This window comes from Anarhichas minor, unplaced genomic scaffold (assembly GCF_050575085.1).
Source record: "Anarhichas minor isolate MPS153535 unplaced genomic scaffold, ASM5057508v1 ptg000074l, whole genome shotgun sequence".
NCBI classification, from domain to species: Eukaryota; Metazoa; Chordata; class Actinopteri; order Perciformes; family Anarhichadidae; genus Anarhichas; species Anarhichas minor.
Window position 1 is genome coordinate 3,582,564 of NW_027466520.1, and position 142,845 is coordinate 3,725,408.

Below are 142,845 nucleotides of genomic sequence, written 5' to 3' on the forward strand. Positions count from 1 at the left end.
CTTCCACAATGATGAAGACCAGAGGCTTTTAGGCTTAATTATGACCGACAATCAATTCAGATTAGATCCTCAATCTTCAGACAAATCTTTATCTGCTTCTTTCTGGAATCCTACAGAGATGGGATACTTTTACTTGACTGTAAATTATCTGAATCTTTTATATCTTCTGTGTCGTACATGTATTCATTGAAAGACTGGTTGAATGGCTTTGTTGTGTTTTATCCACGAGCATCCATTTCTTTGACTAATTCTCCGCTAAAGAATTGTTGACATCTTGCCGCAAGCCACAGTCCACATGTTGTAGAACATGTTGTTTCTATTGATTTTCCCTCCATGCTTCAACATTGGAAGAAACCAAAAGGGCGGTGTGTGCCAGAAGTGTAACTTGAGGGCTGGAAAAACAGCTGAGAGACACTCGGCAGTGCCATCGTTAGAGTGCAAACATAATTAACTAATCATGCTGGCTGACACGTTACAAATACAGATGTAATTGACTGCCAATATGAGTTTGAAATATTCATACAGATGAATCGCAACAGTTAGACGGTGATACGGTAACAAACACAATCCCAAAACTAATTGGGTCAGCCACTGCTCAAAGAGGCAATTTGAAAAGCAATTACAGTCTCCAGTTTGCTCGTTAGTGACTGATAGCCGCGTGGAAATGTTTAAATCTTCTGATGAATCTCGCCAAAATGGAAGTTTGTTCTTTTCAAACTTCACAGCCCCCTAATCAATTCAAGCATCACAGGCAAGCAATGAATGCACAGATATTACAGCCACCAATCCTTGAATGAACTGTATTCTGTAGGAACGCGTCCAATCCCATTATATCACCAAAGTAACGGTCCCCGGCTGCATATGATCAAACACCGGATTTGTGCCTCTGAAGTTTCTCTGACTGAAACCAAATCCAAAGGAGTTGAAAATGAAGTGACTGATGTTGAAGGTGAATGAAATTGCTCACACATTGAATCTTTTATAAAGGGAAGCAAATAGAAAGGGGATGAATGGCGAAAGGCTGGGTGATCCCACATGGCACGCTGTAGTAATTACTCAGTAATCGATAAAATAATTGATGTCAAGTTCAAAATGAAAAGGTTATCACAACTTATTTGTGTTTATTTCTTCAACGTTTACTATATTGTTGTGATCGTAAAGGGTCAGCTCACCCAAATTAAAAGAATGATAATAATTAAAAAACCTAATTTTTAAATTTTACCACTAGTAGTATCTGGTAATACATGTAGTTTGTTTCGGGGTTTCCCCATATCAGCCCCACCAAAATTTCAGGGTTCATCCACTGGTGACCTTTTTGTAGATATTTGGCCATTGATGCTTGAGATACTTTGTCGTGGACCAACGTGTTGCTCAAGAGGAAACTTGGACATGATGGTGGTTATCGACACATGTCAAGAAAATGACCAAGAATCTGGGGACCATGAATACTGCGACGAAATTCCACGGCCTGTAGATGCTGTGCAGGCTAAAATAATATTGTTAAATATAAGGTCTACAATGATCATGGATACATTCTGCTATGTTTGCTATAGCTGCAGGGAGACGTCTCTGACACCATTGCTGCTTGGCAAGCAAATTATGATTCACAGCTCTTTCAATTAGCTCAGAGTTGCTAATATAGTAAGGAACACCACGTCGCCTCAGCCATAAATCAAATGGAATTAGTTTATAAACTAGAAGACGTGCCAATGGCTGAACATGGAAATGCATCCCATCTAAATATGCATCTACATATTCCGTCTTTCCATTCATATACTACCATTTCCACATCCATCAGTGCATACGCTTGATAAAGATTAGTCACAATGAGTGCCTTGAGTCAGCTAATGCTCAGCTAAATAATTAATTTGATCCAATTAAAGAGGCAAAAAGCTATTTCTGGCTTGCACACTCAGTCTTTGAAACAGCTGCGTTATTAGTTGTTGATTAAGTTTGTTTGTGAGCCTCTGTTCATTTGCATTTTTAAAAGCTCCTTACAATTTCCAGCCTCCAAAAAAGCATCCAGCGGCAGCCGGCAGATGGCTCCTATTCAGTGTTTATCAAGCAACACTAACTTTTATGTCTTTCACTCTGGTCCTCAGAGACTCATTACCATTGCTAGTTAGATGCTAAAATAAAAAGGCAGTTCAAAAGGTTGAACTCCTGGCAGCAGAGATAACCAATAATACAGTAACACTGGTTTTAAAAACCCATAAGAAATGTACTGTATAGAAAATAACAGGTGAAAAGAACACATTTCAAGGTTAATCCTAATATGGGAGAACCTACTGGTTTGGCCATCCCTTGGGGCCCCCCCACCATCCTGTCTAAATAGACCATCCTCAGATTGTATTTGTACATCCGTCACATACGCTCATTTTCTTTCACAGCCAGGCTTTATCAGTGAGGGGTGTCAAGGCCCGAGGCACAAACCTACTGAAAACCATCAGAATAATTCAGATTGCCAAGAGATCTTATTACAGGTCTGGAGTGGGACGCTAAGCATTACACTTTCAGTGTTGCCAGCAGAGGCTCTCTGAAGGCGGTGGGTCGGCTGATTGACAGAATGAAGGTTCTTTCAGGGTGAGTTCATAGTTAAATTGCCTTCTGCTCCCCATTCTATATATCAGGGCTCTGTCTTTCAACTCTGATACCCACCCTGAAGTCCTTCATGTAAAAGGTATAGAATACCAGAGCAGCCAATGCACACATTAAGTTTTCCTTCCGGATGGGCTGCAGATGCTTCAGTAAAACCAATGTTTTGAGTATTATGCTTAAACACACCTAATGCGCTTGAGATAGTTCTTTAGATGAATAAATAACCATGTAGACGAAACACTATCCAAATTTGCAGGATCATCGGAGCAGCATCTTGGCAATACCTTCAGAAAGACTAAATAATAACAACATAATATATTATAACATACATATAACATTGAGCTGCTTCCATGTAGACTCTTAGTCTTGTTTTAATGTTATGCATGTGTAATTGTAGTGGCTTTATAGCAACAAAAAAGGTGTTTTCTGGAAAAAGTTTGTGTCCTCAAAGTTTTGTACATCATCAATCTACACACCAACAAGAACATTTCTCCAAAAATATTCATGTTATCGGCTTGACTCATGGGACTGCAAACATTTTGCCAGTTACTAAAAGCCCCTCATATCATGCAGAACATCTCACCTGGAACCATGTTTACTCAAAAGAGAATATATTGAGATCATCAGATCTTTTTTCTCGTGCCCAGTGTTCCTGCGGTGCAGAAATAGAGGTGGTTTTTCAAAAAGTCTCAAGGGCAAAGTGTGAATTCTACATTGTGAGATAGCATCTAACTAATGAAATACAAAATCTCAGTTTGAAGCTGTGCTATGAATTTGGAGTCAGGAATCTCTTTACATGATTCTACAACATCTGGAAATAACAGTGTGCACGTTTTCTCAATAAACACATTCTATCTATTGCACCTTACCTTTTTTGTCATTTCTGTCTTTTCACCCCTCTTGTGAAGGTTGTCTCTCCGACTGCAGCTTTACCTGACTTCACTAACCCGTCTTTCACCTCCTCTCCATCTCCCACAGACTGGCTCCATTTATTCTCCAATTATATTCCATTACGAGACCAATACTGGAGGCTGGACCATTTAGCTCTCTAACCCCTCTCTCCGTCCATCTTCCTTTCTTAGTTCCAGGGTGACGTCCGGTTTCATGCGACTCAGATTTAGTCTCTAAAGAAAGCAGCAGATTCACTGAGTAGCACGAACCAAACAAAAAACAGGAAAATATGTTCACAAAGAATAACTTCTGCTGAATCGATGTGTCGGTCTCTAAAACACTTTGTGATTTTTATGGGATTATCCAACCCTCATCTCTTTATTCCTAATCTCCAGTCTTGTTTCCAATCTTTTTGAGTATCAGAGCTCATGAAACTCAATTTGAATGGTCTCAGTGAACTTTAGTCCTCAAGTGACAGTCACAGCTTACTAGGCTGGTTGTGGAAGACGTGTGCGTGAGGCTGAAGACGAGAGATACTGTTTAAAGGAGGTCGTCTTTTAGTCAAAAACCAAATACAAAGTGTAAGAAATAAATGAGACGTTCTTCTGCTCAAATTTCCAGATAACTTGCTTACTGCCCACAGTATAAAGACGCATTATTTTGGAGGTCAAGCAGCACATCGTTATCTAACTTCTTGCTTCTTTAGTTCCATGATTTCTACATGGATCATCAGCCGGTGAGGACATGTGAGCTTTAGCCTCAGTCTTTTAGCACCTAATCATGTATACAGCCATCAAATGCAAGGTGACAGCTGACGGGAAGAAAGGGAAGAAGTGCCAGCCCCAGTCTGTAGATGAAGGTTACGTGATATTGCTGAAAGCTCCAGAACAACCACTAAATGGACCATGTGGTGAGATTGTTTTCTTATGCGGAATGTAAAGAAGCAAAGCTAGTTATAGGAATGTGGAAGATGCCTTTTTTTCATTTTTAAATAATTATATAATACAAAATACAATCCATGCATTTTCTGCAGAGACATTCGTCTTCTGGTTGGATTTTTTGTTTTTTTTCCGAACACATGTATAATTGATGAATAGTTGACAGTTTTGATTTCAAATACAAACAAGCTTTACATTTATTTACCACTAGAGCTGGCTAATTAATCAAATATTAATCGCAATCACGATTAATATGCATGCGCCGCTCGTTGAAAACTCTGCCGCGTATCAAATCAAGCGCTTCCAAAACTGACAAACCAGCCAGCAGGGGGCGATCAACAATGTTTTAGCTTCAGCCTGTGAAAAATGTTACTGAATGTTGCTGCTGCAGTCCAGTGTAGAATAATGATTCAAAAATGCACTGAATTCAGGTGAAAAAGAACCAGATTTTTAGTCATATTTTGTGTATATTGTGTAATTAGCCGTAATATAGCACAACTTCAACACGGTACTCTCTTTATAATATGTTAAAGTGCAATAAAAATATTTTGTCCCTAAATTCAATGAATAATCTTGATCCCAATCATAATAATCGTGATGATATTTTTGGCCATAGTCGTGCAGCCCTTTATACCACTACAGTGTACACCCCCCCCCCCCCCCCCCCCGATGAAGAGCTTTCTTTCAGCTAATCTGAGAATTCTGCTCATGTGACAGATGAATGTTTGTATTGGGGCCACATCTTGCATACATTACATTAAAATAGCAGCGGAGAAGCGAGAAATGCGTGTGTGAATTCTTCCAGTGTTTTGTTTTTTGCCCTCTGGCTGCACTTGTTAGAGTTTAATGAGCACTCTATCATACTGTATGTGATGTCTTTTTGGTCAGCTCGGGACAACATGGTAAAGAGCGGGAGGTGAATAAGGTCTCACTAATAATAACTTCTCTTCCAGCCTTTTAGGGAAAAAAACAGCCGCACATTAGGGACAGTTGTAGCCTAAAGAGATGCAGGCTTGTGTCTGTAATGTCAGGGGGTCAAATCCGACCAGTTCGCCGACCAATCTGCTGAGGTTGAGAGAGTTTCAGTCAAAGTGCCCTTAAGACATCTGGCCCTGAGCTGCTCTACTGGGCAGTAAGCAGAAGACCGTGGTTGTACAGGGCAGCTACCAAGTGTGGCCATGTGTAACCGTATCGGGGAGAAACCACAGTCGTGCTGTGCACAAGCTTGTGTGCTCAGCAAACCTTTGCCTGCATAATTAACACTTGAAAAAATGAACTTGGGGAGGATATGGGGTGAGGTTAGCCTGCTGCTACCATCTGTGCAGCAGGAGAAGAGCAATCGTTATTGTTTTTGCGCTGAACAACACTGAATGAAATCCACACCACCACATTCTCAAGACCCTCTGGAGTATTCAAAAGCACAAGAGATCTCTAAATTCATTCTGATGAGATGTGTTTTTTCAAATATTTATAGGGTTTGGCGCTCAGTTTTGTGGTAAATCTGTGAATATGTCGCTCCAGGGTGAATCTGTCAGGGTAAAATATAAGGCACGCACAATCCTTTTATTGCAAAGCTCCCTTTATGAATGTGATTTCATCCTTAAAGGAAATAGATATACAGCACATATAATAGAAATAAAAACAGTTTGCAGGCACGCTAGCAGCTCTGTGAGTGGCGCTTTGAGCTAAATGCTAACATCAACATGCTCACAATGGAGTGGTGCAGGGTCGATGTATTTTTGTAGGCCAACCTCGGAAGTTAGCATCACACTGGTTCCCTCAACAAAAAGCCGATGGGACTGTTCCATTGGGTTTTGGATTATTGCAGAATATAAACTCCGTGGGGAACAGACGTTTATGATGCTTTTATCCAGCAAGATAATCTTCCACAAACCACTTTCAATAGTGGCGTGAATGCAAGCGGCAGAAGTTCAAAGCTTACGTTTTCTTGTAAAAATATTTTGCCTCTGAATTCAATGAATAACCTTGATCCCAATCGAAATAAGCGTGAATGCAAGCAGAAGTTAAAAGCTTATGGTTTTATTTAAACGAACTACACCACGAGTCTACACGAGGCTGTGAAGGCCGACTAGGAGGCGTGAAGACCTTTTGCCGTCTCATTTAACCTTTTTTTAAGACACGTTAAAGCTTCAGAATTCACGAGAGGGGTATTTACTGACATTTCTTACCTTGATTCGAGCATCTAACCAAAAGAAGAATGGGTTTCCATTGGGAAACAGAAGTAGAAAATAAAAAAGCATTGTAATACAGTGTTAGATTATGTTACTACTACTTCTATTTCTACTCCCAAAATGATATATAACTACGCCCAGGTACATTATTTAAGTGTCTGCTTTAATGGACAACATTACTGGGTGGTCGAGATGAATTTGTGACATTTGTCACAGATGAAAACACTGCAGGTCAGCATTTAGAATGTGGTATTTACATTGCGCTCGACATTGATTTGGAGGCATGAATGCAAACCCACCCATCAATGGCAACAGCCTGATGCATGACTGCAAATTAAAAACAATGTACGCTACTCTGCTGCGATGCAACACACCAAGCGGTTGATTCTGAATGTGTCATTGTGTTCGCGTCTTCCCCCGTTCACATGAACCGGAACTAAATGAAACTATTTTGTTCATTCAGCAGCGAGGCTTAGCCATCGTCTGCTGCGTCGCCCCGGCTCCGCTGCTCGCTCGCTTCAATCTGTGTCAGGGGCTTTGTCCGTCCTGGAGATTCCTGCTGTGTGCTGAGCCCATCAAGAGAAACAGAGGAAGCTGAGGTCCATAATGAGGTTTTGAAGCTGAGGAAAGCGGAGCGGGTCATAGCACAACAAATCAACAAGGCTTCACCGGGATAATGTGAACTGGCCCACAGCCAAAGAATTACAGTAAAGGGGGGGAAGCAAGGTGAATGTTTTACATTTTAGATCTGACAACGGAACGTAAAGTCAGAGGTGTCGAGGATCTTTGTGGGTCACTAGTTCTCTCCACCAAGTGTCCCTGAGCAAGCCATCAGCAAAAGTTGTCAAATTATAATGTAGTATTGGTTTATGGGTATCCCTTTAAATTATGGTTAGTGCGAGTAGAGTCTGTCCACTTTCATGAAATAGCTTCAAGCCTGTTACCTGAATCAGCATCCATCACTGAACTTCTCTTAATCTATTGAGATCCTCATCTAACCATATATATATGCAAATTGGCTACAAATGTATAAAAAAAAAATACCCTGTATCACAGTTATTAACCTTTAAGTAAATATTCATAAAGGATTGCAGAGGGATTCAGCACCAGGCTTTTTTCTGAGACAGGTAAGAGATATGGCCTCTTTGAAATGCCCAGCATGGTCTCTTTCCTGGTGTGTTGGCGTCCGATACCTACGCACAAGGCTACCTTTATTATCTGTATGAGGCGCACCAGGCTTCCAAGTAACTGCTTTCAATGTAAAACCATCCACGGAAAGTAGAAGTCAGGTGACGTAATATAAAGAGTGAAAAAGGCTGCGAAAGGAGGACGAGATGGATGGACGGATCAACCAAACACAGGACTTTTTACACAGGGGGCCGCCGTTTGCTTCCCCGAGTGAAACCAAAAGTCATTACATGAAGAACATAATCCAAGTAGTTTTGTTGCCTAAAAATAGGTGACACCAAGGGGTACCCAGTGCCTTAAAACAGTGACGTCAAAGGGGTCCAGACCAAGCCTCCACATGTGACGAGTTGGGAATGAGAAGAGAATTGAAATACCACTCACCAATTAAAAAGGTCTTTTCATACAAGTCCACATATATCATGATGCACTTTCATGTCTCTCTTGAAACATGAAGAAGTTATTGTGGATGTTCCAGAATGACCCCTACGTACTTCCACAGCATCATTTTCACTTTTTTTACAAACATATATTCCGAATTGAGGGTTTGCTGCACAGATTATAAAATCTCTTAAAGCTAATTTGTGATATCGGGCTATGCAAATAAAATTTACTTTTCTTGACTTGACGAACCTGGCAACACTGCAGCATAAAATGAGTTGTTTTTTCAATATCAAATATGCAAGATTGTAAACCACGTGTACCAATCTTTATTTTTATTGCAGTTAATTCACTAATATGTGTAATTATCTTCTCATATTAACCCAGTGCCTCTGTAATAAAACAAAATGTCAAATATTAAATAGGATTAGATAATACTCCTACACTCTTCTTCATCGTATCTCCTCTACACATTTCTAATCAAAGAACTCTACAGTAATTATGACATTTCATTGGCAGTGTAATTAATGAGATAATCCTTGTGTTTTGGCAGTTTACTTTCCCTCATTGTACAATCATCCTGATGTTATCTAAGTCTATAAACTAATGAGTTGGCTGTTATTTAACAAGTGGTGCAGATTAGAGTTATTTGTACATCCAAAGTTATCAGAACCAACACTGATTCTTCATTGAAACAAAGCAGTAACGTGCCCACTAGTTATTAAGGGCATTTGTCATCAAGTTACTTCTGTTGGTTCCATTAAATCAGTTGTTGTGTCCAATCTCGTCTTCTTAATATGTATGGGAGTTGCTCAATTTCTCCTCTCATATACAAATTGCCAAGAAAAAGAAATGAAGCCTTCAACTTGATTGCCTGTATGAAACCTATTAGATATTTGACCTATCAAAACCTAATCTCTGGTAACTGGGAAATGAAAATGTGATTTTTTTTTTTATGCATATTAATCATGAAAACAGATGTATTGCTATTACGTCCGAGATTAGTTGCCTGTGGCGGTTTTTTCTTTGAGGAAGCATTCTGAGAGAAAATTGATGCGAGAATCACATCTTAATTGAGTTTCCGGCTCGAGGAAGGATCCGTAATGGAACCAGCACCGAAATATTAGCAGTTTCATGCTTGAAAAGGTTAAAAGGGAATCAACACAACTTGAGGCGGCTTTATTAGAAACATTTAGAGAAATACTAAGTGGTGGTAAAATGGATTGAGAGAAGTATGCATTCTTATTTTTAATCAAATGAGTCCCTAATATCCAAAATATGCATTCCTCATATGCTCACTAATGATTCAAACATTTCTATTAAGGCTGGTTTATAAAGTACAACTTTTGTTCATGAAAACATTGACATGATTGTGAAGGTGAAAGATTGTGAAGGTCAAAGGTGAATCTAATCTAATCATGCTTGTTGGAGATATTTCTATGTGTTTTGATGGTATTTTGTTGTTCAAAAAACAACAAAAACCTTCCCAAATACTTTTAAAACCACGTCCTTCACCGAGAGGTTTTCTCCCATGACAGTGAAGAAAGAGCCAACATACGTTTCTTCAGTCAGAAAATCCCTTCCCCGGGAGCCTGCTAACACCATCCATCACACGCCATCAGCAGGATGTTTATTTTCCAACACCCTGCTGCTGATTGTGCTGCGGGTGATTTAATGAGCAGAGAGAAATTGACTTTGCGGGGTCTGATTCTTCACCCCGTCGAGGTTTTCTCTCCATGGAGCACCACATCGTTGGTGCAGGAGTGAGCGTTTGCTATTAACTGGGCCGTCTGACGCACGGACCAAAACGGTCACCTGGTGGGTCAGCTGCAGCGAGTCTCCTCAAGATTTTTGATTGCCGCAATCTCCCGTGTGTGCTGGTAATCACACATCAAGCTGTGTACCTGCTCCAATTTGTATATGACTGAGTGCACAGCGGGACGTGTATATAGCACCTGAGAGGATTGGAAAGGTTTAATTTATTGAATTTGAGGGAAAAACAACAACAACAACCTTTCCTGAGATTAGTATGTGCTATTTCTGAAGCAGAGAGGAGACAGTGCAGCACCAACGTATCCTCACACAACGGTTCATATATCTTACGAAAAGTTATTCCTCATTCTCCTACAAATGTCCAGCAACACGTGGCAATTCCCATTTGTTGTTGTTACAGTCTTTTCAAAATAAAGACGTTTTTTAAAAGGGCAATGTCTGCTATTTTTTGCATGAACCTGGACTCATTTAAAGAAAACATGAACTTAAGGTCAGTAGGAAGGTTTTGAATTGGATTTTGTCGCTTTGTTTTAGCTGTGTATTTTAGAAAAAATCATGTCTTTAAAAAAATAAATGATAAAAAGGCTACTTCTATTATTGGTTTGACTGCCAATTCATCAGAAAAAAATGTGGAGGTAGAGTTTAAGTCAGACTTTAATTTCAAGGTCCCCTCTCTTTGGGCGAACGGTGTGACACTTGCTTGTTTTCTGAATTATGGGTTGTTGTCTTGTTTGATATTCATGTGTAAAAACAGTTGAGCACCCCATTAGAAATGGCTTTGTGCAGCCTTGGCAGAGGTTTTTAATCAAGAAAAATATCAGTAAAGTTCTGTGTAGATTTTACAAAACTCTCTGAAACCCTTGCAGACATACAGGTCGCAGAACCATCGATGCAGAGACCATGCAGGCTGTTTGCTTAACAAATAATCCCCTAACAAACACCGTCATGTATATGAAGCTGGTACATACATGCATACATGTTCAACAAGCAGGCTGGTTACTGGGCCACCATTCAGACACTAAGCAATGTATCCAGTTTAGGCCGCAGCTCAATAAGTATTGATAAATAAGCCTCATTCAGTGCCCTCAGTTTACAGCACCATAATCTCCCGATTCAGCAGATTTCTCATGAGCAGCCTGTGTGTGCGTGTGGATTTTGTTGCTGCAATATCTAAAGCTATGTGGGTCCATAATTAGTATTTCCACTGGGATGTTTAGTGACCCTCTAAAAGAGACAAAGTGAGTCCCAACCAGCTCTACAAGTCCTGCGAGAACCATCACTTCAACTTCATTAGAATGCTTTCACCTTAAATTAAAAAGGAGAAAAGGTTTATTTTGCCGACAGGAATTATAAGCAGCCGCTAATGTGTGGGCTCTAAGTTATTCAAACGCAACCAGACAATTTCGTGAGATGAAATAACATTTTCAGAGTCACACAGGGATTCTAGCCTTGAGGAAAACTTTGCTTTCATCGCACCACTCTATTCATTAATGCAGTTTTGAACATGCTACCTTTCAACATCCCCAGGTTTCACACAAGGACACCTCGGCTTCAAGGTTGCATCTTATTTTATTGAGAAGGACTGGGAATCACTTTTTGCATGTGGCGTGTTACACTCCTCTTGTTACTCAAAGGGAGGTCATTGTTTTACATAAATGGAAGTTTATTTCCCCTTAAAAGTTAGTCGCGTCGGCACGCAAGCTAATGTAGAAGCTGACACGCGGTATCTACGGATTAAATGTTTGCTTACGGCAAAAGTAAACTCTAAGGAAAGTAATATATTTCATAAATTATTGAAATTAGGCAATAAAGCGTTTTTAAATTGAAATGGAAATATCTTTTACGTAAGTAGGAGGAAGTGTAAAGAGGCAATCTATTTGTTTGGACTTCACAAAACTTTTTAATTAAGCCTGAATCACTATAAAGGCGAACATCTTCAATCTCATGCTCCTTCATCTTCTGCCTAATACACACAAGTATCCTTTCATAAATAAGCCCAGGCGTGGGTCATTAATAACAGGAGAAAGTCATTACATCTCTTCCGCATGCTGAGTAATTGAGCTGCTGGTTGCTCGCTGTAAATATGCTCATAAGCTGGGTTTTTGGCTGGCCGTGCGTGGACCAGGGACGCGCCGGTCTAATCAGGCTCCGGCTCCTCCTGCTGCGGCTGCAGAGCGACGGCACCAACCGTCCTCGCTGTTTTGGGGCTCGGGCGCATCACAACCTGAACAAACACCCTTAATTGGATTAGTCGGCTGGATGCTGTGTTCTTACAATGTCCTCGCAGAGACAGGAGTCGCGCACCTCTGATCTACGATGTGGCGGACACGGCCTGCTAACACGGACAAACAAATCAACTACAAGGACGGGTGACCTTTGACATTTTCCGCAACCACGTTTGGAACTTGACAAACCTAAATGTGCGGTTCTTCAAGGTCACGTTATTGTTTAAGATGAAAAGAGCCTTTGAGGATGATTGCCATTCATAAGAGAAAACGCTGTGTGGACAAAAGGCCTATTTTTCTTTTCTCCCCTTTTTCCCCTCATGACACTAAACGCATTTAAAATGACTTCTGGACCAAGGTTGCTGGAGAGCGAGCTGTGTTTAATGCACTTTTGCTGTTTGTTAATGTGATCTCAATGTAACAGATCAATGGGCTGTATGGCAGTGCATCAATACAAGACGGGAATAAAAGATTCTGCATTTACTCACTCATTGAATTTGTGCCTCGTGATTTAGAGCGCAGCTTTTAAACCTGGGGTCCGTTCCAAAATGTATTACAGTGGACTGAAGGACTCAACTGTCTGTAGGCATCTGAGAACAACGGAAGCATCCGGGTACACTAGCTGAGAGGGGAAATGAACACACTGCGGTGCCTGAGAGGACACATTTCATCACGATCTGCTTCCTACTCCGTCATTATGCAACATTTGTGCACTAATGCAGAGTAAATAAGCTTAAATTAGACGCCAATCAACTCAGCATTCTTGAGTTTTACAGATTAATGTACGATTGTGTGAGAGCACGTAAATAGTCAAATCTGGTAGATAATTTTGGTTCTATTTGGCAGTTTTTTAAATACCCGTCTCAGATTTCTCATCCAACTGCAATACAATTAAGGTGAACTGAAAAAGTTTAACAACATCTCCTCCCAGAAACGATGCCCTAGTTACACTTGATAATCTACAGAAGAAGACTTCACAAGAAACACATCATCCGTCATTTGTAGCTTTTGTAGGTCGAGGTAGCAAAGGCAGAAGTGACATTGTTGATGTTTGGTCAGACTAGAAAGTGGCACAGCAAAATTCATCAACACATGTTCTACCAGGCGCGACAGCAAGACTGGTTTTGTTTTCACCTTGCGAGTCTGTATGTGTGTCATGTCAAAATGTGGTGCTGGAGACGGGAGGTTTAAGACTGGATCTGTAGACCCCTCACATTAACAGCTAATCTGGGCCAAACATCGGTACCGACCATGTACGACTGTACATTAGAAGTGGACGTAGTCACTGTGACGTCATCCATTGGTTTGTAGACTGCCGTTTAGAAGCCTGGAGTTCAGCATTTTGGCCGTCGCCATGTTGGATTTTTTGCAATCAGAATCGATACCAAATGTGGAGCTAAGGACAATCAAATGTTGAAAAAAAACAACAATGTTAAGGCGAGGAAAATGTTCCGAAAGTTTCATGAACTGAAAAACGTTCACACTTGTGAAAGGGTTAATGTTGTAAAACAAAAACATTTCCCAGACTAGACAACGCTGTGGTTGCGACCTGTCAATCACAAGGTAGCCCCGCCCTGGATCTTTTTGACTCTAAATGGACCATAATTTACTAAATGAACATCATGCTGTATTGAAGAACACTTGAAACTAGCGATTGAGTTCATAAACTCATGTTTACTGAATCAAGAGTCATTTTCTCATAGACTTCTATACAATCAGACTTCTTTGATTTTAACCCGAGGAGTCGCCCCCTGCTGGACATTAGAAAGATTGCAAGAATAGGTGGGGACATATCACTGAATGTCTTAAGGCGGAGGTCAAGTTAACATATGATGTCTCATACCAACACTGAACATTACGTTTACCAGACCATAACCATAGAGGAGACAGATCATAAAAACGCTCACATGTTACAGTCAGATGTGCTTTTCTGCTTGCTTGTGAAGATCTAGTGACAAACACGCTCAAAGGTTTTTTTGATAGAAAGCAGTTCCAACTGGGACGTAGTTTCTGTTGTAATTTTTTTAAATATCAATGCTGTGAGGACCTAAAATAGAGGCAGCAATTTCAGAGACATATTTGAAATCCTGGACCAATTAAACCAGAACCATCTCCATGGAGATACCACGAAGGGAAGGTGACAAAATCTGTTTTCTGTGTAAGCCAGCACTTTAACAGCAAAACGAAAATGGTGGAGAAAAGATGCAGACAGCATGTGACAACGGTCCCAGGCTACATTCAAACCACAAACATCACACGTAGCATATCTACAGTATCTGCCTCATCCAGCTGACACACAGATATTCTTTCAACAATCATTAAAGAATACGTATCTGCAGACTTCTTTCTGTGTGTTACGCATGAAATCGACGCTCTCCCCCTCATGTTAACATGTTTGCAGCTTTTATTTTCCGAGCTGAAGTTGTAGGTTCAAGCAAAAGTAAATTGTCAGGAGGGGTAACTTAGTGAAGTGGAAGGAATGAGGCCACTGTTTTTAATTCCTGTCAAAACTGCACAGGGAGCCACTGTAAAACGTGTGTTGTTCGGCACTGACTGGCATGATTACTGGTGCTTGTGGTGAATGTTAACATTACCAACAATAGTCAATCACAGTGTAGGAAGGAGTGAGTGAGAGCAGAGAGCACACGTGTTGAAATGACGCCTTTGTTGTTTCGGCCGCTGTTAACAAAACACAATTACTCAACTGGAAACAGTGTGCTGATTAGAGTGTCAGGCGTTTGTGTCTGAATATTTCAAAAAACAACCCGCCCACTGCAGCAAAAAGCATGTGTGATAGTATCGTCGGTGTTTAACTTGCCTCTTGTCGGGCAAAGTTAATTAAACTGTCAATGTTTTAGAAGGTAATCTTGATGCAATCTCCATCCTACAGAACATTTTTTTGAAAGACTTTAATGTTAAAGCAAAAACTTTGATGATACAATTCATAAAAGTGGGATTCATCCTCGTGCAAATTATGGGACGCACTAAGATTGAGGAGCTTTAGGTAAAAGTTTTCAAGCTTTGATGCCTGAAAGCCTCAAGATTTTACATCTTTCGGATGTCTTGTGAATATATAAGTATAAAATGGCAAATTATTCTAGTATAGTGTAATATTTGCATCAGTTATTGCAGTGCTGAGGAGTATTTGCAAATGTTGCATCATTCACGTTTATTATAGAAATGCACGTCTGTCATTGAATTTTGTTTTAATCACTGAACATAAAGAGGGGAAGACAGACATTTTGAGTGAAAGAAAGACTTCTATCCTCTTTATATCTATACCAAACCTTTGAATCAAGAAGCAGTGGGGATTTTCCTAATACATTTTCTTTTCAATAAACCTGCGAATTAAGTTATTGTTTTCTTTGTCCCCACTAAAAGGATTAAATGCTCTACTGTGGGTTTAGACATTTTGCCATTCCTGGATGTAGTGAAATCCTCTCAAATCCCATTGGATAAACTCTAAAAAGCAATTTGGTCAACATGAAAAACCAGGTTGCTTTTGAAGAGAGATGCGAGGTGTAACATACAATGTAAAGCTTTTGAACATGACACGAGACTAAACACACTGGCTGCAAAAAAAAGGCGAATGTGTTTTGACAAATTACAAACTCAGATTGGAGTCTCTTATGTAATCTTTTTTCAACAAATACAGAAACATTTTAAAAGCCACGTAGGCTTTGGGTATAGACAATTTCATAACACAATAGCAAAGCGTGCAGCGGTAACATCTATTTCCGAGCGTTATCACTTGCCCCTGATTCGCCTCTTCTATACCTTCCTGTCACCATGGCAGCAGTAGTAAGAAGCAGTTTGATAACTCTGTTTCTTTATCAGAAGCCTGGCTGACATTTGGACTAAGATGGCTGATATCACGTTGCAGGCCCCAACATTCATTTCACCTCTTTCAACCCACATCTTCATCTCTTTCTGCATCGACTTTCAAAGACGAATACTCATAGTGGGGACAGATATGTTGTGATAAAGCTTTAGAATACATTTTATTGTGGAAATGCAACACACTGCTCGTTTAAAATGAGATACCGAGTCAGTTTACTGTAGAACTTGATCCCACCGCTGCAAAATGCTTTATGTAACTATGTTTAAGATATCTGGAGAAGGCTGTTGTGTGACATTAAGTCGTTTTAGTGCTGCCATAGATAAGTATAAAGCCCAAATATGTAGTTCTTTCACAAATCTATGTTGTAGATTACTTTAAATACGTCTGGTTTCTTTAGTTACTAAATCCTGGGAAGCTCCACAAAAAGACCGTTTCAGTGTTTTGACTATCATTGCAAGGAGAGCACAGGTGTAACTAATCACCTTAACGACGGCTCAGCACTGGATCTGGCTCACCTGTTCTGACTTGGCAAAATGTTTGCCAAGAGAAATGTGTCTCATTCACCACTTAGGGATCAGTGATTTTACCACCAAACCAACCTTAACATTAACATTGTATAAAAAAAATTTAAAAAAACACAATTTAAAGGTCTTTGCACACCAAGTCTGTTTTGTCGGAAATTGTCCGATTATTTAAAAATAAATACGACCTCAGTTGTGGAACTCTGTGAAAGTATTTTTTCCATTGCTTTACGGATTTTTTGAGAGCACTATAGTACTTAAATTCCACTCTGAATTACAATAGTGCATTATATAGTAAACAGCGAGTGATTTTGAACATGGCTACGGTCTATTATAGCCTAAGAAGAGTCAACTTCTTTGACTTTGTGAGACTCTAATGCCATAACTTTTCTGAAAATCAATCTTTCTGCATCAGAAAAGGTCAATCTCTACCAATGTTTCTCACATTCTAATATATAAACATTTCTTTTCATGGCAGAACACTTTTACTGAACAAGTCGACTTCATTTTTGGAGGTTAATTAAAAAAAATAAAGGCATCCAGAGTCTTTAAATTTACTACATCTATTAAACAACGGTCAAAGAGATGATGGCACCTGCTGCCCAGGGCTCAGTCGTATTTTTTATCTGATTAGGTTGTAATAGAAAAAATTCCAGGGCTGAGCCATCGTTAACGTTATCAGTTCCCCCTGTGCATCTACTGCAACGTCAGCTCTAAAGATCTGCTGTGAAAAAAATGTGTTTTTAAGAACCACAAAGGTTCAGATTCAGAACAATCTCATTTCTTAAAACATTGGCGAATTAAGCTTGAGATAAATGTAAGTGAACATAGACAGAGTTTGATGCCTGAGGAGGACCGCGCTAAATTATGTTCAATTAAATTAGTCGTGTCGAACGTGATAATTACTCATGTTAAGCAAAATGATCATTCAACACTAGACACTGATACAATGTGCCATATCTATAAGCTTGTGGGCATTTTAGTTTCTTCGTCATCACAGCTGGGATGGACCGGCTCTAATTTAAATGCTTGCAGCTTAAAAATATTCCAGCTAAAATGGTGTGTGTGGTTCAGTGAGATATATATATATATATATATATATATATATATATATATTGTTCAGACATTTTTGTGGTCACACCATAAAGAATGCATCATTTTTTCTGTCGTATTACCATTATTAACCATCACTCACAGTAAATGCTTCATAGGGTCAAAGTAAAAAACAACTAACTAACTGAAGTAACAAACCTTATACATGTGGCACACGCGTGATAGAAAAAGATTGATAAAACATGCCAGTGGAGGGATGATTACGCGGTGGGTTGTGTCAGCAGGCTCTGGTTCCTGCCCTCCTAGCAGGAGTGGTAGTTCTGGTAATTGAAGCTCATTATTAATGATTATGTGCACCTGCTGTTTGGCCTATTTAAAACGTCTCACTGCGCTCCTTCGTTGTTTGTCTTCCAGAAGGCGCAACCTCTTTGTCCTACCTAAACTGTGCCCCAGTTCCACGCACCATGTTAGTTCTAAAAACTAGTTCTGTGTGTTCACATTGGAAAAGTGACAGTGTTAAGTGTAGTCAAAGATGCACGCAGAACTTGATTTATTTCAGAGCGATGGACAATGTTTCTCCCACAATTCACATAGAACAAATAAAACCAATTCACAGCCGTAAAAAGAAAATGGACATCTCGTGTCGCTCAGCAAAAAAACAATAGATGCATTTTGTGAGTATTTCACAAACTGCTGTGAGACAGTTTTTTTTTTTTTCATTCCCCCCCCCCCCCCCCACACACACACAATTGTTTTCCCTCAGACCTAAACCAATTAGTTTTAGTTGCCTAACTTTGGGGGGACCAGATCAAAATGCTCTCGAGTTGTTTTGAAATTCACTGACAAATTTGATTATTTTCCTGCTTACTTGTCGCTATCGTTAACCATATTTCCAAGAACTTGGGGCCAGCAGAGCTCGGCGTGTAATCCCCCGGAGCCTGCAGTGTTTTGAACCACGGAGAGCCCAACGGCGCCAACGGCCTCAAACTGTTTTGTTTTCGCACCAATTTGGCTGCCGCTCGTGCCAGCAGTCAACCCAGTGCTCATGCTACAGGATGAAGGTTGCACTTTATATCTGAATGTAGAAGCTCTTCTGCTACCACTTCCTTTTATATCTTTTTGCCATGGCCCATTACCGTTATCTATTGTAATCAGTAGCTCAGCACTGATGAATGAACCTTTTTTTTTTTAAATATAACTTTCCTCTGTATATAAACAATCCTCTGTTGGTTTACATATTTCTGTACGGGAAAAAAGTGAAACTCTAAGCAGCCCTTGTCTTAAAGCTCAACCGGTCATTATGAGTTCCCATCTGCCAGTGTTGCTTTTAATGTAGCCGAAGTTCAGCTGCTCATTGAGAGGATTCATTTATCCACGAGCCCTTTGAAACCATTTCCCTCTTGTATGCAAAAAACTTGCAGGAAACAACTGTCCACAGCCTAATCTACATTCCCAATCACCCAGCTGTTTCTGTGTGGGAAAGCAGAGTTCAATCGGTGTTAATCTTAATAGTTTACAACATCTGTGAAATTAAAGTTGTCGTTTTTTTTTTTACTTGCATCTGGCTGAGACTGCATGAATAAAGTCAAACTGACAACTGAACAAAGAAATGTAAACATGCCGAATAATTAGAGACCTTTTTAGTTTCTTTAGAGCCGAAGCTTTTAAAGGGAGTTTTAGTGGAGATTCTTTGGGATCTTTGAAATATTTTGCAGGATTGTTGTCAAGTTTGATCTCTTGTTGAAAACGGTTGCAGTGACTATTAAATTCTAATAGGTGTTAGGTCTTACGCTTAGGGTTGGTGATGTCCTGAAATGTTCTCATCTTACCTGACAAATCTTTCCCTAGTGTCGATGTTTCCTTTTACTTTTTTTGGTGTACCTCAAGGCTCAATTATAGGTCCTATAGTATTGTATTTTCAGCACTACACTTTAGATGATTAAATCTGAATCTCTTTGTAAAATTCACAGATGTTCCAAGATGGCGTCCTATTCCTGTTTTTTAACTTCCTGACTTCTTGCACATACGAATGGCATGAAATAATTGACTGGCTGATACGGCTCTCCTCCAATTTCCAATTTTATTGGACATAAGGGATATAATTGTTATTTTAGTGTTTGTGATGCTCGGATACATATAGTAAATGATTTACATCTGTTCCATTTCTAATGATTGTATGTGGGGAAATAAGTTGTTATGGACCAGTGCATCCTGTGTCTCCAGTACTGACTGTGGCCACTAGGTCAAAATCATCTCACTTGCGATTCTGGGTAAAACACAAAAATCATATTTGATGTGCCAAAATAGTTTGTCATCACTTTTTTTCCATCAAGATCAATAAGCAATTACAGTTATGAATAAAAATAAGAAGAATACATGGTTTTCTTTTTCTGTGACATTAGGAGACGATATCATCAAAAGCGACAGTTGGAGGAAAAACATTTTTAGACATTTAGACTGACGTGGGCTTTGTCATAGATTTTTTATGTTACAGAGTGTAAAGTTAGTAAGCTCGCCTTTTACAGAGGACAAGCATCAGTGGAAATCCCAGAATACCAAGCTCTATACAAAGTGACAGTTTAGAGACCTCAAGGGATCCATATCTCCCCACCATGCTGTGCCTTGCTGCACACGAAACCGCATAAACATTGTTAGGCTGTTAGTCCGGTAAGTATTTGGCATGTGGTTTCTAAACCTGTTTCATTTTGAATAAGGGAAATAATTAAGTTAAAGACAAAAAAAGAATGGTGTAAAAGTGACTTTGCATGACAGGGGCACTTATTATCCCAGGCTGATTTTAGCCATCTGTTAAAATGATTGTTGCACTACCATTCACCTCGCTCTAAATTATTCAGCGCCTGCTGATGTGAACAGTATACCTTCTGCTGCAGATATCAAATATTGAGAGCCATGTATTTGTGTATACAGTATCCTTCACGCCGGTGCAAAGTGAAAAAAAAAAGTGACACATTCTGGATGTTTCTAGAAAAATATGTGGTGTTTTGCAGATTTGGTCGTATGTTATTTTTGTGGTGTGAAAGTGGTTGTTTTTTTCAGCAGGGGCACAAAAAGAGTGATTGGAGGGAGGCAGCAGCAACACAGTTATATTTACAAGGATGCTTGTGTGAACCACATATGGTTAGATTATCTTTAATGTCAGGTTCCAAACCTGCGATTGCACATTAGCTTGAGAGACCGTTGCTCTCCAGCACTGTAATTACAGGCAGTAAGTGTCCTCAGCCAAGAGAGTGGCAGCTCGCACATGGCAGGGGGTGGACTTTGGTCTCAATTAGTCCTCTCTGTTTCATTCACTCTCCCTCCAGAGACATCATGCGTATTGGCGTTTGTCCTGCACACAGCTGTTGGGCCCCATCTTCTCCTTGACACAATAGAATAAAACGGGAAGCATTCAAACACTTTCTTTGAAGCCAAAGCGTTTGTTTTGGAGTCTGACAATGCATGACAGTTGAATTTGTGATCTGCAAGGAAATTGCATCAATTCTGATGCAGGAATGCAGCAGTAACATCTGCTGCCGTCTGTGAAAGCAGCGCCTGATGGAGGTTTGATCGCTGACGGCTTTTGATAAGTCACTTATGACAATTTCTCCTTTTTGTGTTCTGTGTTTATTTCTGCTGGTCCTATTGATGCTCATTCTGGGGAACAGGTGATGTTCTCCTGAGTACATTTGAACGTTCTTTCTACCCGTCGTAGAAGACGGACAACCACACCTCTATCTTATGAACGAAACATCAGCTTTCATAGTGCTTTTCTGAGTATTGTAACTTTTAAAAAGAAAATGGCATCAGGAGGTAGCCTCAGCTGACCTCTCAAGAGCACCTTAGTCATGTACCGGTGTTGAAACAGACTGAATCACCAGAAGGTATTTGTTCCCTGTGCGTCCATTTCATCATGTTCCACTCCACCACAAGCTATATACGCTCACAAAAGCTCAGAGGGCAAAAGGCAGAACTGTCATCATGGCATGGCACTGGGCTGTCAAAGAGGCAGGCAGCACTAGAGGCAAGGTCTGCCAGTGCTATATGGGGATTTTGGCGACAGTCAGAACAGCACAAAGCTACAAATGTCTCACCAGCCCTTCATGCAAAAATACCAGAGAATAGAGAGGGTTTTGTGCAGCAGGCAACCTGCATTAGGGAGGGTTTTGACATAGAAATACATCCCTTTTGTCCCCCACAATGGTGCTCTGGCCATTGTCAGGGCCTGCAGAGTTGAGGTGCTTTTAACGTGTTGCAATGGGAAAGAGGCCAACGTCACTTTTCCATAGAAGACAAGGGAGCCTTAGTCAGACGCTTTTTTACTAATGTCAAACATTTTTCAAAGCCCCATCTGTATTTTTATTTTGAAGTTTAGTAGCATATTGTCTGCAAATTTGAACATCAAAGTCGAGGTTATACGTTGCTTCATTTGGCACATTTGTTGGCAGAAATTATGCGTCTGCTATCATAAAAATGAGAAGTGGTTTTCAGCACAGTGCCACTGTTAGTGACAGGTTTGATATTTACCAGCATTTATATCTGCAAATGTTGGATTCAAATCAACTCAATTTTTCCCTTCAGTGGAATCACTACAATCGTTGGATCGCTCGTGGAGGTAAAGAACATTTTCACGGAGCAACTCTGACGTGCAAAAATCACGCCATCAAAATATTGGATTTTGTCTATTGCCAGGTAGGTTTTCACAAACAAAGAATTTGCCTTGCTATATTGCTGGATATCAATAAACAAAACAAGAGAAAGAGGACAGATACAATAAAAAAACAAATACTGCAGAAGCCAATACATTGAGTTAGATATGAAGACATGGCGTTAATGTGATGTGCAGTGTCCATGGGGTGGGATGAGTCAGTGTCAGTGGGGGTCCCGGGCCTTGTTAACAAGACCAGCTGCAGCTGTTCTTGCAGCGTGTGCTTCGGTCTTGATGGACTGCAGCCTCCTGCCTGGCCATTGGCCAGTTGCAAAGTGTATTGGAATTGTTAAATCTCAAAGATGCACACAACCAGTTTCGATGAGTGTAACAAAGAATGTAAACGGTCACCAAGCTCCTGGTGTCATATTTGACACCGCTGATCTGACTGGGCGTTTGCTAACATTGTTTTTCAATGTGGGTTAACAAAAAGAAGAGAAAATCTTGCAGCGAAAAATACTTTTTTTTTCTCTGCAAATAAATGCGTCAACCAATTAAGTTGTTTAACCATGTGACGACACAGAGGCTCAGAAGTCCGATCCAACACAGCAAACTTTATTATTCCTTTCAACCTTGACAAAGGCAAGAAAATTCAGATCCAATACCTCCGTTCTCACCTTCCACAATAAAAGCCCTAAACAAATGCATTCATATAAAACGTGTTTCAGTAAGATATGATTCTCTCCAATCTCATTACCCAAAACTTGATGTAGTTTATTACCTTCATCCAAAAGACGTGGCAACAAGTTCACAGTGGAGAAGCTGATTTATGCCGGAATAAACCCAATCACATTCTGTCGCTTTTACTGACCTCAAATAGTTGTTTTTCAGTGGGCCTCCAAACTGCAAAGTGGTAGTCACCCCATCCATTTACTCATTTTTAAATCATCGCTGCAGGTACATTCTGAATTCACCGCCCACACTGTTTTCGGGCATTGTGAGCGCTGACACCATCTGGCATTAAGTGAAGCATTCTGAGAGATGTGGCTTCTGCGTGGTTGTCTGACTGCCAAGGGCGACCTGGGGCAAGTGCTTTTGTAGCTGAAGATATGTTTACAGTGTCTAATAGATCGGCGCCGGGCCAGGAATCTGAGCGTCCACCTGAGGCCACAGACTTGAGGGTCAAACAAGTCAGCGGAGTGAAATGTTAAAGTTTAATCACCAAATTGTGAAGCCTTGAAGGGCGATCAGAAAATTTGAGCCCATGAGCAAATGTATTTGCAGGTGTTGGAAGGAGGGGAGGGTGAGGTGGTGGAGACATGTTTGTGATTTCCCTGTTTTTACGGCAGTTCTACTCTCTTAATACAACTGCCAAGTCATTTCCTGATGATGGTTCATTTTAATGTCAAAACTCCCCGTCTGCTAGCTTGTAAAAAAATGTCCACGCTGGGTATCATCTATTCCCTCGAGTCCCAATCCCCATAAAACACGTTGCTTCCCCTCCCCCTCGCCCCGCGCACAGGTGACAAGCTAAAATGAGAGATAGCTTCATATAGCTAATTGGATTAGTGCTTAAGGCACTACAATAACGGCTGAATTTAGAGAGGCAGGCGGAGAGAATGAAGGAGTGGGCTGCTGAGTGGTGGAGCCAATTTTCCAGTGAAATGAGCTTTGCTCCAGGTGAAGAGGGAACTCCTGCGGAGAAATAGAGAGGCTCTGTGTTGGAGGATTTTATGCTACCAGACGCAGTAATGTGTCACAGAATTTACATTCACGACATTACACGAATGGGCGCACGGTTGTACGTGACGTGTTTTTATACCGTCGTATCATTTATACCAATGAAGAGAATTAATCTCTGAGATTGTTTCCGTTTATGTTATGATTATGGAGAACACTTGATGTATCATAGATTCATATTTAAAGGTATTTTGGTATAACTATAAAGCAAGGAATCTCTGTCTTTCTCTGTGTTCTTTGCATATCTCGATCTGTTTATCCACACTTGGTGGGTGTATTGCGGGGGACCCAATGGAGGGGGTCGTCTAATTTGGTGCAAGGGGGACACTAGGGGGCAGAACTTCAGTGAAACTATGATTATTTAGTTTTTAGAGGCGAGTTCTACCATTGTATTCTGTTAAAAGGCTTCCTCAGTATTCTCATCAGGGCAGAGTGACGGAGGCAGTAAAACAGCATGGCATAGTGGCAGATTACACATGGAGTCCATTCAAGAACTATGAAAAAATATCTTAATTAGCACATTGGCCTAAAACCTCCCCACGCTCTTTAAAAACTCGTTCCACTTTATATATTATATATTATCATTATATTTGGTGGTTCACCTGCAGCCACCTTTTCTGCTAATTTTGTTGACATTCTCTCAGTTCACCACTCGTGACTACCTATAAATCTGCACAAAGCACCCTGAACGCTGGCAGCGCCAGATGGTAGCAGGAGGTAAGATGTTTGCAAAGTGTGAATATACAGAATTTATGTAACCTGATAGACGCTCACACTGCATACTGGTATTTACAAATGAGTGTGTGATGCCTCACAGAGCAGGAGCAAGAGAGGCAAAAGGTTTGAGGGAACAGTTTTGAGTTTAAAAAAAAACTCAGTGCCCTGCGATGTCAATCCTACTACACAGGTGAGAGGAAGGACCCATTTTGTGGAATATGGCCGAACATATCGTTGGTGGAAACCACACAAATTGTGGGGTCAGTTTGAGGCACAGTATTAAAACATGACATGAAATAGAACATTGTTGTAATGGAGAAGACATGGATGTGTGGCCTTGCCGATTTATCTGATGAGGGAAGCAATTGAACACTTCTGCGCTGATTTGTGGGTATTCTTCATGCCCTGTCCACCGAGATCAATATGGGTGTCAGTGCTATGGCCTTAAATTACTGTTAGACACTCATTACGAAGCAAAGCTCAATAGAGTTGAGGGTGTCGGTATAGGGTGTGTGTGTGTGTGTGTGTGTGTGTGTGTGTGTGTGTGTGTGTGTGTGTGTGTGTGTGTGTGTGTGTGTGTGTGTGTGTGTGTGTGTGTACATGTGAGTGCATTTTTCTGAAGTGCCTGCCAATAAACACCAAGGCCATGAGGTAGTTTGAGTTGCAGAGGTTTAATCAACCAGAGGCATGATCTCTCCCTCTCAAACAAACACACAAAACCAAAGGGGAAAAGAACAAACTCTCCTGGAAGTTACTTCCTGAAACCACAGGTCTCTTGGTACACAATGTAATATATATAGCAAATAACGTTGCAGTGCAGATAAAACATGAAATAGCGCGTCCACAATGGGATGATCAAAGGCCAGAAAAAGCAATAAAAGAAGTCCGTCTATCCATCAACGGGCTGCTGAACACCCAGAATGATCTCCGTCTCAGGTGGACTGGATGCCTGACGGAGACTCTCCTCTCTAAATCACTTGGCTGCTCTCTTATTTCCTGGATGACTGGACCGTTTCTCCCCTCAGCCATGTACAAAACAAGCAACTTCTGAAAGGGAAACTTCACCAGTCAGTCAATGGTGAGTCACATTTATGTACTATTGATTTTTTTTCTTTCTTTTTTTGCTCACAGTCGCATCAGTGCATCTTACGAGGCTTTAGGAATTAATCGGATTCTGCACACACTTTGTAAACATAATAGCATTTCTACACTGGCTTGCTTTTTACTTTGAAATGGAACGTTTTTTTTAATGCGTTTACCATAAACTAAACTACCATAAATTACTATATTCCTTAACATATATTTTTCCAGATGGCTACCTTGTTGAGCCCCGCTCCCATTCCTTACTCCTGCTAGCCCTGTCAATCTTTCCCTTCTTTCTCGACACAAATAGACCACTTAACAGTGTTAACAGTGGCAGATTTACCTCCTGAAACTCGTAGTAATTTCTTTTAAACAGGCTGTTGATCAGACACCATGTTTACCGACAGTCTACAAGGCAACTTGAAATGCAAGACACACCACATGTGTATCCGTTGGATAACCTGTCCGACACCAGCCTCCTGTTCCCCTTGACGAGAATACCTCCTCGACAGTATCCGGCTATCGGGCCGCCTTGCTCTCCCAGACCTGTCACATGGCTGCTGGGCTGCCTGGCTGTCACGAGGACACGAGTGAGACCGTCCTAATGAGAGATAAGAAGAGAGAAGAGAGATCACCCGGGTACAGACGGCTCACGCTGGGAGCTAGAGAGCAGCTGTAAAAATCTACTTTTTAATATATTCAGTAGAGCTATTCTCAAGTTGCATTAAATTTAAAGCACTTAATCATTCCAAGTAAACAGGCTTTTGTTTGTGTTCAGAGTTTCTCACGGAACACCGTGTGCATCCAGCCTCGCAAACACGTTGAATGCCTTTCATACCGCCATAAAGCATTTGCCAAAAGGGTTTTTATGTTCTTTTTTTTTTTTAGCAAACTTACAGTCTTCCTCTCCTCTTTCATTGGTGCAATGCTAGCTTTTCTTTTTTTTCTGCGTTCTGCAGAAATGAGTATCGTGGTACATTACTAACAATATGGTGACCTCCACATTATGCATTGCTTAACACTGCCGCTATTAGTTAAAACTCAAGAGTTTTACTTTATGTATTGAAAAGTTGCATTTCATTTATGAATGCTTGAGTGTATGAATGGAGGCAGCACAAATTAATAACTGCTAGAACCAGATGGCCGTTTTCACATAAATAATTTAATTTTCAGACCTTTTATGTCGACAACAAAGATAAATCTCTAATAAATACTGGTTAAATTGTCCATCTTGCCTTTTTTTTTCAAGCTTTTGAGACAAATTCAAAATGAAACATCAACCATTTATGAAGAGTTTATAGTAAATATGTTTAGATAAAGAGTTTTAAAAGTATACGTGCATATATTTTTGAGAACTTTTGCTTGCCAAGATAGTATTGCTTTTAGTATCAGACGTGCACCTCCCTCCATATACTTTCACTGTATTGCTGTTATTACAGAACTACACACTTCCACACTCCCTCTATTAAATATTTAAACTGGTGAAGCTTCAAACGGTTGAGCAGTTCACTGTGCAATTAAAAGGCCTGAATCTGTAAAAGCCACAACGGACCCAGGCTGTGAGACGGAGGTTTGTCTTTGGATTCTGGAGGTGTTAAAATGTTTCCATGTGGTTTCTATGGTTGACGCTTCAGCGTGCTCTATTTATGCTAAAGATTCATATCTGTTGTCACAACACGTCATTGAGCCCAGTTGCTCACGTCGGAACATTTTGGAAACACCATGTTGCCAAAAGAGCACAGCGCATTCGGCGTAATTAGGATTTTGTTTGGCTGCGTCTCCGAAGCTTGTTGCCTCTGTAGATAATCCTTAAAGGCTACACAATGTGTTTGTCTGAGCTATGGGAGAACTGTGAACTCAAGCCCGGGCCCGTAAGCTGCCACAGAAGAAAATGAATGAACACCCACATTCACAACAAAGCAGACTTTAAGAGAGAAGCACGGAGAGAAAAACGGAGGATAGAGGTGGCTGTTCAAGTGATGACACGTAGCATAGCTGCCTTCCACAGCAGATAAATTACTTTGGACACTGCTAAATCTCAGCCCTGCATTGTCCAGCCATTGTAGTTTATTTTAAGATCATTTCCGTAACTTTTTGGCATGTGTATATTGTGGATTTGCACCTCATTGATGACCTTTATTGTTTAGATTTTGTTTTCGTTGCACTTAATTATCTAACACCCTTTCCTAATTTGTACTGCGACGGCAGCACAACAATTTACTTTGGGATGAATATAGTTTTATCTCATCTTAAGAAACTGTAAAATCTGTGAAAAGTGCAAGAAGTTTAATGCTTTTGTCTTTCTTTTTTTAAATTAATTTTCATTTATTATTATTCCAACGGATAAAATAAAATACACTTGTTCTTTTTTTCGCTGCGAGTTAGATGAGATGATCGACACCACTCTCATGTCTGCAGGCAAATATGAAGCTAGCGGTCAGCCAGTTAGCTTAGCATAGCATAAAGACTGGAAAAGGGGGGGAAAGAGCTAGCTTGGCTCTTTCCAAAGCAAATAAAAGCAGCCTACAAGCACATTTAAAGCTCACTAATTAACCCGTTCTGTGTTTTTTGTTGAATCTGTACAAAAACGTAACTGTCAACACAACAAAATGTGGTGTACGGTGGGTTACGTGAAGGACTATTTTTTGGGTAGGAGCAGCAACTACCAACATAACGATATGAAAGTGGTATCGACTTTTTCGTCTTAACTCTAAGCAAGACAGTGAATTTTGAAGAAAGAAGATTTGAAAGTTTGTATACTTGTATAAGTTTGTGTACTTTATATATCCGATAAATGTTGAATATCGATTTCCTCTTACCTCTGAAATCTGTTAATATTGTCCATGTAGGCTAACAGCGTTGATGCTGCCAAACCTTCGCAGGTGAACCCATTGATTTCCATTTAATAGTTGATGACTTTGTGAGTTTGGGGCTCATTAAAACAACAGCGTGATGCAGATTCACAGTTTAGTGCCGTCAAAACCGGCATCTATGACCTTCAAGGACCACTGCATTTAACAGGGAACTGGCTCTCATTACTTATCCTTTATCTGCTGTCTCATTATACCCGTGTTCGGTTTTTTGAATTTTTTCAATGCAAATCTTCTGCTTAAATCAGCAGCTTTGTGTTTACAAAGGCGGGCCAACAAAAAAAAAGACTTCCTATTAGTGTTGAGAAATCTGGGCACTTGTGGAAGTAGTCGGGGTGTAAAAAGGGGGAAAAATAATAAATATTTCCATCTTTAAGTGCTGCGTTTTTCAGTTAAGTATGATTTGTATGAGAGAGAGACTTCCTGAAATCTTTGCAGCTCAGCATCAGGTCTGCAGTAAACGTGTATGTGCTGATACGCCTTCCTGGATGGTGGATGATAGCTCATGTGTCATCACTGCAGGCCTATCACTCGCTGCGTTTTCCCCTGCGGTGTGAGCCAATATGTTCAGTAGACATAGATGTGGGCATTGCCTAATGGAATCCAGAGTCGGCGTGGCCGATACCATCACCAAGTCACACTGCCAAGCCTCGATAACACCAGGCTCTCTCCCTCTCCGGAGCAATGGCAAGTGTTCTGGAGAGCCCTGCAGGATGTTACATATTAATATTTCTCGACATTTGCTGGGTGATAAGCAGCCTTGGAATGAATATTTCTTTTCATGAAACCACTTCGGCGCAGCGTCTTCATAGAAGACAATCTCTTCATGGGCCTGTATCTGAAAACAAATGCTCTGTCCTTAGTAACCTGTACTTCTTAAAGATGCATCACCACATGGAGAGGAAAAAAAAGGGAAGGTAGGGTTAGAATAGGATTCATGTGGCCACTACATTGATATGCAGTGATATGTGGCGTTGGAAGAAATAGTTTGACATATTTGGAAGTATTCTCATTCACTTTATTGCTAAAAGTTTAATGAGCAGCTCAGTAACACATATTTTTGTGGTAAATGGCAAATGTGAAGCTACAGCCAGGAGACAATTGGCTTAGCTTAGCATAAAGACTGGCTAGCCTATCTCTGTGCCAATGTAACAAAGTCGGCCTACCAATACATTTAGAGCTCTCTAACAACTTGTATCTCTTTTTGTTTCATCTGTGCAAACACCGAAGTTTCCAAAGACAATTTGCCATTTAATACATTTATGCTAAGTTACACTAACCAGCTGCTAGTCAGCTATATATTCACCACACATGTCATGAGAGTGGTATCAATCTTATCATTTATGAAGATTGATTTCTATGCTTATTTGCTAAGAAAGCAAATAAGCATATTTCCCAAAATGTCAAATTATTCCTTTTATGGAAAGAGTCTTTTTAAACAGCTATGAGCCACATAGTCACCAGATATAGAGACCTGGGTGTGTGTGGGTGGGCATGTTTTACCCATATTATGGGGACATAAATTGTTTACACAGTCACTTAAAGTGTTGTAAGGTTTGGGTAAGGATTAGGCAGGTATACCAATTATGGTTCGGGTACGTCTCTAGAAAATGAATGTGAGTCAATGTAATGTCCCCAAAAGTCATGAAAACGTGCGTGTGTGTGTGTGTGCGTGCCACAGAGCATTCACATCTAAATGTGAAATTTAGAGTGAAACGAATACAAACCACGCAGATCTTCGTGTCCCCCGTCTCTGCCCAGTGAAAAATTCATGTTCTATTTCCCCATCAAATATGAATTGCGGTTATAAGATCACATTTAAAATTCCATGTCACAGCTCATGCATTCCCAAATACTTTTTTGGTAACATTGTCCGGGTTTATTTCTGGAGCATAACTGGTGGAAGTAGTTCACAAGTGTGTTTCTCCATGTCCAGAAAATGTGAAGGTAGACCGGGACAAAAGAAGCTATGGCTGTTTTTAAACGCAGAAATAATGAAACAGCGAATGAGGTGTTTTTCAAATGTGTGCTTCAGTTAGCACAGCGCTGCGAGAGTCGCCTGATCACTCGTGGTGGGCTGGCATAAGGGAACGAGGCATGTGTCATATCTTGTTTAAGCAGCCTGATGCAGTGTGTGTTTCGGTGGATGGTTCACAGCTACTCCTCAGCCTCTCGTTGCAGCTCATGTTGTCGAACGGTCGCCCCACCCCCCTCCCCCCATGCTGTTAACTGGCTGGGAAATTTTTCTCGCCGGATACCATGACGACGACTGTCATCCGCACTTTGCACCGCAGCAAATGGAGGTCATCTGAAGAGACGGCACCCCTTACCTCTCTCACCGACGCTGCCATGGCTACGCGAGCCAGGGAAGACTCTCTCTCAGCCCTCCGCCGTCCCAGCATGCAGTTCACCTCTCAGCGGGCTGAAGCCATGCATCCGTTCCCACGTACATATGCTCCTGCAGAGGAATTCAGGTGCCAAGAGACTAGCACAGCATGTGCTTGCATCTCTTACACATCCAAGTCCTTGGGGATTTACATATCCAAGTCCCGCCAGCTCGGTGTAGAAATCCACCGGAGAAAAAAAATGAAACGCAGGAAGCTGCTGCAAAAAAACCGAGTTCAGCCGTCCTCTCTTGGCGAGTAGCCCACAGCATGAAATGATCCAAACACATTAATTATTCATCACAATCAAGTAAAGATTGCATATCTCTGATGTGTGTGCATCAACAGGGTCCTGGTGCCTTCAAAGTCCAGAGTTGCTGGCAAAATGTTAAGGATCTATCTGTTTGTGTTTTTGTTTAGACTTTTTCATCCGTGCTTGGATGTTCCCAGGTTATACATCAAACTTTCAGTTCATGAAACGCCACTCTTTCCAGTTTGACCGTACCACTTCATACACACATTTTCATGAATGTAAAATGATTGATTTTACTATTAAACTGAACTGGAAAAGGCCGAGCGGTGCTCCCTACATGAATACCCTTCTCTTGTGGGCTCAATGGTGCTTGACTGAGCTACTGTGTGTCTGGTGCCGAAGGCAGTAAATACCTGGAGTTGGAGGGCTGTGATGGGATTGGGGGGGGGGGGGGGGGGGGGAATAACAATGCACAGCCTCAGGTATGGAGATCATTGCCAAAGTCAGTCAGGAGAAAAAAATCTTTTTTTCTTTTTGCTCTTCTTTCAATAATAAATACTAGATAACTGATGCTATTGCAGCATCTACGCTAACTATGCTAGCCGACATTGTTTTGTCGTCTCTCCGTGTCGTCTCACACACCTAAACCCAGCTGCCGTGCAAGACAAAGAGATGCATGCCCAGCAGAAAAGCCCACATTTCTGGTCTGGAGGGAGAAACGCAGACTTTTAAACACTATGAAAGAAAAAAGTAAAAATACTCTTACAATAATAAAAGTATTCAAAATACAGAAGCATCAGCAATTTCCCTTTGATTAATAAAAGTAAGTGTACTTGTTCTGCAGAAAAATGACCCATATACGTACGGAAGAGAAAAACATTAAAACCACATTTTAAAACTGAGTAATTGTGCCGAGCATTCTTACAAGCCTTCAATATTGCATTCAGCTAATGACGGTGAGGACCGTACCAGATGAATTGACAGTGACAGTGGAGCCAAATTGCGTCGCAAAAAGAATCGAGAGCACGAATGACAAACCGAATCAAATATTAAACGCATTCAAAAGGGGGGATAACACTGGCAGTGACAGCGTAATCAATCCACATTTTGAGCTGATCTATTATGTAACGGCTCAGACAAAAGAACACGATCTCTCCTCCGCTGCGAGAGAGCCGTGTTCCTTTCACTCTTTCCTCCTGTCCCAACTCATTTCTTAATGTTTCCCACCTCTTTCTGCTTCTCCTCCAGATCACTTCCAGTCCATTTCCAACTTCAGTATATTACACTTTTGTCTGATAGCATGTGGTAGTTTCACATTTCGGAGTTATTTGCAGTGGGTTATATGTGCTGCCGCCACGGTGGAGAGACCTGCTCAATTTCTCTCCTCGTGACAGATTTCATCCTCCACATATCCATCTTTCTTACCAGCTTGGGCCACATTGCTTCTGAAATAGGAAGAAAAGGTCACAGCGTTAATGCACAAAGTGACAGTGGATACATCACCGAAATCTATGGTGACTTTTGGCAATACATCCCACACAGGATTTTCATTTGGAGGAAATGGGAGTGATGAGAGAGATTCGGAAACTGAAAACACATAAAGTCTCTTCTGGGTTATAAAAGGTTTTTATTTCTAGTTAACGTTTTTTAATGAGGAGATAAACAACATTATTCTTTCTAATATAACTGATACAAGAAAACTCAACTTTGCCATTAAATTAGTCTTAATTTTGCAACAAAAACAGATGGCGACCAATGCACTTCATAATGTAAACATTTCTCAAGACTGTGAGTTTGAACCAATAAGAAACACGACGTGGGACATTTTCTTTAACAACACATTTACATTTGAGCCCATCTTCCCATATATGGTCATTTCACCAAGGATACCATCATAGGGTCCTTACTGTTTATTTCCGTACTTGTTTCAGAGCATTTGCAGCATGCTTGAAGGGTTTGATCTTCATTGCGATCGTTACCTGCTGCAACCTGTTAACTGCCTCACTGCATTACGTTTGTTCTGAAGATAGTTTCGATGATTGACGAAAATGGATACGACATTGAAACGTAGCAGAGAAATAAGTGTTTTTCAGTAAAAAGGTTGTTTAGCAAATCAGACGCTGTAGTGTACCTCATTATAAAGGCTTTTTTTAACCAGAATGCTTTGCACTGGTGAGGGGGTACTTGGCTGAAAAAAAAAACAGCACTTCCTCACAGTAAGTAAGAGGGCACCAATTTTATACCATCACGCTTCATTTTACATTTATCCTGCAGATCACAGCTAATGAAAGCATCTTGCATTTGACTCGTCGGCTGGCTTCACTGGGTTGTGACTGGCAGTTGAATATTTATCCCAGAGCCAAAATATGTGGGAAGTCAGGGAGGCAGAAACTGGAAGTAAGATGCCTTTGGCTCTGGCTGTGCTCCCAAATGTGCACGTTCATTTGAAACAGAGTTTTTTTTTTTTTTCAAATGCTCAAATGTATGGCCTGATATCGGCTCTCTGCTTGCAGCTCTGCAAAATGTGATTGATGGCAGTTGTTGTTGTTTACTCTGCCATGTTGAAGTCACTGAGAGTAAATGAGCCTGAAAAGCAACTCGGACTATCATGGAAAAACTGAAAATACTGTAGAAGTAGGATGTAAATGTCAGTCAATTTAAAGATGAACGGATGAAAGATGAGATAAATAGATTAAGTAAGATCTTTACTCATTGAACTTTATTCATTGTAAAAGAAATGTCTGTCAACAAGATATTTGGTATCTATCGATCAGTACAACTCTCTTGGTTAACAGTCCTGTGTTTGTTTGACCGACTCACTTCCACCATAAGTGGTCCCTCTCATTAATACTACATCACTTGTTCAGATAGTAGCACATTCAAGTCAGTACAGACGACATGGCGCACGAACGACATGCAAAAAGCAAGAAAAGCGTTGTTGTTGCACGCACAAGAACGCACCAATTGGCGAATGAAGAATGACAAGATCATTTGTAAGAGCGGGCTGAAAAATAAATGAACAGTTGCATTAAATGATTTTTTTTCCAACAATGGAAACAATTACTATGTGAACTATAAATCTGCAGTTTGCCTCAGCTCTAAGGAGACTTTTATCAGCTTTCAGTTCATGTTTTTTTTTTTTTTTTTTTAATGGTTAATGCAATCTTAAATATATGTAGAAGTTACATTATGTGCAATGTAAAGAATGCTGCATCTGTGTTATAGTGGAAAATAAAAACTTTCTAGCTTTTTTAGGCCTTCAAATTCATTTCACGATCTTCATTAGTGGTTTGTGACGACACCGTTTGCTAATTCGATTGAAAGTCCTGGAAAAAAGTCTGCCTTTTAGATACGTTTACGTTTTGGGGGGTTCGAAGTACTATTTTCAAACTCAACAGTAGGAACTGAAGAGGTGCCATCACTGTATGTCAATGGTTGGATAAAAGACATTGACTTACATGTTTTGTGAAAAGTAAGAAATGTAGAAAATCTACAATCGTGTTAGATTTGTCGTGTAACTGATCAGGTCGAGACATCGCCTCATAATAAGTTCACACACCACGTATGGCTTATTCTTGCCCGTCTGTTTATTTTAAGAAAGCTAGACCGATGGGAATGTTGAGTGATCATTAGGGTGGGCTTTTCATGCTGATTCAGTTACATGTCTTGTAGATTGCAGGCTGTTGGGGCCATTAGTAAGGAGGCTTTTTTGTTCACACCCTCTGTCTCTCTCTATCACTCCTTGTCCTTGTGGGTGATTAGAATGCACCCTGGTTGTCTGTCTGCTCGTTCATTAATCACACAGCGAGAGACTGCTGGCCGGATGCTAAATATACAGTTTGTCCTCGTCTCAGCACTCCACACAAAGTGCTATTACAGCAGAAAACCACACAGGGTCATAAATGACTCGTAAGCAGGACTACGGGTTTCCTAGCGCTCGTTATAGTAACCCCACCAATATTTAAGGCGTCGAGAGACTCCCCAGCATCCATGTTAAATCTGACTCGCATTAAAATCTAGACATCGGACGGTATTTATAGTTGTTCCTGCACAAATAGATATTCTGTTTACATTACAAGGCTAGCCAGCGAATGGTTCTCACCTACAAAAGCTAACCAACTTTAAATCAACATAAAACAAAACATTCAATCGTCATCTTTGCCTGAAGCCAGTGTATAACCCACAAAAGTCTCACCATCAACACACAACTTAATCGTAGTATTTTGTTGATCATGAGCCAACAAAACACAGGACGGAGATGCTAACAAAACCCTTACACGCAGTGGAAAAACACTTGTTTACTTGAGGAGGATGTTTGTGATTTTAGAAGAGAGCGTTCATGAGTCAACAGTCTGCCAACGTGCACCACAGCTTCAACAACATCTTGTGACTTAAAGGACACGGTTGAAAAGAACAAGGACACTGTAATAGGGACTACTTTTCATATTCTTTCTCTAGTTATTCTGCCTCCACATTCAAAAGCCACCCTAAGGGCAGTCATTTACCTATTGCTGCTGCATGATTCGCAGGGAAACATTATGAGGTTGGCGCTTCCCTAATAGAATCCAAAGACTCATTTTTTATATTGTTTTCTGTCTAAAGACTTTACGAGCTAGTGTGTGAATGTGGATTGTTTTGCTTTGTCCGAAAAAAAAGGGAGGGTGTCGACCCAACACCAGTCATATCGTGAAGAATTAAATGTATCTCCTATAAGAACCGTAGGTGTGAGCCTTAATTTGATAAGTCTTCAGATTCATCCTTGTCTCTCAGGAAGAGAGATGAGACTCATTTCGATTGGGATATCTGGGGATTGTGCCCCTGGTTTTACATGTCAAACTCAATTTACAAGTCCTGGTGAATACTGCAGAGTGTGTTAGAACGGGACAATATCACCAGTCCAAAGGTGGGGGTGTGGGGTGTTAAAGACGTGGGCAGTAGGCGATGTCGTCCCCCTTGTTAGCAAGATGACAAAATGCCACCCCCGTCTCCATCCTCCGGCAGCAGACAGACTGCAGGGGCAGAGGGGTTGTTTAGTTGAATGTCTCTCTGACACATCGATCCTTAATCTGACTGAGGTTTGTGCAAGTTAGCCTCTGTGGCCCCCGATCATGGCTCTGAAATATCAGTAGCCTAACCGTGCTGTGTATTGATGAATCCATGGCGCTGCTCGTGGTGCTGAAGCAGCAGATGGATTTGTAATTGCAACTTTTTCTCAGAGTCCTGCCCCTCGAGCCGGCTCTGTCCCTCCCTGTTAAAAATGAACAAATCGCCTTCTGGATGTGGGTGTTTACCAGGCTGTTGGTCTAACAATAGACGGAATAGGGTTGCATGATGGGAAGTGTAGGATCAATGTCTTTTGGGCCTTAAAGTCCAAATATGACAGCCTTTGCTGCAATGACTTTTAACCATTCTTTAAAAAAATGATGTTTCTCTTGTAAGTGCAACATCATTGGAGTTCCTCTTAATTGTGTAAATGATAATTCATGAACACTCTGGACCAACTTGTTGGTATTTATTTTCTCCAAGTGGAAGACTTAAGTTCTACACATGCTTCGTCTCGCTTGTCACTGGTGTCGCATAACCGCACAGTCTAACGCCTTTAAAATAATAAATATACTCAAAAAATCGCTTAAATACTCAAATCTCAAAAAAGACCAAAAAGATAGATCAACATATATGTAAGATAACTATTGACATATACATAAACTCTCTGGCAGAAACTAAATACATACTTAGAGGCTAACATTTAGCTGTGAAGTTACATAATTATGTTTGTTGTGTATTAGCTGTAAAATGTATATTATCCCAAAAAACATCCGCCAGTATGCATTTAAATTCCTCCGTGCAGCATGACGGGATATTCCCCAGACATTGTCAATCATCACCACCGTCGGTGTATTTCATAATGCTTTAAACAACCGGCTGCAAACTGTTTTACTTCTTCATCGTGATGGGTTCAGGAGTCTGTGAGGGGGAGTTTTCCCTCCAGGTGGATGTGCCTCCTGGGTGTGAGGTTTTATGTTTCTCTCTGACAGGTTGTTTGCTTGGGAAGATGTCAGCGGTTCATCTGCAGCATATTCACTTTGAAAAATCACTTAAAAACATGGGAACGGTGTGTTTTCCGCAGAAACCGGTTGGAGGAAACAAGCGGCGGAACAAGATGTACTGTACACTTACTGTTTGAGTATCTGCTACGCCTTCCAGAGGTTTCACAGTACTGCAAACAGAACGGCTGAGTGCAGAGTGTGCAGTATTTGGACAAGGCTTAATCCACAGAGCGAGCAGTGAATCATAAACAAGATGTCTTATTGACTTATCGACCTTTTACGCACGTCAAAGTGGTTGCCTGTTTTGTATCCATCCCCCCCCCCCCCACGCCATTTCAATTTGAGCCTCAATAATTCTCTGGATTGCAACTCGCACATTTCACGCTTGATTTCATATTTCTCTTCACATTTAAGGAGAAGCAGTTTGTGTTTGCTTTCGCAATTTATGTTAATGGCTCTGGAGATTGTTTTTGCTACGGTTTGGACAGGCCGTAATGTGTGGGAAGTTGCACCCTTTGCCACAGATCATCTAGCTTTGTTTCACCTTGGGGATGTGAGGTTTTATATAACGTGACCTAAAGCGAGCATCACACTGTCCGCTCTGCAAACATTATTTACCGCAATCCTTCCAAAAAAACATGTGATTAAAGAATACACAGATAATCAGTAGGATCTTGCAACAAACACAGCAGCAGATCACCAATATTACAACCGATCAGTGCTGCAGGATGAGTGAAGTGTACAAGTAGAGGGAAATAAAAACCATGCAGAAAAGGTACAAACGCACTATTATTAAACTCGTCAGGAAAGACGGTCTCGAAAATCGTGACAAATCAAAATGACAAGATACGAGTCCGGCTCTTTCCTTGAGCTGATGACGAACAGCAGGGCTGCCACTGTATTCAGAATATCTGAACTGCTGTAATCAAAGCAGGAATATGCAGTCGTACACTGTAAAGAGTAAACAAACAATATTCCTCTTAATAAAGAGTTCAATTCATGAGCGGTAAATAGCAACGTTGCTCAATCCATTTCCCCTAGGAGCTTCAGCTGCTGTAGCCTTACTTGGTCTGGTATCACCGATAGCATATTGTGGCTAATGTTAGCAAAGGGTTGTTGCTCTAAACTGACAAAGGGCAACGACATTTAATCCACTGGCAACTTCAGTATTACACTGTACTAAAGAACCCAAAAGGCAACAGGTCACACCGGGCTATGAAAGTGAAGTGTTCCACCTTGGCTCTATGCCGATGTGAATGCCGGTTACTTCTGTAGCCCAATTGTTTTATCACATTCTGCTCTTGCATCTAAAGGCTGCTTAAACCAGCTGAGATAAGGAGTTGGCCTACGGGTCGTTTTCATCCTCGTCCTGGTGGTCGGCACATCTGGGTGATGCCGCTGATTTGAATGTGTGTCGGATGTGTTTCAATTCACATCCCTCACAGCGGTGGAGCAACGCTGACACATCTTTCCTCTTGTACACAACTCTCTCCCCCCGTTGCTGTTGGCTGACTGGGAACCGGGAACGCCGCTCAGACAGAGTCGGAGCGAGACGTTGTAAACATTCAGGGCTCAGTCGAAAACCAAGAGGGGTCCGGGGGCAGAGTTTGTTCCCCATTTACGGCAGCTATGTGCATTCATTGTCAAGCCAGATAAAAGAATGCTTAAATATCCGTCTAGCATTTGGGAAAAACATGATCGTTGCCGATGAAAAAAATCCCCCTGCAGAGTCGACATCCTGCTTTGGATCAAATTGATCTATTCCCCCATTGTTAGAACTTTTGCTCTATTCATTTGCTGGTTCAGTTTGGAGAGACTGAGGGGACATGACACCAAGTTGAAGTTATTTTCAAACCTTTTGAGGAAAAAAAGCTGGAGCCCCTGAGCTCAGCCAAGGAGTACAAACAGGCTGTTGCTCCGGCAACTTCATCCCCGGCAACTTTATCCCCGGCCTTGTGCACGTCCTTGCTTCTACAACAAGTCTGCGGGGTGAAGACGGTCGGTGCTGATTGGCAGGGCCTGGATTCCCTTTTCATAATGACTTATTGGAGCCTGACCTTAGACGTCAAAGGTAAAGTGTGAAGTGAAGCTGAGCATGACATTCATGGGTCATATCTGCTGTAAATGATTGGAGTGCCCTTTGTCTACATGGTTGGAGCTAATCTGGATGTCAGGGGGGGAGAAGGTGAGGCCGCGTCTCGCAGCGGAAGAGAGGAAGCGCAGAGACGAACATGACGTGCGTATATGTTAAGTAAAAACATTTCTGTGTTTTTTAATTTGGGAGCAATTATAGGAAATCGTCAGTTTCACAGCACACCTGGCCTATCGATGGCCAGATTGACAGACGTCGAGATCAAATATGTGACATTTCTGTTACGCGATTGGCCGTCTCTGCTGCCGTGTGTGACAAACTGACAATAGCGCAGTAAAGGTCGGCGCAGCGTGACCTTTTGGGCGGCATCACCTAGCTGCCGAACGCACACGGACCCGACACACAGCAGCAGGATGTAAAATTTGCCCTTTCACACTCCATCATGATTGATCGCCTCTGAAGGCTTCACTCTCCTCATTCGGAGAATACTAGGTAAATCACTATCTCTGAAATCGCACAGTTAATGCATCTTTAAATAAACAAACGCCCATTAAGAGAGATTAACACCCGTTAATGTGGTCACGCTAATGGTTGCTATTCTACCTGATCTTAAATAATATGCGGCGGGCGTAATTACTGACACCATGAACGTTCTTGCTGTGCATGTGTGTGGAAGAAGGCATCACTATTGTCTCGCTGCCACCACTTTTAGATTTCTCATTTTAATTAAAAACTACTTTGAACACAGCCGCAGGAGGAAATCGCTCAGAAAGAAAAAGCAAAAAAAATGTAAACAAAACATTATCTAAAAATGTCAGCTGTGTGCATTTTCTCTTTCTGTTTCACTCACTTTACACACACACACACAAATACAACACGGTTTGACCGCTGGCTATTAAACAGCCATTAGTTCAGCTGACTCACCTCTTCAAGGAGCAGGAAGGCCCAAGGCACAGTGATGCACTGTGGGTCACATTATGGTTCAGTTACTGCAAAAATCTCAAAGGTTAATTCAAAGTCAGCACATTACTTCCCCGATAAATCATCCTTAACTCCTAATTATGTCCCTCTCCCATCCCACTGTCAACAGTTAGCCCAGGTAGCGCCTCTTCCTGTCCTCAAGCCACCTTGGAAAAGTAATGCGTTAACAAGCCGGAGTCCAGGTAGGTCTCTGATTAGCCAGATATGATAAGCTTGTGGATCATGATGAATTTTGGCTGCAGTCCATTTTCAACAACAGCCAAGCAGCCCTCCGCCGGCTCCCTCCTCCCCCTGAAGGCCGCTCTACTTGTCGAACATCACTATCAACTGGCACGTGTCAATATTTATGGGCTTTGGTTCAAGGATGAAAAGCGTATCTTGGTCATAACTTTCGGTTTTGCAAGTTTTATGAAATCAAGTTGATGGATTGAGGTGCTTCTGATTTTATTTTTTTTTCCCAAACTGCTTTCCAGTCCTTTAGCACCACACGGTGCCTCAACTGGGCAGTACAGTTGTTAGAGTGTGTGTGTGTGTGTGTGTGCGTGTGTGTGTGTGTGTGCACTGCAAAACCATGTGTGTTAAAGTTAAGCGCGTGTGGCATTTTTGCTGATCCTCACGTTTTTTTAAGAGGTTTAAGGTTAGGCACATGCTTAGTGATTGAATCAAGACCATTTAAGACCTTCACGAATTGACTGATTCAAGTGTGTGTGTGTGTGTGAAGTTTTTGTTTAGCTTTTTGTTTTCTCTGTTATTGTCAATTCTCCTGCCAGCACGGTTGCTGTGTGCGCCACATTTACCATCCACCTCAAAAAGTATATTGATCCCATCTGCATTTGTTATCCTCAGATAAAGAAGCAGAATAAAACTCCACGGTCTGAGGCACCTTTCCTGTCTCACTCCCTGCACCCTTCAGCTCATCAATTGTACTCACTGCGTCTTCAGTCACTCACACAAAAAGATACCACGCTGCCAGTCTCTACTGAAGCTGACGTAGATTTTCAGCAATCCATCATCCACGCCGTATTAATCACACACCAGCTCCCATCCACGTTCCGAATTAGCTTTGCAGAACGGAACCCCTCTGAGATAATCACTTTTTCATCACCGGCGATGTGACGTGTGGCAAATTCAGATGTGGATATGATGGGTAAAAAAGCAAAAGGACAGACGTGTGTGTGTGTGTGTGTGTGTGTGTGTGTGTGTGTCTGTTCAGCTGCATGTAGAATATCATTCAGCGGACGATGCTGCTGCCATTTGTGGCTCCAGTGTGGCTGGTGAATCACATTTTTATTAAATCTACCGTTGTAAGTAGTTTGGTATAGCATTTAAGAGCAGTAAGGCAGCCTTTAATGTTCATTTAAATGTCAATTCCTAATATCTGAATATGTTTTAGTATATGTCATTGATTGTATTGATGTTGTGGGGCTTTTAAATAGTCATTAAATTGAACCTGATCGGGAAGATAGACATTTCCATCTCTGAGATTCTTTTCCTTTGATAATAATCTGTACTAGCCGGCTATATTTGTATCAAGGTATGTAGACTGATTGTTCCAACTGAATTGATATCCCTTTGAAGATAACTATTTCATAAATTAATCCTTAATTTGATGCTTCATCAACCTCTTAATATTCCCTTTAGAGACACTATTGGAAAAATCGCATTTGAATGTGATGTGCAATGAACGTTTCTTTATTCTTTGAAGCAGAATATATTTGAAAGCAACACCTTATTTGATGAAGGTGAAAATGGAAAAAAAAAAATCCCTATGAAAGTTGGCATTAAGAGGGAGCATTCAGGAGGTCTGGTTTGTGATCTCTGAGAAACTGTTTTCCATTAAGTTCAAAGAATCGAGGTAAAGTGCTTGAAGATTGAGTCCGCTGCGAGCCGTCGGCTATTGGAACACTTTCTTTCATCCCGACGGATGAGCTGCTCCGTATCTGCACTCCAGGTTGCGTAGAAGTTGTCTGAAACGTCATGTGTGCTGCTATCGCCTTAGCCATGTCTCTCAGCAGTTTCTTTATAGAAAGCTGAAAGCTTTCATGCCACAAATACAGCCAGGAGGACTATTTGCATTATATTGATTTACTCAAGGAGCTTGTCACTCTATGAATGGTGTATATAAACGTGTCAAGACTAAGCTACAGTGAAAAAGCGTCTGCCAGCTCAGGTCTATTGGCTTCGAGAGACTTACGACCGAGTACGTTGGCCTCACAGTTGCAGCACTGAATGTCAATCTGCACCACACGTTCATCTGTTGCAATGAGTGCACACTGCAGGTAGCAGAGCGCTGATATTTGACATGACACTGCCATCCAGTGGTGCGATGTGTGACGCCAGCTCATCTACGACTGGTCATTTATAATATTTATAACCGAGAACGTCAAGAACCTTTTTAGTAATTAAATACAATCATTCATTGATGGCATTTCTTTAATAAACATTTGCCGGAGGAGGGAGGGGGACAAAATCATTTCAGTACAAAAAGAAAAAGACATTTGTTTTTATTAACGTGATTTGTGTGTTTTGTTCATGATTTTACAACACCTATTGGCAAAAAGGCATGTGGACTTTCAAATGAGAACAGCCTTTCTCCATGAAGTCGGATTCTCTGCAGTCGTCCAAGTGCTATACCAGTCCGTCTGGAACTAACAGTCCTTCCTCAAATAGCTCCCTGTGCCGATACGTACGCCATCAGCCAATCAGCTGAGCCATCATTGCTTCAACATAATAAAGGCGTAATAAAAAGAGGACACTACATTACTGCTCAGATTCCTAATTGTGCAGATAAAGCACACCATCCATTTCATTTCATAGCTAAAATAGTTTCCGCCTACTTCAGTCAGTAGTGCAAAACATTAATACTAGTCTGCCCGGGAGCAGTTACAGAGAGGCTAAGGTAGGAGATTTAAAATGTACCCGGCCTGATAAATGTACACACAGAAAAGGTAGAAGCTTAATTTAAAAGACAGCAGAATAGATTACAAAAACATAGGAAAATGGTATGAGCGAGAAAAGCTCCTCCGGTGTTATTCGGCCGTCCTTCTGCACCGTACTCCACATTCCAGACTGAGAAGGAATACAATGCCTGACACAGATTTAAGTTTTTACAAACCGAGTGTGCATCTCCAGATCCCTCTGGTCTGGCCCGAGAGGCTTCGGGCTCAAAACTGAGTCCTCTAACCTTTTTGTCTATTGTCACAAACTGCCATTTACTATTTCCAGTCTTTCAGAAAGGCAGGCCTCGTCCCCTGATGGTTGAGTTCACATGTGGGACGAAGCCGAGGGGTAGCGGCGGAGCCCCCACTTGGGAAGGGGAGCCCCAGGGTTGTCCTGGTGGGGGAGGAGGTCCACCGTCCTTTCGAGCCAAGGCGTGGTTGTACAGGTGGATAGCACTGGGGTTAGGCTGTCCCTCCACGGGTAACGGGCTGTGATTGTATTTAAACCGGTGGTCCTGGTCCCCAGTGAACACCATGCTGCTGGGTCCGGTGGCTCCAGCACCTGGCGGGAAGGGGTCTGGGTGGGCCGGGGCCAGAACGCCTGCATTAGACGAGGAGCCGGCAGCCGGTCCGTGTCCGCTAAACACTTCCCTCAGAGCGTGAGGCGGCAGGCCCCCACCCAACATGTGACCCATGTAACCGTCCCCAAACCCTGCAGGGGTGAAGGGGGGCGGAGGCGGATGGATGTAGTCTCCGCCGTACCCGGGCCCCTCTGCAGTGGGGAGAGGTGGGTAGTCTGGCTCTGGGGGTCTCCCTCCATCACCTCCACCTGCGGACGCAATCGGTGGAGCGTGGCCAGTCTTGGGTTCAGGTGGAGGCTGCCGGTAGTCCAGGTCAGCGTGTGGAGGTGGCTCTGGAGGCTCAGGTGGTCTCTGGTTTGGAGGCAGGATGGACACGCCACCGACATCAGACACTGAAAGACAGAAATTACAACATTATACGATGCGCTAGAATGTGTTTCTAGTTGTTTTGTCTTTTAACTTTTAAGACTTCTGTGCTGCTGTAATCTGAATTTCTCTGGGTTACCTGGAGAGACCGGGCTGGGCTCTGGAGGCTGTTTAACTTCTGGAGGTGGAGGCTGCCCTCCTGCTGCTGCTCCTGGGTTGGTACTCTCCGCCCCTTCTCCACCATTACTCGGTTCCTGCCTCGGAGCCTGCTGAGCCTGGAGGAGCTGGGCCAGCAGCATCGTCATGGCCGTCTGCGTGGCAGCTGCGGCCTCTCCTTCTGGAATACCCGACGGCGCAGACATGGGGGGTGACGGAGGCTTGGGCATCGGGGGCGTACGGGGCACGCCTGACGGGGCGGCGGGCTGGGGAGGCTTCGCCGGCGCGGGTTGAGGAGGAGGCTCAGCTGGGTCAGAGGGCCCGAGGGCTTTGGAGAGCTGCTGTAATGTTTCCTGATTCACCTTCGTGCTCATGGACTGGACGAACTGGGCCGTGTTGGCCGAACTCTTGGACTGGCCGAGGAAGTTCAGGAGGACCGCTAGCTGCTCCTGGGTCAACTGGGAGCTCGGACCCTTTGGGTCTGTGAGAAGACAGAAGATTCTTAACCTTGGGAACACGCATCTGGGACATAATCTCTGTATTTACGAGCCTTTTCTGGAGCTTTCGACTGTAGCTAAGATTCATTAAAAAGATGTAATCTCAATGGGTTTTAATGCCAATTCAAATGACAAAAATCATTCTGAATGTAAAACTGAAAACAAGTTGGACGAGTCATAGGTGTGAATACTACACAGTTCAACAGTATTGAAGGGGCTACTACTGAAGTAAGCTTGATTCAGTGTGTTGTCTATGGGAAACAAAGCTACAAAGCTTTATTGACCTTTAAAAGTGATCGATACATACTGAGTAAACTCCAGCTGTACTTGTTTTGGATGCATTGCAACATCCTCAAATGATGCGTTATTAGCACAGCACCTTTCATACGAGTACGTGCAAGAGCGGTTTACCGGTGGCTGACAAGCTAATACTAATAAGTAGAAATGCAAACAGCAGTTAAACTGACCCAGCAGTGTGGAAGCAGCCGCATTGGGAGCTTTAACCCCTCCGGGAGCAGGGAAGCCCTGAGGAGTGTTACTGCGGCTGTCGTCGAGGCCCAGCTCTTTGCGGGGCGCCTTGGGGGCCGCCGCTTCCTCTGGCATCTGCTTCTGCCGCCGACGTTTCTTACTCCACAGCTCGTGACAGTCCTGCCACAGCGGAAGACTGGAGGGATAGGAAAACCGTTAACACTGTAAATCCTGGTGATGAACACGTTGCATGCGACATGAAGTAAGGAAGACGTACTCTGGCGGGGGCATCTTGTCTGGGTCCACGTCCTTGAGGAACTCGCTGCCCAGCGCTTGTTCGGCTGTACAGCGTTTGCTGGGGTCCAAGTTTAACATGTGGTCAAACAGGTCCAGGGCAGACGGAGGGATGCTGGACGACAACAGAGGCAGTTGAGTACAATGCACTGCTAGAGGGCCACATCTTCAATTAGACGTCATATACATGGACTTACAAAGCAAACTCCTCTCGTAACCGTCTCCTGTACTGTTTCTTTGGTTTCATGGTGTTGAAGAAGGGAAGTTTTATTACATCCGGCCAGACAGCAGGACAGGGGCTTCCACATATCCGGCTGAAAGACAGAAATGAACTTGTTTTACCAGAACGCAGCGATGTGTGGACCCAATAGGCTCTCTACATATCTCAAAATGACAACACCCACAAAACTGGCCTGACTTGTTGCTTTCATTCACGTTTGAATATGCAAGCGTGTCTCTCCTCCCTCACGAAAGAACAATCAAACATTTTACAGCGTGCATAGCTCACAGCAGAAAGTTTCCCCAGCAGAGGCGGTCGGCCTCCACTACATTAATCACAACCTTCACCTTTCCTCTAACAAGGCCAGTCATAAGAAAACACGTGGCGCCCGCTAAGAAAAACACATCTTGTGGTTGCGTAGCTTTATGGTCGATTGAGGCGATCAGTACTTGAGTACCGCTTTCTCTTCCTGTTTCAGATAGCTGCAGCGCTTAGTCGGAACCGGTCAAGAGCTCACAACTGGATCTGAATTCAAACATTAACATGATTTAGACTAAACTTACCTGATGAGCTCCAACTGTGCAAGCTCCTGGTTTGCTTGAAAAATTGGTTTCTTTGTGAACAGTTCTCCAAGAATGCATCTGTGAGAGACAAAAACAAGATATAAAACAATACCAACGGGGAGATAATCAAGTGACGACAACAAGTAAACGGTTAAGTTCTTACCCGCAGCTCCACACGTCAATAGCCGGCGTGTACCTCTCTTCTCCCAGGAGCAGCTCTGGGGGACGGTACCATAGTGTGATCACTTTATTGGTGTACGGACGACTGACAAAGAGAACAAAAGACAAGTATTGTTAGTATTATCACACACAAGAGGGAAGGCGCAACAGGTGTGGTGTACATCTCAGAACATCGGAGACTCACCTCTCTTCAGAGTTGTACAGCCGAGCGAGACCAAAGTCTGCCAGCTTTATTTGACCTCTGAATAGGAAGGGGAAAAAAAGAATTGATGTAGTCCAGAAAAGAATGTGTGACTGTTCATACTGATTATAGAAATACTGAGGACTCACTTGTTATTGAGCAGAATATTGGAGCACTTGATGTCGCGGTGCAGAAAGTTCTTCTTGTGGCAGTAATCGAGGCCCTCCAGCAACTGTCGCATGAACGACTTGATGTGGCTCTCGTTGAAGTGCACCAGGCCGGACTCCAGCAAACCCATCAGGTCGTGGTCCATGTATTCGAAGACGAGATAGAAAGCGCCTGAGATGAGAGAATAAAGATTTAGTCATCAGAACAAATCCACATCGTGTGGCAGGACCATAGAGCCGTTAAAGAACATAACGTACCTTTATCATTCTTGAAATCGAGAGCGTCCTCCTTGTCCGTGACGATCTCCTTCATGTTTATGATGCTCTTGTGGTTGAGTTGTCGCAAAATCTTAATCTCTCTGATGGCTGTGATTGGGAAGCCCTCCTTTTCGTTGTCCAGCCGAACTTTCTTCAAAGCCACCATTTCAGCTTTGAAACGGAAGAAATGGGAGATCACCAGTATCAGCAACCTCAATATAACAGAGAATGCATCCATATTTACAATGTTGATGTGGAGTAACAGAATGAACACTCACCGGTGTCTTTGTCTTTAGCTTTGTACACCTGACCGTAGGTGCCTTCCCCTGTGATTCCAATAATCTCAAACTTATCCACACAGCGTTTGCCCCAATCTATCTCAGTTTCCTTGATCTCGCCGTATCTCGGGCCACAGATTCTGGAAAATACAAGAAAATAGATATTTTAGTGGGAGTAAAGTGAGCGTACACAGCAAACTGCAGCGTAAGAAAAGATGACACGGCACTAAATGTGTCGTAACATACTTAGGTCTTCGGCGAAGAGTTTGGGACTTCTTGTCGTCGGGTGGGCTGCGCGGGGAAGACGTGCCACCAGGAAGTTCAGGGGGGAGAGGCAAGTCGGAAAGAAGCGGACGGGCCTTTCTCTCTGACTTTTTCTTCCCTGAGAGCAAGCTGATAGCAGGAAAAATACATACAAAGAGAACAGAGTAAGTCTTGACAATCAACTATGAATAAGAATTATAGGTCAACTGGCACAACGACACATGCATACCTTTCTCCTTTATTCATGTGCTCAAGAACCGCGAGGGGCAATGGTAGGGATGTTAGAGCGGAGATGAGTGGACCAGTGGCTCGTTCCTTCTCTTTGCTCTGTCCAGCCGCTGCCACTTTCCTTTTGTCCCGATGCACAGAGTCATCTTTCCCCTTTCCATCTCTGTCCCTGCTGGTCGGGTGCTCGGCGGTCCTCTTGGCCGACCTGTCGGAGGGGGACTGGGGCAGGCTTGATGTGGGAGTTCTGGGACCTTTCTCCGGCTGCGGTGGGGAGGGAGGGCGGCCCTTTCTGGATGTGTGATTGGGCTTCGGGCTGGGTTGATGAGCAGATGAGGAGCCCTTGGTTGGAGTAGATGTGTTGCTGCAGTTCTTCGCCTTGGCCGCTGCTTCTGCAGCTTTAACCCTTTTCTGCTTGCTGAGTTCAGCAGCAAGACTGGTTTTGAAGGTGATCGTGCTCGGCGAGAGGCTAGAGGGGCGACTGCGGGAGCGAGAGTGGCGGTGACGACTACGAGAGCGTGAATGCTTTGAATATGGACTTCTGCTACGTGATCGAGCAGATCGCCTGGAAAGAAAATGACATGGAGACGTTTTTTTAGATCTTGTATAAGATAGAAAATCTAGTGGATATGTAAATATGAAGACATAGCATATAGAGCAAGTTATACAACACCAATGTCACATGCAGGACAGTCCGGTCAAAAGTTTTTGGAAAGTCAAATATTGACAGAAAACACGAAGAATAAATGTCAGACGGGTCAAACTAGCCATATTTCTACATAGGCCTAAAATGTAAGAACTTTGTAAGAACTGACCTGACATCTGGACTTGGGCTCAGGGACTTTCTGTATGGACTCCTGGATCTCCTGCGGTTCCCATAAGGACTTGCACCGAACTCTCCTTGTTCAAACGGACTGTGTCGGCCATAACTTGGGGACCTGCGCCAGTTTGCTGGGCTCGCTGGAGATCGCTTCCTTTTGTTGCTGGAGTAGGAAGCGGGTGACTTGGGCACACCGTACGGCCCGTACCCATCTCCATCCCGGCTGTAATATGCGGAGCTGGGAGAGAGTCTTTTGCTCCCATAAGTTGGACTTCTTCTAGATATTGGCTGGTTATAACCACCAGGGGACTGGTAGCTATATGAATAAGACGTCCCATAGGGACTTTCTGCTTTCAAACCAGGACTTCTCTTGTATGCCCTGGGGTCTTCCCGCTCATCCCTGTAGGATTGTGGAGCATCTCTGTATGCAGATGGTGGCTCTTTATCAGATCTGGTTTTACTCTTCGGCCTTTTTGAATCCCGCTTATCTGCAGTTTGCGAGGACTGGGATGAAGATGTCCTTTTACCATTTCTGTCACTGCTCCTTGTAGTGTCTCTGGGATTCTTAGAGCCACCCAGGCTACCTCCACTCCTGACTTTGGAGGAGTCTCTCTCGCGGCTCTGGCGGTCCTTTTTCCTGCTTGGCAAGTCCTTCTCTGGCTTGCTCCTCTCGGATGGTCCTCGTGTTTGTTCGTCTTTGCCGACGCACACCGCCTCCCGGTCTCTCGGGTGACTTCTGTCTGGGGAAGCCGGTCCATTACAGTCACCATCGCTGAGTCGGTCCACTGACAGCCTGTCAGCAGCGTGGGGGTCAAGTTTGGGAGAGGGGCTGCCAGAAAACCTCTCTGACTGGGAGCTCACGTCATCGTACTCTACCAATGTCCGAAGTTCGGCGTCTTTATCAAAAGTGCCCTTTCGGTTAATGTTGGGGTCTCCCGTTGTACCGGTGCACCACAGATCCTTTCCCTTAGTCTGTCTGCGTTTCTTTTTCCGAGAAGCCGACGACCGCCTCTTCTCCCGATGTCTGTCTCGCTGAGCAGCACCGCTCCCCGGTTTGCTACGCCTGTCCTGTCTGTTAGCATTCCTCTGAGCAGAGGGGCTCCGTCCGCGAGCCTCGCGAAGCACCTCTGAATTAGGCATTTATCTATAAAATAAAACCCTCAAAAGAGCCACGTATGAGAATAATCTATATATTATATTCTCTACTACAACTATGGTCCCTGTGTCGTGGAACAAAACATTAGGCTTAGCAGTGTAACGTCGACAGGCTAACAGCTAATTCACAATTAAAACAGCAAGCTAGCTAGCTAACCGAGCTAAATCAAAAGCTTAACATTAGCATTGCAAAGCTAGTTCGTATCAGATTCAATAAGAGTGAGTTACCCCCGATGGTAGTTATTTCATGACACTTGGTGCCTGTCGATTCCGCCACATAAAATCCACAATATGCCGTTTAGTTATAGAGCCAGTTGATACTGAAATATCTCAGTTTCGCTAGCTAATGCTAGTCGGTTTAGCCGCCAGCTAGCTTCCAATAGCTAACTGTGTCCAAGCTAGACAGTCGCATTCCATTTCATGGTCAAAGCACAAGGCCCAAAGCCCCTCTAAATTTAAAATCCAGTTCTTCTGTAATGTTGCAGCTCATGCAAGCATGTAAATCCATTAACCAGATCGGGTTAAAGTCAAAGTAAAACAACTCCGTGCCCCCTCCACAAACTTCAGCTCGCCTTCCATCACACTCCAGTGTGCAACAAGGAAGTGAATAGCACGCGAGTTGGCTGGATAGCCGCCGCTAGCCAGCTAGCCGGCTAGCACCTTAGCCAGCTAGCTTTCTTTTCTCCTTGCGTGTGGAGTTCAATGCAACTCAGTCAAGATGCAATATAACAATGTTAGTAAAAAAACAAATAAAAAAAAAACACCGCCTGCTTCCACGTATCTCGCCGGGCTGTTGCTCCCTCTCACCACCGCATGGTCCCAAAAGTAGCAGACGTATTTCCGGGATAAAATGGCTCCACTATTCCTTGAATTTATTTCAAAAAGATTCTAACTTTGTTCGCAATGTGGCTAGGGTACACTTCGCCAGGGCCCCAGACAGCTTTCAAACTACAGGCCTTGTGCGTCGGTGTGAACCAATGATACCCGTATGCGTAATCTAGATAAGCGGTTACGTCACCGCCAAGGGAAACCCCTACTTTCAAAACGTATAGCTTTATTAAAAAAAGAAACATTTCCAAATCAAAGCATCAATTTACACAAAAGGTGGAGTATTGTTTTATCTTATTTCCTGACCCACATACGAGATCATGGGGAAAACTTGCTTTACAGACATTTATTTTGGGAAATATTTAATTGTATTCTCTCTTAAAACATCAAATGAGATCAAATACTTGTGCAAATATGAACAAAACATGAGAAAACGAACGAGCATACAATATTATAATCTTAAATGAACATTTAGATTCAATTAGTTAAAGTATTACTGGTATTGCAAAAAGAAAAATACAACAAATATATTACATATATAACAATTTTATACCGACTTCACTTTGATTAAAATATGTTGCCAGTAGTCTGCATCGTGCTCTAAATGCTATTTCTAAGTTCCACTGTTATGAAACATCAAAGGCCCACACCAACTGTTACGCATGTCTGTACTAGCAAATCAATACTCCCCATTGTCCTCCTCCATGACCGTGTGCTGCATATTTGCAAGGACCATATGGTGCGTTCAGTTATGCCAAAGAATCAGTGTGATGGTGTAAACACGGAGATATGGGCTGAGCCAAGCTGTCCGTGATTGCATGTGACGTACATTAAATTACAGTAAAAAGATGTATCGGGCAATTCACAGTAACTAATGGGACAAACATCGTTAAATTCACCTTCACCTGATCGATAGAAAAGGTCGGGTTGTGCAGGTGGTGGCATTCAGCATGTTCACAGAAATACGAGTCCCAGAGGAACCCTCTGCCTGCTCACTGTAATAACTCAAGTCATGAATCTGCACACAAAGAATATCTGAACACATCTGGAAAATGTTATTAGTAATATCCACTTTATTTGCCATTTCCAAGTAACTCACAAACAAAAAATGAATTGAAATGTAAGCTTCACCTCTTACATTTACAAACAGCCTACATTAGTGGTTATGTTCAAAATAAGTAAACATGAAGGAGACATTGAATCGATGACATACATACAACCATCCAATCAATCAAAGACATAGATATATACTCTTTATTTCCGAGGTTTTTTTTATATATAAAAAGGCAAAACAAGATATTCAAATACCCCGTAGGACAGTTTGCTCAAAGCTTTCACACAAATATCTGTTTTAGTCTCGCCAATTGAAAGCATCTCGGCCATATTGACATGGAGACGAAGAAAAGGAATGACGAATGTTTGTTTCTACAAGCGTATGTTATGAGTAAACAAGCACTATGGTGGTAGCTTCTGCGACACACAGCAGTTAATGTAATGGCCGTAAGCGGAGGAAGGTACGCCTCAACACACTGGGATACTTACTCTGTGTGTCAGTTTCTGCGCCCGTCACCTTAACTTTTCAGGTGTGTTGAAATCATGGCATGGTGTACTGGAGGTTAGCCCTTAAAACATATTAAATAAAATTACTTTCTAAACATTCTGATGCCACGAGTCCCCAACATTTAGGGTTCGAGTCACATATCTTTAAAACTCTTAAATCTCTCTCTACTGTGTGCTTTTCAGTTAACACGAAATACCACGGACATTCTTTTTTAAAGTACAACACATACAATGAAATGTATGACAGACAAAGCCTGTAATCAAAGCCAGGAGTTATTTAGTGTTAATGTATTAACTCAGAGAATCAATGAGACAATGTTCAGTGTTTTCAAATATGAAAGCAGCTGTTCTGTGGTCAGATCTCAAAGCTTAAATGCTTCTAGTGCAACGCGCTGACACTGGTTTGAATAGTCTCCCAAGTTGCATGTTCTCTTCCTCTTTGCAAAGACAACAATCATGTTTTTGCATAGACTCCAGTGTCGGGCATCCTAATGGTTGAGGAAATCCTTTGCATGTAAATGGTGAGCCGCACACGCACGCATTTACTCTTTAAACTGGATCAGAGTGAAACGTGGACAGTATAAATAAGTTATTTTAAATAAGTTAAAAGACAAAAAGCGGCTCAGTCATAAAGGGAAACTAAAGAGAGCGGAGGAGCAGACGTTAGTGTGTTTTGGTCAAGTAGAGCATTCTCATTTTGCCAATTGTTTGTTTCCACTGCTTTAATCCTCACTTGCCTGTAAAATGACGACATGAGGAGCACGAGGAAATGAACAGGTATTACATTAAGACGTCGAACAAAAGGTAAACAAAGTAGAATGGCAATGGCCTTTAAACTCTGCACATCACTGGCAGGCTAAGATTACAGGCAACAGGATGGGGATGGGGATGGGTATGGGGGGGGGGGGGGGGATATTCACATTCACAATGGACAGTGAGGCAACAGTGATGCACTGTACATGCATTACTAAATCGCCCGTAACCTTGCATTTCATTCCCAGCACCATTAAAGTTCCTCAACTTTTGCCTTCAGTTGGACAAAGATAGATTTCACACAAACAGTGCAGCGCTTCCTTTTGAAGCTCACTATAGCGAGTTGTCATTCACTTCCAGTAATAAGTGGGCACTTGTTTGTACTAGCTAGCATACTTCTTTGGTGTATGAGAGCAACTTAAGTTTTTTGGACTTCTATCGAGCCTGCATTAATTTTTCACATTGTATGCCTTCAAACTCATCGATCCATTAATTAATTCACACTGAGTTCCTTATTAAGAAATACATTAAAGTTAAAAAAAAAAAAAACAGGACTACACGGTTGGCAATTCAAAAAAAAAAAAGAAATCGGAGCCAGGAAAAGTTAAATTGGCAAAATAAATCTTTACACGACTGTAAGCAATTTATTTAACGTCATGTGTTTAACGACAGCAGGTAAAGGATGTAGTGTTATGGAATCGCCTTTTATCAGGAGCACCAGGGATTCCTTTAGCGCAAAAAAAAAAAAAAAAAAAAAAAAGGCCAAGCGAGGTAAAACTTCTGAAATGAAAAAAGTTCAAGTGTTGCAAAATCCCTCACAGATTTCTGGGTAACGAGCAATGTTTGTGCATTTGAGAGGACTCAACAAAGTGACACGAAGGAGATATAAAAAGGAAACACTAGTGCGCTTATAACTTAAACTAGTCGATATGATAGAGGACAAGAAAAGGAAGAATAAGTGTTCACAACCTTACCACTTAGAATAATTGAGGTGCAAAACAACAAATGGGAATGGCATTAAATGTCGGCTCTTAGTAACGAACTATCAATTCAAATGCTTCATAGATTCACCGGTGCAAACTACATTTCCTTGGTGGCACTTGATGAATTCTGGGTTGACACTACACCGAGTCTCTTCACTTACATTTCCTACCCAACGTCCCCATTTAAACCTCAGCGCTGACACGCTCATTTGTGTCTTTTTCTTTTGAACTGCACAGTCTGAATATATTAAACACGTCAAACTTTACAATGAAAGGTTTGGTAACATTTGGGGGGGGGGGGCATAGCCTCTTGTCAAGCTTAGGCCTAAATCAAACACCATCCAGTTATTACACTCTGATGTGGTCAGAGTACATAAAGTATTTGGAGTGTCAGCACATCAAAAGTTAGAGCAATGAGTGGTGTATGGGGTGCCACCTTACTATTCTCCGACACACGGGTCAGATGTCCTGTTAGCCAGGAACGGAAAGTCATGGTCAGGTACGGGCACAAAATAAATGCAAAAGTCTGAGAAATGTATATGTACATAAGCAGCACCCCTGCTCTCTTCCACCACTATAAAATACAGCATCTCTCTCGGATTCTCTTGGCCAAACTTTTACTTTTCTTCTTGCCGTTCTTCTCTTTGCTGTCCTCCATTTTCCTCGCCCGGATCTCTCTCATCAGGTCAAAGAACACCTGTTGACAACACAAAAAGTACAGGTTCACGTCTCCCCGTTTGCTCCGATATCGGCGACGTAAACGTATGCTAGTCGAACGCACCTTGTCGACGTTGGCGCGGGTTTTAGCGGAAGTCTCCACATAGCACACGCCCCACTGCTCGGCGCGGGCCTTCGCCTCGTCAGCGCTGACCTGCCGTCGGTCGTCCAAATCCGACTTGTTACCAACTAAGAGAAAGGGCACATTCTCGTCCTCCTTCACTCGCAGAATCTGCTCTCTGCAACAACAAAAAGAAATGTCATTCAGCCATGAATAAAAACACTACTGCTTGCTCAAGTGAATGAGATGTTCCAAAATAACAAAAGGTTGTTTCTGCATTTTCGCAGGGGGAGAAGATCACCGTGATCAAATTCGAATGGATGCCAAACATTGTATGCTACTGGACCTGAAGTCAACTGTTGCTGCAAATGATTCCAGTTCTGTGATGGAGAACACACAGAGGAAGCCCTCGCCGCTGCGGAAGTAGTTATCTCGGATGGCGGCGTAGTCCTCCTGTCCAGCTGTGTCAAGGATGTCGATCTGCACCTCCTCTCCGTCCAGCACCACTTTCTTCCTGTAGCTGTCTGCTTTGGTGGGCTCATAGTCTTCAACAAACTACAACGGGGAGAAAAAAAACAACATTTACAACTGCGGTCAATTTGGTCTTTCCTACTTCGACAACATGTGGAGTTTACTTGGCTGTTGCTCACCTCATCATACATGAACTGGAGCGTGAGGGCCGACTTCCCCACCCCTCCACTGCCCACCATTATCACTTTGTGAAGGGCTAGAGAGTTCTGCCCTTTCGGCTTAGCAGCTGCCATGGCTCTGTGTGCTGAGAGTGCGAGAAGGTAGACGGTTCAAGGTGAAGGGAAGGATTGTGAAATCAAGACCTTAAAATCCAGCTGCCGAATGCTAATTCCTGGGGAGAAAAAAAAAGAGAGATGTTTCATCATCATTTACGAGGCTCTAGAATCCATTCCTGCAGTTAGATTGCGGAGTCATCGCTGTGTCTCACAGCAATAAAACAAAACCAGGAGAATCTGCTATGTAACATTAGTGCAGGGGATTGTTCTCTGTCCCTGGTTAAGACTACGGCAAGATGAAATGTGATAATGAGCAGCGGCACTAGATTGATGCTGTATAATCTGTGCTTTTCATTATTGCCCCTCCCTGCAGCTATGTTCCTGCAGAAAGAGTATATGTCCCTTAGTGTAGCTTTGAGTGGACACTGTTCCTTTACTTCTTTATTTTCTTCAGAGAAAAAGTCATAGAAATAGATTTCATTACAGGAAGAAATAATATTTAGGCCACACAATATGCAGAAGATGATATCTGCATGAAGTTTAAAAAAGGTCTGCCAGAAAAGTGCATTGACGGTCAAATATAGATCAGCAAAAATAAGAAGCCGCCTTGTGAATGCAATGTTATTTTACAGCCAACGTTCACTTGCTGGAAGTCAGAAACCACCACCCACTGATGAAATATGGATAAGTAGACTTAACTACTATACATCATGACACACAGTAGGCAAATTCCACTAACCCAAGAGGACCCTGTGAAAGCCATTTAGTAAAGAAATATCATTTTTTTAAAGCTTCTGGGTAACATCTGGCAGCATTTTCCAAAACCTTTTGACATGAAATCTGACATATGCCAAAGCCATTTACTGGACAGTCCAAGAAGAGAATGGGAAAGCCATGAAGTGTGTGTTAATGCTCTTTCCCTATCACAGGTCCACACAGACCTCTCTGGGGATCAGGGGTAGAGATGGGAGTGCAGCCAGCAGGTCATTATACAAATGAACAAAAGGGGTGTATGCACTAAAAGTCTTTATTACGATTTAGTGTCCTTTTACTTTAACCATTTAAATCCACTCACCATGCCAACGTAAGGAAATATATCTCTTATCAAATGGTATGACTGGTGACTCGTACCCAACCATGTTTAGCATTTTAAGTAACCTTAAACAAGTGAGTAACTGTGTATAAGCGGATTATGGAATTGGCTCAATAACGGTAATTACACAGGCACGTCAACGACACAATAAGATCACCTGTACTGTTAGCAGAGCAAGAGACAGTGTCACCTTATTATTACACCAACAGACGACTGAAATCACGAGTAACAACACGCAATACTCTTATAATCATGTCAACTTATTAGCTAGTTAGCTGGGGGCATGTCAAACTGCAGGTAGCGATGTGGCTAACAAGCTAACTAACCAACCCCAAAGCTGGTTAACGACAGCTGGTCGTTAATTAACATGTGAGGGCGATTAACGTGAAGGCTAGCAGATAACAGATGACGCATTTTAAAAAAACACACACATCCTTAAAATCGGTTATCCAGCAACAGATGTTCGGTCGATCCTCGCGAGCCACAGCTAAAAAAAAAAAGGCTAGCAAGCGATAACGAGCAGCTAATCACAACTAAATGATGCAACGTACAAATAAAAAAAGACGCGCAAACGTGACGTTACATAAGCAAAATGAATGTGAATATTATCACCTACCGGTATATTAGACGATTGTTCACCTTGGTACGTCGGTTGAATTATGGTGGCAATATGAGGAGACTGAGCTAGCTGCTTGTTAGCTCATGGCTAGCTCCCTATAGCTAACTCCAGAGACTTAGCAGCGGACTGACTGCACGTCCTGTGGGCTTGGCTCCGTCTGACAACGCCCGCCTGCATGAGCGAGAACCAGAAAACACCCTGCTTGAATGTAACATCAATTTCTCACTAATACAAACATCGCCCAACAGTTTTTAAGTAATGCTGCAATTCCTAAATCAGTTTGCATCGTGGTTGCACATTAAACACCGATTCAGGGCAGTGGATTGAACATGCAAGACAATTGATTAATTGGATAATCCGCATAACTGTTGGCACGTTTGTTGAGGTGGAGACTATTGTCAAATCAGCAAGAGTGACTTTCAGGAGCAAGGTAATGTTGGTTTAAACAAATAACAAACGTTGTATCATTCAAAATCCAACTGTAGGCTACTTATGAAATGGAAGAAAAGGTTATTACAAATGTAAGGGTGTGGATGTTGTAGTTTTAACGACTGTTGTTTTTCTCCTTTTTGTATGCTTTAGTCATGGAGTCCAGAATCTCCAAGCTGCACTTGAAATTTGCAGAGAAAACCTGGAATGAAACCTTTCAGCTTGTTCGAAGATGCATGGTAAAACCACATAGACACTTCCTCTGTTTCCATCAGCATGTTAGTTTCAAATCCCCCTTTTTTAAATGCCACAGTGCAATTCATGGACATCACATACAATCCCTATTTGAAGGTATGTCCTTACATTAGTTCTATGCAGTGAAAGGTGACGGTTGCTTAAATAAAAGATATTAGACTTGTGATGGCTTCTCTTAATATGATGCTGTGCAGCAAATCGGGAACTGGTGTGGTGATGCACTGGGAATGAGATCATCTAACCCGCAACACACAACGTCTTTGTTGTTGGGTCAGTTTGTGCATTGACGGTAACTTGGATTCACTTCAACCACATGGAATATAGTATGAGTAGAGAGCCTTTTTTGAAACGAAACAAAGTTGTTTTTTGTAAGTTGCCTTCTGGCCATGGCTTTGTTTCTGATACGTCATGTTTTGGCAAGACAATCACCATTTGTTCTTTGGAAGATGCTCCACTAGATGTACATGATCAGGCTACAGGATTAGGGCCCAACACGCAAAGGCTGCAAAGTGTCATGTGTATTTAGCACTGCGATAATAGCGTGTATGCTTGAGGCTGTGAGAGGGTGTGTTCGTTTTCTTTAGATGTGTCATGGGTGGAGCGGCAGGATAGATAGTACATTTGGATTAATGCAAAGTGGAGCTTGGCAGAGGTCAGTCTCTGGAGTCTCGTAAAGATACGTGATTAGTTGGTGGTCTGAAGTGATGTGTGGTCCGAGGGGGATAAGGCAGCTGGGGCTAGTCATGCAGTTTCCTGCCAGCAGTGATGCTGAATAGGACTTTTATAGGACCAGGCATCTCAAAAATACAAAGCACTGGCAATGCAGAATGTATTTTCGCATTTCTGCAGCCTCCCTGGTTTTCCAAAACACATGGATCCCAAAGTGCACACAATCAAAGGGTGTCGTGGGATGAGCTGGCGGGACCGAAGACTGTCTACACAAGGAGGACTTTGCCTCACAACCGGTCCATTGTCTTTTTGTTTCGTCCCTTTGTCTCCCGATAGGACAAACCCAAAGATCAATCCAAACCCTGTGAGCCACTGGTTAGATCACTGGAGCGGCTCCAGGAAGTGTTTAATGGTAAACGCGCAGCATACCAATGGTTCAGTATGTATTTTAGTGCATGTATGTCGCTTAACGTGTGAGGAAGTTGTCCTCTGTTTGTTTCAGTGTCCTCCATGAATACCATGAGGTCCCGTCTGGAGGCGATTGCCAAACAACAAAGGTAGAGAGTTGACTTTAAACTTGTGATATTTGACTTCAAAAGCCCTTCAAGATCTTCATCACTTTAGAGCTTCTCTTCACTTGTAATATAATGAGGTGACACAGATCTCCTCCCACATCCCCTCTCTGTCCTCCCTAGAATGGGCTTTCACATTACTGAGGCCACATGCTACCTGACAGCAGATCTGTTCTACCTGGAGGTGGTGTTGCTGCCGGGTGGCGGGGTGGAGGAGGTGAAGGTGGCCCCTCATGGAGGATCCCCTGTTGTAAGTGGACTACGTTGCCATTCGCACTGCTCTGCTTTTACACTCTGCGTGATGATAAAATGAAATTGTCTTGCAGCCCAGCGAGTCCTTTCTCCAGCTGCTGAGGTAAGCGTTTGAGCGATGATCAATTTCAAATGTTGTCGTTTTTTTGCTTGCCAGATGAAGAGGGCCGTGCTATTTAAATGATTACTTAAAGATAAATTGTTTTGCATGCTGATGCTACTGTTTTGTTTTTATGGTGCAGGGCAAAACATTTTGCTGAGTTCTCCATGAAGTTGGCGCGCCTGTTCGCCCAGTACAACATCCCCGGAGACAAGTATAGCTGCTCTCAAAGTGTATGATTTCACCTTTAAAACAACTGTGGGCCTCATGCACTCATTTCACTATTTGTGTTTTTTTTTAATGTTTCAGTGAAATCAAATTGAAATTGTTTTCATCGATGCAATTTCTCGGGAAGGACTTAGAGAAAATATCACAACTGCCAAGGTAAGCGACATAAAAACAGAAATGCCCCAAAAACACAACTAAAGAGCTGCGACGAATAGGCTTTTAATTTACTGGTTGATTGATTTTTTGATATCAGACTCCAATAAATCTAAACTAAATTAAAGATATAAGCTTTTGACTATGGGTGAAATGGTAATTTTAGGACATCACTTTGAGCTTTGTTTGCTACTTTTTGACATTTCATAAATGACTGATTGAGAAAATAATCTTCAGATTAATAATGAAAATAATTATTTGTTGCAACCGTATCAGCCTATCAGCGCAGCCATAATTTGTTTTCAGTGTGCTAAAGGACTCAGACATGATCAACAATGGCAGAATTGGGTGTCTGATCGCTGGAAAAGAAGGTACATAACAAGAAGAAACAAAAACATGAATTATGCATGAATCTTTTCTTCAGTTAATATTTAATTCATCCCTTTAGATACCCCCCTGACGATCCAGTTCCATACCACTCCGACTGCTGGAATGAAGACCTCAGATATACGTAAGATGTCTAAACAAATGTATTTTATAAACCTGTTAACGTTTGAATGCATGAGGCTTTAAAGGGCCTTAACATTTCTACCTTTTCCTTTTTAAAAGCTTTTCCTTTTGAAGAAGCGACCCCTACAGAGGCGCTCGTCCACACCGCCCAGGTGACCGTAGGTGTCAGCGATGTGACTCACGAGCTTCAGATGGCATCTGTGCTCCCCCAGCCGCCACAGCTGGATCCCCAGGGGTGACATGTTGCTGTTTAATCTCTTACGCAACAGGAGACTTTAATCTTTTCTTTTTGCATCCCGCAGTGATTGTGAATGTCATTCATGGTGGTGAAATTGTGTCGTGTGGTAGTCATCCTGTGTTCCTGCCGTCGACTGAGGCGCCGTATGAGACGCTGCCTGCCTGCTTCCTCCTCAAACTGCAGCCAGCAGTACCAATGATGTCGTCTTTTGTAAACAAGCTCAGCCAAATTACAGGTCAGTTTAAATATTACACTTTGTAAAATTCTTTTAAATCACTTCTCAAAGCTCTTTTTTTGCCACGTCTTACTTGTTTTCTTTGCCTGCTTTCATTTGCCAGAAGTCTTGAAATGTTCTAATCTCCGTTCATCCATGTAAAGCTCTTTGTAACTTTTGTTTTTAAAAACACTTCATATTTTAAGTTTATTATTATTATTTGAACAAATGGCCCGCAAGCATCATCCCCTCTCATGCTCAGTCGTTCCCCCCTCTGTGGTATTTCCTAGCTGTGGCCATACCAGATGTTGACCTGCAGTGGGCACCCTTACCCAAGCTTCTGACGAGACGTTCACCGAGTTCAAACAGCCCCGGGGAGATACCAGATGAGTGGGATAGTATTTTTACAGTGGTATGTATGTATGATAAGAAAGGTAGCTGCGCTCACTTCAAGCTAAATAATTCAAGCTTTAGGCGTACTGTATGACCTGAAAGGAATCAATAGTTTTTCCGTGCAGCCTCTTCCTGGTGGTGTGACGCACCGTTACGTCCTCTCCGGAGCTGCATGGGAGGTGCCTTCCCAGAGAGCGGCTGTGGTGGACAGTATTCCCTTCACCCACCCGGCCCACGTCCCGACCCTACTGGAGCTGCTCCGACACCAGTGTGCCATCAACACGCTGCTGAGGAGCTGTATCACTCCTCAGTGTGACGGAGCAGGTATAGGAGACGTGTTTTAAAATCATGAAATCGGTACGAATGGACAAGGCCATCCGTGCAAAGTTGGCAGGAAAACGTGATGTGATGGATTCTGCCACCAGGTTTGGTTTGTGACCTGCACTTCGAAGTCCTTCCGGAGTCTGAGACCAGCTTTTCTGTGACCTTCCACCGACCTGACACGGACTCGCTCGCTGTTTGTGAGCTTTTCAGAATCTCTTATTTAGCTGATTGGTTTGGGATTTTTATCCTTTTGTCCCGTAGTGTTTTATAATTTCAAGATAACTGCAAATAATGACATAGAAAACTGACTTTTGTGACTTATTGGTGCTTTCTTCTTCTCTTTTTTCTTTCTCGCCACAGTGCTGGTGAACGTATGTGATTCTAATCAGATCACCTGCACTTTGTTTGGATCAGGATTAGGGGATCCCTCTTTAGAGGAATACCTTTCCACTGTCATGAAGAGGTATGGCTTCACAACTTATATTTAGTCCTTTTTATTCATAGTCAAAGAGGATGATTGCTCCAGGCCTTCATCATGGGGACAGTCTGATTGAGATTGTTATGATTTGCAGCAGTATACCATTGACTGACTTAAACATAAGTTCAGTAGTTTGAAACCGTACCAGTCTTTGCATTCTGGCCCCAGCCTGATCTCTTCTCACACTGTCTCAGGTTCATGTCCGTTCCCGTGACCCTGAAGACGTTGTACAGGAAGATGGAGGAGACCGCCTCCGCTCCACTCTCTCCCAGCCGGCCGGCCACCACAGAGGCCGAAAGTGACCACTCGGCTCCCTCGCGCGCCACCGTGACCGACACCAACGGCGCCTCGACCGCGTTCTCCCAGAGTGCAGCCGTGCCAGAGGACGGCGTCGGTGCCTCTGCTTCGGCCTGCTGTGCCGCGCCTGAAGACAACCATGAGCTCCCTCCTGAAATAAACACAAGTCCTGCTGTCAACCCTTACTTGGTCACTCTAGTGGATGTTTTCACACTGGATGACCAATAGCGGCCAACTGTCAGAGCCGATCTGAAACTGTATGCGTGTTCACATGCGATGGCATAATTTAAACCTCTTTTAAAATTAGTTTTTTTTTTTTTAATTGAACAAATGTTTTGGTAAAGAAAACGTTCCTTCATGCATAACATCATGAAACACGTGTAACTTGTATTTGGTCATTTTCTGTCGGCTGGAGATGTTATGCTGGAGCAGTTTTGTTAATTCAGATCACGTCCATCTCCTGCAGAAAGCTGAAGCGGTTCTTATGATGCATTCCAGTGTGGCAGAGATTGCTGCCTGTAAAGGTTTTGAGGTTTTTGGCGTTTGACCTCTCAGACAGCCAAGAGAAGTTGATTGGTGCCATGAGAGCCAATCAAACATTGTTAAAGTGCATTCTTGACGTCTCGTAAGAGTAAAGAGATCAACATGTTGAAATAAGAAGTGGCTCCGCTGGATGCATAAATAATATCGAGGGTAGGGGTTGATTGTGATCAGGATGGAAATATTTCACACCACACTGTGTTGTTTTCCCCTCTTTTATATACAATAAAGAAATGTCAGTCGTCGAAGTGTCGGAGTAAACTACCTTTGTGGGAATGAAACTCAGTTGGAAATATCTTACTTTGGCTGGGTGCCAGCCAGTACAGCTACCAGTATAGAAATACCCTATACCATCATATTTTACCATGTAATGCAGAGAAGCAAAACATGCTCCATAAAGATCCATCATGCAGAAATAGAGTTTGTCCTGGACATTAGAGAGCTAGCTTCAAACTTGAACTATGACCTCTTTATCTTCATTTTCTACGTGTTTTCTCTCTGTGTGGAGTTTATGCCATACTCCATTCAAAACATCTTCAAAGTTTGGGGATTTGTTCTGATATGGAGCTGGAAGTGATGTTTGACAAAACACGTGGCATGTTTATTACATAGGGTGACATATGGTGGTCATATTTTAAACACTTGACTTGTGTGTCTAACTGTACATTAACATTCGGATGTACTTCTAGACACTTCTCTTCACTTTTTTCAGGCATTTTACATTGTACCCATGACATTTTATGAAAACAGATAAAACCAGAGGAGCTACACTAATCTGTGTAATTAGAGAATACAACCTAATATAACCATAAATATCCTCGCTAGAGCTGTCGGCCGTGTGCATTTAGAAAGGAATTTCAGCGTGTATCCAGAATAAGTCACCTGTCGACTGCAGACAACTGGTTTTGTCCTGCAGCTTTACTTCTAGATATCCGATGACCTGCACGACTGCTATTCATAGACACATTCCCACATGTGTGGTTGAACCATTCTCTTCCGTCAGCAGGCCTATATCCTCAGAATATTTCGAGATTATGTGTCCTCTACTCTGATTGCCTGAATCTCTTAAAGTCACACCTGTGATGACATAATGCTTAAATATGAATTATGTACATAAGGGGAAATAACCTGCTTCCAGCTATAAACTGTGATTGTGTTATTCCAGTGGTAGAAATAAACTATCTATTCAAGTACTGTGCTTAAGTACAAATTTGAGGTACTTTACTTGAGTATTTCCATTTTATGCTAATTTATAGGCAATTTAAACACACTTCAGAGGCACTTATTGTACTTTGTCTCCACTAAACGTTTGTACTTTTACTCAAGTATGTGATCTCAGGACTTTTACTGAAGTGAAATACTTCTTCCTGGGCTCTCTGAGTCACAGTCCGTCGTTGGCTTATCTTTCTTTAAATATCCACATCGCCCTCTCTGGTCTGCGGTCTCTTTAAATCCAGATCCAGAGGAGGAGAGCTGCGAGTCCTCACAGAGTTGTCTGGCCGCTGTGATTGCCCGCACTCAGCCTGATAAACAGCTGCTTACCATTTAGGCCACTTCACAAAAAAACTTTTCTCCGAACTCCTCGAATCGGGATTTTTTTTTTCTGTGTGTGTGTGTGTGTGTGTGTGTGTGTGTGTGTGAGTAGCCTTCACCGCTCTTTGTCTGTGGATGTTCAGATATAGAAAGTCTGCACCACTGGAAAGCTCGAGTCTGGACTCTAGGTTTGCGTAATGCTGAGGCGTCCTATGCTCAACATCTGGATTAACTATTTGGAGTCAGAGCTAGCGGCTCTACACGAAACTCTCCGACTGTCTAGTCTATCTTCATGGAAAGACTTCCCTTTTTACTCTGGACTTTAACTCCTTTTGATACACCGAGTGTTGCGCGTAGATTATGTATTCTTTAAAATGGGTGCGAACAATGGAAAACAGTATGGAAGCGAGGGTAAGTGCTCTAATTATCACTTTAAACCACTTTTTATTTGAATTCCACGCATAAGTCAGCTTTTTTTTAACCAAACTGGGCGCAACAAAGGCCAACATGTGACCGCGATCTGCTACAGTTTATCTCATAAACTAAAAAAAACAGAAAACAATGTGCAGTTTCTTGCGTCTGTAGCTTCCCTAGACATTAGTGAGCTAGCTTCAGAACTAGCAGTATTCCCTTTATACATCTCTATGGCTCCCATATTCACACAGTGTAAGTGTTTTCTGTTTGCGTAGAGATGAACGTGCCCCAAAACCTGCAAATTGTGAGGATGTGTGCTGATGTGGAGCATCTTTTGATTTTATATTCACTACTTTTTTAAAGATGTGCAACGTTGATATTCTTCGTACACACAGAGTGACATCTGGTGGTCATATTTTAAACACTTAGTACAGTATACAATTTGAAGTTTAAACAAAGCACACTTCCAGCCACCGTCTGTGCTATGATGAAACTTACAGATATATTGTTTGACACGATGTGATGTTTAAATCAAATCTCTTCTCACATAATCAGTCAAAAGCTGACTTGGCAGGGAAGTCAGTTCATCAGACAACACCAAGGAGCTTAATTTATGTTTTGTTTTTTAAAGAGTGCTTTCCTGCAGGTTTAGTGGAGGCGGGTCAAAGGACAACAGTGTTTTTAAGCATGTGGGCACTTTGTCAGTCTTATCTTGATAAGAGCCAACTCCACAGATCCACAATCCCTTAAAAACCCATCTGTTATTTGATTTGGCAGCCATGTTGTGCATATTGGTCACTATATGATCCATGTGTAGACAAAAACAAAATTAAACAAAATGTCTTCATGAAAAATGTGTCAGAGCTTTTATATGGAAACAAATATATGGTTTCTTATGGGTACATGTAAAAGTATTTACAATAATAGCGTAATATTGTAACAAAAAAAGTATTTTTGGCATATATTAGCTCTCCTGCAGCTACTTGTTAAGAGATTCTGGTCAGAATAAAAATACAAATGTTCCCTCTTATTTCTTAATAAAAAGCAATAAGCAATATTGAAAAAAAACACGGAAGAAATCTTTGGCTCTATGCCTCAAGTATTGATCTATAAGACAAAAAAAAGTTATAATGTAGAGCTGATGGTCGAGCAGGCAGAGACATTCACCGTCCATCTCACTCAGCTGTCAGATATATTCAGAAACACGTTTCACCCAACTGGAATGCAGCTTAAATCACTTCTGTTCTGATATTTTTACAACCAACATACATATCAACCGACTCTCATACACCAATATATTGATAAAAGCTCCAAAGCTTCATTGATTATTAATGAGCTCAGCTCAGACTATAGGCCTAGTTAGACTTCCTTCAGCCAGGATAAGATATCAGCCTTCGTATTACACTACCTCCTCTCTCCCCCGCTGTCTTTCTCATCTAATCTTCAGCATTACTTATTCAGGGAAAAAAAACCTGTATTCCGACTCCGCCGAGCACATTATTTCGGCCTCCAGAGCAGAGATGTTTGTATTTAACATTCCAGTGAGCTCTCTTCCTAAGTCAATAACTGCAGAGAAAAGATTGGACGTCATGATGTTAAACATAACAAGTGGACCAGCTCCACCCAGGGATCCAGCCATGTCAGGTACATGAACAGATCCTACAGCACATATCTGAGTCTTCCTTTTAGTTTAATTCCTCTCATTAGGTTAGCAGGCATTAGTCAGCTGGGAAATATGTGTTTATTCTCCTCTAGGTCTTAATTCTCCCTTTCATTGCAACATGAAACACAGGCATTACACTCCAAAATCCAGTATCACTACTACTACTACTACCCCCGTTTAAATCCTTCTTCTTTTGTGAGTTCACACGGATTGATTTGGTGAGTCTGATGCTGGAGACTTCCCTTCTATGATCCACCATTAATGCAGCTTAATCATCTGATTTAAGTGCAGGGATACATGGAAACATGTTGAAGCAGGCCTGCAGCAAGAAAACATTAAGTGCTCATCAGATGAGGGTTTTTCAGAAGTTTTGGACAATGCACATTCTTATGATATCACAGCATGACTGTTTTAATATCTCAACACTCACAGACATGTACCAGCTGTCTGATGGGTCTACTTCTATTGGTAAATTAAAAAAAACATTGCACCTTAAAATAAAAAACAAACTCATGTTTGTTCTAGAGCTGCAGCTGATAATTATTGTCGGCATCCATTATTCCGCCGATTAATTCATTAATGGTTTTGTCTATAAAAAAGTCAGAAAATAGTGAAAAAATGTCCGTCAGAACCCAAGGTCACATCTTCAAATGTCTTGTTTTGTCTGATCAACAGTCCAAAAACCAAAGATATTTATCTTACAACCGTAGAGGAGGGAGGGAATCAGCACATATTGTCATCATTAGCATTTAACCACTCAAAACAATTGAGGATTCATTTCTAATAGATCAACTAATCGACTAATCGTTGCAGGTTTAGCTGTTTTAATTCAAAAGTCAGTCGGTAATTAGCTTTTATCTAACTGCGATGTAATTTCATGCTGCACACAGGCAGCATGCGGTCGAGATTGGCAGACTCCGCCACTAACAATGAAAAGTAATTTATTATGAGGAAATCACAGAATGTAAGTACATTGCCAATGCTGATCATGTATCAGATCTGGGATTGGTTTCATGGAAATCTCTTGTGTCATAAACATTCACTTTGTTGAATGTTTATTCAAAGTATAGTCATTTCACAGAAGAGAATATTGCACAGTACTGATGGTATCAGCATCGTTATAGTGTCTGAGGCCAGCATCTTAGATACAAGTGCAGAACTCTGCAGTTCGTCTGCACATCTGTTTTCAAGTGCGATTCCACAATTAATTACACTCTGGTCACAACTATGCAGCAACCCTCTACCAGCATGTTATATAAGCAGAAGACAGGAAGCAGGAGCTTTTCTCAAAGTTGCTTTTCCGCGAAAGGCAGAAAACAATCGTCCTCGCACAGATCCGCACATGCAGAGGAAGAGAGTCCTGTGACCAGCTAAATATTAGGATTACTCGTGTTTCCAGCCGTGTGCTCTCCGCTCTGCTTACATATTAGAAAAGTGGACCTTGTGAATTTCGGAGCCATTTCTGGGGACGGAAGGAGTCGTAGCAGATGTGCAGGCTCTGTGATGTCACCGCAAAATGTCATACCATTTGAGCTGCGTTGGCTTCAAATGATTTCGTATGTGTCGGTGTGATCTTGCGTGTGGCTGAATATGGAGTCACCGGTTGCCTTTTTTCTTTTGTCCCTACACAGGCTTTCATATTTACTGCCTATTTCGGGAACTGTCTGATCTTTTTAGGTGCCTGCACTTGATGTGCATGTGGGTGTGACTGTTTCGTGCTGGGTGAAAGGCGCATACTTAGTCTCAGGAAAGCCACAAAGCTGCATTTATGATCTGACAGAGGAATGAAATGCCATAAACAACTGCTCCACATGCAGCCTGCAGTCAGCATGGCGGTGCGGCCTGTTGCACTCCGACAGCAGAGGCACACATTCAAAAATATAGCTCTTTGAAATGTAGCACTCTTGTGTTACTGTGTAGGAATCTAAATCTAACAACACAAGGGTAGCTCATAAAGGAAGAGTTGTACATTTGTTGTACAGTCTTGTACCGACTAAGAATGATCCGCTGATCATACATTTTGTTAACAACTACAGTATGAGGAACTTTAATTTTGTGTCGATTCTGGCGACCCCTGTGGACAAAAGCGGTAAAGTTTTCTTTAGCACCAGAGTCCCTTTAGAAAACCTCTCATTTTACTGCAGCTGGGTCTGTGAGTCTGCCCCGCTCACTCCTGGTCCTGGCTCTCCCGTGCCTCCCTTTTTGTCCAGCGGGCCCAGCAATCCGGTCTCGGTCTCCAGCAGCGGGGTGTTGGTGTTGGCTCCCAGCGGAGCAGCGAGATGGAGCCCTGCTCCTGGCCGGAGCTCCAACTGCAGGTCGAAGGCAGCAGTGAAGCTGAATCTGGGGGTCTGTCCACAGCAGGGGGGGGGATTTAGGGAGGCTTCATTCTTCGTCGGACACTTACTCAAACCTAACCAGCAGAGACCTTCTGCCCGTGCCAAGCCATAACCATTTATCCAAAAGTGAGGAGCATAAAAGTCATGAAAGCAGAGAGCGATGGGCTTTATATTCCCCTAAACTTCATACCTCCTTACCGTATTACATACATCATGAAACACCTTATCTCTGACAGACAGGAATTAAGCATAAAAAGCGTTTTCTCTCAACTGAAAAGATGTTCAAAGGCTGTACGGTAAAAGAAACCCTGATAAACCGTAACTGCAGTTTGTCATCTCAAAGTTGCTATACTGTGTCCCAGCAGTTTTGTTTTTCTTCCCGTTTCCCCTGCAGGTAAAGGGAGCTCAAGCATCTCTTCTGACATAAGTTCGAGCACAGATCACACAACGACCAAAGCTCCAAAGAATGTGGCTACCAGCGAAGGTAAGGCATCTGGTGCTCATTAACCAAACTCCCCTCCCTCCTCCTCCTCCTCCTCCTCCTCCTCCTCCTCCTCCTCCTCCTCCTCCCACCCCTCTCTGTCCTCCTCATCCACTTTCTGTGCTGCCTATTTTTGGAGAGAAACCTGCATGTTCCTGGGATAACCCTAAACTGAAAACAAACTCACAGCTCCCATCAGAAACCAAAGGCATTTCTTGGGCTTTGTTTGAGCAGAAAAAAAAAGAAAAAGAAAACACTTCTGGCTTCTCATTGTGGAAGAATGCTTATCTAAACTGTGGCCGTATCGGGCTCAAAGCGCTGCCAGGGAGGGAGGTACGAGTGCTGGAGAGAGGGATTTAGCTGGAGAAGGTGTGGGGAGTAAAAAAGGGAGAAGAGAGCTTCACCTTCTGTTGATACTCCGTGCACAGACAATCTTCCAACTCCTGGCACGCCGACTGTAGCGAACCGCTTCTCTTTGTCCGGAGTGTATGTGTTACGAATGTAAACTGTGTGCTCGGTGTAAATACTTTGCAGCTGACAGATGCCTTTTGAAGCCCCGTCAGCAGGTCGGATACATTTTTTAACAATCTGTCAGTCAAAGCAGAACTTTTTAAAATGTTGTTGAAAAGAACAGAACAAAATATCTCAGTCAAAGCTGAAAATGTACCGCAATGCCAGGTGCCATATGTCTTTGTAAAACCTTCGTAGAAATGGTAGTTTATTATGATATTTCATTCATTCGTAGACCACATGGTGCCAACCAAACAGTCCTTTAATGAAAGCATTTATTTTTATGATAAACTTGGTTTGCCAAGCAAAACCCTGAGCAAAACCTGTTCCCAAGCTTAACCATAATAATTTTTCCCTCAATCAAAAGAATTTTACGTAATGTCTACTCGAGAAGAAAACGTACTGGAGCTCAGATTTTGGTCCGAGTGGGTTCCCGTCCTTGTTTTTTCGTTGGATTGTTTACAAGAAAACTCGACAGGGCAACTATAAACCCAGAAGACATGTATATCTCTAGCCACTAGCTGAAAACACAACATGGTCACATTGGCTGACAAAGTTGATATAGCTAATGTGTTAGCAAACTTATTTTCACATCCAGCAGACAGAGCAACATCAGCGTTCATTTACAGTTGTGTGTCGGAACGTCATCCAATACTCTCTCTTTCTTTTTGTGGCTCTGTTTTTGGTCTCCACCAGATCCTGAGGAAAATATCTGCTTAGCAGCTTAATGCTCCACAATGTTCATTGGCTAGTTTGTCTGTCAGTTGTTTGTGTCTGGTACTAAACAGGTAGTGTAGAGGGTTAGGGTTAGGAGCTGGAGGCATGAGAGCCGTGAAAAAGTGAATCAAAACCATAAAGTTGCGGCATTTATAACCAAAACAATGAGCTGAAAGACACCAAAGCGTCCCGTGGAGCTGAGATGAACAGAGTTGGATGATAGTTAACTGTCGGTTCATTACTAAGAGCGACTCCTTCCTCTTTACACATTGTAATTTGATCCTTTGTTTATGTAAAAATATTGATCAGTGCACCTTTAAGCATTTCAGTATAGCAGACTAAGATGTAATAATAGCATCCTACAGCTCATTTACAGCAAACCTCACGGTTCTGTACAGGATTTGGGAAGTGTGTTAAACTTCAACGGGGCAGGAAATGTTTCAAGAGCATGAGTCAGAGAGAGACTGACTCATGAAACATGAAACCCACCGAGTAGTCATTGATTTTGATCAAAGAACCTTATCGAACCCTACCGCAGATACATTAAGGCCTGTCTCCCTTAGTGCTGCGGTCTCTTTCTCGGAGAGCTGACCAGTGACTCACCGACTCTTTTGCACGCTCATATGCCAATGCGCTCTCCCTGTGCCTCTTGTGCATTGTCATCACCAATCTTAAACTTGCTCTGGCATGATGAATGTAGTATTCTCGTGGCGTCGCAGCTACCCGCAAGAAAACAAACAGCAGCTCCAGCCTGTGTTTGTAACTGTCACTCAGCTGAAGATTTTCACGGTGCTTCTCTGAGGGAACGAAGCGGCGGGGGTCTAACTCGTCACGACACACCGGGCGTGCTTTTGGTTTCACGTGAGATGTGTGTTAATTGGTTTGATTCAGTGAGGTTAATTCACTGATTAACCTCACTAAATATCGAGCGAGGCGTACCGTCCTCCTGTGGGTGAGCATGAGGACGAAGCAGATGACTCATTTGATTTCGCTGGAAATGCTGACTCACTTGGATCTCACCGTCGAGGCGCTGCTGGAAGTGTGCACCCGGAGTATTTTGGGTGGAAATTGATAATTGTTCCGAATGTGTCTACTTGGAGAACAACCTGTGCAGATAGAAATATAAATATATATATATATACACAGAGTATCGACCATGGCCAGTGGCTTCCCGATCATAATTTCCCGCCAGTGTTATGACTGAAATTGTTATATATTTTTTTCCCTCCATGCTAAGTGGGAGTAATTACATGTTCTGGAACCACCACGGCCACAGTCAAATCCCCCCTCCTTAAAAAGACACGCACACACGCATGCATACACCACATTCACACACTCACACAGTGGCAGGTTACACAGTCCTTGTCCACCTCGTCCTGTGGTCCACTAAACTAATCAGGAAGCAGTCTGGGCTGTTTCCCCACCACACGCTGGGAGTCTTCATATTAGAGCCTTACAGATCCCCACGCAGCAGTCATGTCACTGCTGCATTAATAAAGTCGGTGCGTGAGTTAATTAGTCAGTTACAACGCAGCATTATTATTCATTTAAGTTAAATTAGTAATTTGAACCTAAATAAATGAAATAATGTTCTCTGTCAGATTGGGCGCTGCAATATGGTAGAAACCAATAAAACCGTATTTTAGAAAACAGTTTAGTTCCTCAATGTTGTCGAAAATCACACGTAAAGAAGCCCAACTGATATTTAACAATCTGATGTTTAACTGCAGTTGAAATTATATTTTGGAACAACTGAACCATACAATTTCACTTAAAGACGCTGTATAACTTTTGCTGAACAGCCACCACGGTTGCTACAAATGTCAATTATGAGATAAAGGCAAATGTAAAAGCTTTGTGTGACAGTAGCCCAAGTAGAGAAGAGTTAAAGTTAACTAGCATCATCCACCAAAAGCTGCAGGTCATACCAGACCAAGTAAGGTTGTACCTTTTCATGTGGAAGAAAAGTTATCTCCTCTTTCAAGAGACACATAATCTCATTTAAAGGATTAAAGCCGTATGTGTTGGATACAAACCGAAGCCACTGATAACGAGAAATGTTTAATTTTCCTACAAATAACAATTTCCGTCACCAGAGGAAACTGAAAGATGCCACAATCATCTCAAAACTCAATGAACCATAATATGAAATCATTGTTCAGCCCTAATATCAGCATGCAGATGGAAAGTAGGCCATTGGCTGTAACATGTGTTCCCCCAAAGTCAAAAGTTGGAAGTTTCCCTCACTCTGCTCCTGAAAACAAACCGAGCCGGGCAGTCATCTGGCAGGCTTTTGCAAAGTGTCTCTGTTTTCATTTATTATTTAGACGGGCTCGTGGTGGCCTGACCCAGTTGCTTATTAGCCACAGACTGAAAGGCACAGTAAATCCTTCCTGTGGGATGAAACTGAGTATCTCCCAGCGGGGGTTACGCTGTGGCCCTGTCTGGGCCTCAAGGGTTTGCTTTGGCGCAGCCGAACTCAGGGTATACCGTAGGAATGTGGCTCAGACATGGCCGGAGCTGAACTGACAACACCCGGAGATGTTCGGCCTGTGTGTTGTCACTCTCGAACGCCGTCTTCGTCCTCCTATATCAGCTGCTTTGGATGTAACGCAGACTCACGGGGAGGGGGGGATGCTTTGGGTTCAGGTCAGCTCCTTCACCCGTTTGTAATGGCCCCAGGAAGGTAGCCGAGGAACAGGGGAATGGGTGGGAACAATGAACATGTCGACTTCCTCTCTGTCTGCCAAGGACCACAGAAACACTGATAACAGTGACGGGGAAAAGCTGAGTCTGTCCTTCCACACCAGAAAACACTGGGAGATTACACTGTGAACGCTCATGATTTATGTGCAATTCTCCAAAAGCAGAATAACCTTCAGACTCTTCTTCTTTACAGATCTGTGTTTCCTACATAACGTTTTTACAGCCTTATTGAACTAGTAGTTAATGTCAGCATCAGAACACAAAGTATCAGGCCAATTAAGGCCAAACAAGTTCGTTTTTTTACGTCGGTTTGTCATTTTATCAAAGTGGAAAAAAACTATTCTGCGTGTAGGCTGTTTCACAAGTTCCTGGCCGAAAGATTAAAATTGTTAGCAATGTTTTTCCTCAATTTTTAAAATGTCTACAAGGTGTATAAATCCTGCCGAACTGTCATTTTCAAAGTAGACATGAAGTAATACTGAAAAACCATGCAACCACTTTTACCTTTGTATGTCCAGCAGGTCGTGAAAGACTGCAAGCAATGATTAGTTAGGGTTCAATTTTCCTGCAATGTGCCCCCATTGGTTGACATTATTTGTCACATTCTGTCTCTTCGGCCACTTTCGCACTTTCCTGAAACTCGTTAATTGCCGTTTCCTACCTGTCCACTAGATGTCCTCACCGGCCCCGCCCACCTGCACACCAGTTCCCACTTTCCCTCATCAGCCCTGCAGATATTTAACCAGCCCTCTACCACTCGCTCTGCTTCTTGCCTTCGCTTCCTGTCCTCTGGGTTGAGATTTTTGAAACTTGTTACCTGTTTTTTCCCCCCCATGTGCAACCAACACTGAATGTTTTTTTAAAAGCATCACTACGATAGTTTACCAACCACAATCACAATTCAGCAAAATAGTCATTCTAAAGTTACATTTTGTGTTGTTTTTGGCGGTTTCTGAGGACCGAAGCGGTCCCTTTAGAAAACCTCTTCTTTTACTGCAGCAGTAGTACAATCTTGACAGTCTGCCCCGCTCAGTCCTGGCTCTGGTTCTCCTGTGCCCCCCTTCTCTCCAGGGGGCCCAACAAACCCGGCTGTGGTCGGCTGGTCGCTGCAGGAGGCCCCCCTGGAGTCTGAGCGGACGGGAGTTTCTGGTGGACTCGCATGATTTCTCGTGGAATCAGACCTGGTGGCACCGATGACGAGCGTTAAGAATAACTACATAGAAATAGCCAATCTCCTCGCTGATGGTCATATAGAGGATTCAAAACACGTTAAAAGATCCTCACTGTAACTTACGTATAGCAAATGAAATGCTCGCCACACCCACTCAGGTTTTTTAAGTTACTCTGACTAACAACCTTTTTATTCAGCTGGATGATGGAATCAGGGTCTCTGATATAATAATTACGGCATTACACACTCCTAATATTGACGGTTGAGGGTCATCTGTGCTGTCTAAACAGCCCGTCCTCAAAGCTGCTGTCTCCAGCATGCCCTCCCAAAGGCAACAAATCCCTCGCACTTCATCTGCAAACTCACCTCGCTCGCTGACGACCCGTTCGCTCGTGTTTACTCAAGCAGACATATAGTGTTTCACTGTTAATTCTTGCCGCGCCAAGAACGGAGGAGGCTGCAGCGAGGTGTTTGCGTGTGTCATTGCCGCCGGGACGTTTTCACGGCACAGAGGAGATTTAGGTTGTTATCCTCCACTTATGTTGTAAATGTAAGTTGTGCTGTTTTATCATTCATCAGCGGTCATTACTGCAGTATATCTTTTGAGCCAAACTTTTCTGGGCAAACTTCGAGCTGGTGTGACAAATTTGTCTTTTGGTGAAACCTAATGCTGCATTTGTTCTGTTGCTCTGCAGTGTTGGACGTTCTCACACACCGGGGGAAGAGAGGTTTGTTTGGATAAAGAAGCATCTGTTTCTTTGGAGGGAAATGTTTGGCAGGTGATTGACTATTTTATGGAGGATTTGAGGAAGCGGTGTTGTAGATAGTTCTCATTTTATGTGGAGGGATTCGCAGCCTCGAGAAGTTTGTGCTCATTAAATGCAGGCAGTATTTGTGGAGGACAAGTCCCTTTTCAATATTCTCTCTTAGGACACAAAGCAGCAGCCTGCAGTTATTTTAAGACTTTTCCAACAAGCCTGTAGCCATTGCAATGAGAGATATTGAACAGATTTACCGCTAATCCTCATTGGAAATTGTCTACGTAAAGAGAGAACACAGAGAAGCAAAGAATGCTTTTTTCCCCCCTAGATTTTCTCCATCACACTGTCCTCGCTCCTCCCTCTTCCCCTTCTACCGCTCTTATAGAGCCAGGAAATCTGAGCGAAAAAGCACGGAACAAGGCGGCGAAAAAGAAAGCAAGTGAAAGCAGTTCAGCAAAAGAGATGGAGGAGGAGGAGGGGAAGGAGAGGCAGATCTCATAACTCTTCTCTGATTACTGCTCGGTCTTCTCGCTCTCCGTCTCAGGGAGGAAGCGCCAGCCCTGTTGTTTTGAATGCCATTTCTTCTTCAACGGGGTCACATTTTTCAGTTCTAATACAGCAGCGTGTTTGACAGGAGTTGGGAAAGACGCCACCTGGCCCCAAAACGCACGCTTGCTTCCTCTAAGATGTTGGCTCACTACTGCGATACACCTGGGTCTTTGGGCTTTTCATGTGGCAACATGAGCACAGTTGTGGACCAGCTGAACTGACACATTGGCCTCCTCTTCCCCTTTTTTCACTCTGTGGTTTGTTGCATTACGTAAGCAGCAAAGTGTCAGTTGTGGCTGAAGCTGCAATGGTACAAAAATGAGGGGAAAACTTCAGTGTTCTTGAAGGGGGTCTTGGTTGGATAGATTGAACTAGAACAACTAAATTACTTCTTTTTTTAAAATTTTAATAATGTTCTCTGGGTGCAAATAACACCTGGTTCTTTCATATGAAGCAAAAAGATTTTTAATTTAGGTGAGAAAACATTGGTGGTCAAGGACAGAGCCATCAGTGTTGGGTCTTAGCTAGCCATCACAAAACCTGGACATTTTAGTGGCTTAGTCATTAAATACAAACTCTCGTCATCTTCTTAGTGACTTCTAAGGCTTAAAAGTGGCCTAAATGAACAATATGGTTAAAAAGCTAGTGTCTACTTTCAGTGCCAGTTGATGAACAACTGTAGCATGCTATTAGCTCAAACGTTATCCCGTGAGGAACATGCAAGCCCTAGTTAAAACAGCTTTTTTCTTTAAATATTTTCTTAGTTTTGCACTGTATAAAACATCTCATTAGATGGCTAACTGTCCTAGTCTGTGATAAGCTGTAGGCCTATCCTGCACAATGGCATCTTTGTTCTGTATATATTTATCAATATAGACAGTAAAGACCAATCACTGAGCTGATACATAGGTTTCATACAGCACTTTTTTGAGTTTTTTTACTTTCCCTAAAGGCTTTTTTCTTTGAGACAAAACAACCTCTTTCTGGAGTTGAAGTGAACCCCTTTTCAGCAAGAGCTTAACCAAAAAGTTCCAGCTCTTCCCTTGTTCTGTTGCTTCGACCACATGAGATCATTACATTTGCTCCTCATCACAACCAAATCAACCGTTCAGGCCCAGCGCTCGCTTTTCCATTCCTGTCTGATGTGCAGTTCGTCTTGCTGTTTGCTGCGTGTAGCCAACGTTACCCCTCCTGAGTCATTTGACATGACTGTCACTCTGCACTCTAAACCTCCGCTCACATTACTGCCAAAAAGGATAAACTGTACAGAGAGGCATTTCATGCGCATGATTCCCTGCAAAAAAACAAAAATGTCATCTTTGACATCCTGATTTAACAACCTGTAAAAAAAAAAAAGACGTAATGTTGAATTTCAATGATTTGCCAAAGGCCAGATCAGGTTAGCATGATGCCAAATGGCTGTTGGAGTCTGAACTGCCGTCTCTATTCTGGAAAATGTGTGCTGTGATGAATGGACACACACAAATGCTCATTTTTGACATTGTAGATCACGCCTTTTAAATTTGGCTTCAAGTGCACCCGTGCGTCTGCTGTCCTCCTCAGCAGAGGATTTATAAAGTGACGAGGCCAGCGTGTGGAGACGTTTGTGTCTTTTGAACTGACAGAAGGGCTTTAAGAGGCGGAAAACTCCCCTGAGGAAATTAGTCGTGTTGCGGGGAAAGAGCGCAATAGTAGGAATCCAGAGACTGAGTGAGTGTGAGAATAGCTGCAGTCCAGAAGTAGCGGAGTTATGGGGGTTGTGTGGAGCTAAGGAGACTGTTTCCTGTCCAAGTGTGCACATTGTAAAGGAACCAGCAGGCCCTATTGTCTCTCAGGTTGCCCAGTGACGTCAGACCTTCCTCTAGTGAAGGCTTTGCTGATAGCCCAGCCGCCACACTGCACGGTAATATCAACTTCCATGTATTCAATAAAACCCAAGACAGACCCAGATGTTTCTTATCCCAGGAGTTCTCTCTCGGTCGGATGTTTCCCCTTTAAAAAAACGGAGCACGTAACCGTTTAGTGCCGATAAATCAATTCTCTTTCAGTCAAATCCCTGCTGCCTGGTTGTCTTTTATTAGCGGATACTTATTCTTTTACCCCTCTCGTGTTGATTTGAATTTGATCTCCTGGCTTTTGAGTAGAAAATGAGCGTCTCTGATTTCCTCACGTGCACCACGTGGCCTGTCACGGTCTTGGTTGGCGGGGGGGGGGGGGAGCACAGTGGAGCTTGTGGAGTTTGCGGAGCAGGAATATGTCACAGGGCTAATGGCATTGAGGTAATGGATTGGTCTGTTCTGCCAGATGCAGCGGTAATAACCCTGCGAGCTCCACACAGGGTCTTAGCAGAGCTTCACAGCACTGCGAGATCCTGAAAAAGAATCCCTATGGCTTTGGTTTATGACCAGACTGCGTCAAACTCTGGATTGACCCTGCCTGTGCACTTGTCTCTGCTAAAGTCTGCAGACTCTTTTGCCAATTTATCTTCCCTCTCTCTATTCTCTCTCACCCCTCTTTCCTTTCAGAGGCCCTTGAATCTGTTTTTGTGAAGAAATCATCAGGTTTTTGTCATTAAAGCGACATCACTCCAAACATGCAGCTGCAGCCTCCTCATCATGCAAGCATCTTGTCCTTTCAATGATCACTTCCATTGATTTACATTAAACCTCTGGTATCAAAGCCCGATCCAGATGTGTCTCAGAAGTAAGTTGATGTTAATGGGATCCTGCTGCGGCCCTTCTGTGGATCAGCTTAGATTTGGTTATTAGTGGCAGTGATTTCAGCCAAGTATGCCTTTCTGTGGCTATACGCACATTCAAAATGCATGAGTTTCTCTTTCATTTCACCACTGTTCCGTTGTTCTTTGTCCAGGGTAAAGACCAGATGTTCCACTGTTTCTTCTCTGATTTCCTGAACCGAACTGAGTGTCCCACCATCTGCACTTACAGTTCCCTTGAAGAGCATTTTAACAGCTGCATGGTATCTGTTCTGTTAATGATAGGTTTGCAGTGATACACAGATATAAAACAAGACACCACACTTGTTGACTTCTATGGAGTTTGGAGCTGCGGGTTTACGAACCAAACAAATATAACTCAAGGTTCCACTGGCTAGCTTTTTCTGGAGCTTTTAATTGTTTCAGATGGTCTTTGTTAACTGAGTTTGCTTAGCGGTCATGGAGATAGATCTGTTGTCCATAGCACTTCCAGGACTTCTCATGTCTGTCGGCTTAAGCATGAACTTAATTCTTGACCTTGGAAATTGTAGTAGTCTTACAGCCCGATCAGACGAAATGCGAGGGTCACTATTCTGCCTTTTGTTGCCCAATCAGATCTTTTTTTTGGTGTTGTTGTTGTTATGTAAGCACCAAATGAGTGCTTACTTTAGCTTAACACACACCATGAACTTTACGTTTCCGAATAGTTAATCGTACAGTACAGTTTAAATATATGAAAACAACTTACCCAAAATTTGCCTCCAGGCCTGCTGTTTTCTGTCGAGATCACGATAACTACGGTTGGTAAAATCCATCCAAATCCCACAATCCCAACCCAAGAGACACTTGGATGCGATATAGTTGAAAGCTCTGAAATATGTTAGTACAGTAAGTCAACTTCGAGTTTTTCAAGAGTGACCTTTCTCAGGATGAGAAATACTTTCTGCACCTGATGAAGTGCTTATTTTGCATGCAGTTAATATTGATCATTTCATCATGCTTGGCAATTTATTTGCATTCATACATCATTTACTTACTATGGAGAATAGAGTATGATTGATTGTTGATTGCAAATGCATCATCATCACATGGAACAAAAGGCTCGCACACTGCTGAAAAACTAGGTTCTTCAGATGCAAAAGGACTTCTTTCATCAAGAGACTTCTTTCATCTCCAGAAGTTTCAAAGTGCGAAAGAAAATATTTCAATCACAAGATAATTTACAGCATCGATAGTCAATGGCGATTGGATAAACATATGCCTTACTCAGCTAGATAACACCTGGGCCTTCTTAAAGAGACCCAGGTGCTATCTCTCCAAAATCCAGTGCAACCACGCTAATCTGCAAAGCTGTCTTCATTTAACTTTCCCCACCAGCTGTGTGGAAGTGTGACTCTGAGAGAAGGGAAGGGGGTGGATGCAGTCTAATTAGTAGCACTGTGTTTCTCCGCTTGGAGCTCTCTTCTGATCAGTGACACATGTAATTACGCAATTTGGAAGTTGCTCCTTAGCCAGTGGCAGATGAGTTCATCTCTTGCGTGCAGAATCCATCGCATTAACTTGGACAACAAAGACACGCATTCATCAAGACACATGCAATGCAATCCGATCTTCTCCTGCATGTCGAGACTTTTGTAGATCTTTGCCTCGGGGTTGACACTTGAATTCAGCTTTTTAGGAGTAAATATATGAGCTTATATCATTAAATGAAAAGATTTAATTGCAAGCGACCCGTTGTCAGAAATATACTGATTTCATATAGCTCTGTGTTGCATAGTGTGTGGTTTCCAGCCCCTGTTGGATAATTCCACAATCGCTAGGTATTAACTCAGGAATCTTGCAATACTTGCAGTGCACCAGCACCACTACTGTCATGACTTATTTGGACAGGTGTGTGAAATTCGAAATAGACGAGGTGTTTATAAGGATCTCAAACCATTAAATACTTTGTATTAAGATAGATATACACAGCTAACATAAGATAGATGACCTCAAGGAAATAATCCCAGACATCAAAAGTTGAGCTAATCATAGGCAGACCACCCAAGAATGTGATGTATTAAACCTGAACTGAGTGCAGATTTTAACACGCTATGCATTTTGCACTGCGGCACTTGTAGTTTTTTCTCGAATCTGCATTCGAGTGAGAATTTTAAGGCCCACGAGAGAGGAGGTTTGTAAAGTAGCCGTGAATCGGTCGACATGTTCCCGAGAGGGGGGCGAGTCTGCGGATGTCATCAGAGGCGAGGAGGGAGGCGGACCGCGCCGAGGTCTGGAATACAGATCTGCAGGACGGTCGCAAGGACGGTGTCACTGCCCAGCTGTCCGTCCCTGCACACAAATCCACATGACAGGCAGGATGCGGTCCATTCTTCATGAAGATGCTGACATACGCTGTGTAGACCCAGCTGACTGGCGGTCCTGAAGAGTCCATTTACCAACGCGGTTCAATCATGGTTCAATCTACATGACAGGGAGTGTAGGTAGATAAAGTGTTGATAAGATGATATCTGTGTAAATGTATGGGAATCATCGGGGAAATGGCAGGTAGCAAAAGTAAAGCTGAGTATCGTTTATTCAAATACTACACTGCAAACTACCACCTTAAAGCTACCATAGCGTTGACTCACCACATCAATGCACAGAGGCACCCTTTAGCGTCTGAATGAGGAGCAAGTAGTTTTGTGGCCTAAACCGAGCCAAGTAAACCTAAACACTAAGTAAATCTACGTTTGAAGTTTATTTTGAAAAGACACAGGAAACTGACACATCCAAAGCTGATGCTAGAGGGATACCTAGAGTGTCAGAGTTTGAAGCGCCAAAGACTAATCATCTGTGGAAAGGGCCATTTGGTGTTCTTTTTATTGTGTCCACTGTATTTTGAATTCTAGGATTATAAATGAAAACTTTTGACCAAAGTTGATACTGAATATTGCCTTTTGGGAAAACACCTCAAAACTCTTTCTGTCCGTATTGTAAGACTTACTGAAGAAAAGTCGCGATATTATTGAGTTCCTAAAAAGGTTCCTAGAATGATACGATATATTTCCTTAAAAGCCTTTGACAAAAACTCTGCCTTTTGTTATGATAGTCTTAACAAAATAGTTAGAGACTCGCCTTTACCATCAAATAACTATAAGTCTCAAACATACAAAATAATCTTTATTTTGAAACATAACACCTCATTTTTCTTCGCACATAAAGCCTGCAGACTCGTAGTTGGACAGCTGTAAGTGACATCACACTCGTGACTACTTGAAATGCTTTTAGTGATGACTATCAATCCCACTGAGCTCCTCCGGATTGGACAAGACGAGCTGGAGGGCTGATGGGGAGACGCAGATATCATCAGAGAAGAGCACTCAGTGTCCCGGTGTGATGGGGTCAACCCCGGGAGCACGATCCCGACGCCCTGGCTTATGAAGCGGAGGGCTCACGCCACGGTGATGGGATCCAGCCCCCAGATTCTCACAACTGCGTCTTCAGACGCGGCGGCGATGAGCGCACATCTGTCAGGAGTGCCTCAGTGTTTACAGAGGGATAACCGTATAGTGTCAGCCCCTCAGCTGGTCGCTTTGAAGCCACAGAGTTCATCTGATGGAGAGGCCCTGTGACACATTTTTTCCCCAAACATCCAAAAACACGATATCCAGATCCATGGAAACTCCTCTTCGTTGATGATAAAAGCTGGTGTGGCTATATGGCACGACCGTGATGCACTTTTTGACCTATTTCCTCAGCTTTTTAGCTGTTTTTGAAGAGTGATAAAGCAAGAAATTCATCATAGTCGAAGAAGGGAGAATACATGTTGTGTTTTAAAGAGGAACTTTAAAAGTCTGTTTACAACTCTTGTGGAATTAGACTGCATATGTGTTGAAAAAAAGTTGTATAAAGCTTTGTGTTGGCTACAGAGGGAGCTTCGTGAAATCCGATTGAATGACTCAAGTGATGTCACTTGAGTCATAGTCAGTTGGGACTGAAGACGACAAGTTTCAATATAAAACAAATTTGGGGATCTATAGCTCGAGAGAAGTGACGTTCTTTAACCTCTGTGGTTGCTAATTTCTTCTTCAGGCTACATTAGTAGCTTCTAGCATAACACACACGAATCAAGGTGGTCAAATTGCATTGTGGGTGATGTAGGCGCCAGGTTTTGATGTGGACAATGAAAGATAATATATCTCTGGTTCTGCTGCATCGGTTTTGATCCTTTTTTTTTTTAAACTGTCTATCAAGAGTCCAACAATGTTGCAGAAAAGCAATGCTAAATCTGTGGCGTACTCTTTTAAGGGGAACAACTCAGCATGTGGAAACAGCTGTAAAATGTCTCTGAACACAGCTTTTGACGAGTCATGAGAAAATAACCCAAGGGTTATCTCAGTTAGGGCTTAGAGACTAAGCCTGCATTTCAAACTGGGTGCATGGAGTTCAGAATCTGTTGCTATTTACCAGGCAGGGAGGGTCTAGTGAAAGGATGCTGTAGGTTGCATTATGGGAATCGTAGGATCGTTTGTTTTTGCAATGTGACCCAACTAGTCGCATCGAGTTTCTTTGTGCTTTTGAAGGTGGATTGCACCTTTTAAGAGGAGTTGGTACAGTCTACTGCACATTGAAGGATGGGTTGAAGTTGGCTTGCAATTCGCAGCTTGCAATTCGGAGATTAAGATAAAACTTAAGGGCCGATACTGTTGTGAAAAAAAAGTGTTAGACTTTTAAATCGCTGTTTAAAACCCCACTTTCAGATTTGTGAAAGCTTTATTTTATTCATGAGGGTTATTTCATTGCCCTGTCTCCATCCAGATCACATTAGCTCAAGCTCAAAACCAGCGTTCTCAAACCAGAACTAACAAGCAGACTCCTTCAAACACTGTTTCAGTTGTGTGAAACTTTCATTCTATTCGTGAAAACAAGAAAAAGTACAATTTTGCTGCTTTTTCTTCAACAATCCGACATTAGACCAGGTCTTAAACTTGGTTATTGTTGACTCACATCATTTAAGGTGTGTTCTACATGAGAAGAGGTTTGAGGAAAAGGTTTGAACAAGATTGACAATAAGAAAACAAAACCTGCATATTTTACCCCTTCAAGGCTCATAGACACATAAAGCATGTTAAGAGTTCAAAAGAGTTTTTTAAGCAAAATGAACTTCTCATTGTCTTCCGACTCTGCCCTTCTCTTTCCTCACATATCTTGTCCTCTTCTTTCTCAGGTTTAGACTCCAGCACCCGGACTCTGAGCACCCCCAGCCCCGGTCTTATCCTGCCATCCAAGTCCTCCTCCCTCTCCTCACCTGCCCTCTCCAGTAACGGCCATGACACCAACTCCTCTTCCTCCTCGTCGGCCCGCGCCGAGACCGTCGCCGTGGTCCACTCCCAGCCCGGCACCCACACGCGCTCGCGCCAGTCCAAAAGCCACCACCACGCCCTCGTTGACCTCCTCCCCGACCACGCCCTGCTGCAGATCTTCTCCCACCTCCCCACCAATCAGCTGTGCCGTTGTGCGCGCGTGTGCCGCCGCTGGTACAACCTGGCGTGGGACCCGAGGCTGTGGGGCACCGTCCGGCTGACCGGGGAGCTGCTTCACGTCGACCGCGCCATCAGGGTGCTGACCCACCGGCTGTGCCAGGACACCCCGAACGTGTGTCTGACCCTGGAGACGGTGGTGGTGAACGGCTGCAAAAGGCTCACCGACCGGGGACTGCATGTGGTGGCCCAGTGCTGCCCGGAGCTGCGCCGCCTGGAGGTCGCCGGCTGTTATAACATCTCCAACGAGGCCGTGTTCGAGGTGGTGTCCCGCTGCCCGAGCCTGGAACACCTGAACCTCTCAGGTAAAAAAAGAAATGTACTAGAACATCTTGCCATAATGGTTCGGTAATGGTCTCTCGGTTTTATTACCGCTACCCGACATCACGCACGTTTACCTCAAAACAAATCTCCACTCCTCGGTCCCTCATAGCCGTTTCTACTAAAGCTGGTGAAGCCATTAGAGGAGCAGGAGAAGCTCTGCCAACCTTAAGCTCCCATGTGGGAGAAGAAAGGCTTTCTTTACCCGAAAGCAGAACTCACCTCGACGTGAGTGAGGAGAGCGGTCTGCTGCTTTCATTAAGTGACACAAATAACATTGACTTGGACGGGACTCTGGTGGCAGAGCAACGTCTGCACCATTAGCACCAGGAAGTTAGCCCCTTTGTTGTAAAAAAAAAAAAGGCTTTTATTTGAACGACACAGAATAATGAAAATCAAGTCTACTATTTCAACTGGTGAGGACATCAGCCTTCGATTATTTTTCACCACAATTTTGGTTTCCTTGGAGTTGTTTGCACTCAGACAGTTTCATGCTTCTTGCTGCAGGCGTGTAGCCAAACACAGCAGGCTTTACTCTGGCGCCCTCAAGTGGCGACTCAGAATACTTCTTCAAAAATAAATTGTGTTAAAGGGAACGTTGACATTTTTTCAAGTCCGTCTTAAAACAATGCTCACATGACCGTATGCACATTAAAACAGTTTTTGCTTTTTGTAAACATTCCTCCTGTTCAAAACTGGCCACTATGAGATCCCTTCCTATCTACTGTTAATGAAATAGAAGAAAATGCTGATATTTGTATTGAAGAAACAATACAAATATCAGCATTTAGCCATCTGAATTAGAGGAATCAGGTGGGTAACGGTCTTTTCAGTTTGAAAAAGGCAGTTTTAAGATGGACTTCTAATTTTCTGAACATATCCTTTAAACAAAAACAATCTGCTTTGAAGAAATCCTCTGTTTATGAGCTGACAACCTCTGCTTCCTCGTCCTCCTCCAGGCTGCTCCAAAGTCACGTGCATCAGCCTCACCCAGGAGGCCTCGCTCCAGCTGTCCCCTCTTCACGGCCAGCAGATCTCCATCCACTACCTGGACATGACCGATTGTTTTTCCCTCGAGGATGAGGGCTTGCGAACTATCGCCTCCCACTGCCCCCGCCTGACACATCTGTATTTGCGCCGCTGCATCCGACTGACGGACGAGGCCTTGCGCCAACTGGCTCTCCACTGCCCCTCGATAAAGGAGCTCAGCCTCAGCGACTGCCGCCTGGTGGGGGATTTCGGCCTGCGGGAGGTCGCCCGCCTGGAGGGCTGCCTGCGCTACCTGAGCGTGGCCCACTGCACGCGCATAACCGACGTGGGCGTCCGCTACGTGGCCCGCTACTGCCCGAGGCTGCGCTACTTGAACGCCAGAGGTTGCGAGGGGCTGACGGACCACGGCCTGAGCCACTTGGCCAGGAGCTGCACCAGACTCAAGTCCCTGGACGTGGGCAAGTGCCCGCTCGTGTCGGACAGCGGGCTGGAGCAGCTGGCCATGTACTGCCAAGGCCTGAGGCGAGTGAGTCTCAGGGCCTGCGAGAGCTTGACGGGCAGAGGACTCAAAGCTCTGGCGGCCAACTGCTGCGAGCTGCAGCTTCTCAACGTGCAGGACTGCGAGGTGTCGCCAGAGGCTCTGCGGTTTGTAAGACGCCACTGCCGACGCTGCGTCATCGAGCACACAAACCCCGCTTTCTACTGAGACCAGGCGGGGGGGAAGGTTGGAGAGGAGGGAGCTCTTGGTCTGGTCCTCTGACAAGTGGATGTTCTAATATTCCTGCTATGGAGTTGGCAGAGTTCAGCAGCCGATGTGTCAGAACTGGTTGAAAACCTGGTGTGCAATACTGACCAGAATCTGTCTCTTTGAATCCGCCTGGTGGCTGAAAATACTTCCATCGACTGTATTTAACATATTTATCTGTAAAAAAAAAGGCAGAGAAGTAGCGTATGTCAGTATATTACGTCTTCACACTTTACAACGTAAACAACATGCTACAACACTGAGCAGCGGGTACAGTCGTGTCACCACGTAACAGCATTGTTATATATTTCATATTTCAACACCTTACGGCCCTGAAACATAATCATAATCATACAATCCTGCATCTATTTATAAACGGTGAGTATCTTTAGACTGAACCACTAAGAATGTAGCTACGACGCAGCAACTAAAGCAGAACATATTCTCAGTTTCACTTTCTTTATGTTGCATATATGCACTTTATGCAATTGTGCTGACAATCACTTCAACTGAGCTCAAAGTGTCATCATTTCTTTTCATTTTCTGTAAATTAAAACTATTAGCCAGAGATTCTTTTTTTTTTTTTAAAGCCAAATAGAAACAAACTTGTTGTTGAGATTAATAAACAAAGAACACATTGCTGCTATAACTGTGCCAATAAACTTCTTCAAAAGCCGCCTCCACAACTGTGAGTGTTTTACTCAAATCCTCGCTGCAGTTGTGAGTCGTTAAAGTAACTAAGGACGATCCAGGAATACCATATATGGATGTTTTAGGGACTGGAGCGTGTGCGATCAAAGGGCAGGGCCCCCTGCTTTCAGGCCATTGGCTGAATTAAACCTGCTTGTTACACGCACCTGTCTCTCTGTCCATATTTATACATACTTTGCACTTTAGGACTGAGTTATAAGATAGTATGTAAGTCATTATTGCTCCAGTTCTATATTCCTCTTTCTGTATCAGCTATGAGAAACATTCTCCACCACCTGTTCTTGATAGCCGTGCTCCTGCAGCGTTCCTTGGCTCAGTGAAAGGTGCAGAGCAGCAGCTGGAGGAGTATTTAGGAATCACGTTTGCTCATCCACCTTTGGCGCCCTTGCGGGTCCGCTGCATGGGGAATGAGGGCATTGTTGGAGAGGAGTATCCGTAGCACGTCCAGGAGGATGTATGAACTTTCAAGAGTCTAAAGCGATAGTGTTTCAGGAAATCCACAATGTCAAGTACCCCAATAGAGGAACTGTAATAACTTTGGCAACCCCTACATATTTACTCTAGTGCCGTCATCAGTTCAACATTTTAAGCCATGACTTCACATGTGGGCGAGCTACTTTTCCTTATAGCTTCTGTAACTCTAAGCAATCCCTCATTCAACATTTATTTGTGTTCTAAGACAAATTGTGATCCACTTCAGCAGCTATTAGAAGTTGAAACATCTGAGTTTAACTAAATGAAACTAGGCTACAGCTCCCATGATAATTTACCGCCGCAGGTACTTCTTACTATTCTCTGCCGTCCGTCAACGCGTGCAGCGTTTGCTTCTCTCCGTCCTGCTGTTATTAGAGCCACGACCCCTCGACATACCAGTGGACTCAACTCTTTTGGGGCTCATGGGAAATTGTGTTCATTGAAGTGTGCCAAAGTAAACCCTGAAATGTTGAATAAACAGTATTAGATCATCCAAACGATTACAGTCCTTATCTCGACATATAGAGCGAACCACACTACATGCCGTGTGACGGATGTCAATGGGATTTTAAAATGAGGTTTTTCTTACTTCTTAAATTAGAACCCAGAAGTTCCAGTTTCACTCTCTAGAGGGGCCTTCCAGTATCAATGTTCACCTCCGGCAGATTACCGGTGCGTGCTTGTGGTCGTCATTCAGTATCGACTCAGTATTTTGGGATTATTACGGTGTCAGACTGGAACACATTTGATATTTTAGATATATGGTTTAAATACACACATGCCTCGCATTAATTAACATGTAGCAATGTCCTTATGTGCTTCCAACTATAGTGTTGTATAGTGCATTACAAACCATTTGACTAGTTGTTTTTAAATGAGCACTGGAGAACTGGGGCTTCCTGGATGAAGTCGCCTTCAGTGGGTTCGTGACAATAGGCCTTTAATGGAGACCCACAATCTGCAGGAGCCATCTCTATATTGGTGAGTGTGGAGGGACAAGTTTCCCTCAGGATTTGGAATACAGACTACAGATTTATTTGTGCCTGCAGTCCCTCATTATTTTCTTGACACACTGCATGTATCTTAAGATTACCTCCGAGGAGCTCCTGGATGGGATCAAGGTATGAAGAGGGAAGGTGTGACATCAGTGATCTGATGCTCTTTCCCTCCCGTATAAGTGACATCCAACCGACACACGTTCAACGATTTATTGTCAAGATAAATAAACAAGAAACAGGGAAAAATAAAACATTTTTTAAATATACTGTAAAAATAAATGTTCCTATATATTTCTTCGTCTTCTCCGATCACCTCTATCTTTCCTCTGACAGGCCTCAGGTGTGAATGAGGTCATACTGAATGAACACCTGCTACAGGACGACTCTCCAGAGAGCGTGCGGGACGCTTTCACTGAGATACTCGGTCCTCGTTCTTCCAGTTCTTAAAGTGTCTGCATACCACAGAGGTGCTTTACTGCGAGTCAGAATAAATCGCAATCTCTTGGATCCTCTTTTTGCACTGGGCACGCTGTGGTTACAGGTACTTGAAACAGGAAGATCCTTCATTCATGTTGCACCTTTGATAAAGTCAATAGTGTTTGGGCAGTGCAATAACTGATATCTCCCTCAGGACCTGTGTGGAGAGGAGGAACTGAGCAAGCTTTGCACGCAATGGGTAGAGTATTTTATTTCCCTCTATTCTGCTTTTCTCCTCTTGGGAAGTGTTTATACTACAGGGTCACACTTCTATTTCACAGGCTGTTCAAGTGTATTTATACGTGTTTGCTTCCCAGGACTCCCAGTGGGCCCGGACTGGTGGATTGGCCTCGTTACAAGAACTACCTGAAGCTGAAGCTGCAGCAGACAATTGGCCCGAGGGCTGAAACAGAAGCTCATTTCCTTGATAAACTAACAAAGTCTCACCCCGCTAATGATGAGCTGTGATCATAGACCTTCAACACATATTATCACACAAAAGAGCGAGGACGTCGTCGATTGTCACGGTTTGCTGTTGAGCGTGTTGCGTCTTTGCAGCTGGACGTGGTGCTGGTCAATCTGGCGGAGCTCCCAGTGTGGACATGCGGCTTGATTTGTGCTGCTGCTTTTGAGCACAGGCTGCGGTGGCGGAGTCCACGTCACCTGCAAAGACGGAGACGCTTCGTTAAAGTCGTCATGCCTTCATTTGATATTTACTATGGTGAACATGGCACACAGACGGTGTTGTTGTTGTACCTGAGATTTGAGGACGCGTAGCTCACTGTGAACTTTCCTAAACTTCTTCTCTTGCTCCAGATACTTGTCCTTCAGCTTCTCCCTGTCCCTGCGCTCCGTCAAAAAGTCCTCCTTGTAGACTTCGGCCTAAAAATGCACGAGGAGGAGACATGAAACAAGGATTCAAATAGGCGACCGCCTTAAAGGAGTAGCCTGAATGTTTTGGGAAACAACCTTATTTGTTTTCTTGCAGAGAGTTCGTGCAGCGGGTTAGCTTAGCTTAGCACAAAGACTGAAAACAGAGGAAAACAACTAGCCTGGCTCTCTCTGAAGGTAAAAACAACCATGAGATTGGCATCAATCTTCTCACCAAACTGTCGGCGAGAAAGCGTACTGAAAATGCACATATATGAAGGAAGCTCACCTGATGTTTCCAGACATCCTGTAGTGTTTCACTGCTCACACTGAGAGGTTGAGCAGTCTGAAGCGCCTCCTCTAGAGCCTGCACAAACATGTCAAAGCAGCTATAACACCACTGTTGTTGTGGGGGAACAGACATTTAAAACGCCTTCTCTCGGATGTGTACCATTCCAGGCCTCACCTTGTTCAATCGTCTGATCTCGTTGTGCTGATGCTGCGCTTTTCGTGTCAAAGTGCTGTTTCGTGCTCGCAGCTCTACCGCCTCTTTTTCGGCTTTTAGTAGCTCGTCTCCCGTCTGTGAGAATTTTCACGCAAGGGATCAAATTATTACACACATTTTTTTTTAAAATGAAAATACCTTGCATTGAATCTGGAATTGGAATGCACGCTGCACTTACCAAAGCGTTCTCTTTATCTTTGACTTGCTTGGATGATGTGATGTTATGTTCTCCCTCTTCACACGTCTCATGTTGCAGTAATGCTTCTAAGTCCTGGACCTGAGCGTTTAGGTAAAAGGACACAAGGCATGAAATCACTGAAACGACATAAAATCATCAAAAAGCTGACATGTGCTGAATAAAACAAGGTTTTGTGAATTTACCCTCTCTTTGTAGTACCGTACCATGGTGCGGTACTCTTTCGCCCATTTCTCATTAATAGAAAGAAGCTGAGGAAAAATAGAAAGAACAGGATTGTTTTTTAAGTACTGAAAAGTACAGGTGTGTGTGTTTTTTGGGAGGAATATAAATGTCGCTTCTGAAATGTACTCACCTCTTGCCTTTGCTCCTCCAAGAGAATTATCTGTGCTTTCATTCGGACGTCACGGCTGCCAGCTGACGCTTCTGACTGAAGCAAATAGAGCAAAAAAAAAAGAGGAACTATTAAAATGTGGCACACGGTAAGTCCATCTGTGACTGCACATCCAATTATGCAATATAACTGTTATACAAGAACTTCCGTTTACATATTTCTGGAAGTTTTGCTGTGAAGTGTTTCCAGTCATAAAGACACAAAGAACATGTTTTTTTTCAGGGAATCAGACGGTGACAACATGAGGGTGGATATTATCCTCTCGGACGTATCTTCCAATGTTGCAACTGTTAATATTACCTGAGTGACACTGTCGGGATGATAGACTGCTGCTGTGTGAAGCGTTTCTCCTGTGGAGTGGTCCGCCACACAAACCTCGTACCTGAAAACATTTGATCACATAAACAAAAATGAACATTTGGCATTTATTTGCATTTTATTAAACTGCATGAAAACACATATTTTTGAAGTCAGGACTTTCAAATGTAATGCAGTATTTGCCCACTGTATTTCTACTTTTACTTAAGGATCTGAGTACTTCTCCCACCACTGCCAGTACATCATAGGCAGTACTTTTTAAATGCAGTAATGATATCTGAGGTCAATGAGGTGATGTGCCTCACCTGTTTGTGTTCGGCAGTGATGGATACAGTCTGTGTGTCTGTCTGTTGTCTGTGGTCTGTGATCTCTCCACAGGTGGTCTGTCCATTGTGCTTTCATGTTGTGACTGTCAAAACACAGACGAGCACATACATTATACATAACAGCCATTTTTAATTAATACATATTTTAATAAATGAAAATCAATAACCCATGAATACATTTAATTAAAATAAATTAAATTAAATATATGATTTTCTTTTTAATTAATTGACAGGGACTGTCAATACATACATTGAACTTAAAAGCTGTTTTAAAATCCTTATTTATAACAGTATAATGATGCTAAATTCTCTCTGTAGATTACAGTAAGTAATACTGTGGTGGTCTAGAGGGAAACAACAGTGTATCAAATTATTGTCTGGACCTTTGTTTCTTGTAATTCCACTTCATTAACTGTCATTTCTAATACATCTATCTAATAAACACTAAAACAAAATGCCCCAAAAATAAAGAAAATGTATAATATATTGTGCTGAATATCAATAAGTGGATTAATGGAAGATGAATCAACTGAATGTTGGATAATTAATTAACTTTTTACATTTTTTATCATGTAAAAATGTCAAACATTCGCTGGTTTAACTTCCTTAGATGATACTTATTATATTATTGTATTATAGCACTTTGAAGATGTCACTTTCAGATCTTTGCATCTCAGATAGATGAAATGATTAATCAATACAAATAGAGATTCTTCAAAAACAATAATTTGTTGCACGTCTGAAATTGTCGAGATATATTTGGAGATGCTGTACTGATGTACTGAAGTGTGTATCTCGCACAAAACGGCACAACGTGACAGCTGACTCAAAGCCCACACAGAGGATGTGAAGCATCTTCACACTGTCACGCGATCAACTATAAACTCGGGCTGCACGTGGAGCTCTGACATGTCTTCATACCAACATCATTTCACACAATAAACGATCAGACGTGGAAGCTAAAGATTAAACATGAGTATATATCATTGATAAATATTGAACTACACTGCACCTGAGTTTGAGGATTTCTCTACATTATAAAAAACAAAATTCTATCTAAAATATACAGAGACACAATTTAAAATAAAATAAAAATATAAATCTCACCATCTTATTACTTTCTTGAGTCCTCGACTTGCTCTGATCCCACAACAGCTGCTATTTGAAGCAACAGATTGCTCCGCAAGTTATATTGAAGATCCCGAGTGACGTGGAAAAACCAGAACTGCCCAGTCACCTCCGGGGCAGAGCCGCGGACGGACTTTAACGAAGGAAAGGAAAGTACAAGTGGTTGATCTGCAGCACGAGCGGTAATTAATGACTTTATGGTATGGATCGATGACTAAGAGAAATAGTTGACTCCGCACTGCAAGAAATGACACACAGTTGTATTTATTTTTAGTATGGCAATATGGCTGACTGGTGTTTCTTAATACTTTCTTTGTAATATTTTACTTTTCTTTACTTCATAATTATAGGTTTTTTATTTATATTTTAACTATTGTGAATTTTTACATTTTCTTTTACTGTTTATTACTTATTTACTTATTATAATACTTGTTTGATCTTGTTTTTTACTATGTCTCTTGTTTGCACTTTAATTAAGAAAACAAAATACCACCACAGCCCTCAATTCGTCACTTTTTACAGTGTGCAGCCGGCAGGTTGCTTCACGAACTCGTCAGCGTGTTTTCTTCCTGGATTGTTGAACTGCTCACACTTAGAAGCCGGAAATCGTTTCAAAGACACAACATGTCAAAATGAAACTGCCCCCCCACACACACACACACACACAAGAAAGTAACGTGGTGGGGGGGTCTGTGGGAAAATCACACATCTCGCAGGCTGATCATGTTACTCAATGTGTTGAGTCAGAGCGGATGGTTTCAGGGAAGGAGGAGAGGGGAAAACACGCCGCCGCCGCTCCTCCAGTAATCGATACTCGGTGCAGGGGAGTCGACCCATGGCTCCGTTATTCTTCTAGAAACATGTGTTTCTGAAGCCTGTTTTGCATATTTCTCCACACAAAGCTGTGAGCCCAGCTTTTTCTTTCTTTAGACCTCCTGTTTTAAAAAATAAAAAGACAACGCGATGCAACGTGAAAATAGGCTGCAAAATTCCCATGTGACACTTTTGACACCAGTAATTACTTTTTACATTTTTCACATTTTTGACGTTGAAGTTGGAGCTTCCACTTCTATTGCTTTTAGCAGATGTTGGGGAGGTTTCAGCAGAGTATTGTGGGATATCCCACTTCAACAACAGCGAGAAAGAAAAGTCCTCCCGAATAAGGATGTTCTCTACTCTCAGCTATATGGCAGAGAAAACCAAGGCCAACGCCAGCGCTGATGACTTTAGTTGCAAATCATTAATGTAACTTTAAAGTATAACGCCAAAGACGTATTCATTTAACAGGTGTCTTTCTAGAAAGATTAGGTTTCACTAAAAATACACACTATATGTGACTTAATAAATAGATGCGACTTATAGACTACTTTTGGTTGGAGGCAGTTTTATTTGTAGTCTGATGATATTATGCAACTGCAAGACCACCTAAACCGAGACCAAGTCATGACCAAGACCAGAGGGAATAGAGACCGAGACAAGACCAAGACCAGAGGGAATAGAGACCGAGACAAGACCAAGGCCAGATCCATATGAGTCACACAAAGGATGACACATTCACAATAAAATATAAAACATGCAAATCAGAGGCACTCCCCCCCCCCCCCCCCCCCCCCCAAAAAAAGACAAATAAATAGTTAAAATTCCCTTTAATTGAAAGTCCAGCTCCAGATAGTTGTGTGGAATCGTCACATTAGCACTTCATTATGGTCTCAGAACAAGTGCCACACACACCATTAGTAGCGTCGTGTTGGTGGCAGTGACTGAAAGTGTGACGATGATTACAGTAGGCTACTTGTCACAGCACCCCATGTTGTGTTTTTTTACAGAAGGGGCCTTTCTTCATGTAACACCTGTATGTTCCCAGCACCGACAGCAGCCCGTTTACGGTACGTGTGACACAGCAGCAAGTCCCTAGAAAGGAAAGAGGAGGTTATTACTGAGCTCCTTCTTCTTCCTGCCACAACAATCTCACTTTAAAAGATTCACACTCTGTGTCACACACACGCACACGCACACGCCTCCGGTTCACACACATCACAGATAAGACATCTTGTGGCCTGCATCTCCAAATGTAAAACCAAAAGCAGGTGGCGTTTTTATGAGCACTTTCTATTCTCTTCCGTAGTTCAGTGGTTGGGTTTATTTGCATACATCGTCGTCTGACCTTCGGCCCCAGATTCATGTGAATCAAAAAGAAAAGGAAAATAATGGAAACTCAACTAAGGTTCAAAGTGTACACGTACATGTCTGAAAGTTTGTGTTTCTGTGTGGTTCGAGAGAAGAGCTCCTACTGCTTCATAGAAAGTAACACTTAAGATAAATTAATCATTATTCAGGATTAGCTTTCAATATTTTTTTACAAATAAAACACACCATCCACTTTTCTTCTGGTTGAATCAAATCAAACAAATCAAACAATTCTGTTTCAGTGTTTGCTCAAATTATTTATTTGATTTTTATTTGCACATTTCGTTATTTTGCTCACAAAAAATGTTACTTAAAGATCATTTCACACAATAATAATAATTTCATGTAATATTTCAGCATTTTATTACAAATATATTTCAAGTTTTGCCTTCAAACACCAGAAACCAAGATTATATTTTTTATATAGAAATGAGAATTAGGCCTAGAACATTTTAATTTAAAAAAACTGACCAAGAAGGGCAGAAGGGCCTTGATGGTCCCTCTAGCTGGAGATCCTATAGATGGGAGGAAGTTCCAGAAAACAACCATCAGTGATCAGTGACCACTGATCTTAGCTTTATGTCAGAGTAGCCAGACAGATGCCCCTCCTCAGTGAAAGACTCATGAAAGATAAATGATAAAAGCAACTCAGATTCTCTGGTTCGGTTGAGTCCAGGATTGAACCGTGTGACCATAAATGTAAGCATTACGTCTGAAGGAAACCAGCACCGCTCATCATCTGCACAGCACCATCCCGGTGGTGAAGTGTGGTGCTGGCATAAGTGCACTAAAACACCTGCAGAACTAGAAAACAAGATCAGACTCCATGCTGATAAAGATGGATGTGAGGCTCCTTCAATGTGTCTGTTTTTAAATGTCTGACATGTGTGATGGTTTAGAGTCATGTAGGATCTCTGTCAAGCCATAAGGAATAACTGTATTAAAGGGTTTTATTATGATCTCTTATGTACATGTCATTGTACAACCTGATATCCGTGCACCTTCCTACAACATGACACGAAGGTCCCTTTCTTAAGGTATTTGTGAAAACAGCTGCAGTGACATGAAATATGATTAACACAAACAATCATATCACCCTTCAGAATCCAAAGACGATTTCACAGCCTCGTATTTTAACATTTTATTTAAAAACATTTCAGATTCTGCCACCAGGTGAGGAGGTCAGTGGAGTTAGAAAGCAGCACTGGAAGTTCGCCCTACGGTACACGACACTTTACCACAACTCTTAAGATTTGATCAAAAGAAAAGGAGCGCTGTCATATTATAAAAACATGTGAGTGACATTCATACAAAACATTTCACATTAAATCAAACTGGTCCACAGGTACAAAAACAAGTCCCTGCATAATAATAGCACATTATCTAATATACAAAGACTTCACAGCTGGTTATTATTGTGTCTTGTATGATCTGATATTTAGTTCACCAACAGGCTCCACAGGGTTTCTCTGGATGAGAGCTGCACTCCTGGATCTGAGCTCTGCAGAGAGAGAGAGAGAGAGAGAGAGAGATAATGTACACGTCGACATTCATGTACACGTGGTGACGTCCTCTCACACAAACATGCTGAACGTACTCAGACACTTCCTTGCAGTCGTAGGTTATTCCTTGATCCAGCTCTTTCTGCAATTCCTTTAAAGATCCATTCGTGCAGTTTGTCCTGAAGAGGAAACAGAAAACATGACTTCAGGATGAACTGTCTCAGTATGAGTTTGTATCTGAGCCACTGCGGAAGAACGCACGGAACACTTGTGCACTTATCACACTCAAAATGAACAACCAAAGAGGACGGTAATGTTGCAGAAGTCTTGAGTATGAGGAGGACGATCTTACACAAAGTTCTCCTGTGTGACCAGAACAACATTCAGGCTTTTCACCCTGGGAAAGTGGAACCGCTTCACCTCGATGCTCGCAAACACACTGACAACAACAATGAAAGAGCACAATTTACTCAGCAAAACCACGTATACTATATACTGTATGTAATCCACAAAATCAGTCTTATAAGAATGCAAAGAAATGCTAATTGTTTGTTGGCTGACAACACAAGAGGTGCAGAGAAACTCACCTTGCAGGATGGAACGGTGTGGCGATGGATCCGTTCAGCATTACTGTGACGTCACCACAGGCCACATCTGCAAACTACACACATGAGAAAATGCACTTTAGATTCACACAACAGACACACTCTTTATTTTTTATGTTTATCTATTTAGTCCAACAAAGTGATGAACATAATAATATGTCATTGTTAGCATGAGGCCTAATTTTCCTGAATTAAAATGAACAACTATCGTTGTTGTTATTCTTAAATCTGCAATAGCTGATTACTGTTTTTGGCCACCTGGGGGCAGCAGAAACAGGCTGTGAACACAACACTGACATACCATCACTTTTTCATTTTGATAGAGTGAACTTTTGTTGTTTGTTTAGACATCCAACAGTTACGGAGCATCATTATGATTTATCCTGGGTTTTGTTTCTGTCCGCCTGATGAATGTAAGTCCAATATTAACTTAATATTTAACTTTGTTTTTGGTTTTTGTGAAAGCCGCCGCCTGCAGCAGCTGAAAATAACCCTGTGAGAGCGAACCGCTAAACAATGAGTTGAAACTCAATACAAAGCTCTGTAAAGCCAAGCAGAGCTGCAGATTCAGGTGATGATTCTCCGTAGGTTCATAACAAGTAACCCTCTCTCACGTTGTTTTCCACAGCGTCTTTTGATGCATTTTTATTGTAGAGATATCGGTTATAAACGCAACTTGCTGAAAAGATTTTACAATGTGTCTTGCTGCACTTTAAACTTTCTAGGGTGACGCAAGGTTGGGTTTGCTTCATATCACACTAACTGTGTATCTGTTGTACGTTCTTAAAGATGCCAGCAGCAGCTAATGTTAAAGCCATTTCAACTATTACTGTTTTTATTCTCTCATGCTTCAATTTTATGCAAAACCCTTTTTTTGTGTTTGTTTTCTATGCTGTCTATGGTTCGTTTTGTGTCTCTGCGTGTCCATGTTTTATGTGTTGCTAGTATTATCACAGATTAAAACCCAAGACAAACCAAACCAGGGCTGCTCTGAGTGCGTGGGTTGCCACCGCTCGCTCAGGAGAGAGCTCCGCAATGTGGCTCCATGGAGACCGACACAAAGCCTCATTGACGGAGGACCGGGCTGACTGACCTTTTTCTTCCCTCCGCTCCACCACCATCGCTTCAGCACAGGAGGTGTTTCACCTCGTGCTCCACACGTGTTATTCAAACCACGGCTTGATCCCACAACTGTCGTATTGTTGCCAAAAACGAGAGAATTCTTGTTGATGACTTACAGAGGCTGAGACTCTGTTCCAAAAGGAGCGAACAGTGTTGTTCGCACAGTCGGTCCATCCCGGGCAGCCGGTAGTGAACGTTTCTAGAACGACAAAAACGCAGAGTCGACAAGTTTTTTGCATTTCAATAAAACAAAACAGAAACCTCAGGACATCACACACTGAGACAGAAAATAAGTGGTAGAAACAAACATGACATAGTCAGAAAATCAAAACTTTGTGCATAAAAAAGGAAAAATGTATAAATGAACAAACGTCAACTAGAGATGCTATCAGCACCATAAAACAACTATGATGCATATCATGGAATACATTTCAGATCTTTGCCCAAGATGCAAAACTGAGACAGCTAATCTTATTCACATGTTCTGGAAATTAAATCAATTCAATATTGGAGATTCTTAAAGAGATTATTGGGTTGTTCACCTAAACTAGCCTTACTGGGCCACACACCTCACACCCGTCTCGCCCCAAAGAAACAAGTTGCAGTTCCTCAAATTGCTTCATTCTGGAAATTGACAGCTGTTGTGGGTTGACTACGAGATATGTTTGACATACGTATGCATCTGTGTAGTTACATTTCTGTGTACAAATGTGTGTACATTTTGTGTTTAATCCACCAAATGTATTATGTTTGTCTTGGGTGGGGGGACTGGATTTGTGGGATTATTATTACTATTATTACTATTATTATTATATATCAATATTGTGTCTAACAAAAATTGCATAAATAAATTGTCTTTAAAAAGAACAGATGAAGAAGCTTCTTAGATGCTTATGTCCCTTTTTTGTTAACTGCTGATGATTTTTGATGATATTTTTGGTGCTATTACTGCAACGATGAGGATGCTCTCAATACCAGCAGGATAAAATAGCATTATACCTCCAAGAGAAATGTAAACTTTGTTCTTTCTCTTTTCTGAGAGCTTGAGCTAATTTGGGATCTGTTGCAAGCCAAAGGGCATGAAAGCCCTTGCTGCTACCCTTCTTTCTGTGTCCTTTATCTTTTAATCTATTTGGTAGATGATGATACTACACTTTGCTGTGAGGTTGTCGACTGGATGAAGAGTCTTACCACTGCTGCCCTCCTTTCCACACCAGGTCAGCCCGTTCAGCACCGCTCCCAACAGAGTTTTCTCGACGGTGTAAAAACAATCCCTCTTCTCAGTGAAGTCATGGACCACATCCTTCGTTTTGCTCCAGAATATCTTCTAAACACCCCCCCCACCACACAAAAAAAAGCACAGATGCTGAATGTATTGTGCTGCGTTATTAAAGAGCGGATCATGTGCACGCGGTCTTGTGATGAGAGCTGTTTACTCTGTTGCATTCAGGCTTGAAGGGGACCGCGGCCATCAAAGGGTCATAGGCTTCCATGGGAACCTCACACGGGTCCAGCCCTACGTAGGCTCGCTCAAACACACCCCAAAGCTTTTGACAGTCGTATCTGCAAAATAATGGAGAGTCTGGTAGATGCTGTGTATGAATTACAGTTTATTTAGTATATTTGTTTGGAAAATGGGAAAATAAACTATTTCAAGTAAGAACTGGGCGTGGTTGAGAAGCAGTTTCAGCTTAGTTTTGATGCATAATGGTGACGAATATTAATGTGCTTATGAATCAGCATGCTGGGGGGATTCATATGTTTTGAAGTACAGTTCATTTGGTAATATAAATGAATTTGAATAACAGAAACAGAGCATTTACTCCCTCCCTTATGTGATGTTTTATTTCACTCTACGCTAGTTGGAGTTATGTGTTTTATAAAGCACTTTGTTTAAAAAAAAAAGTGCTTGATTATCATTGTAAAGAAACGATGTGAAAACTGGGTCATTGTTGAACGTGTCCAATTTTTATCTCAAGTCAACGTTGGCTTAGTTACAATAAATAAGACAAAAACTACAAGTACATGAGAACCACTCATTACACAGCGGACCGACACAAACAGCGTTCAGAGAGGAGGCCAGTTAAGTAATCATTGATCAGAGCACCAAACTGACCAAACATCTGGACTGAACTCCAACTCAAACATTACATTTAGTGTCTCACTTCCCAGAAAGCACTTATAATGATCCTTCACTCTTTATTCTGTGACTCACTGGTACATGTTAATATTGCTCGAGATTGCAAGCACACACGCTAACTTATCACTATTTCGCAATATTTGTTTGAAAGTATAATCAACACCCTGCCCTTTGTAGCCTACATATAGACTACCAGGACACTTATATGGTTATTTATTCTGGTGTCATTTTAGCTGTGTTCATGCACCTGTTGTCATTCTCTTGTATTTTATTGACTTTATTGTATTTCAATGTATGTGGCCGTTATGACCATTTAATTCCCTATATCGGGGATTAATAAGGTTATGCATCCATCCATTCCTCCATCCAGAAAGCTGTTTCTGTGATTTACTTTACCCTCATTGATATGAATGGGGTGGACAAGAAACACCTGTCAGTGTAACGCATTCTCAGTTCAACAGCACCACAAACGACATTCTCCTCCACATTAACCTTGTGTTAGACTGCATTAGTTCGTGCATTGTTAGTTAGAATCGGAGTTTTCAGACTTACTGTAAACATTTATCTTAAATTGTATTCAAAATTGAGTTATTCTCAGTCTCCAAGCTGTGTGGTTCAATTCGTGACATGTAGGCCTACATCAACTTTTAAAACGCTTACCCCTTGAACTTCTCACACCTCTCAATGAATGTTGTCTTAAGTGTGCGTGTATTCTGCCGGACCGTCAGTCCCAACACAACGGCGACGACAATAATCAGCAGCAGGACAGCGACGACACTTAAAATAATACGGCGTCTCCTGCGCCTCTTCTCCGGAGAACGAGTCTCTCCACGCTCCATTTTAAAAAGCGCTTGAAAAAAAGTCTTAACACAGCGGAAACCTGGCGGTCGACCCCGTTAGTTGTTGTCAATGATATGACGCTCGCTCTCGTTCTTCTATTTGTGGAGGAGCGCAGCAGCGCACTCGCTGAGCGCGCGCACGTGCGTTGGCTCGTGGGCTTGTAGGCTCCAATCGGGGATCGGTCGAGGTGGAGCTGCCCAAAGTGAGACCCGAGGGACACAAAAAGGACCGTTAAGCACTGGTGGAAAGTAACGTGGTGCGTTTACTCACATACTGTTCTTAAGTACGATTTGTGAGGTACTTGTACTGCACTTGAGTGTTTCCATTTGCTTAATACTTGCACTCCACTACATTGCAGAGGCAAACATTGTACTTTTTACTCCACTACATTTATATAAAGTTACTTTGCAGATTCAGATTGTTGATACAAAATATCACCAGCAATATATGATGTGTCATCATATATTGCTGGTGAACACTTTTACTTTTACTTTTACTTGTGCACGAGTATTTCTAGTTTGGTGTTACCTTTACTCAAGTACGAAATCCCCCCCAAAACATATCTTCAAACTAGCTTTGGAGTGTAACGTGTTTAGAGATAGATCCCTATTCTGCCCCACTCATTGTGCCCACAAATCACAAAAGAATATCGTATAATGAAGTTAAAAAATAGAATAAATTGTAGTTTTGTTTTCTATTGAAAAAAAGCCCAGATGAAGGTATTTATGCAGTTTCTTCTCATGCAGGAATACGTCTTTATTTTTGCTGACCTAAATCAGTGAAATGCATATATGATATGTATACAAACATGTAATATTGAAATATATGGAACCAGCCTACAATAAATCTGCCATGTGTTTGTTTTTATTGAACTACTGTAATTTCCATCAATGGCAGCCACAGCTCCTGCTATATACGTGTGGTGCAAGCATAAACTAGTTTGGACGGTTCATCATTTGCATCTCCTCTGCCTTTGTGGTTTTCCAAATTGTTGGCTCTTGTTCTTTCACCTTTCTTTTATATAAGGAATGTTGGCAGATTAATAATAGAGATATTCAAACCAAGGAGGTGCTACAGTATCTGGGTGAAGTTCCTGTAATGAAACAATCAGCTGCCGAAAGAACTCAAAGGTCACGCAGGAGCTTTCAGAACGTGAGTGAACATGTTGTGAAATGCGCAGACCTTTGAGTGTCAGCAACACTAAATGTTAACCACTCCAATAAACTGGTTCCACATTTCTGTTTTGCAGGATGATTATTTAGTTTACGATTCAATAATTCAGCCTTATCATTTAGTGGATGTTTGTTGCGCTAATTAGCTTGTAGCATCAATAAATGACATGCACGGTGATCAGTGGTGGAAAATAACTAAGTAGAATTACAGCACTTAAGTACAATAATAGTATTGCTTTCTACTAAAAAGGTTAACATCAGACTTTTTAAAACTTCACAAGCTAACCAGCAGTATGTAAATTAATCAAAATTAGCCCCATATTTAACAGCGGCAACGTTAAAGTGATGTACTCATTAACGCATCAGTTATTATGATTAAAAGATATATATTATTCGGAAATGGTTCCTGTCTGCATAATAGGTCCTTTTGGTTGGTTAAGTATATTTTAGAATCAGAAATCAAAAACGGTTTTATTGTGAAGAACTTTACATAATACAAGGAATTTGGCTTGGTGATCGGTGCGTAACAATAAACAATGAACACTCGAACACTCGAATATTCAAAACAAGCAAATTAAGAGTATATGCTAAAACAAGTATGTTATTGAAGTGTCGAGTGTAGCAGAGTTGTTGTGCAAAGGTGTGTAACTGTAAGTAATTGTCCTGGGGCTTTGTTGATGAACCTATCACGGTGAGGCTTGGCCTCGTGTGTGTGTGTGTGTGTGTGTGTGTGTGTGTCTCCTGATTGCTCTCATTCACTTCACCTGTGCTCAATCACCTGCCCCTGGCTTTTCCCTCCGCCGACCCCACACATATAAACTCATGAACCCAAGTGCAGACGGGAGGAAACAGTGTGTTGTGGCGTGAGGTCTTGGTCCTAATGGACCGCAGCCTCCTGCCAGAGAGAAGGGACTCAAACAGTCTGTGTCCAGGGTGAGAGAAGGTACAAGCTTTCTTGCCCTACTCAGTATCTTCTTCCAACACTGATAACTATGTTATGGCTAAATATTCAAATCAAACTCAAAGCTGCCGTTTTCATTCTAGGATCTACTTTTGAAGTTAAAAGAGCACACTGCATGTGGTTGTGTCAGAGAACACTAAACAAATTACTTGCAACTCTTCTACATCATAGAAGAAGTTCAGCCTGTGTAGCATTTTCCCTCGTGTCCTTTGAACCCATGAACACAGACAGCAGGACATGTATGACCAGATTGACAAAAATGAGCTGATCCAGCAAAATGAACCTCAGTTCATCCAACAAATGTGCTCAGATTTAATTAAACACACTGATTTAAAATGAAAAAATACATCACAAGCACAAAACTGAAACTGGATTTTGACATAAGCAGGACTAAAATGAGGTAACACACCGTAAGACTATCATCACGTCAGCTGATATTTTGCTTTAGAGTAAATGTCAATAAGCACAATCCAGCAGGATCTCTCAGCTGCAGAAAACAGATCAATGTTGCACTTCAGGAGGCTTTCTGACCTAATCTGCTAATGAAATAGAATCAACGAAAAGAACGAGGTGTAAACCAAAACACTTTATTTTAGGAAATCTTTTGAGCGTCCAGTTTGATTTAGTCCACTTTTAAATATGATCAGAATACATGCATCATCTGTGGGTGAGTCAGTTAAACGTGAGGCTGCTTCTGAGGGAGAAGCTGTTTGCACATTTCTGGCATGAGGACTGTTTGGGGTTCTGGATACACTGAAGGATCATCAGGGTCCTGTGGACAAATATCATTTGCATTACTCATCAGGAAGTTCATTATTAACCGGTAAACAACATCTGTATCTGTATCACACTTTATCTGCCTGTCTATATCTATCTGTGTGTCGCTCTAGAGGAAAAACAACTTTTGTTTAATTTGATGAACGTCACTTACTCATCGTTGTCTGTGCAAGTCCAGCTGAAACCTCTGGACCGGAGGATCTGGATCAGGTCTACAACGGATCCCTGACTACATGATTCTCTATTAAAGAGGGGGAAAAAGGGACTTGTGGATTTAAATATTAAACACTTTTTGTTAAGTCAAAAATTATAAAGCTGGAACTAATAGCAATACAAATGGTTGATAATAATTAAAGTCATTAAAGGGTGACTTATTGGAAAGTGGTAATGATTTATGTGAAAGTAACTTTGCGCTCTTTACTGTGTTTACTGTAACACAACATATGCTCAGATAAAAGGTCCCTCTAGATCGGTCACCACCTTTATGTTGACATAATCCAGCCTGTGTGGGTCCAGACCGTCCAGTTCAACACTTCCAAACATGCTGTGAGTTAAAAAAGAAAGAAAAGAAGAAAGAAATATATATTTTATACATACTCAACAAACACCGTTGCTAAAACAGTTGCTTCTTAATTTATTTATATACCTTTTCCTATTGAAGGCGTTGGAAATAGACCCGTTCAGTAACACAGTGATGTTGCCACATGCCATTTCTGCAAACTAACAAACGGGTGAAGAAATTCACGTGAGAGCAATTATTCCACTGCTGTTTTTGGAGCAGTATGTTGCATATGAATGATAAACGACACAGCTGTGTGCACCGAACTGAAACATTTCAGCAGTTTGGACAGTAAACTCACATTTTGTGAGGCTTGCCTCCACAAGGAATACACCGGGTGATGTCTACATGCCGCCCACGCCGGACACGAACTGAAATCAAAACCTGTGTGTCAAATTCACAGCTATCAGTTAGAAAAAGTGTCATCACCTTGATAATATTCAAATGAGACATGAATGAATGGTGAGAAAAACAAGTTTAGGTGTTGAGTTGACATACAAATAAAATAAAACCCTACAGGCACATGGAAACATTTAGGAGCACATCTGCAGCTGCCTGAACCGTGATATTTAAGTTGGATCCCGGTGCTACCAAGTGATCTGCTCTACATTTCTTGATTGTAAAAACATCTGGATGAAAGCACAATTGAATAAGCTGTCTGTTGTCAAGATTTTAAAAGAATGATAATGGAAAAATTAGTATATAATTGTTAACTTGGTATACATGTGGATTATTTTAAACAATTTAAAGATGCATTAACTGACTTTATAGCCACCTGGGGGCAGCAGAAACAAGTTGTGAACACAACATATACTGACATATCACTTAGCAGTTACAGAACAACATTATCATTCATTTGATGTTGTGTTTTTGTTCAATATTCACATAATACTCGTAGTCTTTTAGCTATGTTTTGGTCCCTACCGACTTTTTGGGAGCTTTTTAGCTTCGTCATATTCAAATTGTGGGTTGTACCTCAACTCCAACAAATGAATTTATGGTAAACGTTACATCATGATTGAGTTACTTTAGTGTTTTACCAACTTGGAGGTCACTATCTCTTCAATGGATCACAAGATAAATCTGATGGTTTGTGTAATAATTAATCGGACGGGAAAGAAGACAATTGTTGTTCTGCTACAGCCAGATGTTTCTCTAATCTTTGCTTTTTTTCATGTGAATGTTTTTGAAAAGACAATTCCCTCTTTTATTTTGTTTGCGTTGTCTCGTCGTTGTTGAAACTAGAAACGATCTACCGGAGTCTTCCTCTTGTCCACACCAGACGAGGTCGTTGAACATGTAGCCAACCAGCGTGTCCTCCAGGGTCCAGAAGTCACGTTCAACAGCGGTGTAGCTGTGCACCAGCCTCCTGGTTTTACTCCAGAAGAGACACTAGACACAAGGGAAGGGAAATGTAAAGCAGCTTAACTCAAAGGTCCTCCATCGAATGAGGTATCGGTGAATAACGATCAACAAAAATATCATTTCAGAGCTCTTCTCACCCTGTCACAAGGCCACGTTTGTGGAGTCGCATGAAACATCTGATGATAATCCACCGTCACGTTGAAAGAGGACTGACGGACAACCGACTCCTCAAACTGTCTCCAGATGTCCTCGCAGTCAAACCTGCACACAAAGAGCAGTCAGTCAGTTGGTCGATTGACAGAAAATTAATCTGCGACTATTTTGCCAATCAATTAATCGCTACACTTGCTTAATCAAAAGAAAAGTTGTTGTTTTTTAGTGCTGGTTGGAGAAATAAGACATTTGAAGACGTCATCTTGGATTCTGATTCTTTTTTTTACATTTTGTAGGCCAAGCAATTAATCTATTTATCATTAAACATGCCAAAATCCAACTGTTTCAGCTGGTTTACCACTTTGCTACGATTGTAAACTGAGATGAATTTGTTTTTTTGGACTGTTGGACAAAACATGACATTTAAAGACAAGTCACCTTGGGCTCTGGGAAAATTAAGATGGACATTTTATAGACCAAACAATTACTCAGGAAACTAATCCATGGAATAATCGATAAAGATAATCATCATTCGTTGCAGCCCTAATGTTTTTGATGCATGTATGGAAAAGTCGTTGTTAAGCAAAAGACCTAAACAAGCCATAATATGTTCTTAACGAAATTGAATGACATTTCATGATGTAAACCATGAAAGCCTCAAGCCCTTTTGGGATCCAACAAAAGTGATAACTGACTGTATCTAGACATGAAATGACATATGAGAGTTTTGCAGCCAGAATTCCCCATGACATAAAACGTCTTTTCATTCAAAGCCTAACAACATGCCCTCATTACATCGTAACCATTTATGTTTCTTTCTACAGAATCGCAGAGAAGAAAACAACTCATTCAGCATTATATCAGGACAAGCGCCACTGCCCTTCATGGGCTTCGACGCCAGCCTGATGGTTTATTGACTTTTTGCCAGCCAAGAGTCTTCTGCTTTGGGAGGAAATCAAGTCACAGGTGACAAAGTCAAAGGTAATTTATACAGGAGTCTCACGAGAGATTGTGAAAGTTATAACATGAGTATAAGTCCTCGGGCAGTATACGTTACCTCAAGCTGGGGTTAACTACTGTGATGTAATTGTAGCACCTTCCAACCACAATGTGTTTAATGTTGGGGGTAGTCCCCAGCTGTGCGCTCGGTTGAACGGGGCAGAGCGGGAACATAATAAACCCTTTGAAAAGTGGACACAAAGACGGAGGAATGAACACTTTATCTATCACATTTGGGAGGGGCACATCAAAGGAGAGGAAAGTTACTTACATACTGTCACGCTGGTCATTACAAAGTAAACAGATGTTTGAGTGGAGCTCATGATAGTGAGACCCTGGACTGCCTCCACCTCTTGTCGGTACACGGTTTAATCCACTTTACTGTAGATCAAAAGCAGTGATCAGTGTTTGATTTGACTCCAGGCCAGCAGCTACTTTCTCACGAGGAAACAAGGTGTGTGTTTGCTGCTGCTGCTTGATTGACTGATATTTTCTGGTAGCATTTACAAAAACTTCCTCCCACGTTTTTTCTTTTCTTTCGAACCTGGCAGCTTTTCCAGGAGATTAACACATAATGATGGCTGACCTTTAGAAAACAATAAACGTCCCGGCACAACAAGGAGATACACAAAAGATACACATTTTTAGTTTTAAATGATAGTAGTTAGCACATGCAATCATAAAATGCTGTGAGAAGGTAGGTAAACAGTTTTATAATCCAGTGAGAAAACGCAGAAGTAAATGCTCACCTGGTTCCACGCAGAAGGTGAACTTGCAATAAATGACTTGATGCTCAGGTCAGATTTCTGTCGTGAGTCCCGTCGTGGTGCGATCGGATGTGTCCCCTCCTCTCAGGGATAATGGTTGAAATGACCGAGAGACTTGTCTTCACATGTCGACAAACACAGCCCACTGAGACATGCTACGAGGACAGATGAGATGTTTGTTTTTCCAGCGTCCTGACGCATAGAGTAGATCCACATGACTCCCATCATGGTACCAATTAGAATGTATCCACACAGAGTGTACGCTGTTCTCTGGGTCATGGTGTGACAGGCTGGAGGACGAATATGTGGTTGTCTTCATTATTGAATACCCTGCATTATCATTATTATTATCACTATCAAATCAATTATAGGGAAATGTGTACAGTATGAGTCAGGAGTAATTTGTTGAAAAAAGTAAATGTTATTTTGTAAAGTAGCCTACTTCTTTTTATTCATTTTTTAGGTTTTACGGGAAAAACGTACACTGACGACAGGAAAGTGTTCATACGGGATAATGCATCAATCACAGGAGTCGTTTTCTTTCATTCTTCATAGTTGGTACTTTACTTGCAATGCTTAAAGCTACCACAAGGAACTTTTATTTTGTGTCGATTCTGGCACATTGTTTCCTCTCGTTGCGGAATTTAAGAACACCAGATCTGAGGTTTGCTTGGTAAAATCAGCAGCTATAATAAAAGTACCATCTGGTTGTTTTGTCACGTCTCTGCCAATGACCTCCTACAATTCAGTGATTTTTTTTAAAATTTGCATTGGGAGGAAAGTAAACATCTGCAACAAAGGCACTGGTGAGTTCTCTGTGCAGATATGGCCAACATCTTAAAAGGTCAACATCAGGGAAACATTGTCCATTAACTTTGAAAAAATGTTGGCATAGCACTCCAAAATAAGAGGATGAACATTCACACACCTGCTATCCCTTCATTTGTTATCTTCTCTGTGTATTTCTTATCATCATTGCAAATGAGAGGAACCTCAATGATTTTCGATGCTTAAATAAAGGTTTAAACGAATGAATGAAAATGATTTCCAGGAGTGACAGCGACGCTGGTAATTTGTCCATCATGTCCAAATGTGATCCTGCAGACACCAGCTGTAGCAGGAACTACCACAGAAACAGTTTTGAGTACTTTCCTACAGATAGTTGACATAAAAATGTAGATTGCGTTTGAAGATCTGTTGGAAGTAGGGGGGTAGAAAGTGGCCTGGTTTGGTGTTACTTTTGTTTTGTTAATATATGTATCTACAGATAAATGATATGGAGTCTAACAGACCTCGGATAGTTTCACTTAAGGTTTTCACCAAATACAGAAAGTGTGAATTGACTGAATGTGATTCTCATTGTACTGCCTTGTCCTAAAATAAAGAAAAGGCAGTGCTCTATAGTTTGAAGTTTAGATTTAAGGGATGCCTAAAACTGTCTTCTCATTAACCACTTGTGATGGTTTTGAATTTCTGGCTGCACCACTTCGTGTGATTAAGTCCGCCTGAGGGTAAATCTGTAAAACAGTTTGGATCATAGTGCCCTTTTGTTTAAAAGCTAATTGCATTTTTAGCGCTCCGCGCAGGAGGACAGAGGGTCTTCACAAGACTGCCAGAGTTTGACATAAAACGAATATGAAAAGCAAGCAAAAATCTGACTCAAGGCGTATATCACTGTTTTCATACATTATTCATGACTTCATTGACAAACTGAAATGTAGCGTCAGGGAAATGCCATAATATCTAATATAATAATGACATACTGTACTTCCCCATAATGTAAAGTATACAGTAGGATGTGTGTAAATGTGTTTCTTGTAAGCAGAACCAACATCTTGCCACTAGGGGAAGTTTATGAATCATGAACTCAAGTAAAAGGAAGCTTAATGTTAAAATAACTTAAGACCGAAATTATTTCCACAGACATGCAAAGTAGAGGAAATAATTTGAATATTCGAAAGGTATCATGAGACTCTCTGTTTTCTGTTAAGACACTAAGTCCAATCAATATTTCACTATAATCTAAATTACAAGTCAACAATTTGTACATTGTTTGCCTCTTTTTAAAATGTCTTTTCACTTTCATTGATTTTGCAATTTGGGCTTTCTTGATTTGTTTTTTTGGGGGGGGGGGGGGGGGGGGGGTTGTAGTTTTACCCCCAAGAGATGTAGTCCAAACATACATGAACAAGTCCTTCATGATGATTCCTAAACGTGTTTAATGACACAGGCAGCCACACACCAAAAAATGCAGAAAAGCAACCAATTCCTATTTTTCCTTTTCCTGATTTTACTTGACTAAAGTGACAAAGCGTGCCTTTGTAGCTCTGGAGTTATATGCAAAGTCTTATATTATTGCATATCGAAGAATGTGCATATTAATCTTTAGGGAAATAGGTTTCAACATGGATTCCCTTAAACGACAACACCCTGCAGCAATAAAGATTCCTACACAAGACAGCCGATATATTTGTGCATTAGATCCCATAGAGTGCTGCTGCTGCCACCTTCTGGACAAAAAAAGGTTTTATATGTTTATTATATTTACATTGTTAAAACAAGGCAGATTTCCCCCACGCTCTATCACACAACTTACATATGCTAAAATTAACACCATGGATATCTAGAAGAATGATTTATTTAAATACCCTAAAAAAACACAAACAAGGTTGATTTGAAGTATGTGTCATGCATGAACTTATATCAATATTAGGCAAAGATTATCAGCAGTGTTAGGCTATGCTGTTGTTTGGATTTATAGATAAATATTGAACCTAACAACAACAGTTCAAAGTACCAGTTCAAAAAGCAAAATTGGCTCAACTTCGTCATCTTGAACCGTGTCGAAATGGCGAATCTTTCCACAGTCACAGGGTGGGCAGTGTTTGGATCCAGAGTGAGGTCCTTCCAGTCTGATACAAACAGTAGAATGAAAAATATATATATTATATATTTGAAGAAGGGGCTATCAGGTCATTCGATATGATTGATACATAAATCATCATACATTCTTCCTGTTACCATTTAAAGTACATGAGTCTCATTTTCTTGTTTTTTTGTATTGCCACCAACGCATTTGTTCACTTTGTTTGTTGTTTGTGTTTAAGAACAAGACACTTAATTGAACCCAAATGTAATTTAAAACATAGGGTTCAGTCCACATTACAGAAAGGCAACGCTACAGATGTACCAGATTAACAGGACAAAGATAAAATACAACTGTAACATTGTTTATCCCGAGGGGAAGAATTAGTGTGCAGCAGTTGATGTGTAAAGTAGGAGAGAGTGAGAATTAGGAGTGCAATTATAACATATCAGTAAGCTGCTGATCTAAAATACATATACACTAAAACACCATATAACATTAAAAATCACAGATGCAGAAATCATCCATTAATGCTGCCTCTCATTGTCTCCTTCTCATTGTCATGCTTCTGTCAACAAGTAAAAAACAATGGTTTCCTGTATGGACAAATGACAGCCTTCTGAGCCAATGAGAACAGCGATTTCACTTCCGGTGGTATTTATTGACCAATGAGATCGTGAGCCCTACCAACAGTCCCGCCCTCTCATTAGCTAGCTAAAGTCATAGAAGAAGTGAGTCTGGAGGTGGGTTGAGTTAGCTTTAGCCCATTGAATCACTCACTACTGTAGTTTATAACTACTCGTTACAAAGCTGTCTGGCTAAACCGGTAATGTTAGGTTAGAAGCTGTCTCTGTTATTACGCAAAGTGCCAGTTTATTTGTTTAAAAGCTAACTAGCATAGAGAGCTAACGTGACAACGCTCGTGCGGATTTACTTGCTTCTTAATCTTTTCAGCCAGTAGCTCGTCGGTTGTATGTTTCTGTAACTGTGTCGGGTTGTTTCTCAACAGGAACCTATAACGTTACAATCTGTCATCATCTGGGAATATCACGTTAAATCCCTGAAATCAACATGAGTGATCCGTGGCAGGAGTGTATGGATCACTGTGTGGAAGTCACCAAAAAGGCTGGGAAGGTGAGTAAATACTACTGCTTTTTTAATGCTATGGTCTGGAAACTAGTTTATTTAAGTTATGCATCCACTTGTATCTGTATCACAGCACAAGTGACTTGCAGGTGCATGATATGATCATAGAAATGAGATCCAAGAACATGCATAAAGGGGAGAGTTTGACTCTTTAAAACAGTGGTTTGAAATGCAAAGTTTTGACTGAATATTATGCATTTTGAATTTCTTGTCAGGGAGCTCTTGAAAACAGGTGAAAGCATTTTAAGATATTGACAGGAAATTGACCAAAACATGTATTTAAGGATGAGGAGGTACACATGAACATTCAGTTAGGACCATTCAACTAGTATCCTTAAATCACAATGAGTTTGTGATACAAAATTCAAAATACATTGTAGATATAAAGTAGACTAAACAAGACTTTTTCTTGCAGCAAAGAGAAAACATTTCTTAAATCTAAAATAAAGGTTAACAGCAAGTATTGCCATCCCTCTACCTTTTCCTAAAGTGACAATAAAACACATTGAAGACTTTTGGAGCTTGCGCCTCATCGTCTCTGACCCGTCACTGACCCGTCACTGTCACCATCACACGGGACACGTTGGGGTCTAATCGCAGCAGCAGATGTAGTCAGTCATCCAAGAAGTCCCCTCAGCTGAGTTTGTCATTGTTGTGCTTCTGCCAGATGATCCGCGAGGCGCTCACGAAGGACATCGCCGTCATGCAGAAGAGCTCGCCGGTTGACCTGGTGACCGAGACGGACCAGAGAGTGGAACGGCTCATTATAGCCTCCATCAAGGAGAAGTACCCCGCTCACAGGTATGTGACTAGAGAGCTGAGCTGCTTGAACGTACTGCAGGACATGTGACCGTGTGTTTGTATTCAGTCTCTCAGGGTTCGCTCCTTATTTTCATGCTTTCAACTGTTTCCTTGTGTTTAATGCTGCATTAATCAAACGTTACTTTGCTTATTTTGTTTGTAACGTGGATGATAGTTTTCCATACTTTGGCTGTGTCATGAAGATTGTACACAATATTGCTTTTATCACCAATCTGGACAGCGATGGAGCCAAGAATTTGGAAAAAACTGTTGTCACGAGCCACAAAAAACAGACAATAAAACCCAGATTAGACACAATCAATTTAAATAGTATTTATATAATGACATCGAAGAAAAAGTACTTTGGACACGAAGGAAACTGTACCTCACATGACATAATACTCAAAGTAAACACAGCGGGTGGACGGCATCAATAGCTTATGTCTCTCTGATGGTGAAGCTTCATAGGGGAGGAGTCGGTAGCAGCAGGTGCTTCCAGTGTTCTGACGGACGATCCCACCTGGATCATCGACCCCATTGATGGCACCACCAACTTTGTTCACAGGTACTGTTCATTACAGGTGTGTGTCGAATGCTCGATTGTCTGTTATTTCTTCGTAGCAGGCCGCTGCTGTATATTACAGTCGTTGTTGATGCGGTTCTGATCTCCGCACTCAGTGAGAAGACTCGTGTTTTTCTTTTAATTCATAAAATATTATTAAAATGAATATATTGTATTAAAGTATTGATTGTCGTTCGGGGTCCGGCTCACCCTCTGAACCCTGGGTTCATTTCGCAGTAATGACCGTCTCTCTGTACATTATCCCCTTTATACAAACCACTGAGAGGCCCGATAGGCCACTGGATTTCTTTTATCTTCGTCGCTCCTTATCTATTTTTATCTTTTAATTGGGTTCCCTCTCGGATTGTCCTCTCCGTCAGGGATAATTAGACAATGTAGATGAAACTGAACTGATAATAGAAATTGAATCCTCTGAGCTTAAACCTAAAGGGAGTTCATTAAAGGAATGCTTTTCTTATATTATAAATTCCTTCTGTGCAGGTTCCCTTTTGTGTGCGTATCAATCGGCTTCACTGTGAAGAAAGAGGTATGCTTTGTTGTTTGTGAGTCAAGCGTTTCTTTTTGACACTGTAGCATCTTAATTAAACGATTCCTTAAGATCGTAATTACCCCAATAACCCAGAGAGTGATGAGTAGTACAGTAGTACTACTCATCAGCAGTGTATGGCTGCTGTTCTATTCTTAGCCCTCCTCCTCTCATCACAGCTGTTTTCTGTGCTGCTTGTCGGTCTCAGATAGAGTTCGGGATCGTCTACAGCTGCATCGAGGACAAAATGTACACGGCGCGGAAAGGGAAGGGGGCATTCTGCAACGGAGACCCCATCAAAGTGTCCGGACAGGAAGGTAAACATTGGTAATCGCGTCGGGCTTCTTCAGTGTTGCTGTTTTCAACAAATCCACCAGGTGGAGGCAATGTCACAGCCTGATCCTCTGCTAGCACCAACATCTGTACACAGAGGCACCTCAGAGGCAGTGTTTGTGTTTTCGGGTATTAACTGCTATTTTCTGTGTGTCTTCCAAGATATTAGCCAATCCATGGTACTGACGGAAATGAACTTCCACAAGGATCCCGAGAGTTTCAAAACAATGTTGGCCAACGTGAAGACAATCCTCACCATCCCCGTGCACGGGTAAACAAATAAAGAAATACTTGTGCAAGTGTTGTAATCCTTAACGTTTCAGTCCTGTTTGATCTGGTGACTGAGGTGGTGCAGCCTGTCGCCTTCAGCTCTCTGTGGCTCCTTCTGGTTCCATAATAAATAAATACAAATCATCTAATGGACACTGATAAAAATGGTTTCCAGGCAGTCTGAAAGCACAATAGAGGGACGCCCTGGTAGCCTGATGGTTAAGGTGCAAAAATACAAATAAAAAAACGACCAAATTGAGAGAAGCAATGACCAAACACCACAAAGAAACCAACCATAAATAGTATCCCAAATGTGGTTTGAGTACATGAACATCTTCAGGACTATAACCTAAAACATTCACATACGCTGACTAAACTTTGAGTGCACCACCAGCAGTTTTTTAAGAGTGAGTCAAATGCAGAGCAGACATCTCATTTCCATCCACAGCGTCCGCTCCCCGGGCAGCGCAGCTGTCAACATGTGTCTGGTGGCGTGCGGCTCGGCCGACGCTTACTACCACATGGGCATCCACTGCTGGGACATGGCCGGCGGGGCGGCGGTTGTTACCGAGGCCGGAGGAGTTATCATGGACATTTCAGGTGAGTCACTGGGAGGGCTTGAGCTCTCTTTGCTAAACCTCTTCTCCTTATTGTTTTAGAGGCTTCTGAGTCACTGGATGAACTGAAGGAAGCGGGCAGCAGGGGGCGGGGGGGGGGGGGGGGGTGGTGGACCGGTGGAGATTGCAGTGAGAGACAAAGTCTGCTGTTGGTTCAGGGCAAACACAACGGAAGTTATTAAACGTTTATGAATTATTTATTGTTACAAATGCTGGTTGTTATTGGTTATCATCCCTCTCTCTACTCACAAATGACTGTAACACAGTTACAGCTGGCGGCTTTGCACTTGAAACGGGAAGCAGTTGGATTTGAGAAAATGTCGTGTTACATTTCGGCAACAGCTGAGATATTCAGGGTTATTGGAAGCTGCTGTCAAATCAAACCTGCACAGTTGACAATGGCAGCGCTATTAAAAGAGTAAGCGCATTCTTAACTTCTGCCAAAAGACGTCTGGAGTGTGTGTGTGTGTGTGTGTGTGTGTGTTTGTGGCGGATTAGACTTCATGTAAAGTGACGAGTTTCCCTCCAGCTCATCCTCTCCTCTTTGGACAATAAGTGAAGGTTGTAACTCACCGATCGGCTCTCTCCCGCTTAAAACTCTGATCCTGCGGAGTGTAGAATTTTATAATGAGCAGGATCGTGATCTTGGAAATCCGTCTCCCACGCCTTCCCCATCTGATATATAACCGTTTCCCCTCTTGTGACTAGCTGAGTACTTAGCAATTGTTCTTCCACAACACGGGCGTCTCACAATGAATACGTTATCTCTGTTCCATCGATTGGATGGTGCAATAAGCCAGATCTATGGAGGAGAAGATGTCCGCTGGCATAAACGTGCTCAACTGTTTGCTATAATGACTTGTATTGTTCTATTCTGTCTTTGACTGGTGTTAAATTAAATCGTATTACTAAAGAGAGTTGACTTAAACAGTTTATTTGCCCTTAAATTACCTGGTCAGTCAGTGTACGCCAGCAGCAGTTTCACTGCTCACAATGACATTTTGAACAGTGCAAATCTCTTAAAAAAACAAGAAGTGAAAATATCTACTAGGCAGAAGAATAAGCTGGTTTATTCAGGTTTACGCAACAAACCTTTGGAATGTTAACTTCTACATTCTTGTACCAGCACAATGTGACTTCTTCTTCTTCTTCTTCTGTGTCTCGTCCAGGTGGACCGTTTGATCTGATGTCTCGGAGGCTGATCATCGCCAGCAGCAGAGCGATAGCAGAACGCATCGCCAAAGAGATAACGGAGTTCCACGTTGGGAGAGACGACACAGATGGATAGTAAACTTCCATCGTCTCTTCTACCGACTGAACAGTTTTCTTTGTTTTTTTTGTTAATCACCCAACTGTTTTGTTTATAACAAGTCACGATTCCGTCTTTGCCTTAAGAACCAAAGCGATAAACTTACCTCTGGAGAGAAATCCTCTGAAGTGTGTTAGATCTTCTTCTTTCTGCTTTCTTTTGTAAGTCATTGTTGTGTTTCTGCATTTAGCCTTTCACAGATTTAGACTTTTTGTTCTTATTTGGACTTTAACGATATGGTGTGTGGTGCAGGAATTATGCCTGTGTTTCCTAATACACACTTGTCTTTGTAAATGTGTTCAGGTTTTGACCAATATTATTGCTTTTTCATGTAGGATTTTATCTGAGTCAATGTTAGCTTTGCTAAGTGGGGTTGTGTGTGTACTTGTATGTGTTGCGTGATGATGATTTTTGCACCCTATGGCACCGATCACACTGAGACGCGTTGCATCCAGGCGGCAACCTCCGGTTCTGCCGAGTGAAGCCAACACGGAAGTGTCTTAAAACGTGCATTCTCTCTACTGACCAGCAGGGGGCACGTCAGGCGCGCCATACCGTAAGAAAACAACGGCTTTTTGGGTGACGCATTTCTAGCGACGCGTCTCTGTGCGATGGGCCCACATGTCTACCAGGGGTGCAGTTGATGCTAAATGATGATGGGACAAATTAGCTGTCAGTTAGCTATGTATTAGCCAGTTACTGTAGCTAGCTAAGGCACCTGCAAACATAATACTGCTCTCTGATGTATCGTTATCTACATTCCACTGCAACATGAGTTGTGCACATTTGCACGAAATGCTAGGTGTTTTCTGTTTGCTAGCAGATGAAAGTGACATGGAGGCACACTCACACAATACAAAGACAATGGCGAGCGATTCATTGTTTTCCCCTCCGGTGTGGGCTGGACTAAGTTTGGATTTGAATACATAAGGAACAGCACTGGGAAACAACTGAATGATGTACAAAGCTAAAAAAAATAAACGCATACATACATACATATATATATATTTATGTAAATTAATTTCAGGGCCATCACTAGTTTGCATAGTTGATCCAAGAACATCAAAAACAGTCTGCATGTAATTACTTTTATTTATAACTTCTTCAAGTCCAGACTGAAATACTGGTTGTAATGAAGGGATGGAATAAAGAGCACTATAAATACCTCCTGCCATGCTTTCTGACACGCGACAGATGGATAAATGCATGTCATTAAAGCCGTGCAGAGACAGGTGTCAGCATGCATCCACATGACGGCTATACTCGTAAAAATGAAGACTTCCATTGGCAGAAGAAGTAAAACCTGAGGGCGAACGTTTGTGCAGAGAAATGCTGAATATCTTCGACTAAAAGTGGGAGTTTGCTGTCAATGGAAAATTTGTAAATATACCATTCCCAACACAAAAAAGAGAAGGAAAACATTCGTAATAAAATCTGCCAAGACTGCTCCGATGCTGCAATCCACCGTGACAAAACAAAAGCCTCTACACCAGCCCATATCTTCTGAAATCTGATATCATCTAGCGCTGCATTGGAGAATGGAAAATTCCTCTGTATTGGCTCACCAGCAAGGCTCCTAAACACCCGACGCTCTGACAGTGGCCTGTATCAGCCGTGTGTTCACAACATAAATACACGTCCTTATTTGCTCTGACCTAGAAAACTGATAAACTGTCTTTTCTCCTTTATGAAATCTATAAAGTAGAAAATATGAAGAAAGAAAGTGTCTCTTGTGGCAAACAGAAAACCAAACGAATAGAAAACAGACACTAAAAACGCAGTCTGACTGCTTCCGTGGTAATTCAGTAGAGAGATAAAAGCATTTACAGCCATCATACCATGTAAAATTCTCTGCTGCATTTCCCCTGCCCTTTCAGTCAGTGCTGCGCATACTGCACATGCAGAGCCCCCCCCCCTGGGCTGATGTGCTCTATGAAATAGCCCTGAGTTTTGCTCTCCACGGACTGTCGTCTCTGTTTTTTTTTCCCCAGCTTGTGTTCGCTGATGACTAACAAATGGTTTTAAAACACTTTACTTGAGTAAACCCAGGTCCTATACTGCTGGGGGCCCCCTCCGATGAAATCAATGGTCCATGTTAGTCTGCAGCGGGGGGTTGAGACGTAATCGCCAAGGCAGGGAATGATTCCCAGAGTCAGCCGGCTGAAAGCAAAGTCTTCCTCTGTCGACTCCACCTTTCTACATCAACACCTGCTCGTGTTGCCGGTTCCCAGTCTTTTTTGATTTTTATGTCCTGGTTGCCGTTCGGAAGTACCAACCATTGTTCTTTGAAAAGCTGGCGAAACTGTTTTCTTGCTACAGCCCAGAAATGTTTCCCCGGAGATGTTTTAGAACAATGTTCGCCTCCTGTGAGTTTCTCAGTTCTGTTTCAATACCCCAATGTGTCTTTTTTTGTGTCTTACTCATGTTAGCCACGTTAGCGTTGTGCTTATACCTCTGTAGGTTGAACGTGTGGTTCACAACGTTGGTCCAAACTGAAGTATCTGAACACCTTTTAGATGGTTTGTCATGAAAGTTGCATTCACATTTATTTACGGTCCTCAGAGGATGAAGCCTACAGACTTTGGTGGTCCCCTGAGTTATCCTCTAGCGCAAGCAGCTGGTTGACAATGTCTGGCTAGATTCACATAAAGGTTGGCATTCCTGGTCCCCAGAGGATGGATTTGACTTTTCATCTTGTGCCACCATCAGGTTCAAAATTTCAGTTTGTACAATACTTTACGATCAAATTCGAAACTCAAAGGGGACTTAGGAAGGACTCTAGACAGGAAGCAGCATGTCTGAAGCGCCTGCTCATCTTTCAGGTTGTACCATTGACCTTCAGCAACTTCAGCATCATGGCAGGCCTCCGTTACAGCTGTGATTCCAGGGAACCAAACATCCAAAACATCCGTCATCCCGGATAAATTATTCATAACAGACCTGCCAGGGAGACGGCAGCACTGATGTATTTGTTTTGCCTGTCCTATCACTTCCCTCAGCCTGTCTCCCAACATTTTAGAGAGCGCCCTTATATTTAGTGCACAACAGGGACAACAGGATGACAACTGCTCTCCTGCTGCTCCCGGTCAAACAGAGACGTCACCACACACACTGATCTGTTCAACGGATGTCTGCTTATTTTAAAGCTCATGAATCCGTATTTCTAGTGAATCTGGCAACTTTTAAAGAAGGGTGACAGTGTTACCACGAGCTGTTATCATATGATTATCCATATCAGATCAATAAGTTGCTTCAAGTAGATCTAATGTAATAATTCAACGTTTGCATAAGCACTCATCCTGTCTTTGCTGACGCAGTAGAGCAAATAGTTAAAGTAGGTATGTCACCACAGAGACTTGAGTTATGCAAGGTGTGGCCGTGAAGAACATCATGTCTGAACGAGCCCCGGAAAAAACCCACAGACTGCTTCTTCTTCTTGTTTTTTTAACACAAATGGGGATAATGCAGAACCTAGTACATCTTTTTGTGTGTATCTGTAATTGAGTGTCTTCAGTAACACAAACACTGTAACAAGAGTCACTTATAGTTCACCATGTTGAGGCGTAAATCACAAGTTTCATCACAATATGATATTAATTCAATTGCTGATATCACAAAGTCTGCCACGATGCGATCGATATGAGACTTTAACACAATGTCCATTTAACACAATCCGTTACATTTATATCAACTCACAAAAGAGGCAACTGAAATATTACTGGGCTCTGTAGGACGGAGGTGTGCTTTGATGGAAATGAAGTGTCCCCGACGTGCTGCTTCAAGATAACTGTATGTGCCGATGTTTTCACTTTGCATCGATGATATTAAATCATCGTTACACCCCGATCACCACGGTCAGTGCCACATATCGCCACTATCCTCACATTTTAGGTTGTAAGCAAGTAAAGAGGCCCAACGTCATTATATTGAGACTTGCAGCGTTTACCAGTAATTGAACAATCCGTCTTGCAGCAAGGTATGACTTCCTGCAACGTAACGTTTTGGTTGTTTTTAAGGGAAGTAGCTTGAAGATTTTAGAGAGTAGTATTCTACACTCCCTCGGGACTTGAGGGCATCGTGCATTTGAATGAAAGAGGTTTAAAATTGCACATTTACTGTGTCTGTGGTAGCTAATTATACTGTATTGTGAAAATGCTGCTTTGAATCACTATCATAGCTTTGCTGTTTGCAGTAACTCCTTATTCTCTCCCAGAGGAGGAGAATAAATTAGCATCCAAGTAACCTCACGGTGAGTTGTGATAACGGTTCGCTTTTATGTGCGAACAGTACTGATAAATATTTTGACGTGTATTTTGGAGATGCGGACACATCTAAATCTGTGTATCCGCAGTAAATACTTTCATTCAGTTCATGAGGATGTTGCACAATGAGAAACGGGCATGTGTGCACACACACATACGCTGGATCACCAGGGGATCTTTCAAAGTATTTATTCACAAGTGGAATACTGTGAAGGACATAAAAGGGAAAGCACAATAGCTGTGAGAGCGTCAGGAAATATAACAAATGACAGGAAACTTTTGTTTGTCGCGCCAAATCCCAAGTCAGGAGCTGGAATAGCTGACATCAACACTAAGAGTCTGAAATGTCTTATGCTGCAACATTTAATCACTAGCCATGTCAGCTTTGGCATGCACGTATCTGACACAGAAAAGCACACAGCAGGGTGTGTCGTCCTGAAATTCCGAAGACAAAATGTTCCGCTTGCTTACATTGATGCCCTCACTGCACATCATGTTGTTGCAGGTCTGCATTCATTGTATGCGTCTTCCTTTGGGTTGCTATGAAGAAAGACAGGAGGGCGGTGCTAGTACTTTTCCCATACTGTCATGCCAGTTTAAAAAAAAAGTTGCTTAATCGCTCCAAAAAAAGGAACTTAAGGTTAAGTTTCTCAAAAGAAGGCGCACTAGCATCCTGGAGCTTCCTCTGACAGCTTGTTCATCTGTCTTCACAAGGTAAGCTGTTCTTTCCTTTTGTAACAGTGCATGGATGATACCTGTGTGTGTGTGTGTGTGTGTGTGTGTGTAAAAGGTGTGTTCTATCATGGATGGATAATTGTCGAATAACGTTTTGTCGCTTTTGTGTAATTTATCACCGAACACTCTTTATGAGGTGGGAATTATAATCTGAAATGTATTTCAGTAAAAAGTACAATATTTGCCTCTGAGATGTAGTGGAGTAGTAGTAAAAAGTTGCGTAGATGAGAAATACTCAAGTAAGTACAAGTATCTCAAATTTGTTCTTAGGTAAAATATTTCTCATTTTATGCGACTTTCTGCCCAAAAAAATAAAATAAAAATGATGTGAATATGTGTTTCTCACAGAAGATGTTATAGAATATGATGCATTGCTGATTAAACTACCCAAAGATATACAAAGGAGTTAAAAACATCTACAGCAGTTACATGTAACATATTAATGCAGCAGCAATATTAATTCATGAACATCATATATAACAGTAAAACACTGACAGGGAACATTTTACTGCACAATGGCTACTTTATACTTCATTTTCTTGATAATACCCACACACTTTTACTTAAGTGGGGTTTTGAATCTTTTAATTGAAGTGGAGTGTTTTCACAGTGCAGTGTTAGTACTTTTACTTCCACCACTGAGACAGCCACTAATCTTTAACGCATGACATGACAAATTTCAAAATAAAGCATTGCCTTTTAAATATATAATGCAGGAATCGGCATTCACATGCGTTTCCTTTCTATTCGTTTTCTTCCCCCCCCCCGAACCTACGTTTCTTTACAAACCCGCGCCCCCTGGTGGTGATTTAATACAATGCAGGACTGTAAGATAGGAAGTGTTGCATAACTCACTCTATTGTAAGTATTGCATTGTGGGTCCTCAGAGACAACTTGCTAATAACTCTTTCTTTCTTTTTTTTAAAGCCTCTAATACCTTTGTATTTATTTAAGTTTATTGAGTTTCTAATGAATGATAAATGACACTTCTATGCATTTATGAGTCATAACTGCACTTTTACAAGCTTTGTTCATTTTACAGGCTCCCCTCAGTAAAGCACCCCCCGTACACTCGAAATGGAGGACCTGTGGCAGAATGAATATGACTTCGCTGTTCAAGTTGCGAGAGCGGCTGGAGCGGTACGTACGAGCCATCTGTGACTGTAGTTCTTCTCTGCTGTTTGCAACATTGGCTTGAATATTTAGGAAGATATTGTAATGATCAAAATATGAACTACGCCCTACTTTATCCACATGATCCCTAAATTGTGCCAATGATTGGCCCTTTGTTTAGGTAATTAGGAAAGCCGGGGAGGAAGAAATAAAGGTCCAGACAAAGAGCTCCACTGTAGACCTGGTCACCAAGACTGACGAGAGGGTGGAGAAAATCATCATCGGCTCTCTGAAAGAAGGATTTGGAGATGGCACACACTGGTGAGTCATACACACACACACACACACACACACACACACACACACACACACACACACCTGTAAATGAATCTTTGCACTGTTTGTTCCACATCTTGATATTTGTCATCGGTCCTTCTGCGCTGCAGTTTCATTGGAGAAGAGTCCGTCTCAAAGGGGGAGCCGGTGATCTTAACTGATAAACCTACGTGGATCATAGACCCGGTCGACGGCACCACCAACTTTGTTCATGGGTAAGACGCCAGATGTGTGCGTGTTGACAATTTGTAAATATTCATAACTACGTTTTTAAAAGCGTATGACCACCTGAAACTAAGTATTCTTGTGTTTTTATTAGCTTAGAATGAGCCCTTTATGTCTGAATGTGGAGCGGGTCATCTTCACCGCCAAAATCAGAGCGTTATGTTATGTTGTTTATGTTTTACTTAGTTTACAAAGTTATTTTTAGCCCAACCATAATGTGTCTCCTGAACCAACCAAGTGGTTTTGTTGCATGAAGTGTGTTTGGTTTGAATCCTCAACGTTAACCACATGTTTGCTAAGCTGACACCAAGGGTTCAGACAAAGTGCCAGTATGGGAGCAGTTTGAACTCAACAGCTGTACTATTACAAGAAGCATTAGAAGTGTATTTGGTCCTCAAATCACCTATACGGTTTATTACATAGCAGCAAATATTCACCGTATTTAATCAGAGGGGCAGTCTGAGAGCGCAGACCTCTGCCGAGCCCCATGCCCTGTCAGGGCAACGTTAATGAAAAATGCTACACCCTTCCACCAAGTTTCATGAGAATCGGGCCAGTTCTTTTTCCGTCATCCTGCTGGCAAACAAACAAACAAACAAACATACAGACTGGAGTAGGGGGGAAACTGCTAGCCAGGCTAACTTGCTCCACTTTCATATTTCTACAACAGAAATGAATTCTTTAACAGTAGGCTAGGATCGATTTTCTCATCTCTGAAAGGAAACGAATAGCCTTATTTCCCAAAACCTCCTCCTATTAGAATGCCTATTAATAGACAGTAGAAGTGTTTTCATGCTACGTAATCACACACTCTGATCTGATGCACATACTTCTCTACAGATTCCCGTTCGTGGCTGTGTCTATTGCTTTTGCTGTCAATAAGGAGGTATGTCCCATCTAACAACGGTCATTATGAAAGTATTTTATCCATACTTGGTATGTGAAAAGCTGAAAGAGTGACCTTTGTTTTCAGCTGGAGTTTGGTGTGGTGTACAGCTGCTTGGAAGACAAAATGTACAAAGCAAGAAAGGGGAAGGGAGCTTTCTGCGACGATGAGCAGATTCAGGTGTCCGATGTCAAAGGTACCACTCTCATATTTCTGTTCAGCATCAGTTAGAGGTTTGGTCTTCCTGTCTCGCATATTTGAGAATGACAGAAAGTCGGAAACAACACAAATGGAGCTCTGCATCGAACATAAACGTGTGCCATCCTTTGCTTTGCTTTTAAAATGCACCATCTGGAAACGTCCCCGTACACAATCAGCACTTTCACATCAAGGACCTTCAGAACATAATAAAATATTCAAAAGGAATCATAAAAAAACGGTTATACACATTCAATCTGGAGGACTTTAGACTGGTTTATGTGTGTGTGTGTGTGTATATATGTGTGTGTGCACCTTTACAGTCACTGTCACACCTGTAATTATACATAACATAACAATAACCGCTTTGCCGTGCTGTCGTTGCAGATATCCACAAGTCCATCATCATCTCGGAGCACGGAACTGACAGGAGCATAGCAAAAGTAACCAAGATCTTCTCCACCATGCAGAAGATTCTCTGCATCCCCGTGCATGGGTGAGTGGTCTTAACATGCCTTTTTTTTCTCCATCATTATATTGGAATGGAACTGCAAACTCTATTTATAATTAGCCTACTGTACAGTGTAGCTTACTTACTCACTCAACTCAAACTGGTGTTGTCCTGACAGGCTCCGGGGGTCAGGTACAGCTGCTACTAACATGTGTCTGGTGGCTTCGGGGGCGGTGGAGGCCTTCTTTGAGATCGGGATCCACCTCTGGGACATTGCTGCTGGAGTGGTTATCGTCAGGGAAGCCGGAGGACTAGTGCTGGATGTTGATGGTGCGTATGCTTTCAAATGTGACCACAATAAACTACAAACTTAAATAAATGATTGGAGGTCATAAGTACTAAAAGCAGGATTTGTTTTTCGGTGAAACCCCTCTTAATAATGACTTTGTTTGACTATTCAGGGGGACCCTTCGATTTGATGTCTCGAAGGATGATGTCGGCAAACAACGATGTTATTGCTCAGAGGATCATCAAGGAAATTGAAATATTCCCAGTGGAGAGGGACGACGCTCCAGTGCAGAAGAAATGAGAATATCTAAATGCTTTTTAAAATGAGTACAAGAGGAACAAGCCCAGTCTATCGATGTATGTCCTGAATAAAGGGATTTTTTTTTTTTAATTTGCATACTGGGTGTGTTTCATTGGCTGCACATTTTTTTTACACTAAAGGAAATCATTTCAATTCAGTCAGCAAGTCAAGTTGACCCCCAGGTTACATTTGATTTCTTATGTTCTGTGATCAAACATATTGAAGTGGGAAACAGCTGTAATTTGTACACCAGCTCATTGTAATTTGCACAAATATCTTTTGTCTGCAGCTTCCCAAGTATGCATTTGAAATACATCAGAAATAAACTGTGCATGTTTGCAGACCTGCATTGTTTTTGGTTTTCATTTTTGCCCAATTTCGAACTGGATTGCAGGAGAAGCTGCTCTGAGTCTGATGGTTATTTTGACTGGATTTCCAATCACTGAATGCATCTTTCCTCCCTCAGTCTGCTGTGATGCTAATGTGTAATTATCTGATGGGAATGAGATGATTTCTGCCGGGGTAATTACTCTCATTCGAGGCAACAGTCTTCAGCACTGAGTTAAGTCAATGTTGAAGTGACTTTATAAACACTGGCCCTGTCAAGTGTCATATAAATAACTTACAGTGCGCATCCCCGTATTGCCCGAGAGCCTCTATTATAGCATTATTTCTGTTTACTCTATTTATTACACTCATATTACCCATCACCACTAGAGGCCAGTAATGCATCAGCAATTAGATGGGATCCTAGATGCTGTTATTTCACATTAGTGGTGGAACTTAATATGTATTTTAATTATTATGAGTATATATTGTGGACTGTACGACAGCCTGCTCTGAAGTCCCCTCGTGCTTCATCAACACCTCTTCGAGCCAAACAGTGAGGAAAAAAAACGACCCCACCCAAGAGATGAGGCCCCTTTTCTCTTTTCTGCTCTTGTTTTTTTTTCCCGATCTGCAAATTAACAGCTGGCTATGAGATCGGTCGTACATGGAGAATGCAAAGGTGGATGAGCAAACAGAGAGCGAAAAACTAACAGCGAAGGCGAATGGAGCGTCAGCAGCAGCAGCAACACAAACAGCAGGAACAACAACAGCAGCAGCAGCAATAACAGCAGGAGGTTGGGGGGGGGGGGGTGTGGGGGGGGGGTGAGGAGTGTTTGAACTGGGCCTTTGAAACATAAATAACTGCAATTTCTTTGTATAATTATGCTACTATACATCTGCCACTGCTGTGGTGCGTGATGTGTGTGATGTTCTAATAGAGATGTTGTTTGTCTGCCTTTCAAACGGCAAACATCTAATTCCACAGTACTTTGAGCATCAGATGTGAAATATGGAGCTCTTTTTTTTTTACTGTCATGTAAGGGGAATGGGGTGAGATGATGTGTTGCAGTAGAGCGGGGGCCAGATACTATAGTTGCAAATACAGTACATCTTAACATTTGCCTGAACTTGCCCAGGGTACCAGATGGCTGGAATTTGCCTTGTAGGACAATACAGCAATAAATGCCACGGAGGTCAGAGGACCACACACACGGTCATAAAAGTCCATTCAGCATATTTACTCGAAACTAGCAGTGTTTTCCTCATCCTGGACATTTTTTTCAATCCAAGCACATTTCAACGATTGATCATAAATAGCGGAGTTGAGTTGACTAATATTTGATGCATTGTGTCGGCTAAATGGATGCAATCTCATGAAGTGAATTTATTTACATAGTTAAATAAGTAATATAACGTGTAACAATTAGAGCAAATCAAGTATCTTATAACCTCTGAATCATTTTATTGTGAAGGGATGCAAAGGGAAATTAGATGAGACTTGTAATTTCACAACACCAAATGGCTTCTTATAATGAATCCGATGGTTTTATTTGTCCCACTAAATTATATTCTCTTAGAAATCATTTACATATGTAGGATATTACATTCATCATTGCAACCGATTGCATATTTAGAAGCAATGTGGAATGAAGACATGGTTTGTAACACAATGCAATACACCACATTTTAGCTACAATTTCTGAGGACAAGAATGAAACCTCAAGCTCAACATGAGTTGTTAAACATATTAACGGCGAGCTTGTCAGAGAGCACGTTTATTGTTGCGTGTGTTATTGGGGGAGGATGGTAGGAGGGATTGAGCAGTAATGTTATGACAGAAAGTTAAGGAGAACAGGTATGTACCCAGTCTGATTATCACTTATGTTAAACTATGTGAAATAGCACAATATTTCAAATTGTGAATCGTTTTTCTAATGTCCAAAGTAGTTGTTGCTCCACCATCTTAAACACTAAACGATAGATGGAAGGGTTGAAGTAAAATGCTGCATTTGCATAGTGTAAAACTGTAGTCTTTGCACCCAACCCATAGAAAAAGTACCATTTAAAGAGTAAGTTAGTTTAAATATGGAAGCATGATACCTTGAACCCTTTAACGGCTCTACAAGACCATTAAAATGGTCTAACCAGTATTTACATCTGGTGAGTTTGCAGAGCTAAAGGTTTCCAACGGCTAATTGAGAGCTGCTTAGCACACAAATAAAAACAGCAGGTGTTAAGGCAATTAAAGAGCAGTGTGTAAATGAGCGCCTGACCCCAGCGACCCGTCTAACACCAACTCAAGATGTTTACAAATGCACACACACACACACACACACAAAGTCTGAACACATCTAATAGAAACTAGACACTGACAGACTTAATGAAATGGGACCATAAACCACGGTTAACGTCGATCAATAAATCGCTTCTTGACGGTTACGTTCAACTTCCATTGTCATGTTCGCTTTATTATTCCAATCATTTTCTCACTCGTTGGAACTTTTCTCTCAGTCATCAACTGAGTCTGGCTAAAAATCAATAGACAATTGTCCTTGGCCAAATACTGTAACAGGCACAATCTCTACCAAATTAAGCCGAGTGGGTAATTTATTGGTGCTTTGATTGCCCGGCTGAAGCTGCTGTTAGTCGGGGAGACTCGCGTTATCAGCTGATTTTCAGGTCCTGTCGGATTCAATCAAAATCCTGCACATGCGCAGAGCTGTAGCAGTTTAAGTCGGACCAGACGTAGAACAGAGGTGTAGAGAGGTGATGGTGTGGAACTACTTTAATATTAATACATTTAAGCAGAGTTGGTTCCTGGAGTTTTTGAGGATGCTGCATCGGCCTGAACGCTTCTATGGCAGAGGCCGAAGTCAGGAGAGCAGAGCAGACTATTTCTTAAAGATAAAACCAGACTATGGTCCTTAGCCAAGTGTTGCCAGCACCATAACAAAAGCTGTAGTAATGATGTAGTCAATAGGAATGTATATTATGTTGCATGTTGGATATTTTGTGTATTGTCAGATAAGTTGATTAACATTATTTATTTGCTGTTGCACTTTAGTTGTATACACATATTTATAGAAGGCAAGCTTATATCCTCCTATCTTGTCTAACCGACAGTCCAAAACCCAAAGATATTGATTTTATTATAATTTAAGATGATTGTAAGTAGCAAACGCTAACATTTGAGAGGCAGGGTCAATCAAAAGTATGGCATTGTTGCTCGTCATATATCTTAAATCAATTGTGTTGATGTAGCTGCTGAATAGTAATTTGCCGATCAACTAATTGATTGAGCGACCGAGCGTTTCAACTCTGCTCTTTATGCACCGGCGTTGCCGCTGCCACTGCATGCATCATCGTGACAAGAGAAGAGGGACCAGGTTGACAGATCCTCCATCATTTTCCGTTTAAGTGCCTTCACAAAGGGAAATGTGCAGACGTGTCTATAGACGGGGGGAGTTTAGAAACAGTGGCTGGAGCAAGACCAAGAAGTTGCTGTTAAAACTTAGGAGAGCTGAAATGTGGAGGCGACTACAGGCCGGCTCTGGCTCTTATTCGCACTACAAGAACAGGAAGTATAAGTGCAGCAGTGATGTCAGGCTCTCAACTTCTGACCGGCAGGAGACTTTTCGAGCTCGTCTCTCGTGTTTGCGGAAAGGAGGAGGCAATCGTCTAATCTGTAGAAATCATTTATGATGCAACAGCTTGATTATAATGTATATATCCAGCGATCAATAACGCAGAGTATATATTATACTCTGGAATCAATAGTGCTGGGAGTTTTAAGAGAGCGAAGAAACGGTCCGAGATAGCATTGCTGCCTGAATGCCTGATTCCACACAGTTAACGTCTAAGTGTGTCAGTAAGTGTAATGGAATTGAACACGGGGGCCATCAGAAGCACAAGAGCCCCCCAGATATCCACTAAGAGTCCATCTTTTCTGCTTCAATAGAGCCAGAAACAAAGCAGGCTGCCGAAGATGGAGTCTGGGAATCCTGTGGGTCCAGCAAATAAAAACCACAGTAAACAACAATAACCGTGATCAAAATGGAAAAAGGCCGTTAATTTCTGCTAGTTAGCATTAGCTGTCATCATTAGGTAATAGAGGCCTGCGGTTGCTGTAAGTGCACGATAAAATAGCATCCAGTAATACAAAGTACAGTTCAGTACCCTTCTGGTGATTTGAAGGGATTATTACACACAGTAAGCTCTACTTCCATTCCTGCTTCTATCTGTTCTGCTTCTATTTTCTTTTCCTCCTGCGTTTTGTCAGTTAAAGTCATGTTATGCAAAACATCTGAACCAAAGCCAAAGAAATTAGCTTGTCCTGGCCGTCAGCCATATTGACTCGGGGGGCTCCCAGTCCCGGTTGTTTTTGATGCTCTACTGTATCACGCTCATGGGGGGGAAAAAAAAAGAAGAAAGTTGAGACACATTTCAGCAAAAGCATGTTGCTGAACTTCTGCTTTCTGTCTGGAGCGGGTCGACTCTCATAACAATCCTTGAAGGAAATGAGGGAACGGTCCGGACACTGTAATGAAATCTTAAAGTGCGAGTTTTATGAGATGCGGCGTGTGAGTGGTGTCTATCAAAAGCTGCTCAAAAGTGGGAAATCAATGGCGATATTAACAGCACACTCACACAGAGATATAGACAAAATCAATAGTGATAATCCTAAGTAATAGCGCTCGAAGCCTTTCTTACATTTATTTTAACGGATTCTTTGTCCCTTTGAGGTTTCCCTGACATAGTAATTGTTTGCCTGAGTGCTCTATTTTCTCTATTAATCTCCTTTGTCTTCTCTGCCCATCATTATCGATCTACTAAACACACACTTTATCTTTGCTTTTTTTCTGCTGACGCTGTACTTTTCGTCTAAGTGTGCACATTTCCTTCGCAATAACCACTTGCCACCTGTCCTCATGTGTTACAGTCCTAAGTAGTTTTGGAGTGTTGAGTGCAGCAGCGTGTGCATGTATATACACAGTCCCAGTAGATTGCACTCCTCCAGCGCGACGCCCTGTAATGCTCCGGTCTATCGCCACTGGTTTCTCGGTGTCATTCAACATGTTTGCGATGTGAGGGCGAGGAATCAATATCCTCGCCTGGTGCTCGCGTAGGCGTTAGTAATTAGCAGTTACAGCCTCAGACCGGTGGCAGATGGATCAAACTGCAGAGGGGGGAAGGTTTTTCCTATTAGTCACTAATTTGACAAATAACCATGCAGAATGTAGCAGCCTCACCTTGCACTTTGGCACTTTTAATTGACAGGAGTGGTAGATCTCATGAAAGTTTCAAACTCTTAATTGGGGAGTTAAAGGAGACATCTGGCGATATGGAACGACATTGTTGCATTTGTCTGTGTAGCCAAGCCTGATACATCTTATTTAATGAAAAAAAGAAATTACAATTTGATAGACAAAATATCCACATTTTGAGTCGGCTGTAATGCTTGAACATGACATATGTTGATTAGGACTGCATGAAAAATAGAGGTCTACTGTTAACTGTTACTGTAGTTAAGGTGAGGTATAGTATAGTGGACATGCATAGAAAACTAATGGATAGGACTAAACGGCTAAAACGGTAAGCTAAACGTTTTGGATAAATACTTGAAATAGCTAACAAAAATGTATAAATGACTGAAAAGTCCAGCGTGAGACACTCTGACTCCGAGTAGTAGGAAATGCCAACTTGAGCAAAGCACCTAGACATTGACAGACCCGGCTAACAAACTGGGACGCTTGTGGTCCCAGCCAAGGAATAATCCGGCGCATATTTCACCCTAAAATGGCGAGTTGTTGCTTCTACATTGAGTTTTATGTACTGATTAAACAAAAGAGATAATATGTATTGATTTGTGAGCTTAAAAGCTACCGGAAATAGTTTTCTTTTTCTTTCGGTCGGAGCAAAGCTAGCTGTTTCCCCGTTTCCAGTCTTTGTGCTAAGCTAGGCTAACCTGCTGCCGGTTCCGTCTTACTCTTGTGGAGAAAGCGGATAAGCTAATTTCTCAAATTGTCAAGCGCTTAGACCCCTACGTTTAATACGATCAAGAGTTTGTAACCTCCCGTCTACATCCCGAGATGTTTCTGGGAATAATAAACATGATGATGCATTAGTAAGGGCTGCAAATGGATTTAAGCTTCATTATTTAAACCACATCCTCTGTTTGGGTTCTGACAAACAACACAGCATTTGGTGGCAAACATGAAGCGTCTTATTAAATTCCAAAATGAGTTTGAGCTAGATTTCTATCTCCAAAAAAAGCTAGACGTCTTGTGAAATCCTCAAAAAAGGATGTCAAGCAGCCACTCATCCATTCCGCTCTTGTGTGGGTGGCCCCCCCGGCTAGACCGTGTCACCCGTGTGACTGGAAACAGTCACCACTCCCCTCCCGAATCCGGAGAGAAGGGTGTCATTAGGCACGGGGAGTGACCACGGCCGGGCAGCGGGGGCTACCCCAAAGGCAAAGCGTCTAAGCATTTGAATAATCTATTGCACCAACTCTTGCATTTGCATATCTGGGCACTTCCAAGTCACTGGGGCACTATGATTCACTTCCCTCTGCCAGGCTGTGTTGTTACTAGTATGAAACAGGATGGATATTAAGCTTGTTTGAACGCAAGTCCCCTCATGAATCTTTAAGGCCGCTGTGTAATAAGAAAAAGAAAAATGGAAAGCGACGCCATCAGACTGCAGAATTACTTTGCTATTTCATTCCGAGACATCAGCGACTGCGGGGAAGTTTTGTCCACAAGGAGATACCTGACAGGGCTCTAAATTGTGAAGAAGACTGATACGAGTGTGAATTTAACAATTGCCAGTTAGAGTGTAAAGAGAGGTTGTGTGTGTGGTGTGCAGCGAAGCAGCCCCTCCATGCTCTCTGCCTCTTACCCACCTCTCATGGATGCTGTAATGGATACAGCCTCTGAAGGATTTAAGGATGGCCCGGCTGCTCACCTGTTAAAATGGAGCTTGCGCGCGAGTTCATCCTCTGGAAAACTTTGACAAAGCATGACTTTTTTCTGCTGCAAGCAAACGCTGTGGGAGTCGGAGGGGATGGTTCCTCAGTGTTGTACGCATGCACGATAAAAAACAAATACTTAAATCTGTACTCTGACCTTTTGTGATGTCTTGACAGCTCTCTGCTGTATACTCCACTCATTTCCTAAATTAATGTGGAGTGTTCCAGCGCTGATATCCACCAGTGCGCTGAACCGAATCAACGGAGAAGCAACGGGGAGCGCTGTGTAGTCGTGCTCTCACCGCCGAGGTTATTGTGAGGATTGTCTTGGAAGAAAAAGAAGAGCACAGAGGAGCTACAGGAATGAAAGATGTTAGTCTGCCAGTTTGTCACAAAAGCGCTGTGCTCCTGTGTGATAGACTGGCAGACCGTGCTAGCTCAGTATCCTTGGGGACAACCAGGCTACTGTTATAGTCGCATTTCTTTTGAGAAGCTCCTCTCATTTTCTGAAGCAGAGAGACAGACAGAGAGGGGGGGAGAGAGAGAAGCCACTGTTTCGGCGTCTCGGAGCAGACATGCTTAAGTCTTGTTAGGCTGCTCGTGTCTGTGAAGGTTTATGGCCTGTGTCGAGCAGAAAGTCCACAATCAACTATCGTGACACGGGAGATAACAAAAAAGGAAAATGTTACACTGGATGGATCCTCTCAGCAGCGTTTTGAGTGTGTTTGAAGAGCTGCCCGAAACTTTCCGTATAATGACATCGAGCAACACATCAGGACAGTGCTGGAGGTGAGAATAAGAGCCGGGGCCTCCGAGTTCTCACTTGACACAGTGGGTCGTCAAATCAATTCCAGGGTAGTCGACTTTACTTTTATAGCTCGGACTCAAAACTTGCTCACAGAGGGCTTTGCAATCCGTTTAGATCCTCCATTCGGATGAGGAAGAACTCCCTGCACGCCATAGAATGAGAGAGGAGAACGACATAATTACAGTATATAACGAAGGGCTACAAAAGAGCAAAACTAGAAATGAACTAAAGATCAGAATAACAGTTTCAATATACAAGTCGATAACGTGTACACCCCACCAGTTCATCCTATCCTAAGGCCAACATTATGCGGACAACATTCACCCATTTACGATTGTGGAACATCTTATTCCAAATCCATTTGCAGTAATCTGCTGCTATAACAGCCTTCACTATCACTATTTCGTAACCTGGCTGCAGGGATTTACTCCCATTCAGCCATAAGAGCATTAGTGAGGTTTTGGCCGCGGAGGTTGAAGGTGGGCGATAAGGTCCCGCGTTCCAGTTCATCACAAACGTGTTTGATGGGGTTGCGGTCAGGGCTCTGTGCAGGCCAGTTGAGTTCTGCCACATATAATTGGGGGAAAAACAACTTCTTTATGGGCCCACGTTGGTGCATTCTGGCCGTCTCGTTGCAACAAGAAAGGTCCGTTCCCAAACTGTTGCAACGAAGTTGGAAGCACACGTTTGTCTTAAATATCGTATTCTAGTACCACTAAGGTTTCCCTTCTTTGCAACTCGTGAGTCTGTTCCTAACAAATCTCAAATGATTCATGATTCACAGGTTTTATTTGTCACATGCTCGAGCAATATGTGCAGTTAAATGCAGGGTGGAGGTTGGTGTGCAATAAATAATATTTAGTTGTGTACGTAGCATGACTATATAGTATACTTACAATGTACACAGTTACTATAAAACGAAGCGCTTACATAGCATATATACAATTATTTCTTATTCACAATTGTAAGTGTCTTAAGTAGGGTAGTTTGTATGGTTTTAAGTACCTCTTAAATAAGAATTGATATGGATCTCACATAATTTACTAATTTTAGAAATAAACTTATTGAGAAACAAATATTAAATAATAGTACGAAAAACAAACAAACTGTTGTCATATCTTTCAGAGCTGTTCACACACGTCGCCCACGCAACACATCTTGCTATCACGGTTTCAGTATTTGGCAGTAAAACATGATGGGTACGGAGTAAGTGTCCAGGGCAGAGGTGAACTGGAGAGCCAGCAGGATGGTGCCCCACTAAACAGCTAATTTAACTTGGTGCCCTGGTGCTGTTGCTTGGATACTGTGTGATTCTAATTAACAGTTTTTGTAATACACGTGCTCTCCCGTTAACCTCCGTTTCTCACACTTGCCACACCATTACAGTTAACGGACCTCAACCGTTGTCGCGATGGACGCTAAACTAAACTGGAGATAAAATTCCATTTCTCAAAACATTGACTAAATTGCAAAACCACAATGTGCGCTTGCGCTGACTTGTGGCCAGAAGATCAGTTTGTAGGTGGACCTGCCTTTAAGGGTCACGGACCAACGACCTCTCTGTAGATACCTCTCTCTTGCTTGTTATTTTTCGTATTTTAACACCACATGATTATATAAAATCACCATAGAGCATTATTTCACCCGTTTTTTTTTTTTTTTGCAAACAAACTCCTTTATTTTCCTTGAAAGCCTGAATGCTGCTCCTGGGACTGGAGCTCTTTTAGTGATTAGGATAGCTGAACTCTCACAGAGTCTGCTCTTTGAATTAAGTCCCCCTCCCCTCTCCAGCAGGCCTCTCACTACGCTGCTCTTACAGGCTAATTGGCCTCCGGGTTGAAGTGCAGTGTTTACCAGCGGTCCTCGGGGAACCGGATGAACCGATAGAGGGGAAGGGGTGCTGCGGCTCCCCTTCCATCGGCTCCGGCTCACGGCATGGACGGCCTTGTAACTGTCCCCCCGCAGTGCCTTGTCGGGAAACTGGCTTTAGCCTCAAGTTAAAATAGAAATTCTTCTGAGTTCATGTCAGGTACACACTACACACTACCAGGAAATGGAAGAAAAACAAACACTAGTAAGCATTAGCATGAAGAAGAGGAGGACTGAACAAAACACTGATGGCAAAGCTTAAGAAAAACAAGAAGAAATGTATAAACAAAAAGCATCGGGCAAGCACATTTCATTGTATGGCACACTTCATATACAAAGCAATCAAATAGCTAATAATGTGTTAAAAACATTAAACATAAAATACTGTAATGCTAGCGCTATTGTCGCTATGGTGAAGCTGAATTGAAGACATTTGGATTGTATATTTGTGTGTGCAACAGAAATATACAATTTTCTGTTTACCTGTCAGTTTCTCAGGGAGCGTGGGAATCTTAATCTGTTATATGCTCTCCTCCACCGGGCTTTGAGCGCCGCCACGCTTTTTAGCTGTTATGAACGGGACTCATTGATGGAGAGTTGTGCTGCGGAATTATACTGTCTGTAAATGAAGCGGACACTCTTGGTTTCAATCAGGCATTTATTTCAATTATCCAGATAGAGCTGTGCAACATGGTTTCCATGAATCTTTCTCTGATTCAATGAGACGCCAGATGGGAAGCACTACACACACACACACACACACACACACACACACAGAGAGAGAGAGAGAGACCACGAATGTGCTCATGGTGTATGGCATTCACAGTGGCTGAGACAAATCAATTACAGATAAATGCCATCTCGGTAGTTTTGGAGTCAAGTGGAGAGGCAGAGCCACTGACCTTGGGAAGAGGACATATATGAAATACCAAACGTTTGTGTTTACACATTGTTGTTTTTCTCTACTGCAATCAATCTCTTCTTTTGTTCCAGAATTGGCCAGTATATCCAGGAAATGTCTACCAAACATTTCCTGACCAGAACTCTCTAGAAGAAAGTCTCCAAATTAACGAGAACACGAGCCTCCGTCCTGTGGGATTTGTACCATTATTCAGTAAGTCCTGGATTATGATATTTCACAGACAGCAAGAACTGCACATCCTCGACATGAATAGCACCCTAATTTCAAATTAAAAGTACGAGAGCAAGCTTCGGATGAATAACGGCCAAAAGCCAGCTGCCTCAAAATGCAGAATTTTCGCTTTTTCTTTCCTTGTTTGTGTCACAAGTGAGTCCACTTTCTTGGTGCTAATACCCAATTAGGGAGATGATTATCGATTGGGGTGTTGAAAGTTGACTGCTAATCTTCCTTCTCTCAGGTTGAGTCAATCAATAGGTGAGTGTAATGAGCAACCTGGTCTCTCAGTGCTAATAAATAGAATTAGATTTATACTGGATACAGATTTGTAATGCAATTGATGGAGGATTTGAGGTGCAGATATCTCCAGGATTTTTTATTTAACTGACATGCTATGAAGCACACGTGAAAAGGTTATTATTATTGTCATTAACACAAAAAAAGTTTTCAGCTAGTAGCATGTTGTTAAAAGTGCACAAAAGCCCTTTCAGGCCCCTCTGTTCTGTTGCTTGAAAAATGTTGCATACATATCCATAAAGCCACCTCTGAAGTTTCAGTCCTGTGCTTGTATTTAAAAATTTCAAGACCCTTGGGTGCTTATAAACAAACAGTGATTAAGAGCGAAAGGTAAGCTAATGCCACCAATAGCTACGGAACAGCATGATTATGGCTAATTACTTCCAGAAGGCAATTCCCTCCCCCACCTCCTTTTTGCTTTACCAACTTTGTTATGATGAAAGCGGCTCATGAATGAATGAATGACTGCTTGTGTGTCGCTGACCCATCAAGGGCAGCTAAACAGCCAGAAGTGAAATTGCGGGGCCATTATTGTGAAGAGGAATTTGCTCTTCAAGGACGAGACAATTGTTCTTGACATGCGGGTCTGACACCATTCATGCCTTGATTAGAGTTAATACCTCAGCAAGGCATTGTTTTTTAGATTTTTAGTTGACATTTTGCATTATTTCTTTTTAAATCTGAGCCTCCCTGTGTCCTGTAAGATAGACTTTATATACAACCCAGGAATATCACCTGTTTTAGTGTTGAGAAAATGTCATGTTTGCCTCCTGGTTGTCACTTTCCTCTGAAAGGAGGCTACGCTGTGCCATGATGCAGTCTCTGTGGGCCAGGTTCTGTTTTCAGATGGTGTATTAAAATGCAGGAAAACTTTAGGAAACATGACACATAGCCCAGCACATTAAATCTCACACTTTTGGGCTTCCCAACTTATTGTGAAATACTGAGATGTGTGACAGTGGCAAATATAAAAATTCTCTTCACAAACTCTTTAATGATAAATAAAGCCAGATACGCTTAGCTTTAAATTGTTTTAAATACTAACGTTACAACACGAGCAACATGAACATAATGGAGAATTAAGCAGGTATTTCCCAAAGGGAGTTGGTGGAGACCAAAAAAGAGCTCAAAGTAAATATTGGACTTACTTTCGTCAGGACACCTGATATACAACTTTAAATTCATATTAATGTTTGTCTGTATCTGCTGAATGTCTTTTCTTCTGTTTTTTGAAGGCATCTAGTAAAAAAAACATAAAAACAATACATTATTTGTTCACATGAAATAACGTCTTTGAACCATTATACTCATTACTGAAACATTTGGAGATTGAAAGCAACGATCTTGCTCTACGTTGCCATTTGTGTCATTGGAAGGCACAAAGAAACAACGTAGTCTCTTCTTGCTAGATTTAGCAGCTTTTGGAGCTAGTGCTGCTAGGAAATATAAAGATTTAAAGATGCATAAAATTCACCAGAATGCAGGAAATTAAGTGTTTGTTGCTCTAAATGTCTGTTGTGAACCTGCATTTGTAGGCACATCTTACTATCTGAATAATACAGCCTTTAGATAGCAGGACAATACTGCGGCTTGACTTCGGATTAAGTTCTTAATCGGTGCAATCGCTTCCTTGTGTCAGATAGGGCCCAATGTGTAGCTTTTACTGATGGACAAATCCAAATCTTGCCATCGTTTCCAATTATGAAGCCCTTCTCTTTCCCCCTCATTTGAGATTTGTTTTATTCACTATGTTGTGCAACAGAAACGTGCATTAAATAAAATATATTCAGGTCTTCATGCTGTAAACAAATATTTACAAGTCAACACTTTCAACTGGGTTAGCTTTCACTTTGCCTCCCTTTTTGAAAGTTTGGACTTTTCTCGCTTGCCGGCATCAGTGGAGTCTTCACAGGTACACACTCCTGCAAAAGTTTGCCAGCTCATTTGCAAAAGCTAGGTTAAGCGTATGTAAACGAGATGCGCTCCGAGTACGTCGGAGGGCCGGAAACAAACATTTTCCCCTCCTCCCCTCCCCTTGACAGACGAGTGACAGCTATTTAAATGCAAACTGTCATTAACAAACACAACCCCGCGCGACACCTGCTTTAATCACGGCAACAAAGGCGCAGCGAGTGGCCGAGAAGGAGCCCCCTCTCTGTGTGATATTCAAATGACGGGGCGGTGCAACATGCAACAACAACAACATCAAAGAATAGGCTGTGCAGGGAGAGGGAACTGCTGCACTACGTGCCTCCTACCACCACTGTTAATCATCTTAATTTCTAAAGAGATTAAAGCAGGAAGGGCTGAAAGTCACTAAATCGCTTACCCTTAGATTTGTGTGGAATTTTCCTGCTTTACTTCAAGTCTCCCCTTTTTTTTTTTAATGGCTATTTCTTGCGTCCCACTTTCACCTTCTTTTCATGCAGCATTCATAATTGCTCCCAATAAAAGTCCATCTCGTGGACTCAAGCGTAGAGCTCCCCGTGATCATTGCTAATGTTAGCAGAATCAAACCATCGTATCTGCAGCGATGAGGCGACCGTAGTTAGAAAAGAGTTGAAGCGGTGTGTTGTGAAATCCTGTGAATTGTTTTGCCTTGGACTTTGGCCTGATTTGTCTTGGTTGAGGTCCTGTCTTGGGTTGTTGTTGTTCTGCCCGGTCATAATTTAAATGAAGAAGTCATTGGGCTGTAACATCCTGCATGCCCGCCAAGGCCCAGGCACTTGTAACTAATGCATGGCATTTGTTTTGATTAGTTTTTGCCTTTTTTGTTTGTTTTCTAAGCAATTACTGCACAACATCCAGCTGCATTTGCAACAAATTTGCTTTTGTTTGTTCGACCACACATTTGCACAGTTTGAGCTCAGGAAAAATAATATAATAATTTCTTCCACTGTATTCTTTTTGTCCATTTATTCCACGGTGTGTGTGTGTGTGTGTCGACTGTCCAGCAGTACAAATCTGCTGCCACTCACAATAATCAAGGGACCATGTGTTTGTTATTCTCCATTTTTCTTCTTCCTCTACACAACATGCTGAGTACATCCCATTACAATGTTTGCACATCTGCCATTAAAAAAAGGAAGAAATCAGCAAAATATTTCTTTTGCAAAATCCCCTTCCTAATGCTACTGAACAAATGCTAATTTGATGGATTTAGTCAACATATACTATATATTTGCAGATGAGAAGTGGGCTATATATGTCAGTAGAAATCTACACAGTCTTGCCAGCTTTCTGCCACATTTGATTCAGATGCGTGTGTGCACTGATTAGACTAATTCCTGAAGTGAATCATGCATCTGTGGAGCAGATCTACCAGCAGAAGACTTGTGCGTGTGTGTCGGTTGCATCACTACGACTCTGGAACCGATTATTAGACATCTGGTACAAGAACAGGAGAGAATAAATCAGGAGCCACTCTAACTAATCAAATGTAATCACGCAACCAACCTACTGGATATAATTAATGGATACAGCATATAACATATATCTACTTCAATCTGCCGTGAATTGTACCTCCTAAATCTTGTAATTAAATGCAAAGACATGTTTCACACACGTTAAAGTCATGCTCCAGAAAAACTGTTTGTCAGGGTAAATTAGGTACACCCATCCTTTACTTAAGTACAGGAAAAATAATCAATTACAAGTGCTCAAAATCCTTCGAAGTGAAGATACAGACGTATTATCAGCAAAATGTACTGAAAGTATAAAAAGTAAAACACAAAAATGTTTATTATTAATATTATTGCTAGATTGTTTATACCGATGCATCAGTTTGCAAGCAGAATAGAACAGTTGTAGCTGGTCGAGGTAGAGCTAGTTAGCTACCTTATTACAGTTACTGGAGGTGGTTTAGTCCAGTGGCTCCCAACCTAAGGCTCAGGCCCCATCAAAGGGCCACAGAATGATTATCAGGGGTCATAAGATAGAGAAGTTTCGTTTCAGAAATTTGGATTAATTAACGGGACATTTCTATAATCTTTGCTTTTTTGTGGAATTCTTTTACCTATTTGGGCCTTGAACATGTGAGAAGTCAAGAGGGGGAATTCACCCTTCCCTAAGCCCCGCCCCCTGCTGCAACTCCATCAAGCTGTCATAGCTATACCATGCAGCCCATACTGTCACTAACTGCACTCCCATAAGTATTATCTACTTAAAAAAATGAATATGAATAAAAAGACTTCAGCGAGAAGCAAACAGAAAGGTCTACAACATGTTTTTGAAGGATATATCCAGCATGTCAAACTGATAGATACGTGTATCTCCTTCCTGCCTCTCCAGGTAACGAGTTTCACTACAACACAACGTTTAACCAGCTCTAAAGGCAGAAAACTAGCCTGCAAAATGAAGGAAATCTGAAACGGTTGTATAAGAGTCTATGGAGCAGATCCAGCCAGTGGACGGGCCTCGGCTGGAGCTTGCTACGCTATGACTATGGCCAGACTGTATTCAAGGGGTGGGACTTTGTGACGGGTGAATTGTACTCAAATACTTTTACTTCGTTACCTTTCACCAGTAGCAAACAGTTCTTTAGTTCCAACCTGGAATTGTGCATGTTCCAACACTTCCACGTTCTCACTGTGAAAACTCTTCACGATATATACGATCAGACCTTCAGTGTGCACAGAATGCCCCGAGCCATGACAGTGAATGATGGCTTTATTTAAAAAATCATAATACTTTTAATAAATGAAGAACAGGGTGCACTGCAAAACCCGTGAGACGTGATTAAATACTCCGGTCCCTTGTTAATTAGATTCCCTTCAGGTGTTAACCGCAAATGCCAAGCCTCCCACAGAAGGCACTGGCGGTGGAGTCTGAACGAAGGCGGCGGACTATAAAGAGGCCGCTCTCGATGTCGGGAGCAAACATTTTCTTTGATATTTTCAGCCCGCGAAGCTTATGAAGCCTCGATCAGAAGAGGATTTGGAGGCTTTCATTTTCGGCAGATGTGATAAAATCCACGAACATGCCGGTCCAGGTGACATTTAGGAAGAGAACCTGTGGAAGTCACTTTCATATAAAGCCATCGATCTATACTCAACGATTTAACATTTGTGACAATGAGTGAAGAACTGCAGGTTGTTTTTTTGTTTGTTTTTAACTTCACAGTCATTGTCATTATTATTATTATTTCATTTCTGACAATCCCTTCACACTGAGAGCAGGGCTCATAAACAGTTGACAGAATTATACAGAAAATCTCCAGGGCTTAAGTGGATCAGTGCTTTCCTTTGGCAACAACTATCTTGCAATTACAAAAGAAAGACATTAAGTCTGTGACATGATAGAAATATATATACCAAGGATATAGATGTCTCCTTTGTTCCTTTGGGGGCTATCTTGGAGGAAAAAGAGGGTGTGACTTTGTGCTTTCTCCGTTTGAATCTTGCATGCGTTCATACCTCTCAGCACCTGAACAAGACAATCTCATGCTTGTGTTGTTCTGAGCTTGGACACATGCATGTGTGGGTTCAATGTACCCTCCTCCGTGCGCATGAAATAATAAACGGATGCGTTCTTTGAGGTGGAAATCATCAAGTAACTCTGAATATTGAATAACAGCTCTTTGCGAAGGCAGCTATTTTTGCTTACCTTTTGCTATGTTTGTGTGTGTGTGTTGTATTTAAACACAACCCCCTCCTCCGTCGCTCTTTGTTCTCACCCCCATGAACTGTATTTAACTCTCTGAACCTGTCTCCTCACAGCCGTCAGTAAACTCTTCGCATCTGCTCGAATGTCTGCACCACATTTGATGAGATGAATGACGTCTCCGTCTTTGTACACGAGATAGCAAGTGAAGAGCAAGAACGCGAGATGTGCAGGAGATGCTTTTAATTCAACCTCTACGCGGCGATATGATGTCCCGGCTGATACCATTTATTGTTAATTTTAATATTAATGTTAAATTAATATTATATTATATTAATGGTTGAGCCGGTGAGGTGTAAAAGTGACAAAGGCAGCTAGGTGTTCTGCATGAGGAACCCTGCAGTCTCACGGGGTGAAATGGAGCAGGGCGACGGACATCAGCTGGTCGTCGACTGTCTAATAACATCTTCCTCATATTCATGCTTTTTCCTTCCTGTTTATGTCTTTTTAAGAAAGAAAAAGCACCTTGAACACCAACTCTTAACCATTTACCACAACTCCTGTGATGAATCCGTGGTCACAAACAGCTGTGTTTGTTTTCCATCTTTACTCCTCCCACCCACAGGGTCCTTGGTGCTTTGGGTCCCAACCTTGGCTTACTTGTCAAGTGCATAGGGTTCGCTCAATTTATTTGGACTTTTTCTTTTTTGGGGGATTTATGAAAAACAGTCAGATGCAGCTGCTGATTGCGGGGAGGTGCAGTACGTGTTAAGCACCTCAGGGCTGAAGGGAAATAATTGATTTTTGCCGACAAGGTTAGAAAAAGTGAACTTTGAAAACCTTACACATGCCCAGCAGTCTGCCAATTAAA

General features: G+C 42.1%; 9 protein-coding genes and 1 long non-coding RNA gene across 12 annotated transcripts; 4 read left to right on the plus strand and 6 right to left on the minus strand.

Annotated features, from left to right (window-relative positions):
* Window positions 1-42,825: 42,825 nt before the first annotated feature.
* On the minus strand, window positions 42,826-51,003 carry cdk13 (cyclin dependent kinase 13). The gene is made up of 14 exons (XM_076080146.1): window positions 48,863-51,003; window positions 48,052-48,612; window positions 47,805-47,951; window positions 47,559-47,698; window positions 47,281-47,451; window positions 47,005-47,194; window positions 46,859-46,915; window positions 46,658-46,759; window positions 46,495-46,572; window positions 45,909-46,025; window positions 45,695-45,826; window positions 45,417-45,613; window positions 44,436-44,933; window positions 42,826-44,322 (listed from the first exon to the last, which is right to left on the minus strand). Exons 1-14 carry the CDS (start codon window positions 50,005-50,007, stop codon window positions 43,640-43,642), a joined length of 4,218 nt encoding a protein of 1,405 aa, XP_075936261.1. The 5' UTR covers window positions 50,008-51,003; the 3' UTR covers window positions 42,826-43,639.
* A 900-nt stretch (window positions 51,004-51,903) lies between these two features.
* Window positions 51,904-57,537, minus strand: ralaa (v-ral simian leukemia viral oncogene homolog Aa (ras related)). The gene is made up of 5 exons (XM_076080147.1): window positions 57,380-57,537; window positions 55,575-55,786; window positions 55,271-55,479; window positions 54,928-55,102; window positions 51,904-54,843 (listed from the first exon to the last, which is right to left on the minus strand). The coding sequence occupies exons 2-5, from the start codon at window positions 55,686-55,688 to the stop codon at window positions 54,721-54,723; spliced, it is 621 nt and encodes a 206-aa protein (XP_075936262.1). The 5' UTR covers window positions 55,689-55,786; window positions 57,380-57,537; the 3' UTR covers window positions 51,904-54,720.
* med1l (mediator complex subunit 1-like) lies at window positions 56,488-62,747 on the plus strand. Its single transcript, XM_076080873.1, is given in 18 exon segments — window positions 56,488-56,653; window positions 57,965-58,050; window positions 59,072-59,147; window positions 59,238-59,292; window positions 59,431-59,557; window positions 59,634-59,662; window positions 59,802-59,873; window positions 59,969-60,043; window positions 60,347-60,411; window positions 60,489-60,551; window positions 60,650-60,785; window positions 60,899-61,023; window positions 61,293-61,414; window positions 61,521-61,707; window positions 61,821-61,916; window positions 62,080-62,182; window positions 62,392-62,694; window positions 62,696-62,747. Coding segments are annotated over 18 exon segments (1,791 nt in total). The 5' UTR covers window positions 56,488-56,634.
* A 2,194-nt stretch (window positions 62,748-64,941) lies between these two features.
* LOC142937326 (F-box/LRR-repeat protein 7) lies at window positions 64,942-86,130 on the plus strand. Its single transcript, XM_076080175.1, has 4 exons — window positions 64,942-64,978; window positions 69,375-69,464; window positions 83,801-84,418; window positions 85,394-86,130. The coding sequence occupies exons 1-4, from the start codon at window positions 64,942-64,944 to the stop codon at window positions 86,128-86,130; spliced, it is 1,482 nt and encodes a 493-aa protein (XP_075936290.1).
* Window positions 86,131-88,554: 2,424 nt separating this feature from the next.
* Window positions 88,555-90,797, minus strand: LOC142937674 (TNFAIP3-interacting protein 3-like). Its single transcript, XM_076080723.1, has 7 exons — window positions 90,756-90,797; window positions 90,586-90,651; window positions 90,383-90,481; window positions 90,166-90,279; window positions 89,989-90,066; window positions 89,586-89,711; window positions 88,555-89,492 (listed from the first exon to the last, which is right to left on the minus strand). Exons 1-7 carry the CDS (start codon window positions 90,795-90,797, stop codon window positions 89,352-89,354), a joined length of 666 nt encoding a protein of 221 aa, XP_075936838.1. The 3' UTR covers window positions 88,555-89,351.
* Window positions 90,798-91,099: 302 nt separating this feature from the next.
* On the minus strand, window positions 91,100-93,006 carry LOC142937707 (uncharacterized). Its single transcript, XR_012949431.1, has 3 exons — window positions 92,546-93,006; window positions 91,418-91,521; window positions 91,100-91,176 (listed from the first exon to the last, which is right to left on the minus strand). It is a non-coding gene; the product is annotated as an uncharacterized LOC142937707 (long non-coding RNA).
* A 2,875-nt stretch (window positions 93,007-95,881) lies between these two features.
* LOC142937628 (ADP-ribosyl cyclase/cyclic ADP-ribose hydrolase 1-like) lies at window positions 95,882-101,014 on the minus strand. Its single transcript, XM_076080657.1, has 8 exons — window positions 100,783-101,014; window positions 99,419-99,545; window positions 99,174-99,309; window positions 98,099-98,181; window positions 96,843-96,916; window positions 96,608-96,694; window positions 96,351-96,434; window positions 95,882-96,254 (listed from the first exon to the last, which is right to left on the minus strand). The coding sequence occupies exons 1-8, from the start codon at window positions 100,959-100,961 to the stop codon at window positions 96,197-96,199; spliced, it is 828 nt and encodes a 275-aa protein (XP_075936772.1). The 5' UTR covers window positions 100,962-101,014; the 3' UTR covers window positions 95,882-96,196.
* Window positions 101,015-103,767: 2,753 nt separating this feature from the next.
* On the minus strand, window positions 103,768-107,307 carry LOC142937335 (ADP-ribosyl cyclase/cyclic ADP-ribose hydrolase 1-like). The gene is given in 9 exon segments (XM_076080186.1): window positions 103,768-103,867; window positions 104,027-104,113; window positions 104,309-104,416; window positions 104,519-104,592; window positions 104,733-104,815; window positions 105,688-105,823; window positions 105,934-106,057; window positions 107,007-107,130; window positions 107,220-107,307. Coding segments are annotated over 9 exon segments (888 nt in total). The 5' UTR covers window positions 107,272-107,307.
* A 3,974-nt stretch (window positions 107,308-111,281) lies between these two features.
* LOC142937543 (inositol monophosphatase 1-like) lies at window positions 111,282-117,331 on the plus strand. 3 transcript variants are annotated; one of them, XM_076080527.1, is made up of 9 exons: window positions 111,282-111,407; window positions 111,591-111,715; window positions 112,395-112,528; window positions 112,989-113,093; window positions 113,592-113,637; window positions 113,846-113,954; window positions 114,133-114,241; window positions 114,689-114,840; window positions 116,027-117,331. In XM_076080527.1, the coding sequence occupies exons 2-9, from the start codon at window positions 111,653-111,655 to the stop codon at window positions 116,143-116,145; spliced, it is 837 nt and encodes a 278-aa protein (XP_075936642.1). In that variant the 5' UTR covers window positions 111,282-111,407; window positions 111,591-111,652; the 3' UTR covers window positions 116,146-117,331. The 3 variants fall into 3 exon arrangements, with proteins under 3 accessions (XP_075936642.1, XP_075936641.1, XP_075936640.1); XM_076080526.1 differs by having other exon boundaries at window positions 111,284-111,324; XM_076080525.1 differs by having other exon boundaries at window positions 111,297-111,417.
* A 3,763-nt stretch (window positions 117,332-121,094) lies between these two features.
* On the plus strand, window positions 121,095-125,310 carry LOC142937408 (inositol monophosphatase 1-like). The gene is made up of 9 exons (XM_076080311.1): window positions 121,095-121,142; window positions 122,206-122,303; window positions 122,458-122,597; window positions 122,723-122,827; window positions 123,678-123,723; window positions 123,811-123,919; window positions 124,309-124,417; window positions 124,551-124,702; window positions 124,834-125,310. Exons 2-9 carry the CDS (start codon window positions 122,241-122,243, stop codon window positions 124,959-124,961), a joined length of 852 nt encoding a protein of 283 aa, XP_075936426.1. The 5' UTR covers window positions 121,095-121,142; window positions 122,206-122,240; the 3' UTR covers window positions 124,962-125,310.
* Window positions 125,311-142,845: the final 17,535 nt, after the last annotated feature.

Excerpts from the sequence above, each read along its gene's own strand:
- cdk13 (XM_076080146.1), bottom strand. The coding sequence starts at position 50,007 with ATGCCTAATTCAGAGGTGCTTCGCGAGGCTCGCGGACGGAGCCCCTCT. Across the intron at positions 48,613-48,862 it reads AGCCCAAGTCCAGATGTCAG|GCGATCTGCTCGATCACGTA; the intron begins GTCAGTTCTTAC and ends TTTTCTTTCCAG. Across the intron at positions 44,934-45,416 it reads GGCTGCTTCCACACTGCTGG|ACCCAAAGGGTCCGAGCTCC; the intron begins GTCAGTTTAACT and ends GTCTTCTCACAG.
- ralaa (XM_076080147.1), bottom strand. The coding sequence starts at position 55,688 with ATGGCAGCTGCTAAGCCGAAAGGGCAGAACTCTCTAGCCCTTCACAAA. Across the intron at positions 55,480-55,574 it reads TCCAGTTCATGTATGATGAG|TTTGTTGAAGACTATGAGCC; the intron begins GTGAGCAACAGC and ends TCCCCGTTGTAG. Across the intron at positions 54,844-54,927 it reads CCCGCGCCAACGTCGACAAG|GTGTTCTTTGACCTGATGAG; the intron begins GTGCGTTCGACT and ends TGTTGTCAACAG.
- LOC142937326 (XM_076080175.1), top strand. The coding sequence starts at position 64,942 with ATGGGTGCGAACAATGGAAAACAGTATGGAAGCGAGG. Across the intron at positions 64,979-69,374 it reads AAAACAGTATGGAAGCGAGG|GTAAAGGGAGCTCAAGCATC; the intron begins GTAAGTGCTCTA and ends TTTCCCCTGCAG. Across the intron at positions 69,465-83,800 it reads GAATGTGGCTACCAGCGAAG|GTTTAGACTCCAGCACCCGG; the intron begins GTAAGGCATCTG and ends CTTCTTTCTCAG.
- LOC142937674 (XM_076080723.1), bottom strand. The coding sequence starts at position 90,797 with ATGAAAGCACAGATAATTCTCTTGGAGGAGCAAAGGCAAGAG. Across the intron at positions 90,652-90,755 it reads TGGAGGAGCAAAGGCAAGAG|CTTCTTTCTATTAATGAGAA; the intron begins GTGAGTACATTT and ends ATTTTTCCTCAG. Across the intron at positions 89,493-89,585 it reads TACGCGTCCTCAAATCTCAG|GTGACGTGGACTCCGCCACC; the intron begins GTACAACAACAA and ends CCGTCTTTGCAG.
- LOC142937628 (XM_076080657.1), bottom strand. The coding sequence starts at position 100,961 with ATGGAGCGTGGAGAGACTCGTTCTCCGGAGAAGAGGCGCAGGAGACGC. Across the intron at positions 99,546-100,782 it reads AGGTGTGAGAAGTTCAAGGG|ATACGACTGTCAAAAGCTTT; the intron begins GTAAGCGTTTTA and ends ATTATTTTGCAG. Across the intron at positions 98,182-99,173 it reads TGGAAAGGAGGGCAGCAGTG|AAACGTTCACTACCGGCTGC; the intron begins GTAAGACTCTTC and ends TTGTCGTTCTAG.
- LOC142937543 (XM_076080527.1), top strand. The coding sequence starts at position 111,653 with ATGAGTGATCCGTGGCAGGAGTGTATGGATCACTGTGTGGAAGTCACC. Across the intron at positions 111,716-112,394 it reads TCACCAAAAAGGCTGGGAAG|ATGATCCGCGAGGCGCTCAC; the intron begins GTGAGTAAATAC and ends TGCTTCTGCCAG. Across the intron at positions 112,529-112,988 it reads GAGAAGTACCCCGCTCACAG|CTTCATAGGGGAGGAGTCGG; the intron begins GTATGTGACTAG and ends CTGATGGTGAAG.
- LOC142937408 (XM_076080311.1), top strand. The coding sequence starts at position 122,241 with ATGGAGGACCTGTGGCAGAATGAATATGACTTCGCTGTTCAAGTTGCG. Across the intron at positions 122,828-123,677 it reads ACCACCAACTTTGTTCATGG|ATTCCCGTTCGTGGCTGTGT; the intron begins GTAAGACGCCAG and ends ACTTCTCTACAG. Across the intron at positions 124,418-124,550 it reads CTCTGCATCCCCGTGCATGG|GCTCCGGGGGTCAGGTACAG; the intron begins GTGAGTGGTCTT and ends TTGTCCTGACAG.